General features: G+C 40.0%; 4 protein-coding genes, 1 long non-coding RNA gene and 2 other non-coding genes across 9 annotated transcripts; 3 read left to right on the forward strand and 4 right to left on the reverse strand.

Moving 5' to 3' along the window:
- Positions 1-2,621: 2,621 nt before the first annotated feature.
- Positions 2,622-40,575, reverse strand: SLC28A1 (solute carrier family 28 member 1). Its single transcript, XM_053463139.1, has 18 exons — positions 40,389-40,575; positions 36,369-36,439; positions 31,198-31,277; positions 30,920-31,011; positions 30,059-30,248; positions 18,400-18,541; positions 12,460-12,573; positions 11,939-12,016; positions 10,510-10,590; positions 9,881-9,961; positions 9,405-9,530; positions 8,934-9,064; positions 7,776-7,944; positions 6,997-7,194; positions 5,300-5,381; positions 3,577-3,675; positions 3,359-3,470; positions 2,622-3,031 (listed from the first exon to the last, which is right to left on the reverse strand). The coding sequence occupies exons 2-18, from the start codon at positions 36,426-36,428 to the stop codon at positions 2,911-2,913; spliced, it is 1,956 nt and encodes a 651-aa protein (XP_053319114.1). The 5' UTR covers positions 36,429-36,439; positions 40,389-40,575; the 3' UTR covers positions 2,622-2,910.
- A 3,672-nt stretch (positions 40,576-44,247) lies between these two features.
- TRNAH-GUG (transfer RNA histidin (anticodon GUG)) lies at positions 44,248-44,319 on the forward strand. Its single transcript has one exon. It is a non-coding gene; the product is annotated as a tRNA-His (tRNA).
- A 466-nt stretch (positions 44,320-44,785) lies between these two features.
- On the forward strand, positions 44,786-44,857 carry TRNAH-GUG (transfer RNA histidin (anticodon GUG)). The gene has a single exon. It is a non-coding gene; the product is annotated as a tRNA-His (tRNA).
- A 4,078-nt stretch (positions 44,858-48,935) lies between these two features.
- Positions 48,936-50,574, forward strand: LOC128492699 (uncharacterized). The gene is made up of 3 exons (XR_008354124.1): positions 48,936-49,045; positions 49,851-49,929; positions 50,436-50,574. It is a non-coding gene; the product is annotated as an uncharacterized LOC128492699 (long non-coding RNA).
- A 24,981-nt stretch (positions 50,575-75,555) lies between these two features.
- Positions 75,556-89,747, reverse strand: LOC128492107 (stimulated by retinoic acid gene 6 protein-like). The gene is made up of 17 exons (XM_053464550.1): positions 89,678-89,747; positions 89,028-89,125; positions 88,359-88,498; positions 87,151-87,271; positions 86,443-86,491; positions 85,904-86,026; positions 85,564-85,637; positions 84,985-85,099; positions 84,316-84,436; positions 84,150-84,225; positions 83,370-83,439; positions 82,817-82,865; positions 79,586-79,703; positions 79,204-79,323; positions 77,635-77,798; positions 76,982-77,101; positions 75,556-76,061 (listed from the first exon to the last, which is right to left on the reverse strand). Exons 1-17 carry the CDS (start codon positions 89,711-89,713, stop codon positions 75,841-75,843), a joined length of 1,815 nt encoding a protein of 604 aa, XP_053320525.1. The 5' UTR covers positions 89,714-89,747; the 3' UTR covers positions 75,556-75,840.
- Positions 89,748-100,500: 10,753 nt separating this feature from the next.
- On the reverse strand, positions 100,501-118,205 carry IREB2 (iron responsive element binding protein 2). 3 transcript variants are annotated; one of them, XM_053462598.1, is made up of 23 exons: positions 118,124-118,205; positions 115,314-115,371; positions 114,326-114,415; positions 112,840-113,005; positions 110,904-111,041; positions 110,375-110,587; positions 110,201-110,270; positions 109,623-109,806; positions 109,090-109,229; positions 108,310-108,481; positions 108,100-108,197; positions 107,525-107,641; positions 106,597-106,756; positions 105,920-106,055; positions 105,516-105,600; positions 105,276-105,432; positions 104,948-105,072; positions 104,711-104,815; positions 103,365-103,507; positions 103,005-103,152; positions 102,277-102,399; positions 101,775-101,960; positions 100,501-101,107 (listed from the first exon to the last, which is right to left on the reverse strand). In XM_053462598.1, the coding sequence occupies exons 1-23, from the start codon at positions 118,169-118,171 to the stop codon at positions 100,997-100,999; spliced, it is 2,973 nt and encodes a 990-aa protein (XP_053318573.1). In that variant the 5' UTR covers positions 118,172-118,205; the 3' UTR covers positions 100,501-100,996. The 3 variants fall into 3 exon arrangements, with proteins under 3 accessions (XP_053318573.1, XP_053318574.1, XP_053318572.1); XM_053462599.1 differs by having other exon boundaries at positions 104,711-104,812; positions 110,375-110,590; XM_053462597.1 differs by having other exon boundaries at positions 110,375-110,590.
- Positions 118,206-127,177: 8,972 nt separating this feature from the next.
- CRABP1 (cellular retinoic acid binding protein 1) lies at positions 127,178-135,281 on the reverse strand. Its single transcript, XM_053464319.1, has 4 exons — positions 135,098-135,281; positions 133,779-133,957; positions 131,711-131,824; positions 127,178-128,619 (listed from the first exon to the last, which is right to left on the reverse strand). Exons 1-4 carry the CDS (start codon positions 135,165-135,167, stop codon positions 128,569-128,571), a joined length of 414 nt encoding a protein of 137 aa, XP_053320294.1. The 5' UTR covers positions 135,168-135,281; the 3' UTR covers positions 127,178-128,568.
- Between the last annotated feature and the right edge of the window lie 8,898 nt (positions 135,282-144,179).

A 144,179-nucleotide genomic window follows, 5' to 3' on the forward strand; every position in this document is an offset into this window, starting at 1 on the left:
TCATACTAGTGTTTGCCATGCACATCTTATGGATGTACAGTGGATATAAAAAGTCTACACACCCCATTAAAAGGTTTCAGTGTTTGCCGATGACACAAATTAAGTAGGGTAATAAAGGCTGAACTAGATGTTTCTTCACTGTAAGGTGATTTGGATAAATTGGGTAACTGGGCTGATAAATGGCAAATGAGATTCAATATAGACAAATGTAAAAGTATGCATTTTGGGCATAATAATAAAAAGTACATAAAACATATTATTTAAATAGTGTTTCCTTGGGGGAAATCTACTAATGAAAAAGATTTGGGAGTAATTGTAGACAATAGACTTAGCAGTAGTGCACAGTGCCAGCTAGTGTCTGCAAAGGCAAATACGATATTGGCATGTGTTAAAAGGAGTATTGACAGGAAGAAGATATTATTCTGCCTCTTTACAGGTCCATGGTAAGACCCCACCTTGAATTTGCAGTTCAATTCTCGGTGCCTTTTCTTAAAAAAGACATTAGGAAACTAGAGAAATAAGGGTCACAAAACTAATAAGGGGAATGGAAAGTTTTTGTTATGAACAAAGGCTGGAAAGGTTAAATTTGTACACATTAGAGAAACAGCATCTTAGGGGGGATATGATAATATTCTATAAATAAGTACTGGGCCCATACAAAGAGCTCTCTAAAGACCTGTTCATTAATAGAACATTACAAAGGACACGAGGTCACCCGCTAAGACCTCTACGACAGCGGAGAGGATTTTTTACAGTAAGGACAATAAATGAATGGAATTCACTGCCTGAAGAGGTGGTGCTAGTAATTACATTAAATGCCTTGAAAATGGGCCTCTGATTACCATTTGGAGTCAAGAAGGATTTGTTTCCCCATTGAAAGCACAATTCGAAATTGCTGACGTTTTTTTTTTTTGCCTTCTTTTGGATCAACAGCGATAAACAAGGAATAGGAAAAGGGTTGGTTGAGCTTGACGGACGCAGGTCTTTTCTCAACCTAAACTACTATAAACTATACACAGGACTTCTGAAGCCACAATTAAGTGCCACTAATCCTTTTTAATAAAATATGCAGATTGAAATAGAGTAATTAACACAAATTCTTTACTTTTCATCTGACTGATTTCTGGGTCTAGATTGTTTTGTCCTTTGAAGTGACTACAAATTAGGACACACCAGGACAGACTCTGCCACACCAACACCCAGACACACACAAGGACAGGCTCTGCCACACCAACACCCAAACACACACACCAGGACAGACTCTGCCACACCGACACCAAAACACACACACACCAGGACAGGCTCTGCCACACCGACACCCAAGCACACAACAGGAGAGGGTCTGCCACACCAACACCCAAACACACACACTAGGACAGGCTCTGCCACACTGATACCCAAACACACACCAGGAGAGGCTCTGCCACACTGATGCCCAAACACACACACCAGAACAAGCTCTGCCACACTGACACCTTTCACGGACGCACCCTACTCCAAGCGTGCGTGTGACTTGGTTCAGCTAGTAAAAGGGTTAAAATTCACTATCTGTCTGCCCTAGACCGGAAATAGTGATAAAAAAAAATATCCACCCTTAACACCACCCACAATTAACTATAATGATATAACTAATATCATAACGCTGCCACCACCAAGACAATTTTTAAAGGGGGTGCCTATGTCCCCCAAGCGAATTAGACTCAAAACCCACACAATATGCTTTACCACAATAACTATGTGATTTCAAATTACCAGTAAATTGGTCTAATCAGGTAACGTGAGTCAGCAATATGTAAAAGTTATGTGTCCTGAAAAACATGGCCAACACTAATGGCCCTACACCCTTGTGTATTGCCCCCAGCTAGCCCCACATTGTATGTTTATCCCAACAGCCAGCCAACCCTTTAGTATTGATTTATGTGATGCCCCCAGCCAGCACAACCTTGTGAAATAATTCTCCCCCTCCTTAGTATCATGTCAGCCCTGGCACCCTGATTGCATCCACAGGATCTGCCTAACATCCAGATTGGAAGCATAGCCACCTTTGCCCCCAAACAGCCTGCCTGTGGTATCCTAGCCTCAAACAACCTGTGCCATGGTTTCCTCCCCACTTACAAATCCATGCTATCACACACATATTCATTCATTTACTCATTCACAAAGATTTATTTACTCATTCAGATACTTATTCATTCACTCATTCACAGATTTTCATTCACAGATACTCATTAATTCCCTCAATCATGTATACTCCTTCATAAACCCTCCCCCACCCCCTTACCTGAACTGCAGAGCTCTCGGTGACACTCCCAGACTTCCGCAGGGGCCGCTGCGTCCCTCTGTGTTGCTCACACTCTATGCAAACAACGTCTCTTGTGTTAGCCAGGGGAAGCAGGAACAGAGCATGGTCATGTGATATAAACGTGACTCTGCGGGGTTCCTGCTTCCCCTTGGAAGCAGGACCCCTGCAGAAGTGATCGCATGCCCCCTAGAGTGGCAGACCCCTACGATTGCGGTTGCTGCGGGCTTTTGCCTCGCATTATAGATGGCTCTGGTAAATACAATTACAAGATGTAACAGGTTAAGCTTTCAGGAGTACAAAACACATTTAAAATAATAAATTATGTTTTAATTTATATTTGCAAAGACAATTTTACAGGTAGTTTATGAACAAAAAAAATTAAAGTATCTCTTCAATTATACAGGTTGTAAAATATTTTATCAGTCATTTATTTTACAATGTCTAACTGTACATTTCCCTTGATTTTGTTGGTTGTCTGTAAGTAATGAAGGCCAGATGAGAGGAATGAGCAGTTCTAATTAATTCCTGGAGACATATTTTGTGAGGTGTGTCCAGTTACCCAAAACAAAGTCCATTGTTTGTTCTATTTAAAGACATGGCAGCTGTGGTTACAAACCAAGACATATTGTGTTGTTATAGTACATGCAACAGTTCTGTACATATAGGGTAGAGGAAGAATCATATTCCCATCCGTTTCCAAATGAAAGTGACCCATTGACCATTTCAGTGCTGTGTTAGAGAAGACATAAATGTGAATACTTTTAATAAAATAGCAGTGCAAAACATTACAGCTTAATTTTCTACTATAATAATAAGCAGGGTATTAATAGTAATATTACAGATCAAATCACACTTCCTAGTTATGAAATAGAAGTCCTTTTTAAAACTACTACCTCATTCTACGTGTAGAGACACATATGGGCCAGTATACAAAAAAGTAAACACTAGCAGGACATTTTCAGTTAATGAGTATAAACCATGATGCAGAAACTACAATAGGTCATATTATATCTGGTGTGATTGATAAACACAATGGTTACAGCAGTTACCACTTACTTGGTATACAGGTTCTTGCAGCAGGAATAGAGATTATAACTTGTGGCATTAAAAGCTTCTGGTGTGACCATGAAACCGAAGCAATCCAGTTGACGAGGGCTATATAATATTCCTATAGGAAAAGTTAGCGCTGTTTCAGTTTTTCAGGTGGCATATATCTTATATGTTTTGTGTTCAATAATGTTTTCTACTTTAGCTTGTGTGTGTATCATACTTACCGGCTATAGCAGCATTGACAAATGAGACACAGGCACCAGTCAAGAGAGCTCGTAGCACCACATTTGCAAGGTCACCTTTTCGTTCCATGGCCATGGTGGCTGTAACAAAAATAACTTATCAGCACTGGTGCACAGGATAGTATACCATCAATATTACTGGTGCTTCTGACTCCCCGGTGTGTTGTCCGGGCAGCGGGTAGACGTCTACGCGATTCGCGTAGGCAACTTCCACTGCAGCCGGAAGAAGGTGTGGTTAGCAGAGTGGGTTGTATGTGTCCATCGCGCAGACTGTCAGAGAGGAGAGTTCCCTGCACCGCTGCGGGAAATTCTCTCTGACAGTTGGAAGGTGTATGCGCGATGGACGCTGACAACCTTCGCTACTAACCAAACCTCCTTCCGGCTGCAGCAGCAGTTGCCTACGCAAATCGCGTAGACGTCTACCCGCTGCCCGAACAACACACCCCGGGGAGTCAGATCCACCAGTAAGTTTGGTGGGGGGTGTTAAGTGGGGGGCATAAGGCATTTCTGTAGACAGAGTGCTCTATGATATGCCTTTTAACCCCCTTAATGCCACTCTGCCTACAGATATGCCTTTTAACCCCCTTTATGCCACTCTGCCTACAGATATGCGTTTTAACCCCCTTTATGCCACTCGGCCTCCAGAAATGCCCTCTATACGCCACTCTGCCTCCTGAAATGCCTTATGCCTTCCTATATGCCACTCTGCCCCATAATATGCCTTTTAACCCCCTAAATACCAGAGTGGCATATAGGGGTATAAGGCATTTCTTGAGGCAGGGTGGCACATAGGGGGTCAAAATGCATATCATGGGGCACGGTGGCACATAGAGGGTTAAAAGGCATATCATGGGGCAATGTGGCATATAGGGGGTATAAGGCACTTCTGGGGCAGAGTGGCCAGCCTGGGGGCAGATGTGCATAACTGGGGGGGGCAGGTTGGAAAATAAAAGGAAATAAAAACAAAATATTTTTCTCAATCATAGCTTTTATTTAAAAAAATAGTTTACATAGTTTACATGAATTAACATTTACTAGTGAAATGTTTTTTTCTATAGGGTTTTTTCTATATATTCAGGCTTTTTCTTTTTTTTCCTAAATTAATATTCAGATTTTGGGGGGTCGTCTTATAATCGAGCAAATACGGTATTATAAAAGCTTAAGTAAATTTTATATTTGCATAGCAGTGTTTGTTAGTTGAATATTTTTATATTTACACAGCACCTCAAGCATGGTACAAAACACTGATATAATACCACAAAAAAAGCATTTAAACGGCCCATGCAGGACAGCATGAATACTGAACATGACTTGCTCAAGTAAAATGCACATATAAATAGAGCTGGCAGATTTAAAAATGTTTAATAAAACATTGATAAGAGAAGCATTTTGAAAACATGCAAATTAAACAAGCATTTCCAAAAAATGTCTCATTGCTTGTGTCTTTTGGAACTCTGGACCCAGGCTGCTCAGTTTTTCTTCACTCAGGGCACAAGGAGAACACAACAAAATTATACATGCATAACAAAACAGGGGTTGTGTATACAAAATGATCAGTTAAAACATCTTATCTCCGTTATTATAAATTGTTCTTGCTGATTGGACCATTCCATTTGTTACTATGGTGATTTGTACCCTTTTAAAACTTTACAGCTGACTAATTTTAATACATAGCTCTAAATGTATTTTTTACAAGAGTACTTACACAATCCTCCCAACATGATTCCAATGGAGCTGACATTGGCAAATCCACAAAGGGCATATGTGGTAATGACTTCAGCACGTTCCTACAAAAGCAGAATGGCCTCAAAGTCAGACTAGAAACCAATATAAAATATTGTAAAAAATAGCAGTAACATTTATTTTTGGGGTTTGACTGTCCCTATCCACATTCTGTGTTTTTATTATATACTGTTTCCTATAACACTTATTCTGGACGTCGAAAACAGTTTATGATGCTTTTATTTTTTTTAAATGTATTCTGAGTTTACTATTTTCATACAACATTGTGGCATATAGCGGTTACAGACACCAGTGACATGGATAATCAAAACAATGTTTCACAAGGCAAGGCTTATCGCTGCACAACCCCCCCCCCCCAGAAATTTCAAGATTATGTGAACATAGGATATGTGCCATGTTGGTGTTGTTGCATAAGATCTGATACCTAGGATTATTACAATATACCACATAGCATACCCTGTGATCACCATGGCATGCCCAACCACTGTGCCCTCAAACTATAAATGGGAAATAAGGACATAAAGGGGATAAGAGCTTACATTTTAGTCTAAAATCCCCTCAAAGTTACTCAAAGAACCGTACCTTTCAAGCTACCATGTCCACGTGCCCCTAGGTAAGTTCAGCACAAATTCTGCTCAGTAGAACCATCTGCAGTCATGTTGTGAGCCCGACCCTGAGCAGTGAGCACTAGATCTTCCATCCACCTTTTTTTTCCAATGCATGGGTATCAATGCCTTGGCTGCATTCAGTGTGTAATGGAGCAGCACTGCAGCGGGTGAGGAGGTGAAGTCTGGGTCACTGACTTGTGTAATTGATTTTATTAACTCTACCCAGAATGCTGCCAACCTCGGACAACTCTACCAGATGTATAAAATCCACCACAGTAACTAGGCACCTCCAGTATTTTGTCAAGGTCTCTGGGGCAAACCTGTGTTTATGATACCTTTAAAAGTTTGTAACGTTGACTAAAAACAAGGTACAATATGCAGTAATAAATACGGTATTTGCTCGATTATAACACAAGGTTTTTTCAGAGCAAATCCTCTGAAAAATATTCCTCGTCTTCTATTCGAGGTCATCTTATAATCAGACCTCAGATAGAGGTCTACTACTGCTGCTGCTACTACACCTCTTTGACAGTCCTTAGCCTGGGGGGGGGACAGTCTTTTTTAAACATTTTATAATGAAAGGTGAATCCAGAAGGTGTCAGGGACCTCTGACCTCTGTCAGGGACCTCATCTTTCCAAATCAAAAAAGCCCTCTGAATCAGATGGGAAACAGAATTAGTTAATCGAAAACCAACATGGCAAAAACTAAAAGAAATTTTGTCCAAAATGTTTTTGCTTGACGTGCACATCGCTAAAAATTGTAGACAGAGAGACACCATTGCAATTGGCCAATCACATAGCGTCTGCAGCTGACTTAAATGCAGCAAACTTTTTTTTCCTGTTGCTCCTGATTGCTCTCTCGCAGCGGATGATTGGGACGTTCATTCATAAAGGAAGTTCCGACGCGGGGGAGCAAGAACCGCGGTTCCCTGGGACTTTTGTATTTTATGCTACAAATAACTGGCCTACTAAAGGCAGACTGTTTAAAAGTTGTGGTGCTAATATAGAATAGTAAAAAATAGTAAAAAAAATAGATGTAGTGGATACTTGCCGATAACCACTGCTTTTCATTACCAATGTACTCCTCAGCACCTGATATGCGAATATTCTTGTATTCAGCCAGTTTTTGGTATGCCACAAACTCATTCAGAATTATTTTGGTCCCCAGCAGCTCGCCAACCATTCCAGCTTCACTCCAATTGACACCCATCATGAAAGCCACCGGCATGAATATGTAAGAGAGAATTAACTAAAAATAAGACATGAAGACAAACACAAAAGAATGGTTATTACCACACTTAATCCATTTATTAAAGCAAACTCATCTAACACTACTTGGCTAATACATATCTCATTTTATAAAGCTTTTTGTTTGGTAGTGAAAATCAGAAGATGGAAATTTGGCATGTGTGGAGAAAGTGAGTGAAATTGATAACTGATCCCAGGATAGCATTGACCTGATATATTTCCTTGAAACATAATTCCATGTATTGTTACTAAATTTAGTAATCCATCCAATTCAATTTTTACATAACTAATGTAGGACTGCAGGGTTTGTTTTTTGTTCTAACATTGGGATTTAGGTTGACAAATCCTAAAAGTCTAACTCTTTCACATAACATATAGACACATTTTCGATATGACTGCAAATGTGTAAAGTTGCTTTAGGTGACAGAACTATTTTAATAAGTAAAATAGTTAACTGTGATAATGTAGACATTGCTTAAGCAAAAATTAAAGTCTGTAAAAATAATCATGCCCAATGATATCATCCCTAATGAAACAGCATGTCCCTAAAATATACATTGGCAATGTATGTCCAACACTCACCTGAAGAGTGAGCTTGGGGTAGTTCACCATGCCTCCTAACCAGGAGAAGGCAGCATTGATAAATTCAAGCAGAGCTATGAAGGCAATAAGATTAGCTGCAATGTTGGCAACAAGTCCCACCGATGCCGAGGCCCCATTGCTGGCAGCCTCCAGCACGTTCCTCTCTTCTCTAAAATCATAAGAAAACACTAAGGGTGAGCATGCTAGTAGCTTGTTGTTATAGTGATATATTTGTCAGCAAGGTGAACAATCTAAATGAGCAACAATATATGAGCATACAGACAAACAAAATAAGGAAATAAAACAATAAAATGTTTTATAAACAATCAAAAATTCTACACAGTATTCCCTTGAAGTAATGTTACCATTCAGTTCTTCTGCCCATAATGTATTTCTAATTAAGATTACTGTTAGTATTATAAATAGTAACATTTCAGCTGTTCAAGATGTCTGAGAAGCTGTATCAAGTCATTGGCAAATGAAAAGATCAGGCAGAGCAACAGTCTTTGCTCAAGTTTCTCTCCATCTATCAATGCCAGAGTTAGGTTGGGAGAAGTTTTTATTAAAAAAAAAAATGGGATCATGATCTACTGAAATGTGTTTTGTTTTATTGACTTGCTTTGTCTAGATATCTTTCAGCATTTAGTATTGTAGATTGGGAAGCCTGCTTGTTTTTACATATTGTATACAAAGCCTGGTTTGGAGGCCCCATTTCAATCATTTTACACAGGCAATCCTTTAGAAGCACAGTAACATTTGTCACGTTTAGTCTGCCCATTGTTCTATCTGCTTTAAGACTGCAAACATTACTTAGTCATGGCTCTTGTCTTATGATCTGAATAATTGTATGTCTTAAAATCCTTAACTACATTAACCCCTTTGTCTTTAAGCTAGTTTACTTTTCTCTTTTTCACTTTAGCTGCTCTTAAAAATTCCAATATTTATATATATATATATATATATATATATATACAGTATATATATATACTGTATATGTGTATATATATATATATATATATATATATATATATATGTATATATATATATATGTATATATATTCACTATATTAATTTAACATATAAAAGACTATAAGAGCGCATTTCCAGGAACCACCACAACTGTATTTTCATTAGAACATTCAAAATACTTAATATTACCCCTTTTCTATTTTGACACCTTCTTGACTCTTGAACTTTGATTCCTCAGTCTCAGGATAGACCAACTTGGACAGGGCAAGGGCACAGGGTGCTGCCATGACAGACGCAGCAATCAGCGAGGCTGGATCAATCTAAAATGATACATTTTTTGGTAACATGCCTGTTGCTTTACTATATCTTCAATACGAAATTGGTATGTCAACAAAGACATGGTAATTTGAAAACAAATAGAAACTGACATTAGTTTTACACAATTAGAATATCTAAAATTAAATCAAGCTTGCTTTTTTTGCATGGTTTTGGTGTCATAAAAAATCCTAGGTGTCCAAGAACTTTTTATCTCATAAACCCAGAAGTCCACAAAATTTTCAATTGTGGCAGATGTCTATCAGCCCAAACATTTAATAATATTTATGTGTACTAAAACTACTAACTCAATTGTTCCAGATCAGCAATAAGAAAGGACCTTACCCCAAAGGAAATATAAGCACCCATAACACTTCCAGCAATGGTTGCAAAGCCACCAGTCATTACGGCATGAATTTCTGATTTAGTCATGTCTGGCAGATAGGGACGGATTAAGAGAGGAGCTTCTGTCTGGAAGAAAGCATTTGTATTAAAGATAATATCAATGCACACACACAACCACATTAGTTCAGAAAGCATGTTCTCAAAGATTTGGAGAATTCTAAGCTGTCTGACAGTCTCCTCAACAGTTTAACAATTATATTTTTTATGCAAACGTATAAAAACATATTTTTTGGTTTAATAATTTTGTAACTACCGCAGCATTTATCAGGCAGTGTGAAACTAAGTATTTAAAGGAAAACATGAATTGCAAACCAAATGACAAATATACAATTATCACACAGTAACAACAGCAATTGTCTGTAAGAAAGCATTACAGATACTGCCTTTTCCTCTAGTGTGGTCCTAGAATTAATTACCTGCCCAACAAAAATGTTCCCAGCCACGCTCAGTGTTTCTGTAGCAGTGGTGCCCATTGTAACCTGCATGAGCCAGGAAATCTATGTGTAGAAAAGAGAATTCAGATGCTTTAACACTCAAATAATGATGGAAAAACACAAAGACAGGTCATTGTAAATCATCTGCAAAGCTATTACCTCACAACATTTAGACAAGTAGACATGCTAGTAATACTCAAAAAGGCAACATAACCAACACATGTTTAATAAAGAAAACTCTACACATTAAAGGTTTTTTGTATGCTGGCAGAATGGTAATCTTAAGCGATGCAGCAGACGGGCCCTGTTTCCTATGACTTGACTTTTATTATTATGTATTATGCAATTTTTTTTGGTTAATTGGCATTTTAAAAAACTAAAGTAATGCAAGGTTTGTAAAATTACCTGAAGAAATCACTGAATTTAAGTGCTGCTAAATCTAGGTGGATGTATATTTCATATTTGCTTTATATGAAGTCAAGCATATAAGATGGGGTAAAAATACTGAAGATTGTTGACGTGCACACTACATGTCATCCAGAATGAGGGTAAGGAACAGATGGTTGTTACAGTTGTTTTCTGATTTCCTGCTTTCAGAAGCAATAGCATACCTTAACGATGACATATTGCATGATGCCTATGTAGTAGAGTACAGACATCACACAACTGAAAAACACCACAATAGGAAGAGCCTGTAAAATAGAAAATGCAAGTTAATTTACAGCAATCTTGACATTTCTTTCTTCAGCAAAGTATTTATGAAAAAACAATCACATTTCCAATCATAGGTTTACTGCTTGTCCCTTAGAGACCACTTAATTTGCCCATGTTTGGAAACTGGTAAATTCATCAATATCAGTGCACTGAGGCAATACTTGTCAAACATTGTCTACTAAAACATCAACAGCTCCTAAATCATCTGGGCTTGGAAAAGTAGAGAATTAATATACGACATTCAGAAGAATTAGCATAGCCCTGGAAGGAGAGCAATGGACGTAGGGGCCCGTGACTGTGGGGGCCTAGTCGCACAAGCCTTCGGGTTTAAGTGCAAGACACTCCTTGGGCTGGTGGTCCTTGGGATTCCTATTGGTGCCATGGGCTGACAGGCAGGGACGCCGGCAATCACAGCGGGGATATGCTTTACACGACTATGCCAGCTGGTGTTATGCATTAACGTTTACAAGTAGTTACTGTTTCAGTTTGGTGTTGGTTGGTTAATTGTTAAAGGGTGTTCGACTAAGCGCCCAGCACATGTGAGTAAAGTTTACAAAGGGTTAATGGTATTGACCATTGGTAGTTAAATCGTGGTAAGTGTCATGGGGCAGAGATTCAAGTTGGATGGCACCATGGACAAAATATTTCCATAGCTGTTAATAAAGGAATTAATAAATTAATTTGTTAAATATATTTGGTGTATGCCTGTTTATTGGGGTCTTGGGGTGAGGGTATAAAACGGCTGTCATTTGGGCCCTCCTCCAGTCAAGTGTTAGCTGAAGATTATTGGTTCAATGTGCATTTCACACCCTGCATTATAAAATATTTGATAATTATCTGCTCTAACTGCCTTTTCAGATACAATCTTGTCAAATAACCACCACTAGCCTTAGTAAACAGGCCTAGGTTTATGTGGGCATGATATGACACCTTTCAGAAACTTCTTAACCCCGTACATGTACGGGCTCAAAATGCATTGTTTTCAATGGGCTTAGGGACCGCCCATTGTCCTTAAGGGGAAAGATTATTAACTCCCTCTATAATGAAATGGGTTACCAGGCTATCAAGCCATTCTGTATACACTACACCTATGCAATGGGGTGCTGCTAGTTGTAAAGTTGATGTCAAGTACATAATATGTTAAAGGAGATAGGAAACTATCTGTGTGAAACCTAATTTAAAAATAAGACAGTTAAAACCAAAATATATTGCTATGATAAATAATCCTGTATAACAGAGAGAAATAAAACAATATAATTTTTGGTTACACACAGTAAATCCTCACAATGTGCTCTTAGTACATCCTAACCTGGTGTTGTTACATACCTGAAAGGCAAACACGTCCTTAATAAGGGTTTCTCCAAATACAAACTTTGAACCAGCGATGGTGTAGTTCAGGAAGATCTGAAGATAAGACAAGACTTTTGATTAGTTGTAAAGTTATTCATATATTTTGAAAGAATTATTAATCTCTTGTGAAGGTATGTATCAAAAGATTACATAAAGTCTAATGCATTTTTCAACACACACAGACAGATTCCTAGAGCAGCGACTGCCTTTCAATAATGTGATCACAACTGGTGTCCCATAAAACACACACAATATATAAAAATCTCACCCCATATGTTGCGTTTTTATCCCACAATCGCTATACATTACTGAGATCAGCATACTTCCCGCACTGATCTCTTCTGCAATATTTAGACTATTCTGAGTCCAGGTAAGCCGCAGCTGCATTGCACCTTAGCGGATATAGGTGTAAAATGTCTCTGATAATTTGAGAGTGCAGGTTCAATGGATAATGGCTTAAATCGTGCCAATGCCCCCCCCCCACCGCAAATTACTACCTGAATTTGTTCACCAAGGAAATTGAAGGCTTGATAACCAGGTTCAGTACGGATAATGAAGAGACCCAAAACAAACTCAAGTCCAAGGCCCCAAAATACTGCACGCCAAGACACCTAGAAGAAAATAATGCAGGCTTTTCTGGATACACTATAACAATATAATTATTGTTATTGCATCGCCTTAACCAACTATCTAATTGTGATGAGGCAAAGGGGTATATTTACCTTACACAATAGAGATAAATATAGATATGTTATGTATTGTATAATTTATGTTATATGTTGTATATGGTACTGTGATATGTTAAATCCAAAGTGGGTCTATGATAACTTTTCTTCTCTCCTCATAAGGAATTTCAAAAAGTATTATAATCAATTGATGAAAAAATGGTTTCAAGGTTTTTTTCATTAAATGTGCAGGGTATGAATCTTCCCCAAAAAAGAATTACTTTAATTAATCATCTTGTAGAGAATAAAATTGAGGTTGCAATAATCCAGGAAACTCATTGGACAGATACATTTGCGCAGAAACTCTCCTTTAGGAAATATCCGGTAATAGAACATGCCTCATTAGGAAATCAGAAAAAGAGAGGAGTAGCAATTCTTATTGCAAGAGAGATTAAATATGAGAAGATCTATGTCCAGCGAGATAAGGAAGGTCGGTTTTTAATTTTAATTTGTAGATTGAATGATAGAATATACTCGATAATAAATATATATGCTCCAAATAGCAAACAGATTCATTTTCTCAATAGCCTTATGAAAAAAATTCAGATATATATTCAAGGTACACTAATAGTGGCAGGCGATTTCAATTGTGTAGTAGATCTAGATATGGATAAATTGACTACTGAATATAAAAAAAAAGACCGGATAGAATTAGAAAAGGTAAAATCTTTCAATGATTTCTTAGGGAGAAATAGATTATATGATCTATGGCGATCATTACATCCAGAAGATCGAGATTATACCTACTATTCAAGCTGCCATAAATCATTTTCCAGAATAGATCTGGTTCTAGTTAACGCACCATTAATAAGAGAATGTAAGCGAATTTGGATAAAAGAGATCCCTTGGTCGGACCACGACTCAATTATGATAATACTAAAAGGAACCCATAGAAGTATAAGACCTACATGGAGATTAAATAAAAATCTATTAATGAATGCATTATATAAGAAGGAACTGGAAAAAATTACTAAACAATTTTTTGAGGAAAATAATCCTATTGAGACGTCTTTTGCAAATACTTGGTGTACATATAAATGTGTTATTCGGGGACACTTGATTAGTAGAACAGCACATCTGAATAAAACAAAATCTAAAACACTTTCTGATTTATATATCCATCTCGAAGATCTATGTAGGAGAAATAAGATAAGGCTAGATTCGGAATTGAAATCTGAAATGGAATTAATAAAAAAAACAATTAATGAGCTACTGATGGAAAAGGCTAATAAGATATTAACTAAATATAAGCAAAAATGGTATTATTTGGGGAATCGTCCGGATCAGCTTCTCTCTCGCCAATTATCAATACGAACAGCTAACTCTAGAATACATAAAATTATTTATAAAGATAAAAATTGCATTTCACCAGCACACATTGGAGAAGCTTTTCGTATATTCTACACAGAATTATATAATATTCATGATAATAGCCATAAGCGAGATATAATTAAAAAGTATTTAAGATCTTCTAAAATAACACAAATATCGACAGCCCAAGCTAAAATCTTAGATCGCCCTATAGAAGAAAATGAAGTGATAAAAATAATAAAGCAATTAAAAAAGGGTAAATCGCCGGGCCCTGATGGATACATTGCTGAATTTTTTCAATGTTTGGAAACCAGTCTGACTCCTTATTTGTGTAATATGTTTAATGAAATAAAAAGTCAGAAAAAATTCCCACGAGAAATGCTACAAGCACATATATGCCCTATCTTGAAACCCGATAAATCTGCCTTAGATATTAAAAACTATAGACCAATATCTCTGATAAATTTAGATACTAAAATATATTCTGCGATAATAGCAAATAGGATTAGACCTAATTTAGAGATACTAATACATAAAGATCAAACAGGTTTTATAAAATCAAGATCTTCTAGTGACAATGTCAGAAAGATAATAGACATCTGTAACTATGCAAATATTACCCAGGCCCCCTTGCTGGCCCTGTCATTAGATGCTGAAAAAGCATTTGACAGGGTCAGCTGGGAGTTCCTGGAAGAGACTTTAAAGGAGATGGGCTTTGGACCGGGTTTAATTGATGCTATTATGGCATTATATACTACTCCCACAGCCAAAATAGTGGGGCAAGGATTTGAATCTCAATGGCTTAATATATCTAACGGCACAAGACAGGGATGTCCCTTAGCCCCTATATTATATATTATTTCTTTAGAACCTTTTGCCTCTAGAATAAGATATAATTCTAATATTCCTGGAATTAAAATTGGTCAATTAGAAATGAAAATGTCTCTTTACGCAGATGATATTCTCATTATTTTAGATAAACCTAATGTCTCGATTCCACTTTTATTACAAGAGATTGAATTATATGGCACTATATCTAATTACAAGTTAAATATGGGGAAATCACAGGCAATATGTATTGCAATGTCAGAAGAAGAGAAAAATCTAATAAAATCTAGGTTTAAATTCTTGTGGCCAGATACAGGTATAGATTACCTAGGAATAAAAATCTCGGCAGAAGGCACTAAGATACTGGAAAGAAATTGTCAAATTCTTTTAAAGCAGACACAAGAGAAACTAAATAAGTGGAAGTCTCTTCCAATATCCTGGATGGGGAGAATTAATATTATAAAATCATATATATTACCAGCATGGTTATATAGATTCAGAATGGTCCCGGATATGCTGACTAAAGATTGGATTAACATATTACAATCAAAATTAATGAAATTTATATGGCGGGATAAACATCCTAGAATCCAAAAAAACACTTTATTTTTACCTAGGAGTCGGGGAGGACTGGGCCTTCCTAAACTACTTAATTATTGGTATGCATCTATGCTATCCCATATATATAAAATGCAACTGTTGCAATCTAAGGAGTCAGACTGGTATCTAATTGAAAAAACTATTTTGGGCTTGAAAGATCTAGAAATAGCCCTTTGGCTACAGAAAAGAGATCTAAAGGAATATACGAAACATTTCAAAGGGACACTACTTAATTCAACACTATTATTTTGGCAGAATTTTAAGAAGAAAATTGGTTTAAATGATCTTATAATTAAAAAGGCCCCGTTACAGACTCTAAATAAAAATATTCAGGATATAAACCTCAACGAGTGGGAAAAATGTAGGATAAAAAGAATAGAGGAACTTTGATGGGAAATAAACTTAAAGATTTTTCTACCTTGTGTATCGAGTTCGGTCTTACTAATAAAGAAATATTTAATTACATGAGAATTAAGAACTATTTATCTCACTCTCTTGTGGAGGAAAATAAAGATGAACATGTGATAAAGTTTATGAAAATATTTGATAACCAGACTAAACAGAAATCTTTAAAACTTTGTTCAGACTTAATTGTGGATATAGATGATCTTAAAGCTCCACCTGCCTGGAAAAAATGGGAGATTGATTTAAATATAGATAATGCCTCCCTTACAGCAGATCGCTGGATAAAAGCTTGGAATCAAGTTATGAAAAATGCTCATTGCTTGAACCTACAGGAGACTTATTTTAAAATTGTCAATCGATGGTATATGGTCCCAGAAAGGCTCCATAAGATAAACCCAGCAAATCAAAATCTATGCTGGAGATGTCAAAGAGCTGAGGGAACATGGATTCACATCTGGTGGTCATGCACTAAAATAATGGAATGTTGGGATAAGATATTTAATATCATATCTGGTATAGTGGAGAAACAAATAGATAAGTCACCGCTTAGAGCATTATTACTTCAAGATTGGGAGATGATTCCGGTAAAACAAAAAAACTTGATAGATCATGTGATCCTAGCGATGCTGGTAGTTATAGCTAGAAATTGGAGGCAAAAAAAGATAATCTCCTGGACATATGTCAAAAATCAAATTATTAATCAAAAGAATATGGAATATGGTTATTATAGAGCTAATGGGCTTATGCATAAATACTGGGAAATATGGGGAAGACTTACCCTATAAATTTCTATAAATTAGAGGAGAGAAGATCAACCCACTTTGGAGATACATACATGAAAGGACTGTACAGATACCAGTTATCTTTGTTATTTCTGTCTTTTTTTTTTTTGTTTTGTTTTTTTGTTTTGTCATAATGTTATCTATAATTGTAATATGCACGCATGGAAAACTGTAGTACAATGAATGAAGAAACTATATAGACCTCTACTCATAATGGAGCCCTATGAGGACCAGTAATAAGTAATTTCATATGCTGCTAATGTATTGTAACTTATTGTCTTTTTATATGTTTTGTACCTTTTGTATAATAAAGAACTAAAGAAAAATAAATAAAAAAAAAAAAAAAAAAAAAAACAATATAATTAAATTATATAATTGGCATTATATAAATCAATAAATAATAACTGATACAGTGCCTTATCATTTAAGTTCATATAGATAGATAATTTAGCATATATATATATATATATATATATGTGTGTGTGTGTGTGTGTGTGTGTGGGTGAAAAAGAAAGTACACCCTCTTTGAATTCTATGGTTTTACATATCAGGTGTACTTTTCACACATGGCCTCTCCATTTTAACTTTATTTTTGTTGAATAAATCATGACATGGTATAATATGGCATGTGCTGTTGTCAGGGCCGGCCCTACAATGGAGCCGACTGGGGCAATTGCGTTTTTTTTTTTGGTTGTTTGTTTTGAAGCGGAGGAGAGAGAGAGGGGCGCCGAGTAGTTTTCGCTTACCCGCTCGGCGCCCCTCTCTCCTCTGCGGCGAGTCTCCCTGTTCAGTCTCGGTGCCGGCTTGTAATGATGAGCGGCGGAAGTGGCGTCAATTTCCGGCGCTCAGCATTACAAACCGGCACCGTGGCAGAGCAGGGAGACTCGCCGGCAGGACTCTTTAAAGGTAAGTACCGGGGGGGAGAAATAATGGCGCCAGCGAAGTTTAAAATGCCGATGCCCCCCCCCCCCCCGCCGACGCGGCGTTAAGTCTTCGGCCGGCCCTGGCTGTTGTTCTTCTGAGGTGGTATTTACCCAGAGCCGGACTGGGAATAAAAAGAAGCCCTGGAATTATTTGGACACCAGCCCCACATTTATTTATTTTTTTGTGTGGTCACACTCATGTGCCCTTATGCCACACCAATGAGTATAACTAGAAACCACAGGGCCAATGGGTTATTACAAAATTCTCCTTTTTTCCTGCAGGAATGTATGAATTATAGTACAACGAACCAACTCTATATAAGTAAACTCTAAATTACTGAGTAGTCTAATTCTTGTATGGTTTTTCAAATACAGAGTGAGAAAATCGTAGATAAGGCTAACCTTAAATGAATCAATAAACCTCAAAAATTTAAATTGGCAAAAATAGTAGACTGACACATAACCTTGATTTGAAAACTAAGAAAACACACACCAGAATAGAACTAACCACAATGCTGCACATAATTAGTTTACTTGATTATTGAACTATGCGATGCATTTACAGTACAAGAATGCAAAGATAGCTCCAGTATAGCACTATTGTATGTCATTTGTAAATGAAAATACAAAGTGAAGAACAAAAAGGTTAAAACCATACAATGGAAAAGCAAAGAAAACAAACGGTAAATTGTATTTTAGGTCTGATTACTTCACTGATTTTAAGTTGATGCTCTAAAGTGTTTTTGAATGTGGGAAGGAGATAACGCAAATATGCATCAATGGGGTAGAAGGCTATTTTATGCACATAGCCTGACAATTCACAGCCTATTAACAATGTTGATATAGTACAAATAATAACTTACTGCACGGTGATGTTTGGAAATGAGAAATAGGAAAATAACAAACATGCAGACACCTCCAAATGATATAAGCTGTTCCGGCCTTTTGGATGTATCCAAGACTAACCAAATGATAAGTCCAATTAGAACCAATGCAGATAACACCCTAAAAGAGTAAAACATGGTCACAACAAAACTTAAGCAGTCATAATAAATAACCAAATAAAACGATACCTTTAAGACTTCAAATCACAGCTGAACAGGGACAGGGGACTGCTTGTTAAAGAGCAATGCGCTAATTATCCACTGTCACTGATGCAAGTTCAATACCGGTATATTGTGACACCTGATTTTGTCCAGATCACCAAGAACCCATTAACAGGCAAATAATGGTAAATGGTAAACAAGTCTTGGGGATCATAGGCTGGCCTAAGATTCAGGCTTCTGCTCAAAATGAATATCTTACAAAAAAAATCCTACTCACAAGCAGAGGCGTACGTAGAGTGTTTGACAACCCCCCCCCCAGACACACACACACTCACACTCACAATTTTAAAAAAAATAATGTGGGTAATAATTAGACTTGTGCATTCGTCTTCGGGCGAACATGAAAACGAGCACGAAGAGGCCGTTTTTTTGTTCGTTCCGAAGGAACGTAGAACAGAATACAGTGCCGGCAAACCGTAGGCGAAGACGAAGACTCACAATCACGAAGAATCGAAGATTCTTCGTGATCGTCTTCGTTTTTGCCGCGCAACCGCCAAAATTTCAAACAGGAGTGAGCTGATCCTCGTCTGTCCAATCAGCTCACTCTTGTGACGTAACGCTAAGGGTCTCGTCCAATGCCTGTGCTGCTGTTTTTTGAATTCTGAAGGCGCCTTTATAAGACCAGAGCTTGCCTGAGAGATCCATTCATTTTTCGCTGTGACTGCTTTGGCAACACTGCTGTGCTGCATCCGAGCGTTACAGACAGAGATTGTTCTTTTCTGTGTGAGACTGGTAAGCCTTAGCCTGCCATTTCTCACTGTGTACTTCATCCTCACTTCAGTGCTACTTAATTAATATATTTAATAATAATAATTTGATTAATTTAATTTTTTTAAAATTAATTTGTCATCAACTTTAGTGTAAGTGCTGTTGAGTTGACAGTGCACCCAGTGCCTCAGTGGCACTGGGGTGCCCTTGCCCTGGGCTGGCACTAGTGCCTATTGCCTGTCCTGCTTAAATAAATTAAATAGAATTTATAAATTACAATTTAATAGAATCTATAATTTAATAGTTCATTATAATATTATATATATATATATATTTGTCAGTCATATATATATATACTATAGTATACTAGTGTAGAGTGTACTGTAGACATTCATCTACTAGTGTCTAATTTAAAATCAGTAATATTAATTAATATAATTAATAATTGAATTCATTATAAAATTATATATATATTTGTCAGTTATAGTTAGTAATAGTATACTAGTGTAGAGTGTACTGTAGACATTCAGAACATCTACTAGTGTCTAATCTAAAATCAGTAATATCAATAATTCTCTAATTCTTTCTTATCTTAATAGTTAATTAAATTAGCTATAAATAAAAGTAATAATATTAATTAATTACTACTAGCGTATAGTTCAGCTAATCTTATTAGTACTGGTGCTGCAGCTCTATAGTTTGTGCTTTGTTTTAGCAACAGTAAGAGACCAAGTCAATTTTTCTTAATTAATCTTTCATTTTATTTCATTTGTTTTGCTCACCTCAGTCCATCAGTGAAGTGAACTTGTTGGGCTAGTGAGTGCAGCCGCATAAGTGCTGTGTTTTTTTTTGATCAGCAAGCAGTGACGTTAACTGTTTTGCAAAGATTTTCTCATTTATTTTACATTTTATTTCAATTTTATTAAAAGTACCCTTAGTGTTTTGCTCACCTCAGTCCATCAGTGAAGTGAACTTGTTGGGCTAGTGAGTGCAGCAAGCAGTGAAGATAACTGTTTTGCTGTGACATTTTATTTTATTTCTAATTCTTTTCAAGAAAAATTGACTGTGACGAGCTGTACTAAGCAAAGCTTCAAGCTACTAGCTGTAGTACTAAAATAATTCTAATCTTCTTTAATCTTAATCTATAATATATTATAAATAATAATATTCTAATTCATAATCTATAATATAAGTAATTCTAATTCTAAATTCTAATTCATAATCTATATTCTTCTATCTATAATACATAATATATAAGTAAATTAGTTCTAATCTATTAATATTATATAACTTAATATTAATTAATAAATCATATACTGAATCTGATTTAACCTCACTTTAGCTTAGTGGGTTTGAGAGCGTCTGCCTAGAGGTAGACTTATAGTAAGGAAATATAGCTTTAGGCTAGCATAGTAGTAGGCTAAGCTCTTAGGCCCGTGTAAATTCAAATTAAAAATAAAATACTGCTAGTTATTAAATAGTTAATCTTGAGTTAATAATTTAAATAACTTTAGGATTTTGGCAGATTGCACACAGCACAGTGCAGTAGTGCATAGTTTTACTTTTTAAGCAGTAGCACTGAAGAGAACTTCCTCTAATTTTTTTGTCTTTAATTCGTTTTTCCTTTTTTTTATTTTTATTTTTTTATTTTTTTTTATAGTTTTTTAAACACTACACTACACTACACTACACTACACACACAACACAAAATTTGAAATGGATCCTCCTTTTGGGACTAAGGAGGGACAAGCTCCATCTACCACCACCACCACCACCACCACCAGCAGCACCACCACCAGTTCTAAGATGCAGCCTTTGCGTCAGTCTAGTCGGCCAAGTAGGCCAAGCTCTCGCTTATCATTTGGGGAAGCATTGCTTGAAGGATCATCAAGTAAAGGAAAGGCACCAAAAGCAGGCAGTAGTAGTGCGGCTAGGCCCACAAGCTCTATGGTTTTTTACGGAAAGCCTAAAGCACCAGAAGCACGTTCAAAGTTAAAGGGTAGCACAAGTAGTACCAGCCCAGTGACTAAAAAGAAGTGCCTTTTGCCCCAAGCAGCATCTTCCCCATCCACCAGCAGCATGCAAGGTACCAAGCAGAGCCAAATTAGCAGCAAGACTCAGAGGGGTCCCAAACCAAAGCGATCTCATTCCTTTGTAGGGAAAACCACCACCACCACCCCCACCTCTACCGCCTCTACCACCACTAGTGCAGCGCCTACTGTTCCCACTGGTACCGCCACGCCATGTCCTCCTAGTACCTCTAGCAAGCCACCAAGTCCTTACAAAATTTTTGTAAAGACAGTTAGAGAGAGGGCTACACATAGTGGAACTCCACCTAGCGAGGTAGCAGAGGAGCCTGAGACTGAGAGGCCAAGTGCAGAGTCTATTCTTCCTGCTCGCACTACTACTAGTCACGAGTCTCACGACGATATCAGTCTTAGCTCCAGCCTAGCAGGAATTCCATTCGATCTGGCTAATGAAGAGCTAGACTATGAGCCAGAGGAAGTAGAGGAGATGAGTGGTCAGGAATCAGATTCCTCAGGGAGCAGTGTCCAAATGACTAGTGCACAATTTTCCCCTGAGCCTCCACCTTCTCCGCTACGATCATCACCATCACCACCACCAGCAGCAGCAGCAAAACCTAGCAAATCTAAAGCAATTAGCAGTCCCACTATGGCCAGTACTGTTACCACCAGTCCCACCACCACTAGTTCTGCCCCTGTTCATCCACCCCGAGCAGTAAGAGCAGCACCCAAGGCACACTCCAAGGCTATGCGCGCCCCAATTTGGGAGCACTTTGAAAATGTTGAAGAAGGGCGCTATGGAAAGTGCAAACATTGTGGGAAGCTAATAAGCAGAGGGAAAGTGTCTGGCCATTTTACCAGTGCTAGCATGAAGCATCACCTCAGCACTCAACACAACGCTGTGCTATTGGGGAAAGATGCAGAGGTAAAACTTAGTGCAGGCAGCATAGCTGGTGGCCGTGGAAAAACCCCAACAGCTTCTTCTTCTGAGCCAATAGCAGCAGCAGCAACTAGTGCTGGCAGCCAGAGACCAAGGCAGGTTGGAGCACTGCATGCCCAGCCCACCCTGGAAGAATTTGGGGCATTCCACTCCAAGAGAACGATGCCCAAACAGCAGGCCAATAAAGTAACGCGACTTATTGGTCAGTTCATTGCTGTTGGAGGGGCATCCTTCTCTATGATTGAAGGGGAGCCTTTCAAACAATTGATGGCGGCTGTGGCTCCACAATACACAGTTCCGTCACGTTCCACTTTCAGCAGGAACATTGTCCCCTCGCTGTATCGGTCCTGTGTTGCAGCAGTGAAAGAGGAGCTTTCCAAGGCTGCTGGTCAGTGTGTTCATTTCACTACAGATTTGTGGAGTGCACCTAGCGCCCAGCATGCCTTTCTTTCTTTGACAGCACACTGGTGGCAGCCCAGTGTCTAAGGAAGTTGCTGCAGCAGGCTACCGATCATTCCTTCTCCATGCAGAAGTGATGGATGAAAAGCACACTTCCCAAAATATTCTGCATGCGATTAGGAAAATGTTTAGCCTTTGGGTGGGAGCAGAGGCGGGCACCAATGTTGAAGTTGGTTTTGTGGTAACTGACGGAGGTGCCAATATGGTGAAAGCGCTGCGAGATGGTCATATTGTTGGTGTGCGCTGTGCAGCCCACATCATCCATCTTGTAGTGAAGGCAGCAATGTCAGAAGGAACTAATGTGGCAGCAGTAGTTCTGTCCCGCTGCAGAAAGATCGCTGGGCACTTTCACCATAGTGTTAAGGCTAGCCAACTTTTGAGGGAAGAGCAAGAGAGGTCAGGTCTTCCCGTACACTGCCTACATCAGGATGTCAGTACACGGTGGAACTCCACGTTAGACATGCTAGAGAGGATTTTGGAGCAGCAGAGGGCAATCCATAATCTTGCCTCAGAGCACAATATTGGGATTACCTCTCCATTGAATAGGGAGGATTGGACAGTGATCGCCCAGCTAGTGGCAGTCCTTAAACCATTCAGGGATGCCACAGAAAATTTAAGCTCAAACACTGCCAGTCTGGCCCAGGTAATCCCAGTGTTCTCCCATCTAGGCAGCAAGATGGATGTGTTCCTTGGAAACCGTGAGGCTGTTCAAGGTGGCACTCTACATCCTGACGTAGCAGCCATAGTCAGGAAGCTGAAGGATCTGCTAAAAGTACACCTTCGCAAGCGAATGGAAGAGAGTCCCGAAATGATGCTAGCGTGCCTTTGTGATCCAAGAATTAAGGGAAAGCTAGCTTTGAAATTCAATGTTCTCAGTAGCTACCGGGAGCAATTGGTCAACAAGGTGCGTGACTGGCAGCGTAAAATGGGAATGCTGTCCGAGGAGGGTGAGGTGCAGGAGGAGGAAGAGATGATGTGGTCTGCTACCCCTAGCAGCAGCATCAGCAGCAGTGCCACAAGCAGCACAACACAGCTGAGTGGAGCAGCTGCGTTTTGGGAAGAGGCACTTGGCAGTATAGTTGGACCATCTGACAGAGCTAGCAGCAGAAAGGAGAGTAGTGCTGCTGAAATGGTCAAACTTTACCTCTGTGAAGTTCCTTCTGCTCCTAATGTTGATCCTCTTAGCTACTGGGATGAAAAGAAGAGTGTGTGGCCTGCACTCTCATGGGTTGCGCAGCAGCTTCTATCATGTCCGCCAACCACTGTTCAAAGTGAGCGCGTGTTTTCTATGACTGGAAACATACTGAGTCCACAGCGCTCACGCATGGCACCTCATCTCATGGAGCAGATTGCCTTTCTTAAATTCAATCTGCCCAAATTGGGTTACCCAGCTCTTAGCTTGGAAAGTTAAATTTTTTCTCTCTAATGTTTAAGGTAGTTTCTCCCCCTGGTTGCACTTGCTGCGGTGTGGCAATGCCTGCTACCTCCGCTGGTGTAGCCAATTTACGCTAGGGCCTAGTGTCTGAGCTCTGTAAGTCCGCTCCCAAACGCCTAGGACTGACAGTCTTTGGATGCTTTGCCCTGGGGTGAAACAGGTGAGTGGGTCGTCAATTGCCCACTCATTCACCTTTTTCCGTTTCCAACGCTGCTGCTGGTGGTGGTGCCAGTATCTTTTGCCAGTTCGCTTCCTGGCTGAAATCATGCCTCAGATGTCCCTAATGGAAAGGGTAGTTTCTCCCCCCTGGTTGCACTTGCTGCGGTGTGGCAACGCCTGCTACCTCCGCCGGTGTAGCCAGCTTACGCTAGGGCCTTGTGTCTGAGTTCTGTAGGTCTGCTCCCAAACGCCAAGGACTGACAGTGCTTGGATGCTTTGCCCTGGGGTGAAACAGGTGAGCGGGTCGTCAATTGCCCACTCATTCGCCTTTCCCAATGCTGCTGCTGCTGCTGGTGGTGGTGCCAGTGTCTCTCTTCAATGCCAGTTCGCTTCCTGGCTAGTGTCATGCCTCGAATGTCCCTGATGGTAAGGGTAGTTTCTCCCCCCTGGTTGCACTTGCTGCGGTGTGGCAACGCCTGCTACCTCCGCCGGTGTAGCCAGCTTACGCTAGGGCCTTGTGTCTGAGTTCTGGAAGTCCGCTCCCAAACGCCAAGGACTGACAGTGTTTGGATGCTTTGCCCTGGGGTGAAACAGGTGAGCGGGTCGTCAATTGCCCACTCATTCGCCTTTCCCAATGCTGCTGCTGCTGGTGGTGGTGCCAGTGTCTCTCTTCTCTGCCAGTTCGCTTCCTGGCTAGTGTCATGCCTTAATTGTCCCTTATGGTAAGGGCAGTTTCTCCCCCCTGGTTGCACTTGCTGCGGTGTGGCAACGCCTGCTACCTCCGCCAATGTAGCCAGCTTACGCTAGGGCCTTGTGTCTGAGTTCTGGAAGTCTGCTCCCAAACGCCAAGGACTGACAGTCTTTGGATGCTTTGCCCTGGGGTGAAACAGGTGAGCGGGTCGTCAATTGCCCACTCATTTGCCTTTTCCAATGCTGCTGCTGCTGCTGCTGCTGGTGGTGCCAGCATCTCTTCTCTGCCAGTTCGCTTCCTGGCTAGTGTCATGCCTTAAATGTCCCTTATGGTAAGGGCAGTTTCTCCCCCCTGGTTGCACTTGCTGCGGTGTGGCAACGCCTGCTACCTCCGCCAATGTAGCCAGCTTACGCTAGGGCCTTGTGTCTGAGTTCTGGAAGTCCGCTCCCAAACGCCAAGGACTGACAGTCTTTGGATGCTTTGCCCTGGGGTGAAACAGGTGAGTGGGTCGCCAATTGCCCACTCATTCGCCTTTCCCATTTTTCAATGCTGCTGCTGGTGGTGGTGCCAGCATCTCTTCTCTGCCAGTTCGCTTCCTGGCTAGAGTCATGCCCAAAATGTCCCTAGTGGTAAGGGCAGTTTCTCCCCTCTGGCTGCGTCTGTTTGCGGTGTGGCAACGCCTGCTACCTCCGCCGGAGTGGCCAGCTTACGCTAGGGCCTTGTGTCTGAGCTCTGGAAGTCTGCTGCCAAACGTCTAAGACTGACAGTGTTTGGGTGCTTTGCCCTGGGGTGAAACAGGTGAGTGGGTCGCCAATTGCCCACTCATTCGCCTTTTCCAATTCTGCTGCTGCTGCTGGTGGTGGTGCCAGTGTCTCTTCGATGCCAGTTCGCTTCCTGGCTAGTGTCATGAATCAAATGTCCCTAATGGTAAGGGCAGTTTCTCCCCCCTGGCTGCCTCTGTCTGCGGTGTGGCAACGCCTGCTACCTCCGCCGGAGTGGCCAGCTTACGCTAGGGCCTTGTGTCTGAGCTCTGGAAGTCTGCTGCCAAACGTCTAAGACTGACAGTGTTTGGGTGCTTTGCCCTGGGGTGAAACAGGTGAGTGGGTCGCCAATTGCCCACTCATTCGCCTTTCCCAATTCTGCTGCTGCTGCTGCTGGTGGTGGTGCCAGTGTCTCTTCGATGCCAGTTCGCTTCCTGGCTAGTGTCATGAATCAAATGTCCCTAATGGTAAGGGCAGTTTCTCCCCCCTGGCTGCCTCTGTCTGCGGTGTGGCAACGCCTGCTACCTCCGCCGGAGTGGCCAGCTTACGCTAGGGCCTTGTGTCTGAGCTCTGGAAGTCTGCTGCCAAACGTCTAAGACTGACAGTGTTTGGGTGCTTTGCCCTGGGGTGAAACAGGTGAGTGGGTCGCCAATTGCCCACTCATTCGCCTTTTCAATGCTGCTGCTGGTGGTGGTGCCAGCATCTCTTCTCTGCCAGTTCGCTTCCTGGCTAGAGTCATGCCCAAAATGTCCCTAATGGTAAGGGCAGTTTCTCCCCCCTGGCTGCCTCTGTTTGCGGTGTGGCAACGCCTGCTACCTCCGCCGGAGTGGCCAGCTTACGCTAGGGCCTTGTGTCTGAGCTCTGGAAGTCTGCTGCCAAACGTCTAAGACTGACAGTGTTTGGGTGCTTTGCCCTGGGGTGAAACAGGTGAGTGGGTCGCCAATTGCCCACTCATTCGCCTTTTCAATGCTGCTGCTGGTGGTGGTGCCAGCATCTCTTCTCTGCCAGTTCGCTTCCTGGCTAGTGTCATGCCTCAAATGTCCCTAATTGTAAGGGCAGTTTCTCCCCCCTGGCTGCCTCTGTCTGCGGTGTGGCAACGCCTGCTACCTCCGCCGGAGTGGCCAGCTTACGCTAGGGCCTTGTGTCTGAGCTCTGGAAGTCTGCTGCCAAACGTCTAAGACTGACAGTGTTTGGGTGCTTTGCCCTGGGGTGAAACAGGTGAGCGGGTCGCCAATTGCCCTCTCATTCGCCTTTCCAATTTTTCAATGCTGCTGGTGGTGGTGGTGGTGGTGGTGGTGCCAGCATCTCTTCTCTGCCAGTTCGCTTCCTGGCTAGAGTCATGCCCAAAATGTCCCTAATTGTAAGGGCAGTTTCTCCCCCCTGGCTGCCTCTGTCTGCGGTGTGGCAACGCCTGCTACCTCCGCCGGAGTGGCCAGCTTACGCTAGGGCCTTGTGTCTGAGCTCTGGAAGTCTGCTGCCAAACGTCTAAGACTGACAGTGTTTGGGTGCTTTGCCCTGGGGTGAAACAGGTGAGCGGGTCGCCAATTGCCCTCTCATTCGCCTTTCCAATTTTTCAATGCTGCTGGTGGTGGTGGTGGTGCCAGCATCTCTTCTCTGCCAGTTCGCTTCATGGCTAGAGTCATGCCCAAAATGTCCCTAATTGTAAGGGCAGTTTCTCCCCCCTGGCTGCCTCTGTCTGCGGTGTGGCAACGCCTGCTAACTCCGCCGGAGTGGCCAGCTTACGCTAGGGCCTTGTGTCTGAGCTCTGGAAGTCTGCTGCCAAACGTCTAAGACTGACAGTGTTTGGGTGCTTTGCCCTGGGGTGAAACAGGTGAGTGGGTCGCCAATTGCCCACTCATTCGCCTTTTCAATGCTGCTGCTGGTGGTGGTGCCAGCATCTCTTCTCTGCCAGTTCGCTTCCTGGCTAGAGTCATACCCAAAATGTCCCTAATGGTAAGGGCAGTTTCTCCCCCCTGGCTGCCTCTGTTTGCGGTGTGGCAACGCCTGCTACCTCCGCCGGAGTGGCCAGCTTACGCTAGGGCCTTGTGTCTGAGCTCTGGAAGTCTGCTGCCAAACGTCTAAGACTGACAGTGTTTGGGTGCTTTGCCCTGGGGTGAAACAGGTGAGCGGGTCGCCAATTGCCCACTCATTTGCCTTTCCCATTTCCTTTTCCATTTCATTATTTTCCTTCTGATACACAACCAACCAAACATAACACACACAATAACACATATAACACATATAACACACAGTGACATCACACATAACACACATACACACACACTTACAATGCACAAAACACAAGGACCTTTTCCTTGTTATTTGCCCTGGCCTTCACTCACTAATAGCATTACATTAACACTATAACTCACACTTCACCCTATAACATTTTTCCATCCACATACCTGCCAACAGACCCAACTTTTTCAGGGACAGTCCTGCTTTTTTCCAGTCCTGTCCCATCTAATTTAGCTAAACTAGGTATGCAAAATGCAAATACACATAGGTAGTTATAGCTCGGTAGGTAACGCTACTATAAACATTTAATAAATATAATCAAGTACTAAATAATAAATCTAACTTTAAAATACATTTAAATAAACCCCTATTTTTTTTTTAAAAAAAAACATTAAAATTAAATTATTATTATTTAGACATAATCCATCTTTAACCAAACCAGTGCACTGCTACTAATCTTAAACATAACCGTACATTAACCCTAAGCTATTTTTTAGTTCTTGTCCAACATTTTTCCATCAGCATACCTGCCAACACACCCAAGATTTTGGTGGACAGTCCTGCTATTTTCCAGTCCTGTCCAATAAGTAAGTTGGGTTGTTGCAAAGTATGCCATTGTAAATAGGTAGCAAATGTTAGGCATGTAAAGTGGTCCAAAATCAATTTAAAAATGTAAAATATTCCCTATTCTTTTATTAAACATCTATGGACAGTACACCTCGGTATGTGTGTGCAACTCTATTGGTCGTTTCGGCAGGGGGCTCGCCTGCCATCAACGAATGAAGTGCATTCTGCAGTTCTGCAATTCACTCGTTGATGCCAGACCAGCCCCCTGCCGAAACGACCAATAGAGCTGCACACACGTACCTTCACGGCAGCTGCTGCTGCTGTGATGTGTTATTAACCCCGTATTAACCCCTGCTAGGCAACCAGGAGGAAAACGAAGATTAAACGAGCACGAAGAATGTCCGCGAATATTCGCCCGAAGAGAAGACAGGAACGGGCGAATATTCGCGGAATACGAAGATTTTTTTTTCCCCGAAGACGAGCACGAAGACGAACACGAAGAGCCCCCTGGTGCCCAAGTCTAGTAATAATATTAACTTGACAAATTTGTAAACTGTATGTAAACTAGAACAAACTAGAGTTTTAACTTATACATTTATTACGTTTAAATAAATAACATTTGCTGAATAGATATGGTACAGCATAACTCATATCACTATATACTGGGCCAGACATTGATGGTGGGCTGCATAGACATCTGCGCGGCCCCAGTGCTGCTCGGACCACACTCCTGCCCCCCCCCCTTAGGTACGCTACTGCTCACAAGTAAGCAATTAACCCTAAGGGGACAAATCCCCTTAAGTTCTGAGTTTTTAACTTCAGATTTGTACAGCGTGCCCTATGTTATTCTTTTTCATATTAAGTTTTTATAAGTTTTTTTTTTCATGGTATGAAATGTACATGTAAAAATACATTAATTTAAATAGTGCTAAAACTTGGACATCCAATTGAATCACTTAGTAGATTTTTTTGAAGACGCAGTTGAGAATTTGAATTGCAAACCATCCAACTATAACCATCAATTAAACAAACAATTAAGGTTAAGACATATGATTAAGTCAAGCTCCTTATTACACCACAGAATGCCTTCTCACTGGTGGATATATTATTCATCTCGAACAGATGTTAAAAACAATATGTCCTGCATTATAACATGGAGGGTCCTGAAATAACAAAAAAGTCCTCACATTCAACCATACTGTTATATCATGTAAATTGGCAGCCATTCCTGGACAGTAATGCTATAATACATAAGATAATTCTAAAAGTGTTCTACAGTTATTGTAAAAAAATTATTTTTGATTTTCATACACATTTACTCCAAAGTTAATTTAAAAAATAGGTGAAAGATTATTCCTACAAAAATAATACATTTACAGGGCCGCTTACAGCAAACAAAATAGCCTTTAACAAAGTCTTGGTAGTATTACTCACCAGGTTATCCATTTTTTATTCCTCTTCAAGAACATTCCAACAGGACTTAGCATTTTTTTAATTTTCTTCCCAAAGAGTTTCATGATCAGGTCATAGACAATGAAGAAAAGCACCACACATGTGATAACCACCAGTGCCAGGGCACGTTGAAAGTTCAGTACACAGGCTGCAATGAAGTAGGCAGCATAGCCTGGAGAATGCAGAACAATGAATTACAGACAAAAGTGATGGATGACAATTCATAATTTGCTGAGATAATGGCAAAAAACCTGATCTGTTTGAACTCTAAAACTGCATTAGTTTATCTGTTTTATAGGAGGATTTCAAGGAATATGGCCCAAGAAAGTTGCAGATTATTTATACCATACCAAGAACACCCTGTGTGTTCTTTGTATGAAAATGAGTTAGCAGAGAAATAGATGGACTAACGTAGTAAGAGTTTACTTACTCTTAAAAGAACTGTGGGCTTAATAACGATGACTACTACCCAAGACATGTTTCAAGAAGAAATAAATGTCAATATTGGACATTTGCTAAACTCAGGGTATATGGTGGACACAGCCAAGCATGACCTCAAGTGTCAAAAAGCAAAGGTTAGCTTTGTAAGTGTCGCGATGGAAGGCTTGCTTACCATAAGTTAAAAGTTAAGGGGCTTAAGTTAAACAGACTTAAAGAACAGGAAAAGTTTGAGGCTGAAGACAATCTCACATCCAAGTATGCCAAGGTACCAGTAGTGTTATAAATAAAAGACTTCTATATGTACACTGTACATGTATAACCAGGATTTATTTTATTTATCACAAACAAGTAACGCTAATACTCTACTTGTGGATTTCAGTGCAGAATATTTAGTTATATTACCTACACAGAGGATTCCAATAGCAATGAGCTTCAGAAGCGGTGATTGTTGTTTGCAAAAACTTGCAACTTCGTCATATTGATTTGACATTTTGCTAAAAAGCAAATGGACAAAAACAATAACACAACATATTTACTCCTTTTACAATAATTAGATAATTTAAACATGCATGGGATAGGCATTAAGCTATCCTGAATATAAGATGTTACATACGATAAGACCAATTTAATGTAGAATACATATGAAACAACTACAGGTAAATTTTGCCATGATTACTCACCTTTGGAAGCTCAATTTACTTTTACTTTGTGGTTCATCGACTACTACTTCGTAGTTGCGCTCCACATTCTCACCTTCTTCCTAAAAGTACACACAGACTTAATAAGATGCCAACTATGCAAGTTGTTTGTTTATAATCACTATTTTGCTAAACAGTCAATATAGTGTTAATGAGTTCAGTGTATTAAATTTCAATTAACTGTAAAAACTGTAGTGATTGAGGCTGAGAAGTGTAATTTCACCATTAGTGTAATCAATGTTAGCGTTATAGTGATATAGGACTACATTGCTGCAAAGCTACTGTTTTATAAAGCACCATTAGATGACAGGCCCCAGTATGTCCCTAGTAAGAGAGTTACGCATCTAAACCGTATCAAAGGCATTAGGCTTGGCAAATGGGACAAAAATGGGACAAAAATGGGACCCTGAAAATTTTTTCGGTCTGTTTCTGTAAATAATTTTCTTTCTCTGCCCATTCCGTTAGGCCTGAAAATTCAGGGGCATTTTTCATTCAGGAAAAAAATGTACGCCCTTGAAAGTCAGACAAAATTCAGAGCTTTTTGAAACTGATTCGTGCAGATCTGGCCTCATTTTCAGGGCTTCATACGAATCGCTGAATTTACCAATTCATACTAATCCAAATGTACAAGCAGGGCTGATTCAAGGCTCTGGTGGGCCCTGGGCAAACAATATAATAGAGGGCACGTGCAGCCATCTTTGAATTCCACTACCACGGTTCGCGGTCCGCCGCCGCGTGTGATTAAAAGCGCAGAGGGGGCCCCAAATAGATTACACAAACAGGTGTATATATATATATATATATATATATATATATATATATATATATACATATAAAATACATATACATAAAATATATTATATATATATATATATATATCACATACACCATGATTCACATATATTAATTATTATAGATATATTATATATTAACCGCTCGGCGCCCCTCATTCTCCTCCACGAGCCCTCTACCCCCGTCCCGGTGCCGGCATTTCATGCAGAGCGCCGCAATATGCCGGCATTTTGCGGCGCTCTGCATGAAATGCCGGCACCAGCGAGCGGCTTTTAAACACTGATGCGGAGGAGAGAGAGGGGCGCCTAGCAACCGCTCGGCGCCCCTCGTTCTCTCCTGCATCAAAAAAAAAAGAAGACAGCGTTTAATAGCCGCTCGCTGGTGCCCGCTGCTTCACTGCTGGGCGCCGAAATATGACGTCATATTACGGCGCTCAGCAGTGAAGCAGCGGGCACCAGCGAGCGGTTCAGGAAGACAGAAGTATCGTCCTCCCGTCGCTGGACTTCAAGGTGAGAGGGGGGAGAGAGGGAGTTAAAAAGTGATGAGGAAGGGAGGGAGTTAAAAAGTGATGAGGAAGGGAGGGAGGGAGTTAAAAAGTGATGCGGGAGGGAGTTAAAAAGTGATGCGGGAGGGGGTTAAAAAGTGATGAGGGAGGGGGTTAAAAAGTGATGAGGGAGGGGGTTAAAAAGTGATGAGGGAGGGAGAGGGGGTAGATATAAGTAAAGAGTGTGCATTAATGTGTGGATGCATTGAGTGAATGAGAGAGAGCATGAGTTAATATGTGAATGTATTGTCTGAATGAGGGAGAGCATGAGTTAATGTGTGGATGAGTTGCCTGAATGAGGGAGAGCATGAGTTAATGTGTGGATGCATTGAGTGAATGAGGGAGAGCATGAGTTAATGTGTGGATGAGTTGTCTGAATTAAAGTGTGAATTAGTGAGTGACTGTAAAAGTGTTTGTGTATCATAGATGTATAATTGTGGAAGGGCAAAGATGGGACTAGCAGGAGGTTTGAGCCTTGGGGACCAAGATGGCACAGGCAGGGTGTATATGGGACAAAGATGGCACTGGCCGGACTGTTTGGGGACAAAGTTGACTTGTGCTGGGCTATTTGGGGACAAAGATTGCAAATCTTATGTGTGTTATCTGGGTGCTAGTCGGGTTCTATGTGGGCAGTGTGGACGCCAGGGCTGGCTTTGGGGTGTGCAACCTGTGATCTATGCCTGTAATTTAGGGGGTTTTAAATATACCTTTAATGCCCTGTTTTTTGTGAATTCCAATTGATCTTTACCTGCAAAGATGGGTTTTTGTGTTATTCTTTAGATCCATATCTGCTATGCTATGTTTCCATACATTATTTTTGTGTACTTGCAAATACAGGGTTAATATGTCTTATTCAGTTGATCTATACCTGCGATGCTACGTTTCATATATTATTATTGTATACCTGCAAATACAGGACTTGTATGTCTGATTCTGTTTATTTGATATATACCTTCAGTGCTGAGATCACAAGTGAATTTCAATTGATCTGGGTTTGTGTGTTGATCTATACCCGCTATCGGCAGCAGGGACAAATATATATATATATATAAATATATATATATATATATATATATATGGGCAGCAGGGGCTAGTAAAGGGGAGCAATTTCAGTGCTTGCCATAGGCGCTATTTTCAGTAGATACGCCTCTGTCCCTTACTTTCTTATCAAGGAGATAAAGGAGTCAAAATGCTCTCCACTAAAAGCAGAATCTTCTTGGATTCAGCCCCGTCTGACATTTTTTAGTGCTATAAAAACCGTGTTAACTTTTGTGTCATTAATATTGTATTTTTTGAAAAATCATACAAACTATTAACAAAATACAAAAAATCCACAGTCACACGGTAGTCATTGTAGTTGTCCCACATGCTTTTATCTACTAAAATCAAGATGCCTACTTAAATAGACTTCCAACGTAGACTTCCTACACATGCTCTGTCGCTTTCCCACTGAATTTTATGTAAGCTAATCATAGTGGTTATTTAGCAAATATCGGCTTGGCTGAATTTAATGGCTGTGATACTAGGCTTGTGAAGGAAACAAGGTTTATGATTGTAATTTAAACAAAAAAATGTACTACCACAAATTTTGACAAAGGCTGGTCATAAAATTAGAGCACTAAAAGTACCACCATTTCAAATACCCTGGGGTGTTTAGCTATCATAAATATGGTGGTAAACTGAATTGGCCGGTTTCAAAGATGTCCCAAATAGTACATGGGCACATGATGACAAGATGTCAAATTTCCAAGCTGAAAAAACTTGAAAAAAGTGCACTTGAAATTATTATTTATTATGTAATAATGTTAATAATTTAATAATAATAAATTAAGTAAAATTTAATGATTTCTTAAATTTTTATGTAATTTAGTTATCATATATATATATATATATATATATATATATACACACACATATATATATATATATATATATATATATATATATATATAAAGCACTCTCAAAGGATGGTCAGCACTCTAGGTATTCAAGTTAACAACTTTTCTTTATTCAAACAAAGTCAAGTCGACGTTTCAGTCATTGCTGACTTTCATCAGGACATGTGGAGGAATTTTGGCCCACTCTTCTTTACAATGTTGCGTCACTTACAATGTTGCGCCATTTGTTCATTGAGGTTTGCGGCCATTGTAACACCTTGATTCTTTTATTTGTCTTTCAGACATTCAGTTGTAGATGTGCTGGTGTGCTTGGGATTATTGTCCTGTTGCATGATCCTATTTCATTCAAGTTTTAGCTGTCGAACAGATGGCGTCACATTTGACTCTAGAATACTTTGGTATACAGTTTGTACTCCACTCAATGACTACAAGGTTTCCAGGTCCTGTGGCTGCGAAGTGATCCCACATCATCACCCCTCACCCACCCAGCTTGACAGTAAGAGGTGTTTGGTTTTTGCCAATGTGGTGCTTTGCATTATGGCCAAACATTTCTACGTTTGTCTCATCTCTCCGAAGGACATTGTTCCAGAAGCCTTGTGGTTTGTTGCAACTTTTCAAACCTTAGACATCCTGCCATGTTCTTTTTTTGAGAAAAGAGGCTTTTCCCTGGCAACCATTCCAAACAAATCGTACTTGTTCAGTCTTTTTCTAATTGTACTATCAGGAACTTTAACATTTAAAATGCTGAGGCCTGTAAAGTCTGAGATGTAACTCTTGGGTTTTTTTGCAATCTCTCTGAGCATTGCAGGGTCTGACCTTGCTGGGACGTCCAATCCTGGGAAGATCTTTTTCACTGTAGAATGATGGACTTTGCACTGTTTTATTGGGGTGGTCACACTTGCTGTTGATCAGTTAATCAGTTGACTTAGAAACTTAATTTCTATGGAAGCAGGAAGGGTGTACTTAGTGTGACAGAATGACCTGTCATACAGGGCCCCAAGGTACTCAGAGATGGCTCCAGCTTGGCTGTGAAACAAAGATAGCACAGGTAGGAACTCCATTGTGTAACTAATCACATCAATAGGATTGCTGCCTGTGGATTAAAGGTTGGGTTGTATACATCTGTTAATTTATGTTAATGCAGTTCTGTGGATATATGAGGCTATGTTTTACAACAATAAACTGTTCATTCCTGCTGCACTCAATTCAAGGTAGTTGTGTCTACTTATTGGGTACACATAGCAGGGTTCCAAGGTGTGCATGCTGTCTGGTGCTGGAAGTGATTTCGGGGACAACAGGAGGATACATCTGGGTGATCTCTGGGAGTTATTACAGCTCTCTTGGTGAACCTGTTACACTTAGTTTTTCACACGTGGCTTCTCCATTTTGGCTTATTTTTATTGAATAAATCATGACACTGAGTAATAAGTCATGTGCTGTTGTTCATATGAGGTTGTATTAACCTAGTTTTTAGATAAATACAACCTGCTAAGCAACAGATGATCATTATTATGTTGTGATACGTAAAACCATTGAATTCAAAGATGGTGTACTTTCACACGATATATTCATTTATTTAATTTTAATAAATCCAAAAAAAAGTTTTGCTGTGTAGGATCAATGCCAATGTAATGGCAATGAATGTGCCAAGGAATATCACTGGATGTCTGTGAACTGATATATTCAAAATAAAAATAAATTAACCTACCTTTCAATACTTATGAGATGTTCCACATTGAAAGAATACAATTTATACTTAATTCAGAAACATAAACAGAAAAAATACTATGGATATCTTTGATCCATTTGATCTTTGATTTGGTGTGCTTCAATTTAGCAGGTTAGATTATGTGATTTGGGCAATGTACAGGTTTGGATCTGAGCACTGGCAATTTGTTCTTCAACATTTATGATCTTACCGTTGTTGAAAATGCTCCATTCATAACCCCATCTTTATTTTCCTTAATCTTCATTTCCATGTCTACTGTAGCTGTAAAGCAACAAACATACACTATTTTATAATTTACATGGATAACAATCTACATATAATTTAGACAAATTCTGACAATATTATAAATGTATAGCTTGTACACAAATTTGTGATTTCAGTTAATAATGTACTCATGTAATTTGCACAGCCTTCCCCTTCCCTGCTTATACCTCTGCTTTAGTATTTGTATCAAAGTCAACACCATACCTTAGCAATTTATAATGAAATGCAGACAATTTCTATTGTAGTCCTACAAGAACATGAAATAAAGAAAGGAATTTATGGCTTTGAAAGTTTTTACATTCAGGGTAATAACTGCAGAAGGACAGGCAGTAGCATACCTTCAGGGGGGGTGCCACTCATCAGGCTGCCTGTTTCAGGGGCAGAGGTAGCACAGGCAGGCTGCTTAAGGGGCAGAGGGGGCACGGGCAGGCTGTTTCAGGGGTAGAGGCCTACCAGAGCAATGCTTGGCTTAATATATAGTGATGCTTGTTATGCTACTGTCACGTCTGCCCACACTAGTGGCACTCACCATGGAAGTTCTTCTGCCCAGAATACCATTGCCAAGAGAGAAGCTCTTAGTAGCAATAATCCAGGATTTAGATGATCCTGACAGCAAGCAGGCCTTAGTGCAGGCAGGTAATATAGGTACTGAGTCTATGTAGCAAGGTATAGGGTCTGCTTCAGGCAGGAAACACACAGGCAGTAAAGCACTGTAGGAGTTAACTCGAGCATTATGGTCAGGATAGCTGGGTCAGTACAAGCCAGAGGTCAAAAACACAAAGTGGGAAGTCAGAACTGGTACACAAGAAATCCAGGTAGAGGTGCAGATTCGCTAAGCAGAGAGTAGTCAGGCAGGCCAAGGGTCAAAATATCTGAAATCTGAAACACAGGCAACGATACGCAGTAATGGACCACAACAGGGTGCCAGAGAGAAGCATTTCTGGATTTTTAAATCTGGCGCCTGTTCTGGACCCCGCCTCCTAGGTCATGGCCGCACCTCCAGCCGTTCATCAAAGCCGCGGCTCCAGTGTTCCTGCTGTCGGAGCCTCCAGCTACAAGAGAACAGGAAAGTATCTTCCTCTGGGGATCCCTGCGCTGATGGGTAGCTCTTTGCTTACCCGTAGCGGGACCCCCAGACCCGTCCTCCTGCCTCCCGTGCCCGCTCGCCGGTGACTGGACTCGGGACCATGACATTTACACTATCATCAATGTCTGGCTCAGTGTATAGTGATAGAAGTTATGCTATATCATATCTGTTCGGTAAACATTATATTTTTAACCTTATTTCATTTATTTATAAGTTAATTTATTTTTTCAACTTTCTAGTTTTTTTTCAGTTGACATACAGTTTACACATTTGTTAAAATAAATATTCTTGCCAACATTCAGTCTTGACATTTTAAAGTGTGTGGGGGGTTTGCCCCGGGTGCCAAGTACTTTAAGTACGCCACTGAGAACAGGTCACAACCCAGCTGATAAATGCATGATGATTGAAAACCACCGAGTATAGAAGAAAACGTTAAGGGAGATTCACTCAGACTTAATATAATATTGCTATCTCTATAGCCATATGCTATTTTTGTATTTATATAGTTTGAATTTGTTATAGTAAACAAAGTTAAAAAGCAATATTTAAGCTAGTGTACTTTTTTTCTTACTTCATCACTGTTGCGTTACTATACGAACTCTAATGCTGGGTAAATCTATGTGGTACTAAGAATTGTTTATAATGTTTTTTATGTCTTTTGTCAACATACAAAACTATTAAGTGATGCATGTAAAAAAATAATATGATTGTTGTTGTTTTTATACTTGACAAAATCACAATATGAGTTTTCAATTTAATACTGTAGTGTGCCAAAGCTTTAGGCAGGTAGGAAAAAATACTATAAGTAAGAATGCTTTGAGAAATAGATGTTAATATTTTTATCATTTAACAAAATGCAAAGTGAAACAGAAAGAAAGTCTAAATCAAATCAATATTTGGTGTGATCACCCTTGGCCTTAAGGGGCCCTCAATTCTTCTAGGTACACCTGCACAAAGTTTTTTTAAGGAATTCGGCAGGTAGGTTGTTCCAGAACCAACCACAGTTTTTCTGTGAATTTAGTCAGCCTCAGTTGCTTCTCTCGCTTCATGTAATCCCAGACAACAATGATGTTGATGTTCATACTCTGAAGATAGTTGTTAATGACTTTGGTTGATTTTTGGTGTCATTGTCATTCTCCAATTAGATGCCTCCCTGATGGTATTGCATGATGGATAAGTATCTGCCTGTAAGGGCAGCCACTAACCCCTTCCACACCAACGTTTTTTTGTTACTCCACATACTGTATGTTTTTTGCCATTTTTAATATATGTTGGTTTAATCAAGATTCTCTTTCCCGTGTTTGATGTGCATGCCTATTTTCAGAAGTAATAATGCTCTCTTTTGAAATCATAGAAACAGAAAATGTGAGTGCTAGTTTGTAAAAGGGTTATACTATAATTAAAATTGCAAGAATTAGCTTAGAATTTCTTCTACATAGTAGGTGTAACTGATAAAAAAAAATGACCCAATTTAAGTTCACCAACATCCCCTGAGTAGACATACCCCACATACATAATTTTATGTTCAAGAGGGTCAGATCAATCCCATACATAGTACCCTATAGGGTAGTATTTTTGTTATCAGTGCAATATGCGTGTAATGTATGCCAGTGGTGTCACAATTACATTACTGAGCTTACTGTGGTGTTTACTTTATTATTTTGATTTATATTTCATTAAAAATAACATGTTTCTCAATCTCTTTCCTAAAATCTCCACTGCACTGATCATACTGTGATCAGGAGCAATGCTTTTTAGACCTGCATTGCAATGCAGACTCTCTTGAATCTCTCCTCTCCTCCAAAGAGCCTCTCTATGTAACGGAGTACGAGCACTCACATCAATACAGATGAGCGGTTGGCAGGAAGCACGGGGAGTCCAGGGTTCTGTGCAGTGGCAGGGAGATGTCCCTTTGCGCTGTGAAAAACGCATGACATACAGGCACGTCCTAAATGTTTCCGGTTTTATACATTTTTTGTGGCCATACCTGTATGTCTATAGGGTAGTGAAGGGGTTGACTCTGACCAAATTCCCAACTCCATTTGTAGAAATGCAGTCACAACTTTGCAAGGAATCTTCACCATGCTACATATTGCCTGCAAACTCTCTTGTACCGATCTCCAGTGAACAAACTGCCAAATATTTCACTCCACTGCACCTATTGCCATTTTCTGTACCCCAGTTCCCAGTTCCCAAAGGTATGGCGTTTTGGCGGCAACTGTTTTCTGCCAAAGCTGAGCTGATTGCGAAGGGAAGTAAGCATTAGGTGCCTCCCCTGAAATTTTTGTTTGGGCACCCAAGGTCTTGAGCTGATAAACATATTTTATGCATTTAGGTCCTTTATACTACTGTTCTGGCTTGTGGTATGCTGTTGCTTCTTGTTGGGGCCATTTTTGTATGAAGTATAAGCCATGAAACAAAACATCCATATAAATGTATGTGGAACATATAGAAGCCACCAGCAAAATGTTAGAAACCATGGTTACCTGTGAAGTCCTCAGTGATTTTAGTAAAGATAGTATGAGTATAGTATAGCTGTAGTGATATGCAGTACCAAATTATCTTGGAAAATTAAACACCTGTTCCCAACACCTCAAAATATAATGCAAAAAAATGTATCAATAAAATGAGTGCATCATCATTTAACGATTACTGCATATACTGCTGTTGAGTACATTGTCATGTATTTAGAAGAACAAAGTTATTCATAACCAACCACTACTGGATAGCTAAACCCTCCAGGATTTTGGTAGTCAATTGAGAGCCTTCTGTTTTCTCTGTCAGTCAAAAAACTTTAACTTTGGGTAATATATTGTGTTCACTAGCTACAAATCAGCTAAGGATAAGTCAAGATCTTACTTTGTTCTCTGGCTTGGCTCCCGGTGGCACTCCTGACTCTGGGAATGTGGCTGTTCAGAGCGAAGAAGAGTCTTAATAGGTTATATTGTTATTCTCAAGACACAATGAAGGGAGCTGAGAACATGTTATCAAGCAGCAAAGTCCAAAGCTGTGTCAGCGACTAGAGAGATTCCAGTGAGATACCCACTTCCCTGTAAAGAAAAGAAGGAAAATATGTTACTGAGTAAAACAAAAGTGAGTGACTTCTTCAGTAGCCACCTCTTCTGTTCAAAGAGTCACTGATATCCATTAAGAAATTCTGTTACACTAACAGCAATGCTTCTAATGTTTATTATAATGAATACTTATTAAAGCTCATAAAAAGTTACTGTGTTGTTTCTCTGGGATTAAACCTTCAGAGGATAGAATAAAATTGCAGAAATACTAGATAATGTAGCATTTATGAACATACTACTTTTATTCCTCGAGACATGTAATTTAAAGAGAACTATGAGACAGGAAGTTATGAAAAGATGTGCAAAACAAAACTGTGTACTTATTAATGTTAAATGCTCATGTATGACATATAATTTGCTGATAACTATAACCTTGAAGTGTTCCATTTGATAATGTGATGAACTTTAGACATGTCAATGTATGGCAAATCAATTAAAAACATGCATGTTATGAAGAGACATTGTCTTGAGGTTTTTTTCAACTGCTTATCATTCCTCAATGGCAAGAGTAGTAAGAGTCCAAATTTCACTCAACATACTTAACTCTAAATAGGTGTGGTGATTAAATGGAAAGCAACACTCAGAATAACTTGACACATATTAACTCCCCATAGAAAAATGCAATTCATTGTCTTGGCTGCTTTTCTTTTTATTCTATAGGTTTAGGAAATCTATCTTCTTTATCTCCCAATACTCACAGTGAATATCTCCACTGTAATAATCAGAGATGTATTGGCTAAACAAAAAAATGTAACTGTATTGCTTTAGAAGATTCATGAGCTACAAGATTCACTTATGTGCATATAGACATAGTATACCTGGAAGCAAAAGATCATTCATTGGTACAGAGTCTCTGGGATTTATTTCATCAAGTGTGCAGCGTTATTCTTTACAAACCAAGCTAAACAATGAATGGATCCAAAACACAGTGACACATAAAGGGGAATTTATAAAAACTGGCATGTGCAATATGAGAATGTATTATGCTGACCATTTGTCCCCAGTCCATAAATTGTTTCATGTTTCAAGGTATAATTTTTAAAATCCTCTTCTAAGGAAAAACGCCTATGTAATAAACAGGAACGCTAACTGAATATAATCTAAACACTCTAACCTGGCTTTATGTAGATATTAGTTACAACAGGTAATAAGTAACACATTAGGTAGTATTATAAGGAAATAAAGCAAACTGACATGCAGCTAGAATAATACACTTGCAAACTTACCACATTTTCACCTCCCATACACTGTGACTTACCTTTGCAAAAACACAAAGTTAGTTTATCCAATTGCCTATGTAATTCTTTTTTTTAAGGTTTATATCACTGGACGTTTTTTTGTGCCCTTTTTAGCAAACGCCAGGAATATGTTGAAAACAAAACCTCATTGTGCAATGTCTTCATTGGGGTTAAAATTGTTGAAACTGCATATTATGCAAACATCCTGCACATGAGCAAAGTATTGTTATCAAAATCATACCCATAATTATACTCATTAACATATGGGGAAATCATTTTTTTAGTAATACTAAAGTCGTAAGGCAATACCTGTTACTGGAAAACCGCTTGCCTGGTGAGGATGCAGCTGTATGAACACATTTTTGACACAATCACATTGATTGCAAACCTAATTCCATTTTTTATCCCCTGTACATGTACACATAATTGTCATGCTAGTATTACAGTAGACTAAGGACCTATGACGTGTTGTTGAGAACTACTAAGAAATGCTTTAAACAGAATTACGGATATATTTGAAACAGTAATGTGATGTTTTTGGCGTTTGGTTTTGTAATTGTACTTCATTATGAGGTCTAACGGTATCAGTGACCCAAGAGCTATTCAGTTCGTAGCCTGTCATTTGCAAGTTTTCTGTGGGAGACCCATGTACTATACAGCACTGACATTAATAAAAACCTGCTGATTGTGAAGACAGCAAGTGTGACATCATGATATCTGTTGCATATAGCTGTAAGGGTACAGTGTGAAATAGTATAGAAAGAAACACGACATCACACGTAAATGAATAACAGGTAAAGAACAAACAAGTAAAATATGTGTGATATCCCTATAATTAAGGATATAGGTAAGAAACAGTTTTTTGCTCTGACAAGAGGCCTGTTAATTTAGAAGGGGTAGATGCAGAAGAATGAACCCACTTGGTGCTATATAAATAAAAGATAATAATAATAATACAATCTGGATGTGTAAACATGTTGCATTAGCCACAGCATACAAGACTAGCCACAAAAACACTCACATTAGGACACCAGGTGTTTGAATGTTGCAGAGTGACCCATTGAGGGTAATGTAACACAGGACTAATTTCACATTGTTCCGCTTACCACAATTTGAACCAATGAACAATATTTGCTGATGTTTGTGAAGCAGCGCCACACTAGGAAGAACTAAAGGATGCTTCATGATACCCCAGGGCACCATCTGAAAAATAATCCATCAATTGTCATTAACGCATTACAAGAATCCACTGACATAAGACTAAAATTCCTGTCCTGTGAACACATAAATGCAGAACTGGATGACGTTATTACGTGGCAATTTGTCATCATATTCAAAAAGTAATATACCTTGTGTTTAGCAATGCTAACATTGATAGCTAGAAAATGGAGACAAAATAATGGAGATAATCTCCTGGTAACATGTTAAAAATCTAATTATCAATCAGAGCAATATGGAACGAGATTTCTACAGGGCAAAGGGATGGACACATAAATATTGGAAAATATGGGGAAGACTTTCCTTGTAAAATCTATAGTAAATAATCTAAGTAAGCCTGGCGAAGCAGGGTGTAACCCACATCGGATACATATAAATATTCACATCTTGCCATTAACCATATACCTATTTGTACTATGTTATTTATTTTTCTTCTTAATGTATTCATTTTTTTACATTATTATGCATCAATACCTAATAATGATGTTTATAATACTCTATTACCGGATCCAAATGCACTACGCTGTGCCGCAAAACTAATGGGGGGGGGGGGCAACACAATGGGTGCCTTAAGTGGATAATTCATTTTTGCTGGTGGTTTCCAATGCTTTTGTTTTTATGTTATGTAATACAAGGAAACATTTGCACCTATGGTATCTGTCTCTGCTGTTGCGTTTATCATCAGGTACAGGGCTACAGGCTACTAACAGCAAGCTAAATATTGACAGTGCCAATTAATTTCAGTATATATATAGTTAAGTCGGTGGGGGTACACAGTCTGGTTACTGAAAGCACACAGATGACGTAGAACGATAGCGTTGAAAACTTTCCTGCAGATGACGCGCTCCGGCTTAGTTTCTATTATAATACATTACAAATTAAAGCAGTAATGGCGCCACAAAATACGCAGCCGCTCGGGAACAATTTCGCGTCCACCTACTTTCGTCAACTGCCTACGGAAACAGCAATTAATCCAGTCACGTAACTAAGCCTCTCGTGTTGAATGAGCAAAACCTGCCATCTACTGGAGAACTAAGGAACAACTACTACTACGTATATGGTTACACACACTCCTGCAGGCAATGTATTACTTCGCGCATGTGCAGATTCTGATACTAGTGACGTAACCATGCTGTTTCCCTCATGAACACTATATGCAGCGTTCGCATACCAGAGCCCGAGTAGCTCGCCGTGATCGTATAGTGGTTAGTACTCTGCGTTGTGGCCGCAGCAACCTCGGTTCGAATCCGAGTCACGGCATTGTGTAAAAGCAATGGCACGGCAAGTGGGCTCATAATTTTTTTTTTCCAATGCCGTTATTTAGTTGATTACGGAGTTCATTCTCTTATTTTTACTGATGTCGAATAAATAAATAATTATAAATTGATAAACCTTTTATTATTCAATAAAATTGGTTGTATATGTCAATATTTAAAATGATAAACGCGGGTTTTATTTTAATAGACGCCAAACGCGAAATATAATACGTTTGTTAACAGTTTGAACCATGTAGTTTCCAGCTCGTGTTATATATTTGCTTTTTAGGCTTTATGCAATAAAGTGGTAAAAGTACGTGCTATCGCATTATTTTATGACCCTTTTTGTGGATTCCTTAGTGTTCAAACTACAATAATGAATAGGAGAGTATACAAAGATTGTGACGTCATCGCTGGTCTACAGTTAAATGAAGTGGTACAGCGAGCCGGACTCAGAGCCCGAGTAGCTCGCCGTGATCGTATAGTGGTTAGTACTCTGCGTTGTGGCCGCAGCAACCTCGGTTCGAATCCGAGTCACGGCATTGTGTAAAAGCAATGGCACGGCAAGTGGGCTCATGTTTTTTTTTTCTTCCCCGTTTCTTCTCATAACAGAATTAATTAAATTGTTAAAAAAGAACCTTTTTAAAAAAATGTAAAAAAATATTTGCTATTTTTGTTTGGGATTTATTCCATAGCATAGATGCCACTACTGAAAAAAGCAACCCCCTTCAGTACAGTAATACCCCACTGACACTTTCTACATTTTCATTTTTTTTAATTCTTATTTCATTTAATTAATACTATTATTATTATTTCTTGAAGTTGGTGAGATAACCTTAATGATCTTCATAGATTTTTTCATGTTATGGTGACCCATTAAATATATTGTAGAAAGAGTGGGGCACCAGAACTTAATAGGCAGTAAAGTACCCCCTGGGGCTGTTTCCACTCTTCTGCCACAAGCATATGCTATCTATATTGGATGTAAGTGGGGACATACTAAAACGAATGACAAAATGGAATGCCCATAGACTTTAATGGGGAGGAATGCCCATAGACTTTAATGGGGAGGAATGCCCATAGACTTTAATGGGGAGGAATGCCCATATACTTTAATGGGGAGGAATGCCCATAGACTTTAATGGGGAGGAATGCCCATAGACTTTAATGGGGAGGAATGCCCATAGACTTTAATGGGGAGGAATGCCCATAGACTTTAATGGGGAGGAATGCCCATAGACTATAATGGGGAGGAATGCCCATAGACTATAATGGGGAGGAATGCCCATAGACTATAATGGGGAGGAATGCCCATAGACTATAATGGGGAGGAATGCCCATAGACTTTAATGGGGAGGAATGCCCATAGACTTTAATGGGGAGAAATGCCCATTGACTATAATGGAAGGTAAAAGAATAATTGATTTTGAATTTAAAACATATCATTTAGATCTTTGGCACACATTCTCCCCTAGCACAGACACAGGATCTAAAACTCAGATTATGTGGGATTATAGTGATTGAGTGAATGTGAATTGAGTGAATGCCCATAGGATATAATGGGAGAAAAATTAAACTTGTTTTTTAGAGAAAACCATCTTAAATATCATATAGAACTGTGTCATGTATACTCCCCTAGTACAGTTATAGGTTCTAAACCTCATATTAAGTGGAATTATAGCTGTGTTCTATGGAATGACAGGTGAATGACAGTATTGATGGAATGCCCATAGGATAATGTTATCTCTATGTTTAATGCTGTGACGGAACCCTCCATCACTGGGACTACTGGAGAAGCCTGACTGCCAGCCTCCTCCCTATTGACTATGGGCCCTGGGTTTGTAAAGACTTCTGTGGCTACCCCCAGCAGTATCATCTCATCACTTGCTGAGGGGATTATCTCCAGCAGACAGCCAGGATCTGCAACCAGGGAGTGACTGCCATTGTTTCAGTTTAATGTTGTATAAATCAGTCCCCCCCCCCATTGTATTGTTAATCTCGTGACTGCCCCTGTTGTCTCTGGGAGGCAGATTAAGGGGGGCGGTTTGTGTCCCAATATCTTATTTTATGTAAATGTGTGTTTTGATGGATATATCCAGCCCTGTGTGTCCAAAATAAATCAGTCTTCGTTTGGTTTTACCCTACACTGAGTCTCGGCGAGTGACTGGGGAACTGGGGAAAGTGTTGTCCCAGGCTAAGGGAGCACAAGACAGCGGAGGTAGTCGGTCGGACTAGCCAGCCCCGTGACATTGGTGGCAAGCGGCGGGATTGCTTCTTAGTCTGAGGGACACTTACTTTCTACCGGGATTAACCGACAGGACGACAGACTTCGGTCGCCTTGACGAACACATGGATGTGGTATCAGAATTCCAGGGGCTGCTGCGGGTCATCCTCTCCTGCTACACCACTACTCTGCCTACAGAACAATACCAGAATCTGAGGCAACTGGTTCGACGGTCACTATGGCAGAGGGCTGTTATATGCCGGGGTCAGTGTCTTCCAAGCTCCGAACAAAAGATTAGAGACCAGCGGGAACTACGGATGTCATTCCCTTAGTGCAGAGAATTACATCACATGCCGTTTCCAGTATCTTAAGTTCTATTAAGGTTTGGGGACCAGGGCATTTTTATAAGTTGCACCTGCAACCTGTAGCTTTCCTATCAACTGCTCGCAAAAATATATTTCTTTCCCCAGGTAACTAGAGTTAATAAATAATAGTTCCTTTTTTACACTTGAAGTATTACATTGCATAGCCTATATTGGTGTTAATACAGGTATTTTATTTTTGTATCTCTCATGTGGTACATAGTTGGAATTAAAATTAATACTACTAAAATAGACTGTCCCAAACATGACATGTCGGAATGGAAATGTAGGTGTATTTTGGCTTTTATGAAATGTTTTGTGCATCTTGCTATAAACTTGTGCACCGAAAAATGCACCTGCCCCTTAAACCCGCCGCAACTGCGACCGGGTCCGCCACTCAAAGGGGCTCGGAAGCCCCCGCCAGGGCCGGCCTTACAGGTGTGCGTCCGCACAGGGTTTAAATTAAAACATCGGGGGGGGGGTTGTTTTTTTGCAACCCCCAATACTTACTCCTCAGATCAGTGATTGATATTCGCTGAATATGCGCGGAATTCTTCTATTGTTTTATGTTAGTGTGTGTGCAGGCATGTTATGACTGTGTGTGCAGGCATGTTATGACTGTGTGTGCAGGCATGTTATGACTGTGTGTGTATGGGTATGATATTGTCTATGTGTGTTTCTCTGGGTATGATAGCATGCATTTGTGCTAGTTTAAGTGTCTGTGCATGTGTGTTAATGTATGGGCCTTGTTGTGTTAGTGTGAGTGTCTGTGTGTGTATTAGTGCTGATTGTCTGGTTGTGTTAGTGTCAGGGTGTGTGTTAATGTATGGGTCTGGTTGTGTTAGTGTGAATGTCTGGGTGTGTGTATTAGTGCTGATTGTCTGGTTGTGTTAGTGTCAGGGTGTGTGTTAATGTATGGGTCTGGTTGTGTTAGTGTGAATGTCTGGGTGTGTGTATTAGTGCTGATTGTCTGGTTGTGTTAGTGTCTGGGTGTGTGTTAATGTATGGGTCTGGTGGTGTTAGTGTGAATGTCTGGGTGTGTGTGTATTAGTGGTGATTGTCTGGTTGTGTTAGTGTGAGTGCCTGGGTGTGTGCTTTAGTAAAAAGATTGTGAGGAGAACCGGTGTGCCCTAAAAATAGTGTGTGCTAAATAAGTAAATCTCTTAAAAATACTTCCCTTTTGTTTTCTCACAGCTGCCTCCTTAAAAACAACTCTCTCCAGGTGTTGTAAAGTATAGGTTCAATTTCAATAGGGGGCGCTCATGTAAGAAAAACAAACGAAACAACAATAGTGTAGACTGTTCAGTCAATACGGTGTTAATTATATTGCGTTAGTTGCACTCACAATAGTGCTGAAGATTTGTGTCTGTTTCTCATTCCCCTCTCATAGCAGCTTGTGAAAAAGGTAGTAAATGGTTGCAATCACGGGATCCAATGCACGTAAAATTATGTGCAAGGTGCGCTCAGGGAGGGGGGTAGGGGAAGCCCACGGTGTCCAGGATCTCTTCTCCAAATGTCATGGAATTTCAGGTCCAATCCCCCGAACGCTGTGATACAGTGCGGCAACTTCTTCCAGCCAGGGAGCGGGAAAACCACCCCCAAAGAATAATCAACTGCTGCTTATATTTAAAGATATAGGTTTATTACGGGAATATGCCTTTAAAATAATTTTATTTAAATTTAAAAAAAAAGTACTTTAAGATATATAAAATATAAATATGTAAACGTCAAACGATTCAGTGAAATAAAAAGTCTTTCCTCAACGCGTTTCGGCTTTAATGGCTTCCTCAGGAAAAAAGTATTTGATCGCTTCTTCCACTCTTTTTGTGTGTTAATTCGTTGTATTTTCTTCTATATACGCTAGATGGCGGTGTAACGTTGTTTCCCAGAACATGAGGACGTGTTGTACGCACATGTACACTAGGTGGCGCTGTTACGTCATTCCACAATACGTGAGGACGTATTGGAGGCTGGATGTGCGTACTGCCGTCATTCTGTTTATACGCGTCCCCATAGAAACGGCTTCTCCTTCTCCGTAGGGCTGTCTCTTTTCTTGGTGTTGCATCATGTCCTAGTGTCCTGCTGTGCTGTGCAGTGCAGATGTTAAGAAATGACATTTGAAGACGGATTAACATGAACGCTAAGTATAAACGCTATAGGATGTAAACGTTTAAGGATGTGATTGCATTAAACGTGGATATATGAACTATAACTAAACATACTATGGGTTTTGTTTATACATAAATGTCTATATGAATCCACAGAAAAGAGAGCAATATGCCAAACAATAATACAAAATATGAAATATTGGAATTGTGTATAGTAAAAAGTAATATTGAAGAACCCATGAATGAATAAGTAGTCTGTGTCTATTTATTTCAAATGGGGGTTAGGATCCCTTAGGTGAAAGCGTGAATATCCAAGTTTATGTTCAAGCCTCCTTTTTTTATATGTTCCTAATTTAAAGATCCACTTAGTTTCCTTTCTTGAAATGTTTTCTGCACTATTCCCTCCTCTCCAATTTGGGGGTACAGTGTCTATTCCCATGATTCAAAATTGATTAATTGAGAAAACAGGACATGAATTACAGTATCGCGGGACACCGTGTTTAATGCTTGAATTCATAATGTTCCCAAGATGTTCCTAAATTCTTCCTTTAAGTGGTCTGGTTGTTCTTCCCCCATACTGTGCACCACATGGACATTGTAATAAATAAATTACAGATTTGGTGGTGCAGGTGATGAATTTCTTAATTTCGTATGTAGTCCCTGTCCTATTACTGATAAAACTGTTTGTTTTCCTTGGTAGGTAGGTGCACATCTTGCACCTACCGCATGGGCAAAAAACAATGGGTTTCTTGCCCAGAAAGGTATTAAAATTAATTTCTGTTTTCTTTGTTGGGAGGAAAATGTTTTTCAAATTATTTGTTTTTTTTGTATACGATTTGAGGTTTTTCCGGTAAGAGGGGACCTAAAATGTCATCGCTCTTCAGGACATGCTAGTGTTTCCGCAATATCTTTTTAATGTGGTAAGCCTTAGTATTATATTCCTTAATGAATGAAAAACTGAAATCTTTCTTGTTCATATTATGTTCGGGCTTTCCTTTTAGTAGATGAGATCTGTCCATTTGTTCCACTTTCTGTTGACTTCTCGCTAATAACTCTATTGGATAGTGTTTCTCCCTAAATTTACTTTTAATATCTGTGGTGTGTTTTATAAAGTCCTGGTCCCGTGTACAGTTCCTCCTTATTCTCATCATCTGCCCCGTGGGGATGTTATCTAACCATGCTGGGTGATGACAGCTTGTGTAATCAATGAAACCATTGGCATCGGTAGCATTTTTATAATTTCTGGAGCATTGCCTTCTGTGAATAGTTCCACATCCAAGAATTCAACACTTTGCTTTAGTATGTTGAAAGTAAATTTTAGGTTGTATTGGTTCTGGTTGATGTATTCTATAAATTGATGTAATTTATCCAGTGTTCCCCTCCATATAATTAACACGTCATCGATATATCTCTTCCACTGCACCAGGTCTGCTTCAAATGGATTGTTGTGCCATATCTGTTCTGCTTCCCATTCGGCTGCGAAAAGGTTGGCGTAACTCGGCACGAACCTGGCACCCATGGCTGTCCCACATAGATGACGGTAAAACTGGTGTTCAAACAAGAAATAGTTATATTTCAAAATAAAATCGATACATTCCAAAATGAAATCCTTCCGATGTGTTGCATGTTTAATGCTATCTCAATGAGTAGTGTTATGTCCATGTTTAATGCTATGTCCATATTTAATGTTATCTCTATGTGTAATGTGTGACAGTGTAAACCCCAGGGAGATGCTTAGTGTGGCATTTGGGTACAGGTGCTATCCAGATCGTAAATATGGGTCCCTAGGGTGGAGCAATTGGAGAGCAGGGTGGGAAATGCTCCGTTTCCCCATGCTGTGGAAATTCCATGCCGAGTTTTCCAGGACGCAAGAAGTCCACAGGATCCGGTCCGGGATTCCTATGGGGCCGGCATCAGGCACAGGTGCTGGACATTAAAAACCCCTGGAGCTTGATACTCAGAGAGACTGTTGGGGGAAGTGGAAGTTCCCTGTGCTCCCAGGGCAAGGAGAGGCCCCGAAGAAGACAATCCCTGAGCCAAGTGAGGCAATACCTGCCTGGACATTTCTTTTGCAGGTTTCACAGATATGCAATACTTTTATCCAGCAAAAAGCAAAAAGAAACTTCAGCTACGCCAGGCTCTGGAAAACCTCCCCCAGACAACACACAAAACGTCCAGGCAGGTATTGCCTCACTTGGCTCAGGGATTCTCTTCTTCGGGGCCTCTCCTTGCCCTAGGAGCACAGGGAAACTTCCTCTTCCCCCAACAGTCTCTCTGAGTATCAAGCTCCAGGGGCTTTTAATGTCCAGCACCTGTGCCTGATGCCGGCCCCATAGGAATCCCGGACCGGATCCTGCAGATTTCTTGCCTCCTGGAAAACTCGGCATGGAATTTCCACAGCATGGGGAAACGGAGCATTGGCCCACCCTGCTCTCCAATTGCTCCACCCCAGGGACCCATATTTACGATCTGGATAGCACCTGTACCCAAATGCCACACTAAGCATCTCCCTGGGGTTTACACTGTCACAAATGCTATGTCCATGTTTAATGCTTTATCCATGTGTAAGGCCGTGTCAGTGTTTAATGCTATCTCCATGTTTAATGTTATCTCTATGTGCAATGCTATGTCCATGTTTAATGCTATTGTCAGGAACCACTTTTTCGCTGCCTGAACCATGGCTTTTTTTATACCTGTGTTGTTTAAATCTGCTACCACTAGTGGCCGCCCTCTGGAGCACTCAGAACTCAGGTGTGCCTTGTTACCTGGGTTGAGCCCTAGCCAATACATCCAGCTGGCCCTTGTTACCTGTGATTACCCTGCCTTTATGAACCTGCCCTGCCCTTCAGTCAGGGCCTTTGTATTGAAGTCTATGGATCTTCCTGCTGTGGCTCGGCACCTGTACTGTTCCTGGTTCCCTGCTTTGTGTCCTGAAACTGGTGTTCAAACAAGAAATAGTTATATTTCAAAATAAAATCGATACATTCCAAAATGAAATCCTTCCGATGTGTTGCATGTTAACTCCATGTTTAATGCTATCTCAATGAGTAGTGTTATGTCCATGTTTAATGCTATGTCCATATTTAATGTTATCTCTATGTGTAATGTGTGACAGTGTAAACCCCAGGGAGATGCTTAGTGTGGCATTTGGGTACAGGTGCTATCCAGATCGTAAATATGGGTCCCTAGGGTGGAGCAATTGGAGAGCAGGGTGGGAAATGCTCCGTTTCCCCATGCTGTGGAAATTCCATGCCGAGTTTTCCAGGACGCAAGAAGTCCACAGGATCCGGTCCGGGATTCCTATGGGGCCGGCATCAGGCACAGGTGCTGGACATTAAAAACCCCTGGAGCTTGATACTCAGAGAGACTGTTGGGGGAAGTGGAAGTTCCCTGTGCTCCCAGGGCAAGGAGAGGCCCCGAAGAAGACAATCCCTGAGCCAAGTGAGGCAATACCTGCCTGGACATTTCTTTTGCAGGTTTCACAGATATGCAATACTTTTATCCAGCAAAAAGAAACTTCACGTCCTGATCATCAATAAGTCGTCACAAACACATCAAGGCCATCCTCCATAAGATATGTATTTCAGCCAGCAATACACAAGGGCACATACCATGCAACAGTCAAACAGTGGTTTTTGGGGTTTAAGCGGTTAAAATAAGGAGGAAAAAAAAACAAAAAAAAATGAGCTGCTGTTCCTGGCTCTAATTGCCCTAGAGGACTTAGGTGCTTAGGACCCCTAAAAGTGACATGTATGGCCCTCATGCTATAGGGTTTGTCACATATGGTGGAGGATGCGGGCAAAGCACTGCTATGGTCTGTGGGCAGAAAGCAGGAACCAAAAAAAAACAAACAAAAAAAAAACAAAAAAAAATGAGCTGCTGTTCCTGGCTCTAATTGCCCTAGAGGACTTAGGTGCTTAGGACCCCTAAAAGTGACATGTATGGCCCTCATGCTATAGGGTTTGTCACATATGGTGGAGGATGCGGGCAAAGCACTGCTATGGTCTGTGGGCAGAAAGCAGGAACCAAAAAAAAAAAACGAAAAACAAAAAAAAAAAGAGAAAAAAAAAATTCACTTTATTTTAACCGCTTAAACCCCAAAAACCACTGTTTGACTGTTGCATGGTATGTCTCTAACTGAACTATGCTGGTGCAGACTGACCAGCCTAATCACCCACTACCTCAACCTCCCAGCCAGACCCAGCTACGCCAGGCTCTGGAAAACCTCCCCCAGACAACACACAAAACGTCCAGGCAGGTATTGCCTCACTTGGCTCAGGGATTCTCTTCTTCGGGGCCTCTCCTTGCCCTAGGAGCACAGGGAAACTTCCTCTTCCCCCAACAGTCTCTCTGAGTATCAAGCTCCAGGGGCTTTTAATGTCCAGCACCTGTGCCTGATGCCGGCCCCATAGGAATCCCGGACCAGATCCTGCAGATTTCTTGCCTCCTGGAAAACTCGGCATGGAATTTCCACAGCATGGGGAAACGGAGCATTGGCCCACCCTGCTCTCCAATTGCTCCACCCCAGGGACCCATATTTACGATCTGGATAGCACCTGTACCCAAATGCCACACTAAGCATCTCCCTGGGGTTTACACTGTCACAAATGCTATGTCCATGTTTAATGCTTTATCCATGTGTAAGGCAGTGTCAGTGTTTAATGCTATCTCCATGTTTAATGTTATCTCTATGTGCAATGCTATGTCCATGTTTAATGCTATTGTCAGGAACCACTTTTTCGCTGCCTGAACCATGGCTTTTTTTATACCTGTGGTGTTTAAATCTGCTACCACTAGTGGCCGCCCTCTGGAGCACTCAGAACTCAGGTGTGCCTTGTTACCTGGGTTGAGCCCTAGCCAATACATCCAGCTGGCCCTTGTTACCTGTGATTACCCTGCCTTTATGAACCTGCCCTGCCCTTCAGTCAGGGCCTTTGTATTGAAGTCTATGGATCTTCCTGCTGTGGCTCGGCACCTGTACTGTTCCTGGTTCCCTGCTTTGTGTCCTGAAACTGGTGTTCAAACAAGAAATAGTTATATTTCAAAATAAAATCGATACATTCCAAAATGAAATCCTTCCGATGTGTTGCATGTTAACTCCATGTTTAATGCTATCTCAATGAGTAGTGTTATGTCCATGTTTAATGCTATGTCCATATTTAATGTTATCTCTATGTGTAATGTGTGACAGTGTAAACCCCAGGGAGATGCTTAGTGTGGCATTTGGGTACAGGTGCTATCCAGATCGTAAATATGGGTCCCTAGGGTGGAGCAATTGGAGAGCAGGGTGGGAAATGCTCCGTTTCCCCATGCTGTGGAAATTCCATGCCGAGTTTTCCAGGACGCAAGAAGTCCACAGGATCCGGTCCGGGATTCCTATGGGGCCGGCATCAGGCACAGGTGCTGGACATTAAAAACCCCTGGAGCTTGATACTCAGAGAGACTGTTGGGGGAAGTGGAAGTTCCCTGTGCTCCCAGGGCAAGGAGAGGCCCCGAAGAAGACAATCCCTGAGCCAAGTGAGGCAATACCTGCCTGGACATTTCTTTTGCAGGTTTCACAGATATGCAATACTTTTATCCAGCAAAAAGAAACTTCACGTCCTGATCATCAATAAGTCGTCACAAACACATCAAGGCCATCCTCCATAAGATATGTATTTCAGCCAGCAATACACAAGGGCACATACCATGCAACAGTCAAACAGTGGTTTTTGGGGTTTAAGCGGTTAAAATAAGGAGGAAAAAAAAACAAAAAAAAATGAGCTGCTGTTCCTGGCTCTAATTGCCCTAGAGGACTTAGGTGCTTAGGACCCCTAAAAGTGACATGTATGGCCCTCATGCTATAGGGTTTGTCACATATGGTGGAGGATGCGGGCAAAGCACTGCTATGGTCTGTGGGCAGAAAGCAGGAACCAAAAAAAAAAAACGAAAAAAAAAACAAAAAAAAATGAGCTGCTGTTCCTGGCTCTAATTGCCCTAGAGGACTTAGGTGCTTAGGACCCCTAAAAGTGACATGTATGGCCCTCATGCTATAGGGTTTGTCACATATGGTGGAGGATGCGGGCAAAGCACTGCTATGGTCTGTGGGCAGAAAGCAGGAACCAAAAAAAAAAAACGAAAAACAAAAAAAAAAAAGAGAACAAAAAAAAATTCACTTTATTTTAACCGCTTAAACCCCAAAAACCACTGTTTGACTGTTGCATGGTATGTCTCTAACTGAACTATGCTGGTGCAGACTGACCAGCCTAATCACCCACTACCTCAACCTCCCAGCCAGACCCAGCTACGCCAGGCTCTGGAAAACCTCCCCCAGACAACACACAAAACGTCCAGGCAGGTATTGCCTCACTTGGCTCAGGGATTCTCTTCTTCGGGGCCTCTCCTTGCCCTAGGAGCACAGGGAAACTTCCTCTTCCCCCAACAGTCTCTCTGAGTATCAAGCTCCAGGGGCTTTTAATGTCCAGCACCTGTGCCTGATGCCGGCCCCATAGGAATCCCGGACCGGATCCTGCAGATTTCTTGCCTCCTGGAAAACTCGGCATGGAATTTCCACAGCATGGGGAAACGGAGCATTGGCCCACCCTGCTCTCCAATTGCTCCACCCCAGGGACCCATATTTACGATCTGGATAGCACCTGTACCCAAATGCCACACTAAGCATCTCCCTGGGGTTTACACTGTCACAAATGCTATGTCCATGTTTAATGCTTTATCCATGTGTAAGGCAGTGTCAGTGTTTAATGCTATCTCCATGTTTAATGTTATCTCTATGTGCAATGCTATGTCCATGTTTAATGCTATTGTCAGGAACCACTTTTTCGCTGCCTGAACCATGGCTTTTTTTATACCTGTGGTGTTTAAATCTGCTACCACTAGTGGCCGCCCTCTGGAGCACTCAGAACTCAGGTGTGCCTTGTTACCTGGGTTGAGCCCTAGCCAATACATCCAGCTGGCCCTTGTTACCTGTGATTACCCTGCCTTTATGAACCTGCCCTGCCCTTCAGTCAGGGCCTTTGTATTGAAGTCTATGGATCTTCCTGCTGTGGCTCGGCACCTGTACTGTTCCTGGTTCCCTGCTTTGTGTCCTGAAACTGGTGTTCAAACAAGAAATAGTTATATTTCAAAATAAAATCGATACATTCCAAAATGAAATTCTTCCGATGTGTTGCATGTTAACTCCATGTTTAATGCTATCTCAATGAGTAGTGTTATGTCCATGTTTAATGCTATGTCCATATTTAATGTTATCTCTATGTGTAATGTGTGACAGTGTAAACCCCAGGGAGATGCTTAGTGTGGCATTTGGGTACAGGTGCTATCCAGATCGTAAATATGGGTCCCTAGGGTGGAGCAATTGGAGAGCAGGGTGGGAAATGCTCCGTTTCCCCATGCTGTGGAAATTCCATGCCGAGTTTTCCAGGACGCAAGAAGTCCACAGGATCCGGTCCGGGATTCCTATGGGGCCGGCATCAGGCACAGGTGCTGGACATTAAAAACCCCTGGAGCTTGATACTCAGAGAGACTGTTGGGGGAAGTGGAAGTTCCCTGTGCTCCCAGGGCAAGGAGAGGCCCCGAAGAAGACAATCCCTGAGCCAAGTGAGGCAATACCTGCCTGGACATTTCTTTTGCAGGTTTCACAGATATGCAATACTTTTATCCAGCAAAAAGAAACTTCACGTCCTGATCATCAATAAGTCGTCACAAACACATCAAGGCCATCCTCCATAAGATATGTATTTCAGCCAGCAATACACAAGGGCACATACCATGCAACAGTCAAACAGTGGTTTTTGGGGTTTAAGCGGTTAAAATAAGGAGGAAAAAAAAACAAAAAAAAATGAGCTGCTGTTCCTGGCTCTAATTGCCCTAGAGGACTTAGGTGCTTAGGACCCCTAAAAGTGACATGTATGGCCCTCATGCTATAGGGTTTGTCACATATGGTGGAGGATGCGGGCAAAGCACTGCTATGGTCTGTGGGCAGAAAGCAGGAACCAAAAAAAAAAAAACGAAAAAAAAACAAAAAAAAATGAGCTGCTGTTCCTGGCTCTAATTGCCCTAGAGGACTTAGGTGCTTAGGACCCCTAAAAGTGACATGTATGGCCCTCATGCTATAGGGTTTGTCACATATGGTGGAGGATGCGGGCAAAGCACTGCTATGGTCTGTGGGCAGAAAGCAGGAACCAAAAAAAAAAAAACAAAAAACAAAAAAAAAAAGAGAGAAAAAAAAAAATCACTTTATTTTAACCGCTTAAACCCCAAAAACCACTGTTTGACTGTTGCATGGTATGTCTCTAACTGAACTATGCTGGTGCAGACTGACCAGCCTAATCACCCACTACCTCAACCTCTCAGCCAGACCCAGCTACGCCAGGCTCTGGAAAACCTCCCCCAGACAACACACAAAACGTCCAGGCAGGTATTGCCTCACTTGGCTCAGGGATTCTCTTCTTCGGGGCCTCTCCTTGCCCTAGGAGCACAGGGAAACTTCCTCTTCCCCCAACAGTCTCTCTGAGTATCAAGCTCCAGGGGCTTTTAATGTCCAGCACCTGTGCCTGATGCCGGCCCCATAGGAATCCCGGACCGGATCCTGCAGATTTCTTGCCTCCTGGAAAACTCGGCATGGAATTTCCACAGCATGGGGAAACGGAGCATTGGCCCACCCTGCTCTCCAATTGCTCCACCCCAGGGACCCATATTTACGATCTGGATAGCACCTGTACCCAAATGCCACACTAAGCATCTCCCTGGGGTTTACACTGTCACAAATGCTATGTCCATGTTTAATGCTTTATCCATGTGTAAGGCAGTGTCAGTGTTTAATGCTATCTCCATGTTTAATGTTATCTCTATGTGCAATGCTATGTCCATGTTTAATGCTATTGTCAGGAACCACTTTTTCGCTGCCTGAACCATGGCTTTTTTTATACCTGTGGTGTTTAAATCTGCTACCACTAGTGGCCGCCCTCTGGAGCACTCAGAACTCAGGTGTGCCTTGTTACCTGGGTTGAGCCCTAGCCAATACATCCAGCTGGCCCTTGTTACCTGTGATTACCCTGCCTTTATGAACCTGCCCTGCCCTTCAGTCAGGGCCTTTGTATTGAAGTCTATGGATCTTCCTGCTGTGGCTCGGCACCTGTACTGTTCCTGGTTCCCTGCTTTGTGTCCTGATCAAGCGGACTCGCTGCTTTGTGTCCTGATCAAGCGGACTCGCTGCTTTGTGTCCTGATCAAGCGGACTCGCTGCTTTGTGTCCTGATCAAGCGGACTCGCTGCTTTGTGTCCTGATCAAGCGGACTCGCTGCTTTGTGTCCTGATCAAGCGGACTCGCTGCTTTGCGTCCTGATCAAGCGGACCCGCTGCTTTGCGTCCTGATCAAGCGGACCCGCTGCTTTGCGTCCTGATCAAGCGGACTCGCTGCTTTGCGTCCTGATCAAGCGGACTCGCTGCTTTGCGTCCTGATCAAGCGGACTCGCTGCTTTGCGTCCTGATCAAGCGGACTCGCTGCTTTGCGTCCTGATCAAGCGGACTCGCTGCTTTGCGTCCTGATCAAGCGGACTCGCTGCTTTGCGTCCTGATCAAGCGGACTCGCTGCTTTGCGTCCTGATCAAGCGGACTCGCTGCTTTGCGTCCTGATCAAGCGGACTCGCTGCTTTGCGTCCTGATCAAGCGGACTCGCTGCTTTGCGTCCTGATCAAGCGGACTCGCTGCTTTGCGTCCTGATCAAGCGGACTCGCTGCTTTGCGTCCTGATCAAGCGGACTCGCTGCTTTGCGTCCTTCCAAGCGGACTCGCTGCTTTGCGTCCTTCCAAGCGGACTCGCTGCTTTGCGTCCTTCCAAGCGGACTCGCTGCTTTGCGTCCTTCCAAGCGGACTCGCTGCTTTGCGTCCTTCCAAGCGGACTCGCTGCTTTGCGTCCTTCCAAGCGGACTCGCTGCTTTGCGTCCTTCCAAACGGACTCGCTGCTTTGCGTCCTTCCAAGCGGACTCGCTGCTTTGCGTCCTTCCAAGCGGACTCGCTTCTTTGCGTCCTTCCAAGCGGACTCGCTGCTTTGCGTCCTTCCAAGCGGACTCGCTGCTTTGCGTCCTTCCAAGCGGACTCGCTGCTTTGCGTCCTTCCAAGCGGACTCGCTGCTTTGCGTCCTTCCAAGCGGACTCGCTGCTTTGCGTCCTTCCAAGCGGACTCGCTGCTTTGCGTCCTTCCAAGCGGACTCCCTGCTTTGCGTCCTTCCAAGCGGACTCCCTGCTTTGCGTCCTTCCAAGCGGACTCCCTGCTTTGCGTCCTTCCAAGCGGACTCCCTGCTATGCGTCCTTCCAAGCGGACTCCCTGCTATGCGTCCTTCCAAGCGGACTCCCTGCGATGCGTCCTTCCAAGCGGACTCCCCGCTTTGCGTCCTTCCAAGCGGACTCCCTGCTATGCGTCCTTCCAAACGGACTCCCTGCTTTGCGTCCTTCCAAGCGGACTCCCTGCTTTGCGTCCTTCCAAGCGGACTCCCTGCTTTGTGTCCTCATGAAGACCATTCACCTACACCTGAGAAATCCAACAAGCCTGTTACCAGTATGAAAAAGGAATCTTCTAGGAAACGTGAACCCCTTACCACAACCGAATTGCAACAAAGGCGTGATGATGAGGCTTGCTTTTACTGTGGCAAAAAGGGACACTGGATCACCCAATGTCCTCTGAAACCTCCCAAACCCTCTGTACTGATTGAACAGTCTACGTCACAAGCACAGAGCTCTCCTAAAAGGGGAAGTAGCTTTATTCCCCAGGACAGTGAACCCATGGAGTATATACCACCCCTGGTGATTCCTAATGCTTCTCAAACTCCAGTGGATGTCCAGCTGAAGCCTGATGACTGTTCTGTGATGGAATGCAGCTTCTGTGATTCTACAGTCTGTGGCAGTGTGGGTTGCTCCCATATGGATGAACTTCCTATTGCTTTCTGTTCAGCCATGATTGCAACTCCTATCACTCTTACCTCAGCAAAGTGTGATACACCAGAGACTACCATAGCCCCTAATATCTCCTCTGGACTGATAGCAAAGATACATGACCCTATTCCATCTCTGAGGAGGAAGGGACCTTCCATCAGTGCTTCCCATACCAAGTCTGCTTCTCCTGTTTTGAACCAGTGCAGTTGTGGTACTACCCCCCTGCCCCCAGTAGTGCCCTGGGTACAGGGCAGCTATGTGACCCCTGGAACATGGAAAGAGAAAGCACTGAATCATACCTTCTCATCAACTTCTTCAGCATCCAGTCCCAATTTGACCTATGATTGCACCACAGATAACCTTTCCTTTGATTGTGTTATTACCTCTAATGGCAATATAATCAGAAATGAAGACCTGGAGATCTGTGAACAAGCTTTACCGAAAAAGAAAAAGAAGAAATCACGTTAAGTACACCCTTCTGCTCAGTTTATTAAAGGTGTACAGATTTTGTTCAGACTGTTCGCATTCAGTGACCGCTCCTTGGGGAGGGGGTACTGTCAGGAACCACTTTTTCGCTGCCTGAACCATGGCTTTTTTTTATACCTGTGGTGTTTAAATCTGCTACCACTAGTGGCTGCCCTCCGCCCTCTGGAGCACTCAGAACTCAGGTGTGCCTTGTTACCTGGGTTGAGCCCTAGCCAATACATCCAGCTGGGCCTTGTTACCTGTGATTACCCTGCCTTTATGAACCTGCCCTGCCCTTCAGTCAAATGGGTGTTTTGATGGATATATCCAGCCCTGTGTGTCCAAAATAAATCAGTCTTCGTTTGGTTTTACCCTACACCGAGTCTCGGCTAGTGCCTGGGGAACCGGGGGAAGTGTGTTGTCCCAGGCTAAGGGAGCACAAGACAGCGGAGGTAGTCGGTCGGACTAGCCAGCTCCGTGACATTGGTGGCAAGCAGTGGGATTGCTTCTTAGTCTGAGGGACACTCACTTTCTACCGGGATTAACCAACAGGACGGCAGAGTTCGGTCGCCTTGACGAGGACATGGATGTGGTATCAGAATTCCAGGGGCTGCTGTGGGTCATCCTCTCTTGCTACACCACTACTCTGCCTACAGAACAATACCAGAATCTGCCTCCTCCCTATTGACTATGGGCCCTGGGTTTGTAAAGACTTTTGTGGCTACCCCCAGCAGTACCATCTCATCACTAGCTGAGGGGATTATCTCCAGCATACAGCCAGGATCTGCAACCAGGGAGTGACTGCCATTGTTTCAGTTTAATGTTGTATAAATCAGCCCCCCCCATTGTATTGTTAATCTAGTTAGTGCCCCTGTTGTCTCTGGGAGGCAGATTAAGGGGGGCAGTTTGTGTCTCAATATCTTATTTTATGTAAATGTGTGTTTTGCTGGATATATCCAGCCCTGTGTGTCCAAAATAAATCAGTCTTCGTTTGGTTTTACCCTACACTGAGTCTCGGCTAGTGACTGGGGAACCGGGGAAAGTGTGTTGTCCCAGGCTGAGGGAGCACAAGACAGCGGAGGTAGTCGGTCGGACTAGCCAGCTCCGTGACAAATGCTATGTCCATGTTTAATGCTATGTCATTGTGTAATGCAATGTCCATGTTTAATGTTAACTCTATGTGTAATGCTATGTCCATGTGTATCATTATCTCCATGTGTAATGCTCTGTCCATGTTTAATGCTATGTCCATGTTTAATGCTATGTCCATGTTTAATGCTATGTCTGTGAGTAGGTCTACATCCATGTTTAATGCTATCTCCATGTGTAATGCAATGTCTACTTTTAATGCGATGTCTATTTTTAATGCGATGTCCGTTTATATTGAACTGATGTTACGCACTCTATTAAAGGGAAAGAGCTTGCGGTGGAGGCATAATCATCCACAGAAGCTTTGTGCTTCCGTGTTGTCAATTACGTTTTGCCTTTTCTTTTCTACAGGTATAAATACACAGTTAACCTCTTAGTGTCCAGAGGGAAGGACAATCTTTCAAGCCATGGTTCCCCAGAGGTTTCCACCCTTAGGGTGGTTTTTCCTCTCCTGCGCGCTGAAAGGTGACTCTTCGTGAGTCTCGAGGTAGCTGTCACCATGATCATTGCTTTCAGGCCTAATTAATTGGACTATTAATTTTGTAATTAATAATAAACAAATTAAATGACCATCAGTTTCTGTTGTGTTTTTTATACTATTGACTAAAAGTAGCTGTAACCATATGTAATAACAAAAATGAATGGAGTTTATCCAGACCAATGGTTCGGGCCCAACCAGTGTGTATGCTAAAGAGCTGAAGGGCTGGCTTCCTCAGGGCCCTTTGCCAGGTATTTCATGCTTTATTAAAAAACACCAATGCACAGGTGTACAAAAAGGACAATGTATACATTTAAAAGGTTACAAATTTGCATCCGTGCGTCTCATGTTTAGACGTCACTTACATCTTCACACACATCATAGTTAAACATTTAGAATGAGTAATGTTATACAAAATACTGAAACCCCATATTTTTCATATATATCTAAACCCTCACTTAATCAGTTAAATTGACAGAACATACCCCCAACAACAATTCAGGTGTCCAGATTGTATATGCATTTCGAGCATTTTAATTGGGCTTATAAGGTGTATATTGCTGTTTTGGAACTGTTTTTTTTTTTACATTTAGTATGTTGGGTTTGTAACTGGAAATTTTAAACGAAGCCATGAACACCACCCAATCTAGGATATGTCACTAGTGGTTTAAGGACACAGTCCAAGCAGACATTTGGCCACCAATCACTGCCGAAATTAGCTATAGAAATACTTTGTTGAATTTTTTTTCACCAACCCTTCTGTGTTTTTTAGAATTTTTTTGGCACAGGTTATGAGTTATGGCAGAGAAATCCAGTATGTGTTTTTTAGATTATGGAAATACCCTACATGCATAGGTTTTTTTACATTATTTTTTTTTAAACTTGCCTGGAACAAACTTTTTGATAGCTGCGTAGAGTTTTTATGTAGGTCATGTGCCATCAAAATACCCTACATTTTCATCTTGTTTTATTAAGTTGCAGCAATCCTACGGTTTTTTGTTTTTTTTATCTCAATTCAAATCTCCATTTATTCAAGGTATGTGTAAAAGACAAGTTATAGTGTGTACATTAGAGGAATGAGAGACACCTCCCGCGTTTGCACAGTAAAACAACGGTCCGCTAAAACAAATCGGTAAGCATACCAGGGTCCGAAAGACTCTAGAATGAACAGTGAACAAGACCAGATACGGAGAGGAGATCAACATACTGTGATCGTGTCAGAAAATATAGTATTACAAAAATACAGCAGTATTAATAAAAAATAAACATAACTAAAACAGAATCAAAACACTCCAGGATGTCATTGCAATCCTACTGTTAAAGCAAAAGCAGAACGATATATATATATATTATTGAAAACATTTCCAATTCCCTATTTTTGTATGATACAGAGACCTGGTAGAGAGGGACAGGGAGGGCAGTGGTACCTAAGGAGTCTGTCCTAATACCTTTTTTATAGCAGACTTTTTGTGCGTTTGGTGGGGGGATTGTACAAAGAAAATGCCATTTTTGTCTTTGGATCAGAGGATGTTTCTCAAAATCTTTAGCTGGAACTGTAGAAAAGTGTAATTCTTTCCAGTTCCAAATTTATCTTAAAGTACCTATGTATTAAACACGGAAACTTGGGTCAGGTAGATCACAACTTTTGTATACCATGTTGTGGTTTTGCCTAACACTAGGTAGGGCTGTTGACTTTGATCAGAAAGGTATACCCCACCACGTTTTATTGTTATTGATAATGCACTGTGGTTTTGGGAACTGTGCATCACCCTTACCTCTGACATGTACCAGCACCAAACTTTCATTGTGTATGGAGGAGAGAACATACTCTACATGTCTTCACAGAGCACTTTTGTTTTGGGTACACCAATTGGTGGATGGAAGCTTTTTAGGCTGGGGTGTCATATATATAAAAAAAATTAAAAATTAACTCCAGGCTGGTATCGGAATTATCTACCTGGATACCAAAGGTACATACATTTCTAGTTTCCTATTTTTCCTTCTTGCTACATAACCCTGCACCCACTGATCTTTATACTTTTTTAACCTGGTCCATGCTATAAGCACATAAGCTTTCTAGACCTCAGAGGTCTTTTCGTCACCATTTCTTCTGTAGGAGAGACCTCTGATGTCCAAACATACACCTTTCAATAGAAATCATACAACGTATGATACAACCCCCCCCCCATACAACGTATGCAGTTAAGTGTCCATTTTGCTTGTGGAGCTCAGTGAGAATGAACCAAGACTTTGCTACACTTTTAATTTTATTTTAAATATTTTAAATACACGATGGATACTTAACATAGACACAACTGTACAATGGAACTGACAACATGTTGATATTGTTTTAAAGATACAACACCTGGCTTCTTCGAAATATACATAAATAAAAATTAATTAATTCAATCTGAATCCCGTTGTGAGCGATGTATTCCTGGTTTTCATCACATTGGTTACAGATCTTCAATTTTATCTGGCAAGTGGGTCCAATACAAAAGCCCGACAAATGGAGATATTATTATATTGTGGAGCCTTGAACAAGTTTTCTAGTGTGAACTCTTAATTCAACTCTTTCTTATTCATTTATTGAATATCAATGCACTTATTTCACTTTTTTCAATTGTTTTTTCTCTCTCTAATTAATGATATAATTCATTATGTTTAAACAGTTTGGTGGTTTCATGGGAACGTGAAAGTGGCCATATCAAGTCAGGACTCTAGGAATGATTCTTAGAATCATGTTGATGCATTGTCATCTTTAAAGAGTTTCTTCTGAATCACTGTCATCGGGAAGGTTCATACAGGTTATCAGAGAAATATAGAGAAGAGCATCTCTGGATAGCTTCACCTTACTGATGGGAATCTCCGAGCGTGGTTTCTTCTTCTCTGTAACATAAGTTACATGCACCGGGCCTTTGAAGTCAGTTGTGGAGATGTTGCCATGTGTGTTCCGATTCACGTTGACACTTGAGACTTCTGTTTCTTCTGCGTACTCTTTGTAAGAGGAGTCACAGCCACCCCAACGCCTGTGCGAAGGACAAAGAACCATTTAGACAAGTGATATTCACAGAAAATGTTCCATCTGAAGGAGAGACCCGTGACTTTCTGAAAACCTTTGTAACTTTACATCGTTTTGTATCTTGGTCCAATAAAGTATCAACTTTGACGTAATACCCTACTATCACCCTTTCAACTGTTGAGCTGAGTAAAAACACATTAAGAACAATCTCGATGCTCGCTTGACAGCCTTATCACACCAACATCAGCACTCACTGAATAAGACTGCAAAGTAAAATCTAGATCTAGGCTTTCCTGTGTATTTGACATCACAGCAGGCACAGACCTCCCTAATACCCCTTTGGCCAACCTGTGTGACCTCTGGAGACGTTATTATGTGAAGTCATGTCCTGGTACTCCAAGATTACGCTCAGTAAAAGGATGAGGAGGTAGGTTATGTGTCCCTCCCAACAGGGCTGGCCTAAGGGGTGTGCGACCTGTACGGCCGCACAGGGTGCCATGGCAACAGGGGCGCCTGCCCGGGACTTAAATTAAAACATCAGGGTTTTTTTTGTTTTGTTTTGTTTTAACTTTATTTAACATCCTCCATGTTAAATAAAGTTTTTTTTTTTACTTTATTTTACATGGAAGTCCCAGGCAGGGGCGCAGAGCAGTCGCTCGTGAAGTTTTCAGCAACCGCTCGGCACCCCCCACTCTCCGTGGCGGTGCCGGCGTTTCATGCTGAGCACCGAAATATGGTGTCATATTCCGGAGCCTCAACAAGGTAAGTAAGGATAATGAGAAGTAGGGAGAGGGGCGGGGGCGAAGGCAGTAAGATGGAGCAGAGGGGGGGAAGGCAGTGAGAAGGGGCAGAGGTGGTAGATAGTGAGAAGGGGCAGAGGGGGGAAGGCAGTGAGAAGGGGCAGATGTGATAGATAGTGATAAAGGGGGAGAGGGGATAGATAGTGAGAAAGGGGAGTTTTGTGACAAGATTTTTTATCCTTTCTTTTTTTGGGATGGGGGGGCGCCAGAGGAGTAGTCCGCACAGGGCACCAGAACACCTAAGGCTTGCTTTGCCTCCCAAATATGTATAAGACCAGGGCAAAACTAAAGACATAGCTACATTTAAGCATAAATACCGCTTGAGGGCATACATATAATTACAAGTAAATTACAAGTATATAATCCCCCATCCTTAAAATCACCCTTATCTGTCTGGGTCTTCTGCAGAATCTTTATCAATGCCACATGACGTACCTTTTTTATGATTGCCAGCAATAAGATAACGGCAAATACCAGCATTATACTTCCTGCAATAGACACCATGATGATCTCATAGGTCCTGTTTGTATAGTCTGCTATAGAAAGGGCATAAAAATGTAGTCATTTTCCTCTTCCCGTACTGCCACTCAAGAGTAATAACATGACCTTTTACAAAGAAAGAGAATATCGAAGTCCCTGCACGCCTGAGTTAAAAATCACACAGCAGGCCAAGCATAGTCAGAAACCATTAAAGTCCATTATTTTACACATTTATAGAAAGTGTTATTGTATGTGAATTAGCGCTCCTTTTAACTTTTCTCAGAACAGCTGAGCTCACGAACATTATTGAAACATACCCCTGCTTGAGTACGGGTGACTTAATTCAGAAGTGTTGTATTTGAGTGCCAAGCTAGTTCCCAAGTATATGTATAACTTAATATTAAAATTAATCAATCCTTGGTTAAGCCTCTACTACTTCATCTGGAAGGCTGTGCCATGCATCAACCACCCTCTCAGTAAAACTTTTGTTGTGTCATGTTTTGTAACAGCTTTCTAGAATGTTGCCCAAATTGTGGTTCTCTCTCTCTCTTAAGCATTTCATATTTCAGCCCACAAAGAAAAAACTCCTTTTTCAGAGTTTGTGTCTGCAACCATCTCGCTTCCAGAGTTATCCAGAGCCATTCTGTAAAACAGCAACTAAAACATAATATAAAACATAGTAGAAAAGGTATATATATATATATATATATATATATATATATATATATATCCCATAGAACATCACTGTGGAATATGATGGTGCCATATAAGATAATTATAATAATAAATATTATTATTATTAAAAATGAAATTCAATAATTGTGTATTATCGATATATAATTACTTTCTTAAGATATTTATAAGACAAAATATTGCGCTACAATAGCATCAAAAAGCAAGGATAGTTTAGGGAGGATAGTTTAGCAAGGATGTAAGAAGGAAAGTTAAGTCACCTTTACACTATTTTTTTGCCGTAACCAAACAAAATAAGTGACATTATTTTATTAAACAATATTTCCTTAAAATATATAAAAATAGCATTTTTATTTGTATTGCTAATTGAATTAGAGGAAAATGTGTGTTTGTTAAAAAAAATTTAAATAAGATAAGACGAGCGTTCTAGAATATCAACCTCAAAGCAATACCCATACCATGGGAATGGGTGGTGGATTAGAGAATATCCTAAAATAAAAACGTTACTCTAATAAGAAAGCGATGACCCCTATACTTTTTTTTCCCATGTATACGACTAAAATGGCAGGTCCTGAACAACATATGTGTATTAGTAAATCTTGTATGTAATGAACGTAAATCACAGAGTGTATTTACCTGGGAAAGAGATGATTCTGCCTCTATAGCCCACAGGACTCTGATTTTGTTTCTGGCCTCTTTTATCTTGGGTGGTTTATGGTATAGAGTTAGCTCCTTGAATCATTCTTAACGCTCCTTTTTTTCCCCCCTCTTACATTTTTTCTAGTATAAATTCCATTGTAAAAATGCCAGCGGCTAATTAACAGAGATTAGATCTCCACCTAGAGGGGACTGAAGCTGGATTGGAGTCAACGTTCTCCTGCCCTGGACCAGAAGGTTTATGTTGGCAGAGAGCTAAGAAAAAAATATACAATATATATATATATATATATATATATATATATATACACACACCCAGTATATATACTATACTGTTCAAAGGTTTTATTTATTAAGTTAACAATTTTGTAACTAAATGTAGTATTAGAAATATCATTACAACATTTGTGTCATTTATAATTTTTGCCACAAACTCTTAATTGCCATGGGACACAAACGCAGACATTGATAGGCTGTTGCCATAGATAGGTGGCCGCTTTTCTTTTTATTTCCCTGGTGTTTAAATCTGTTATTGTAGACATAAGTGATTACAATCATTTGGTATTGAAAACTTACAGCAATCAAAACGTATGTATACTGTGGGAATAAAATAAGCCTGTATCCGTGATCTGCACGCAAACTTTGCACATATACAATAATTCAATAATACAATCTCAATTCCTTGCAACCGCCCCCAGGACATGTTGTAATTTCGTTCTTTTATTATTGTTCAGGATTCCCAGCCTGGAGTATTTGGGGTTTAAAGCAGTGCACAGTGCACTTGGATCACTTGTCTAAGGGTGAGAGGCCCATTTTATCGATACATGTGGTTGGGATGTATCCACTGTGTTACACTATGGGAAATGGCTTATGTATTTTATGTTATGCGAACCGTGGTCTAAGATATACAGGAATTAATTATGGGGATATCGATTGAATAAGAATGTGTGAGAATGTATGAGAGGGCCAAAAATGTTTGGGTGACAAGCTTAGAAATTTCCAGGTGTGTCAATATCACATATACCGTATTTACCAGATTATAAAACAAGGTTTTTTTCCAGAGCAAATGCTTATACCTCCCTATATGCAACTGTGCACCCTGATATGCCACTCCGCTCCCCATAAATGTCCTGCACCACCCTGAAATTCATTATACTCCCTGATTCACCACTCTGCCTCCCCCAGATATGCCACTCTGAAATTCATTATACCCCCCATACACCACTCTACCTCCCCCTATACACCACTCTAACTCCCCCAGATATGCCATTCTGCCTCCCTGAAATTCATTACACCCCCATACACCACTCTGCTACCCTGAAATTCATTATACCCCCATACACCACTATAACTCACCCATACACCACTCTGCCTCCTCCCCCTCCCATACTCCACTCTGCCTCCTCCCCCTCCCATACTCCACTCTGCCTCCTCCCCCTTCCCGTACTCAACTCTGCCTCCTCCCCCTCCCATACACCACGCTGGCCCCTCCCCCTCCCATACACCACTCTGGCCCCTCCCCCATCCCATACACCACTCTGGCTCCTCCCCCTCCCATACAGCACTCTGGCTCCTCCCCTCCTATACACCACTCTGAGTCCTCCCCTCCCATACTCCACTCTGACGATTTTCATTATCGATTATTATCGATTTTATCGATTAGTTGTTTCAGCCCTACTGTTAACATAGCACAACACAAAGAGTGCAAATGGAAAACGCAGAACAGGAAAAAATGGAGCAGTGGTTCATATAGTAAGAAGCACAAAGCACTTCTGAAAATGAACATGAATGTCGCTGTCTTTGAAAGACCATTGGTTACATATCTGTCATCTCTTCTCCAAAATGAGAGTAGCAGATGGTCCACATGTGCAGAGGATGCATGCCCAGGAACATTTTCTCCCTCTGATTGCATGGTTTTATGCTGCCTCTGTTGCCAATGGTATCATGCAGCATGCCTTTTACAAAGCACCTTAAAACTGCCAACATAATACAAGTGTCACCAGTGTTCAAAATGACAAAGATCTATATGATATGTCAGATGGTTTTATTGCAGAAAAAACTGTTTGATTTTTCTCCCATTATATCCTATGGGCATTCAGTCAATTCTGTCATTCACCTGTCATTCCATAGAAAACCGCTATAATCCCACATAACCTGAGTTTTAGAACCTATAACTGTACTAGGGGAGGATACATGACAAAAATCTATCTATTTCTCTGAAAAACAGGTTTGTTTTTTCTCCCATTATATCCTATGGGCATTCCCTCAACACTGTCATTCAACTGTCATAATTCACAGCCATAATTCCACCTAATCTGACACTTAGATCATGTGTCTGTAACAGGGGAGTATGTGTTCCAAAGATCTACATCATATGTCTGATGGTTTTCTCTGCAAAACAAGTTACATTTTTCTCCCATTCTATCCTACGGGCATTCACTCAATACTGTCATTCACCTGTCATTCCATAGAAAACAGCTATAATCCCTCAAAATCTGAGTTTGGGATCCTGTGTGTGTACTAGGGGAGCATGTGTGCCAAAGATCTATAGGATATGTCAGATGGTTTGCTCTAAAAAAACAAGTTTAATTTGTCTCCCATTATATCCTATGGGCATTCACTCAAAACTGTCATTCACCTGTCATTCCATAGACAACAGCTATAATCCCACATAGTATGAGTTCTAGATCCCGTGTGTGTACTAGGGGAGTATATGTGCCAACGTTCTATATGATATTTCAGAGGGTTTTCTCTAAAAAACAAGTTTAATTTTTCTCCCATTCTATCCTATGGGCATTCACTCAAAACTGTCATTCACCTGTCATTCCATAGAAAACAGCTATAATTCCACTTAATATGAGGTTTAGATCCTGTAACTCTACTAGGGGAGTATACATGACAAAGATCTATAAGATATGTCAGAGGGTCTTCTCTAAAAACAAGTTTAATTTTTCTCCCATTATATCCTATGGGCATTCACTCAAAACTGTCATTCACCTGTCATTCCATAGAAAACAGCTATAATCCCACAAAGTATGAGTATTAGATCCTGTGTGTGTACTAGGGGAGTATATGTGCCAAAGTTCTATATGATATTTCAGAGGGTTTTGTCTGAAAAACAGGTTTGATTTTCTCCCATTCTATCCTATGGGCATTCACTCAAAACTGTCATTCACCTGTCATTCCATAGAAAACAGCTATAATCCCACATAATCTGAGTTTTAGATCCTGTGTCTGTGCTAGGGGAGAATGTGTGCCAAAGATCTAGATATGTCTTAAACTTTTATTTAAAAATCAATTATTCTTTTCCCCTCTATTATAGTCTATGGGCATTCCTCCCCATTATAGTCTATGGGCATTCCTCCCCATTAAAGTCTATGGGCATTCCTCCCCATTATAGTCTATGGGCATTCCTCCCCATTATAGTCTATGGGCATTCCTCCCCATTATAGTCTATGGGAATTCCTCCCCATTATAGTCTATGGGCATTCCTCCCCATTAAAGTCTATGGGCATTCCTCCCCATTATAGTCTATGGGCATTCCATTTTGTCATTCGTTTTAGTATGTCCCATGTAAGTGTCTTTATTTTTGTAATATTTTGTAATTATCTATTATTATAATTATTATGTTTTTGTAATATTTGCTGTGCATAAAACAATATTTTTAGAGCATATATACTAATTGTGCTCTTTCTGTTTTTTTTCTTTCACGGTTACATCACTGTATTTTTAATTTTCATTATTACTTCTGTAAGGGAGAGTAACTTCGTGGAACCCCATTAAGTCCTGAATGCAACAGCTGAAGCCTAACTTATGAAATTCACAGCATTCTCTCTACTGAAATAAGCATGGCCTGGATAGAGGTTGTGCTTACTTTATAGCTCAGGGTTGTCCGTGTATATGTTTAAAATTCAAGCATTTTACATGTACAGTTAAATAACAAAATAAAAAAATATATATATAATATATAGCACTACTAAGTCCGGGGAGGGTAAGAGTGGCATATAGGGGGGTATAAGGGCTTTTTAGAGGCAGAGTGACATAGAGGGGGTTAAAAAGAATATCAGGGAGGTAGAGGGGCATATAGGGGGTTAAAAGGAATATTAGGGAGGCAGAGTGGCATTTAGGGGTTAATAGGAATATCAGGGAGGCAGAGTGACATATAGGGGATTAAAAGGAATATCAGGGAGACAGAGTGGCATATAGGGGGTTAAAAGGAATATCAGGGAGACAGAGTGACATATAGGGGATTAAAAGGAATATCAGGGAGACAGAGTGGCATATAGGGGGTTAAAAGGAATATCAGGGAGACAGAGAGGCATATAGGGGGTTAAAAGGAATATCAGGGAGGCAGAGTAGCATATAGGGGTTAAAAGGAATATCAGGGAGGCAGAGTGGCATATAGGGGGTGTATAAGGCATATCTGGGAGGCAGAGTGGCATATAGGGGGTCAAGAGGCATATCTGGGAAGCAGAATGGCATATAGGGGGTATAAGGCAAATCTGGTGGGCAGATATGCATAACTGGGGGCAGGTTAGCAAATAAAAGGAAATACAAACACATTTTTTCTCAATCATAGTTTTTATTAAAAATGAAAAAATAGTTTACATGTGAATTAATATTTACTAGTAAAACTTTTTTCTTACAGGGTAGTCTTATATTCAGGCCTTTTCCTAAATTAATATTTAAATTTTGGGGGGTCATCTTATAATCAAGCAAATTTGGTACTTTAATATGCATTATTTGTTGGTGGAGGTGAATAGTTTGCATCTATGGTCTTGCATTTTGCAATCTTTTGAGCTCTGAAAAGTGGTTTCAATCCATTTTCTTGAATAGATTGTATGCTTCGCTTAACCCCTTTGTGACAAAGGCTGATTTTACTTTTTGTACCCTTCGTGACAATGGCCGTTTTAACATTTCTGCGCTGCTCGTGTTTAGCTGTAATTTTCTTATTTCCTGTTTACTGAACCCACACACATTAGATATTGTTTTTTTTCAGGACAAGAAGGGCTTTCTTTAGATGACATTGTTTTGATTGTATCATATTATTTACTATTAAAAAAAGTATAAAATATGGTGAAACATTTAGAAAAAAATGACTGTTTCTAACTTTTAGTTGAAAAATCTTTTACTCATCCATAAAAGGTAATGAAAAAAACTGCTAAATAGATTCTACTATTTGTCCTGAGTTTAGAAATACCAAATGTTTTTATGTTTTTTTGCTTTTTTCTACACATTATGGGGCAATAAGTACAGGTAGCGTTTTGCTATTTCAAAGCCATTTTTTCCAAACCTGGTAATTCTTCCCCTCATGTGCCATTTCGGGTATCTTTGAAGCCGGCCAATGCAATTTACCCCATCAAGTCATATATTTTTGAAAACTAGACAGCCCAGGGTATTCCAAATGCTAGTATTTTAACCCTTTCCAAGCACTATTTCTACCATCAGCCTTTGTCAAACTTTATGGTAGTAATTTGTTTGCATTTGTTTTTCCACACACATTTTACTTCAGGTATGAATAAACAGGTTCTGGTATATGTCACTATCACAAAACACCCCAATATGTGTTCAGCAACATCTCCTGAGTACAGCGATACCTCACATGAATGGGTTTGCCTGGCTGTTTGGTGACAAAACATTTGGGGCATGCGCATTTTCAATGTTTAACTTTGGCGTTTGGCGATCAACTGCCCATGCCCTATTTGGTACATCTTTGAGTCGGGCCATTTCAGTATGCCCAATAAAGCCATATATTTTTGAAAACTAGACACCCCAGGGTATTTCAAATGCTAGTATTTTAACTCTTTCCATGCACAATATCTACCACCAGTATTTGTCAAACTTTGTGGTAGTCATTTTTTTGCATTTGTTTTGTCACACACATTTTACTTCAGGTATGAATTAAAAGGTTCTCGTATATGTCACTATCACAAAACACCCCAATATGTGTTCAGCAACATCTCCTGAGTACAGCGATACCTCACATGAATGATTTTGCCTGGCTGTTTGGGGGCAAAAGGGCCACATTTGGGACATGCGCATTTTTCAATGTTGAACTTTGGCATTTGGGGATCCACTGCCCATGCCCTATTTGGTACATCTTTGAGCCGGGCCATTTCAGTGTGCCCAACAAAACCATAAAACCATAATTTTTTGAAAACTAGACACACCAGGGTATTTTAATTGCTGGTATTTTAACTCTTTGCATGCACACATTTTACCACCAGCATTTTTTCAAAGTTTGCAGTAGTATTCTTTTGTGTGTATTTTCCCCCCACACACCTATGTTATGTATGAATTTACAGCTCCTGGTATATGCCGCTGTCACACAACACCCCAATATGTGTTCAGCAACATCTCCTGAGTACAGTGATACCCCACATGCATGGGTTTGTCATTTTTTGGGGGAACTAAAAGGCCACATTTGGTACGTGTGCATTTTTCTAATTGGAAATTAGATGTGTGGCCATCCTTCCCACCGTGTTAATTGGGACAGTGTTGAACCCGGCCAATTCAATTTACCCCATCAAATCATACATTTTTTAAAAGTAGACACCCCATGGGCATTTAATATGCCAGTATTTTAACTCTCTCCATGCGAGAATTGTTTTAAGCTAATGTGCTAATTTTAGGACTTGCTCACAAAAATATATTTTTTATATATATATTATTTTTTTTGCCTTTTTTTAAAAAAAAATGTAAATTTTTTTTTCAACTTGAAGGTTCCCCTGATAGCGACATCAGTGGGAAATTATTTTTACATTTTACTGTTTTGTTTACTATTTTTTTCTAATAGATTGTGATTAGAAAGCTGGGCTCCATTGACTTGCATGGTTGAATGCAGTACCTGTATTCAACCTGCAAGTGGAGCCAGAGTTCTCTAGAGGGTCTGAGACCGTCTAGCGAACTTTTTCACCTTTATTGTTTTTTTTCCCGGGCCGCCGCCATCTTGCAGATGGCGAAGATCACCGGCAGCTGCGGCTGTGACCGCTCTCCGGAGCGGTCACAGTCCATCCAAAGGTAAGTGTTTGGTGTCACTGGATGCCTCCTGATCGAGGCATTCCAGCGACACCATTTAAGTTTAGGAGGTGATCGTTGATCGCCTCCTAAACGCTTTTAAAACGGGCGTCCGCCGCCATACAATGGCCCCTGGCATACAATGGCCCCAGACATGGCCCCTGGTGCCGATCGTGGCGTTGCTGAATGCCTCGAGGTCGAGGCATTACAGCAACGCCGTTTGGGTGCAGAAAGCGAACGTAGATCGCTTTCTGCACCCGTTTAAAGATGTGCCGGTTCTGGCACGTCATTTGTCATAATCGACTTGTTTTTCGTGCCGTGCCAGAACCGGCAATTGTCATTAAGGGGTTAAAGTTTAGAACAATATAGAGAACATTGTTGACCAGTCTGTAATTCTTTTTGCATGTAATGATTTGATTCCTGAAAAAAACATGAATGACACTTTAAGAAAATTTACGACAGACGCTGCAGAGCTAAACAGATAAAAAGTGTTATTGAGAAAAGCCTTAAGGTGCTGGCCAATCTCTATAGCCCAGTATAAGGCCTAGCAAAGAACCTGTTCCTTGTTTCAAAATCTTGAAAATATTTGTTTTTGACGTTTATATTATCTAATTTTTGTTTAAAAATATCATATGTTGAACACTGAGCTCTGAAATTTATAAAAATACATCAAATACATATAAATACGTGAATTTTAATCAAGAGTTCTATGAGAGATGTGCAACAAAAAAATATATAGAAAGACATTATGTGCCCATTCGAGAACGTGGACCATTACAACACTAATGTTTGGATTTGGAGACAACCCATTTTATTTGATTATCAACAACTATATGGCTTCCAATATGGAGGGTTTGATGTGGAACCACCAATGCATATTGACCTGTATAAAGTACAAGTATATGGAGTATATGGAGTATGATAATGCCACCTGGCAGGAAGAAAGAGTAAAAACTTCACCAGTTTATTCATTCTATAAGTCAACAAAATAACCTGCTTATCAGGGAACAGAAGGCTGCTGAGTAAAACATTACACTTCCCCGTAAGTAACTAACAAGTGTATCCACAGTACTCCAGTTTATATCCATTGTTTAATGCCAGGTATGCAGAAGATGGTTAATTCCAGGTTGATCAGTAGTTTCTATTAATCATCTGTTATGTTAATTGTCTGTCGTTTCTGTGCCTGGAAGCGGGTGCGTACAGCTGAGATTAGTAACCGCTCCAACGCATACTGATTCTGAGTTGAAGAAGAGGAGCAGCAGCTATTGGCCTTCCTGCTCAAGGTCAGTACAGGGTTGTTGACCAGAGTATACGCTAAATGCCATTTTGTCCTGGCTTGTTTATTCCTGATGTCCCGGGGAACATCTGCAAGACAGAAATGTTTTTTTTTCAACCAATTATTAATAAGCCTCAATTTCTCTGGGGTCAAAAATAGATATTTAACTAAAAAGTATTTGTTGTTCCAATAGAACCACAGAGTACCAAAAGTGAAATCACAGCACGGTGATCACCTTGTCTCTAACTAAAATATTAAATGTACACAAGTGACTAATGTTATAGGACTAAACTAGCAGGTATCAGCACAAAGTGAAGAGGCGCAAAACAAACAAAAAAAACCCACCGCTACTAAAACTACTTAGACAGCATGAGCTATGGTCCACAGGGATATTCATATTTTAAAAATCAAATCCCCATCTTGGCATATTTGGAGTATTTGTATGTACCCCAAACAGTATCTTATGTGATAGACCTGTGCGTCCTGGGGTTGGGTTTTCAGTGTCCCTGTTTGCCTTGCTATCGAGGCATTTCAGCTAAACAGTTTAAGCTTAGGAGGTGATCGTTGATTGTCGCCTCCTAAACTCTTTTAAGTTAGGTGTCTGTCACCATATTATATAAGGTGGACGTTGATGTCTGGGGAGGGGCTACACAGGGCCCATGGTGCCTTTCTTGGTGTTGCTGAATGCTTTGACACCAAGGCATTACAGCAACACCCATTTAAAGTCATGATGTGCCGGGCACATCAATTGTCGTGAAGGGATTAAATTCATAATATGATTCCACAAAGTACAAGAGGGAAGTGTATTTCAGAGGAAGAGAAATGTAAGGACAACAGGTCATAATCTAAAACGCGATGCAATGTTGGGAAGTTTTCTTTTTCTGAGAGGGTGGACGATAAATGTAACTTTAAATATGAAATTTAAATATGTGCTCCAATGAATCAGTCATAGTCCTGCTAAAAGTAGCCACGGACATAAAAAGTATCATTTGATAACATCCATCCGCACCTGGACTTGTTTGATCCTGTTTGGAAGCTGAGGCCTGCAGGAGGAGGTGACAGAAGGACAGAGCTACAGGATGAGTGTGATACAAGTCCACCTGAAGCATACCAATCCACGTCCTGTATCCTGCAAAAGAAACTAAAGTTACCCTCGCTCTTACTAATGCAAATCTATGCGTCAAATGTACTAATAAAAAGGTTTGTACCTAAAAAGGAGAAAAGCACAGTTAAAATGATACCATTAATTGGCTGAGAGTTTAGTTGCATTAATGCCCGAGGAAGGGACCTAACAACATGGTCTTTCATTTAAAATGCTCATGTGATTTATAAAAAAATGCATAGGAGAAGTTCCCTGCTGGGGGGAACTGTCCATTTCACCACAATGCAATAAATCTGACAAGTTGGAAATGAAATTATTTGCATGTGTGAAAGTATAAAGTTGAAGAAATGTAAGACAACTGAAAGAAATCTATTTTTGAGAAGATACAAAAATATACATGCTACAGCGAGGCAACATGATTTACCATGACTAGTCTGCTGAAAATGTTTGTGGAATGTTTGTCTCAGTAATTCTGTGGTACTGTTTTTTTGTCAGTATTAAACTTAGAACTACAAGAATAATCTTTTAGACCAGCAGAGTTACAGGACATTGGCTCTCACCCATATCAGCAGCCTCATAACCTCTTGGGAAGATTGGACGGTCAATCCTTGCCAGTAACCAGCTCCCAAGGAAAACATTGAGTATGACCCTGATCAGACAAGCTCCAAAACCCAAGATTGCAGAGTAGAACATGAAGAAATAGCTGAAGTTCTGAAAGGCTCTCCTAGGAATGGAATCATAGCAGCATTAACAAAAAACACAGTATGAGGAATATGGGCGGGGCTGAATTTCCCATTATACTGACTAGACACACGTGTCTAGGGCATCATCTTTCAGAGGTGAAAAGGGAGATAAAAGGGATGGTGTGTAGCAACTCCTCACCACTTACCTCTGCAGCAGTGGCATATTAAAAAAAAAAGGAGGGGCTCCCCTGTAAGATGTATCTTAGGGCCCCCACGCTCCTCCTACTCACAGTGACATACCTACACACACTAACATGCTTAGATACACACTAATATACTAACAAACACATACATACTAACACACTAACCCTCCCCATTACTAATATACACATTAGAATGCACACACTCACCATGGCAGTTACTCACTAAAATCCTCACTCTATCATCACACCAATCACATATTACACATTGCTCCCATCACAAATACCACCTCATTAACCCACATCTATCACATCTCACATACACATCTCATTCCTTCACACATAACACATAACTCACTCTCTCACACCTATAACATCCCACTCCCCCACACACTAACATACTTACAGACTCACACACATGAATATACTTAAACACACATGCAGTAATGTACTTACAGTAACATACTTACACACACTAACAAATGTATTTACACACACCTATCTAACTTCGTAGGCCCTGAAGTGGGTAGGTTGGTCCTCCCACGACGCTTTATCTGATTGCCAGTAAATGACCTCATATCACAGTGCTTAGACGTGCCGTGACTGAGGGAGCATGACTTGCCAGGCTAGTGGTATGGCCTGCCCCAGGGGGGTTAGGGGCAGTTGGTGTTGAGGTGCCCCACTGGGCAGTGGACAATGCGGGTTACTCCATTCAACAGTGCTCTGCAGTCAATGTCCTCTCTGCAGAGCAGCGGAACTTTACATCATATTACTGATTGTGATTTACTCTATTGACATTAATGCATTTAATGGATTAATTAAATGCATTAATAATAAATGCATCACATGTGTTTTTGTATTTTTTTGCCCTGTTTGCGTTTTGTCTCTTGGATGCATCCTACCATCACACTGACTTACATGTGGCATTGATCATGGTGTACAAATGTGCCATCTAACCATGGAAGCAGGGGCTCTATAAGGATAATGCTCACACTAGAAGTGATGCACATTTAAGGAACCTGTGTAATGTTTTTTAAAGCTATAAACCTACTTATGACACCTAACACCTGCTTTTTGGAGGGGTAGGGGTCATCAACAAGTTTGGGAGTAAAAATAAAGGTAATGTTACATGACTTTCCATAAATAAAGGGCTGCTTTTATTGCTAGGTGTATTGATCTACAACAGTCTATTAATAGTTTTGCCTGACATATTTAAAGACACAGCTGATGCATTATAAAAGAGTACCTGTTATTAATGGCCAGTGGTTTGACCTTGTCTGCTGGAGAAAGTTTGTCCTGCAAAAACCAGAACTGAGCTGCTAGGATCTGAGCAATGATTACAGCTATCATCAGTACTATTCCCAACCTAAAACGAAAGAAAATGATATGATCAAGAACACTACATGATCATCAACACGTCTTCCCACCATGTTACACCAAAAAAAAAAAATGAAATAAGATATAGCAGAGATAAATAGTTGCATAGTTAATAAAATAATGAATAGGTCAACTGATGCTCTGAAAAATGTGTGTGTACTCTGTCTCTTAATAAAATGCATTTGTGGATAGAAGGGATGTTTGGCCAGTGAATTGTGAATTTATCATCCTAATAACAACTTAGATCTTACACTGTGTAACCCACGCCTTGTAGAATCAGCATTCCCTTTCCTTCTCGTATTGGGATGATGATCCAGAACGTAACTATCAGACTTATCAAGAAGAACAGAATGTGCAGGAGAAAATATCCTAAAAGGAAACACATACAAATATGTTACTTTTATAATCAGAGATGCATAACATTGATTCTGATTATTCTCAGTGCCCAATAGAGGGACTGGCTTCTGGTAAACTGCCCCAGATCTGCTACCAGTGGAATAAGCCTGGTAGAATCTCTGAATATATCCTTTCACGTGTGAAACGAGAATGCATTCATATTAAGGAGCTAAAAAACCTTGGATGTCAGTTTTGCTCATTAAAGGTTTATTAATCATACAGTTGCTTAAAAACAGTCCTGGCATTCCACCAAAGCCCCTCTCCTATCAATGACATCACTGAAGCCTGGCCACCTATATAGCCACTCACACCTGCCATTTCATTCTCATCCATGTGAAATGGCAAAACTTTGCAGATCCACATTTACACGGGGATAGTCACTGAGCGTTATAGTTGTGATTAGAAGAGCTTAAAGGTAATATCCCTTTTCTGCAATGACAAAGATGGGCAGGCAGAGCACTGAAGACAGGCAGGATTCAGAGGCCCTGCTGAAAAAATGTTTGGTATAAATAAGTGTGCTTGTCCCCTAATAAAATTAACAGTTCTTGTTTGACCCATGGTTTGACATGATTTCTCACTCTCCCTGCAATCCCCCTACACCGATCACACTGTGATCTCCAGGCAAGTCTCCATGATCGGTGCGTAGGAGGATCGATCGGATATCCCAGCAGGGTCTAGACAGACCCTGCAGGGGATATCCTGTCCTCCTATGACCTTCCGGGTGACATCAGCAGTGACGCATCCCGGGAAGGGAATGCACAATCTCGCGATCGGGCATTTTAAATGTAACGGCCTTACGGCGATTACGCCATGACAGGAGAGACAGTTCAGGTTGTCAAATGACAGCCTGATCTCCAGTGTAGCGACAGGCATGTGTCAGGACGTACGTGTATGTCCTAAAGGGCTTTACTAGATTAATTTTTAGGATGTCCAGGTACGTCTATAGGGGACTGAAGGGGTTAATTAACCCCTTGCACACCATGGTGCTTCCATGGCATTCGGGGTCGTCCTTATACTGCAGGGGTCTATGTTATACCCCAGTCACTGCTTGGATGAGGGGATATGATAGATACATATATATATATATATATATATATATATATATATATATATATATATATATATATATATACCGTATTTGCCAGAATATAGGGGTTTAGTGCAGGGATACCCATTTCTTATCGCCTGACGCCCGGGACATGCATTTCCGGGCGCCGGACAGATGTTTTTTTTCCATTTAGGGTTAGGATTCAACTGTTTAGATGTCCCCTAAATGTAATAATTTCTGTGATAAGTAGATGTAAATCTACAAAGTTGTCTTTAAAATATTGATTTTTGTTTAAATGTTAACTGCGAATATATTGTATTTCAGATCATCTAAGAATACTGCTTTTGTAATGTCTTAGACCAAGGGACATAATAGTTAGCAGTTTCCACCATAATTGTTCCAATTTTACGTCACTTGGAGCAAACACGAATCTTGTTTATTGTTTATTATGTAATAATACATATTATTACATAAAATGTATCTCCACCACATGTGTCAGTTTGTCTTAGTCTGTCAATTCTCGTCTTGTCATATCCCTTGAAGTTATGTATTTTATTAAGCGCTGCGTAAACTGTTGGCGCTATTTAAATAAAAGATAATAATAATAATGTAAGATACAATGTATTACATTTGATACAGATCAATGCATAATTGTTTATAGCTGACCATTCCCCTTTCAGTTGTAACATTTAGTTATACTTGGGACACACTGAATAGCCAGTGTGGAATGCTGTTGGTTATTGTTCTAATTGTTGAAGCTTTAACCTCTTCAGGACCAGGGTGTTTGCGCTAAATGACCACAGCAGTTTTTGCTAACTCATTTAGTGCCCCCACACATTATACATTGTTTTATTTGAGCACAAGTAGAGCTTTCTTTTGAAATAATAATTATATATATAAACCATCATTAAGTATGAAAAATATATAAAAATGTGGGGAAAATTAGGGAAAAAGGCAAAATTTTCACAGTTTCAACTATAAATATAACCAGTCCAAAAAAAAGCCAGAAATGTAGGTATTTTTTTGGAAACACCTCATATGCCTGGTATTTTCAATTATTTTGGCACTTACATCCCTGTTTCTAAACAAGATATTTTAACAATGTATATGCTGGGAGTTGGGACCCAATAGTGGCCAGAAAAAGTTTCACTGTGTTTATTTTTGTCGATATATAAATAGGGGTTAGAGAATAGCATAATGAGTAACACTAGGATCCTGTTGGTGGATAGTTATAGGTACAGTTAGATGTTAGGTAACAGTACTGTATAGTGTTAGGGTTATGTCTCTGGCTATTGAAGTGAAAAGGATCAATGATTAGTGACCAAAAAGGTCAATAATCTGTGGTCACATAGCATTTTATTAGGTTAAACATATATATATATTGTATTTTTTTATATCACTTGTAAGTGACAAGTTTAGGTCACTAACATAAGAGCACAGCATTGATTTATATTTAGTCCCCACAAAATAGGTCTTGCTCGGGGGGACACCTGGGCAGGCAGCAGCTGCAGTGCCTCTGCGATCACCACGATTGTGGCAACGTGGGGGCATTTTTTTTGCATGACGTACCAGGTACGTCACAGAACCAATGAGCACACTTGGGCATGACGTACCTGGTACGTCACCGGACGTGAAGAGGTTAAATTGTTCCTTTGCATTAATGTAATATTTATGTTACTTTAACACCAAATTAACACCAAGCCTCAATTTCCAAAGATGGAGTTTAATCTTTACTGTCTAATTACTTAACGCTCAGAAAAATAGTGTGTAATAAAACAAAATATTGTGACTGCAATAGTTTGAACTTAAATTTTTTTAGAAATCATATAAAATATGATGCTGTGAGCTAGAGAGTTTTCAAAGGGTAAATCTAGTAGGGTTCTCTATGGAGAAGAGAGGTATGGCCAGCAACATTTTTACTCCAGTCACCCATTCCTCTGCACTGCATTAAAAGGTGGGCAAGCCTTTAAGACACAGAACACCGATATATGACCTTCCGCCTTAGACCCAGGCCAGGAAAGTATTGTGTTTCACTTACCCCATAGCAAATATGCAATCTGATTTCCTGTGTATCGGATACTAGCTGCCTGAAGGAAAACAGATATTATTGGGTACAATTTCTCACATTTGTCTGTGTTACACCATGTGATACTCCTCATACAATAGCTCACAGTTGTTTAGATAGGATTATAAATTAAAAATGGAGTCTTACCACTTTACAAAGCAAAGACTGTAGCAAGAAACAGTGGAACCAGTCAAATATTATTTCAACCAATTCCAGTTTTTGCATTTTACATGTTAAAAAGGTGAGATGGAGAGCCTAGGGGTTCATCTCAAGACATGACATTACCTCCAGTGACATTATCAAACTCCAAGTTTGACAGCTTTTTAAAATTGTTAGGACCAGATTGAAAACAAAATGTTAAATGCAGATTTGGTCGTATTTCAGACCATCTCAAAATATAGCTTTTTTTCATGTCTCAGAACCAAGGACATAATTATAAATGCTGAAGAAATAGTCAAATATAGCAGTTTGCACCATAATCTGACATTAAGACAGTTTGATGTTATGTTCAAAATGGGTTCCTTACCAGAATAGCAGGTGGACGACTCCTACAGGAAACGTTAGACACACCTTTATAAAGTTGTTTAATTTGCTTCCTAAAGTCAAATAAGAGGGCCCATTTAAAACGAATAACTTCATGTATGATGAATTTGTGATGATTTAGTTTTAAAATATTTTTTTTATTATTATTTTGGTGACAATTGGTTAATTGGATCTTCATATAAATTTCAGGTCTTCCAGTCCCCATTTCTGCAATTGTCATCATTCTGAATGTTCCTCCATAAATACGTCAAATCAGCTGTTGATCTCAGCTAAGAGAACAATGATATTTAACAATTCACCTTTATAGAGAATAACATTATTGCTATCACAGAATCAGGAGAGGGCTGGCGCCTTATGGCCCGGGTGTGGGGGGCCGGTTGAGTAAATCAAAGTGGACCAATCAGCCCTTTGCCCCCCTAACATACACATATATATCCATGCTCATACATGGATTCATGTGTAGAGTAACATACAATGATTAGTTGGGTTACTGTGACAGATTCTGAATAAATAGTGGAGAAAACTTTAAATCCCACTGTGTTAGCCACAGAGTGAGAGAGGGAATGAGTAGTCAGAGATATAGGTGGGCAAATAATATAGCCCAGCCAAGTATAGCTAGCTCTCCAACTAGGAGGTTTTTGAATGTGGTATCCCAAACTGCTGTATACATCAACTGTACTAATTAAAGCTTGCATTATTTTAGTAAAGTGCTGTGCTTGCAACCATCAAAATGCCCACTAGGGGCATAAAAACTCACAGTTACCTGTAGCAAGAGAGCACATGGAAGATGTAAATTACACTTGTGAAGGCGGCAGGGAAGGTGGAGAAAAACCAGCTCTCTGTAGACAAAGCAAAATGATGTACTGTTATTTTAAATTATATTCCATAATTATCAAACAGAACAGAGAGCCAGAGATAAGCTTTCTGACCTCTTAGTACACGTAAGACCATCTTTGTTTTGTTGGCAAATGAGACGTTAACAGATCCCATCACAAGTTTGTCCAGGCCTTGTACGGCTTTGGGTGAGACGAACAAATCCACTAAAACAAACTGAATATAGAAATTTTTTAAAGAACAACCATAACATATAGCATGGTCCAACTAACAGAAGGTACTGAGGAAGAAAATAAAATATCCCAATAAAGGAAGGTATGCATATGCCGATATTATAGCTTGGAATGCTTGTACTATTTGTTAGTAAATCTGCCCAACCTACGTACTGAGCATGGAGAGGTAAATGGGAAAGATGAGCAGCACTACAAATGTAGTTAATGCTCCATGATCTACAGAATCATCTGGCTTTGAATCATCATCAGCATGAAATCATCTGGCTTTGGAGTGGCTGGTGGCATTGAAGGGAGTGATAAGAAAATTACTTGTTAGATTATGCGGGTGTAAGGAATTGGATTGGTTTGTCAAAATAAACAAAACTCTAGGGATGCAAAAATGGCTTTGCTCTTAATGCTAGAGGTAAATAGGTAATACATCTTTTTGGCAAAAATAGCAAGGGGACAAATAAATAGGAAGATTTGTTTTTCTATGTGACACAAATAAAGGAGGGCCACAGACACGAGTGACCTTTACATGAAGCAACCTACATTATACAAGCAGATAAGGCATAGCACGACTGTCACAATCATTCTTGTGGGGAATTTAAAATATGGATCCCAGGTGTATATCTTCTGGTTGATGCAGGAGCTCCGTGTAGACTTTCTGTGAGCATAGGAAAGATAAACCATGCCATATAAAACAGGTACCAGAAAACACATGGTCATCCCAAGTTTTGAGACTGGTCTAGTTCTTACTAACCAAAGATTTTCAACACTATTGAAGTTGCATAGCCAGCATGCCAAATATGAAAAAGCTAAAAAAGGGGTTAACAAAAAATGTGTACTTTGATATACCGTATATGCCCTGTTATGTCCAAAATGAAGGAAAGTCTTAGGCAGGACAAGAAAATGAAGTAAGTTCTTCAGCTGCTCTGGTTGTATGCACAATTGGACATTATTATGTGCGTTACTTTCCTTGTCCTGAATAGCATAGGCGTTGGCACAGTGAATTAGAAAAAGGCATATTATGGTCAAACAAAGCAAAAATGCCAAAAAGTAATGGTTTGGAAGGGATTAAGTATATTGCTAAAGGTTTTACATTTTCTTCTCAATAAAGAATTAACTTACATTTCTGGTACAGGGTGCAAGAGGTGTCTGACATAACATAACAAGTGGTATGGTAACAGGGGTTCTTCGTTCTCCTACGTGAAGACAAAAAGCAGGTAGACTCTAGTATAAAAATAATAGCTTTTCTGCATGTATGCAAAACTCCTTGGAATGTCATTGCAATTAAAACATTAAGTACGGCAATATGGCCTTAAACAGTATGTTTTTATAAAAATGTAGTATTAAAAGAAATGTAATGTAACGTTAAAGATTAATGGCCATTAAATTTCGGGAGAGAAAAGGAGCAGCACAGGGTTTAACACCATTTTTTTTTCAAGGAATCCAGTCTCTTGACACCCACCTGTTGTATATCAGGCCTATGAAAAACCTTGACCACATTCACCAGCATGTGCAGGAATTTTCCCATCAGAAATAGGCAGCAAATCAAAGACGGGACTGGGGTGAGGATGAGGATGACTGATGTCTAGAATGGTTTGTTAGATGTCATTGTCACGTACAACTTTATACATCAAGAGACATAATTTATTTAATAGTCCAGGTTGTTTGAGAAAAAACAAATAACCTTTTCGTTTGTATATGTTCCTGTCATTAAATTATTTAATATTTTTGAACCCAGAGGCTATTGGGGCAGCCAAATGCTGTAGATATAAATGCCTAAGATCAGTCATTACACTGTGCTCAAGCAGAATTGTCTAAGACACCTAAGCGCTTGTAAATAAGCTTAAAACTACCCAGTATCTGTACTGGGTAACATAGAGCTCGATGCTGCAGGGTCACACCGAGTCCATGGCCCTGAGTACCCGATTCATCTTATATATGGATATAAATACTAATCAATTATCCTAGGAATCACTGGCTTAAAGAATGACCTCTACTCACAGTAGATATCTTCTGACATTCAAAAATGTCTGCAACCTGCACACAGAACCTACAAGAAGAGGCGGCAATCAGAATCCATGAAATGTTAATTATTCACTGATTAATACAGGGAGAACATTAAAAAGCAATACACAAAGAACCAGAATTTCTATTTGAACCTAGGTAAAATTGTAAAATTGCACAGATACAAGTTTCTTCAGCACAAACAGTATTTATAGGCCTATAGGCACATAGGCAATTGCTAGGTGAAGTATCACATTAGGTGTGATACAAGTTAAGCTGTCGAGATGTCTGGACTACTTTGGACTATTATGCAAAATGTCTTGGTTTAAAAAGGTATTTAAAATTATTAGCCATAATTAAAGTGCCTTTCACGTGAGCAGCATATTTGATTATTATCTGAGTATCACCAGAATACTCTTATTTGGAGGTATTTTGATTCACCAAGCCTCCAAAAGGTGAGGATCTCATTATATTGGGACAAGAGCATCACTCTTTCCATGATTCTAGCCATGCTTCTAAATTCCCTTATTCTCACATAACACACAAACATAACATGGAGATCAAATGGATTGTTGAATAATTGTTTCCGCTGGTTGTATGCGCAACCAGTTATTGCTATTATTCATTTATTTAGAAAGCTTTCTTATTATATGACCCTGTAAAAAATAGTCATCATACTAATGCAACATGATGATCCATAGTTACCAACTAAGAGCATAGCAAAATCCCAGAGATGAACCAATCAATCTGTGGTTTGTTGACAGGCATGCAAAAAATGGATAATAATCCAGGCCAACCTCCAGTGAAGACAGGAGATACACAAGAGCTAAAGAGAAGAAAATGATTAAAGCATCAAAATTATAATTTATATGGATGTTTCAACATTGTAATCTTAATGTACGGTATATTTTGTGAAGGTAACCCATAGCTATTCAGAATGTATTTTAATAGCAATGATCATCAACCATCAATTTAATTTCACTCAGATGGTGGTAGATAAGTGGATCATCTATCCAGCATACATCATAGTGGTTAGTACAGTGAAGGAATTTACACATGTATGGGATAAGACCAAGGACAAAATAAGCTTAGGACATCTTCTGGTTGAGGGGTTCAGGAAAGCCAAGTGACCCCCCATTAAGTAACATACACACACACATATTTACATGCTCACTCTCACACAAACACCTATTCTAACACATACATACATACATACACAACCATGCTAACACACACCTACACACTCAATCTATCACACCTCACTCTCATCATCACAGCCTTAACTTGTCTGGAGCCTTTTTTAGTAGTTGCTCACATTCTGTGTGAGTGGCCGCACTATTACCTCATGATCACATAACATGGCATTCAGTGACTCCGCTGTGTTCCTAGCTCTGCAAGTAGTCTTCTCTAAGTTGGACCGATCTCATTTAAAGAAATTTGTCCCCTACCCAATAGGCCAGCCTGCCCCCGGCTTGAGGCTTTTACAGCAGGAATAGAGATGAGCAGACTAGATGGGTCATATATTTATCTCCTATTAAAATATGTGTCTATAAGCATGCAATAAAAAATGCCCGCTTGTCATTTGGAAGGCAGTATCATTATATACATCATGTCCAATGTTCTGTATAAATAAAATTCACAACATGGCTTGTTCAGAGAGGAACTTCTGCAAATCCTTAACCCTCCCTTAGAAATTAAAATTCATAAGTAAAACCGTATGAGTTTTAGAACCGTGCGCAAAATCATTTGTCAGCTCTAGTGCTTATGCAGAGTTCTTCTTACGTCTCTGTTATAACAAGGTTCACAAGGTAGAAGCTATCAACCTTGACCCATGTGTCTCACTGAGTCACAATTCCCAGAGTGAACTTTTTATAAAACAGTTCCAGAATTTACCAGATTATCAAACAAGATACCTTTGGCCCAGGGTGGTGCACTAAAGTTGAAGTAGTTTGAATACTCATTGAAGAACAGCAGAAATACAGTGGTTGCAGTCGCTCCACATGCAGCTCCATAAGACCATCTGTTGGTGTAGCTGCTTATAAAGTTTACTGGCCTGAATAAACAGAAAACATTTAGTATTGTATTGATACAACTTATTTGAGCAGCAGCAGTAGCCAGGGCTGTTCTAGGTAAAAAATGTCTCTGGTACCAAAGTCTTACAGACAAAGAAGAGATCTGAGTGATGGGGCCTATGTTAGGTCTGGTGCTAGCCAGAGTGTCTGGCCTTAAAGCAGAACTTCTCCTCTAACTTGGTATGTAACTGAACTCATTATAAGTTAATTGTAAAATCTGTAAAAGTCTGAAGGAAGGTGATTTGTATAAGCTGTAGAGGTATTAGGAGAAGGTGACTGTGGTCATAAGAAATTACCCTTCTAAATACCCCTTACGTAAGAAGAACCCATAGAAACTATAAACAAAGAGGTAGAGAGGGCTACGTATCTATATGAACCATGGCTGTATGTACTTCCCTGCCATAGAACCAAGGATACATATATCAGATAGATTAGACCTATAGAAACAATTCAGTGATTTGCTGCTGAATGTAACAGTTATTCACAAAAAGAAGGGTTAGCGATACTTACACAACTATTCCAAATCTTTTGTCCAGTGGAACTTTATCAATGAGTTTTTGATGTCTAGCACGTCGTTGCAAATATGATAAAAGAAGTGTTATCAGAACCTAGAAAGAATGCAATATTTATATGGTATATATGGTATATTGGCTATTCTGCTATTATGTGCGCACCAAATGTGGGACACATTGTATCCTGAATAGCAGGACATACACTGGGTAGGAATGAAGGACGGTTTAATGACATATAATTCTACTGCATGTATATTAGTCCATCACTTTTCAATTGTATATAGAAAACAACACTTCTATCTTATTTTACAGATTTCTTGCCTGCTACTGAAGCAGGAAAAATATTAAAGTATGCCTCCAGCATGTGTAGGGAAGTTGAGCTGAAAAGTGCTAAATACGTATGCTTTCCCTGCAAAGATTTGCATGCAGCAAAATGCACAAGAATATGCACTAAAATCTCAAAACCAGGATGTCCTTTTAACTAAACAATGTATTTATTGCTAATGGCTAAGCTCATTAGAATACACTGAAAGTATTCAGTGTTTTAGATAAATAACTTATTTTTGGTTTTGTTACCAAAAAGTATGTTAAAATGTCAGAGCATCTATTGTTGCTTGCATTTTACAAGCCATTGAGGAAGCATCTTACCGCTGGGATGAGTGAAAAATGAACAAAGAGGTCCATCCTAATAGATTTTTGGCATGTATCTGCTCCTGACTCTCTGGTCCCATTAGTGATGGTGAATCTTAAAGAGACAAACAAATGATATAAAGGTGTAACCAATGTTCCCTCTAATTTTTCTTAAGTGGTGTGCGCAGAAAATTTCTCTTGTGCAAAAATTTTCCCATAGCCAAAATATTGTGCGCACAATATGCTTCTGCAAATGTTAAATTTAAATTGTTATTCTATATTTTTGGTACAGCTCGCTCATGGTTAATAACACTACATTATAGTGTGATAATGTAGTATTAGTTACACAACAGTATTACTTACTGTAATGTTTTTTAAAGGTGAAATTCTCACTGCATAAGTAAATTATGAGCGAAAAAACTGTTGTGCGCAGGGGTGTACCTAGAGTATTTGGCACCTGGGGCGGATCCTGTACATGGGACCCCCACACACACACTCTTTAAAACTGCATAGCTTCTATCGTTAGGCAAACATTGACAGGGGTACAGCATAACTTATTATTTACTAAGGCAGACATTGACCGTGTTACAGCATAACTGCTATCATTATATACCGAGGCAAACATTGACGGTGGTACAGCATAACTGCTATCATTATATACTAAGGCAAACATTGACGGTGGTACAGCATAACTGCTATCATTATATACTAAGGCAAACATTGACGGTGGCACAGCATAACTGCTAACATTATATAGTGAGGCAAACATTGACAGTGGTACAGCATAACTGCTATCACTATATACTGAGGCAAACATTGAGGGTGGTACAGCATAACTGCTATCATTATATACTGAGGCAAACACTGACAGTGGTACAGCAGAACATCTATCACTATATACTGAGGCACGCACTGACGGTGGTACAGCATAACACCTATCACTATATACAGAGGCACACATTGTCCGTGGTACAACACAACACCTATCACTGTACATTGAGCCAGACATTGACAATAATGCATCATAACCACAATCACTATATACTACGCCAAACATTGATGTGGTGTAGGCCTACCACTTTAGTGTCTGGTCTAGTATCTATATATGTATATATATATATATACAGAATGTTTTCCTACCTGTCACTTTTCTTCCTCTTCGTTCTTCCTCTTCTTTCAGTGCAGTGGAGGCGGTGGGCGTGGCTTCAGTGCTGTGCGCCGGGATACGGCATCAAATCCCGACGCACAGCATCAGTTGCCGCGCGCATCGCAAGGGAGCAGGATCGGAGGTCTATATTAACAGACCTCCCGCTCCCTTGATTTTTTTAAGACGGTTAGAGGGAGATCCTTGATCTCCCTCTAACCGAGCCTGCACCTCTAGCGGCGGACATTACTGTCCGTCTCTGGAGGGGTGCCGTACACACAACCAGTAGCGGACCGCCCCCCGTTCGGTACGCTACTGGTTGTGCGCACAATTTTTGTTTGTGTGCGCTCCCTCTTAAAGCTATGTGTGCGCGCACAAGCGCACAGCTTAGAGGGAACACTGGGTGTAACTACTTTTATACCTGGCATGTAATAAACAGAAATGTGTATATTCCTTTGAAATGTAATGTAAAATTGTATATTTCAACCAGAAAGCATTGCATTTCCACTAGCTTCTCAGAGGAGACCTGAGACCCAGTAATTTGTTGGTGAGATTACTATAATTCATTACCCTGCCCTGGTACCTTTACCGTTATTTGGAACCTTATACAAGTAGTTGTTTATTTAGTTCTGTTTTATAGGTGTCAACTTTCATAAGTTCCTTGACACACCACGTGAGTTAGATTACATATTTTATTATTATTATTTATTGTTTTATATAGCGCCATCAAATTCCGTAGCGCTGTACAATGGGTAGACAGGACATAACAAGTCTTACAATGTCAACAAATACACGTTTTTTATTTTTACATAATAATTAACGTGTGCCATAAGCCAAGATATTGATTCATGATTATAGTAAACATAGTGTAACAGGGTCACCAAGAGAGCTGTAGTAACTCCCAGAGATCACCCAGATGTATCCTCCTGTTGTCCACAAAATCACTTCTAGCACCAGTCAGCATGAACACCTTGGAACCCTGCTATGTGTACCCAATAATTAGACACAACTACCTAGGATTGAGTACAGCAAGAATGAACAGTTTATTCTTGTAAAACATAGCCTCATATATCCACAGAACTGCATTAACATAGATAATAGATACATGAATACAATCCAAGCAAATAAGGTGTCTTTGGGAACCCTGGGGGAGTAAGTAACCATAGAGCAGGTTACTAAATCCTCAGGGTTTTGTTTGATAAAAGTCTTCAAACAAAATTGAGTAGCAGCATGCTTAACAGTGGTGAGTTTATGCAGAAACTATATAAACCAGCACTTTTTATAAATGGTTTAATATCCATTTATTAAAGACATTTTTCCCATTACACCCATATTGAATGCAATCACACTGAGGAATGTTTGAAACTGTGCTACCCTGACTCATAGAGGGGGGAGTGATAAACAAAGTCAAATTAAAACATAATTTAAGTAAAAAAAAGCAGCAGAGAAAAAAAGAGCTCATGGTATAGAAGCTCATCAGTTTAGTGAATTGACCTATTCTTCTGGAGGCCAAAAACACATAAAAACAAAATACAATAAGACGCTGTTGTATATAGCCTGTGTAGATGCTATCAAGTCTTCTGCCATACTCAACGGAGGACAGCTACTCTCAAACAGAAGGTAATTTAATTTCTTTCCAATATCTTGGAATTAGCACTTTCACAGCATTTAAAAGGTGGATTGTGAGTGTTTGTACATGTTTAGTATGCCTTGTGTTGTGGATAAGAATAGTTAGAGGGTCAGATGGGAGCTATGCATCCACCATCTGGCTGATGCTGGTAATAACTTCCTGAATAACTGAATCACGGGACAGCTGCAACAAATTTGAAGACAGTTTCCTTTAGCAGACCTACATTTCCAACATCTCTGGTGCAGTGGGGTAGATTTTGTGCAAACTTGTATGCACTCTGTAGCATCTAGTTGAAACTTTAAGCAAGTTTTACATCGAAGTGGAGCAGTGGTTATGTTGAGCTACTTTTGATCAGATAACGTGATCTCCAGGTCTTTTTCCCACCGCCAAAATAAGGCTTTTCCAGATGTTTGGTGCTCACTAACAAATAGTTTATGGATGACAAGTCTGTGTGGGGTGTCCGTGGGTAAGCAGAGTTTCTCAAAAGGTGTGAGTGTATCTTATGGACCCTCTTCTCACATCCTAGGCAATATAAAATGTGGTAGTTGATATGTGCCACTGTGTTGGTATGGGTGCCAGTTATCGTATGTAGAGACTTAATTGCTTTCCCTTGTAGTGTGATCTTCTTAAAGCCATGTTGAAACTAATCGTTGTGAGTTAGAGAAATCAAGGAGGACAGAGTTGATATAAAATCCCTTAAATTTGGATGCTCCCCTCCAGTGTTATGGTAATTGTGCGATGGGAGACATTCTTCTGCAACTGCTGGGAAGGTATTGTCACATACACGACTGAAGACGTTAAGGTACTAACACCTGGTTCAAAAAGGGAGGATCAGGGCAGGGGGGGTTATGGTGTACCATCATCAATGTCTGGCTGATATCTAGTGAGGGGATCTATGCTGTACCACCATCAATGTCTGGCTCAGTATATGGTGATGGGAATTATGATGTATTGCTACTGTACGGTTTGCTATTGTCAGGTACCTACCGTTAACCCCTGCGGACCGCATCCACAGAGGATAGGCCGCATCCTCTGTGGATGGCTCTGTTACGGCGCACGCCGTGTAGGGCAGACGCCAGAAGGAGAGTGACGGTGGGGAGGTGTGTCCTGCGTCCAGTGATGCTGGTGGGCAGGCAGGGAGGCGGGACAAAGCAGGGACGGCGAGTCACCATTAATATGGCATAAAGGGGAAGGAGGGCTTTTGGGAGGAGTCAGACTTTGGCGGCTATTTAAACCTGCAGCCCTGTACATTCATTAGTTGATTATTCTGGTTACCTGCTACATCCCTTTTACCTTATTGCTGGACACTTGTTTTTGGATTCTACGGACTTTGACCTTGGCTCGATCATACAGACTTTGCCGATTCTCCCTACCCCTGACCACTGATTGCTTTACGGTACTGCTTTTTGCCTATTCCTTTTGCTTTAGTGAATAAACCTTTGCTGTTGCATTATCTACTGGTTTCATGTCTACTGCTTCACCTGGTGTCTCTCTGCGCCGTGCTCCAACCACCCAAACCTTACAGCTATATAATGATAGGAGCCATGATGTACAACTATTAGTGCCTGGCTTGTTATAAAGTGATGGGAGTTATGTTTTACCTCTGTCAATGTATGGCCCAGTATATAGTGGCGGGAGCTATGCTGTACCATCATCTGTGTTCGGCTTGCTATATAATTATAGCAGTCATGCTGTACCACCATCTGTGCCTGGCTCACTATATAATAATAGGAGTCATGCTAAACCACTCAATATCTGGTGTATAGTGATGGGAGTTATGCTACACCACCGTCAATGCCTGGCTCAGTACATAGTGAAATGAGTTATGCTGTACCACTGTCAATGTCTGGTTTATATGGTTATGGGAGTTATGCTGTACCACTGTCTAGGTCCGGCTCACGATATAATCAGTCATACATTTGAACTACTTTAATATCTATATACAGCTGATGATTTACTTGAAATGTTGCTTCATTTATTATATAGATACATCTTAATGAGTATTTGTACCTCTAAAAGAAATTTTTCTGCACATTTTAATACGAAGACCTTTTTTCCTGGGAATTAAGATTAAAGCACTCTAAAGCCTTTTGAACTCACAGTGTATTAAAAAGGTTTTTCTTAGGAAAGTCCTAAATATGTTCTAAATATTGGCAGAAGGAGATGCATGCAATTTCAATTTAATATCTAATATACAGTTTAAGAGCACATATTTAAAACTCACTTCTATAATCCTAAATTTCTTTAAAAATGTATAGCACCCTTTTGATAATAGCTTGTTTTACCCAGTTTATGCATTGAAAATATTATGGTATATTACTTACTATATACCAGATTTAGAATTTTTCATTTTGAAATTCATATTTAGCACCTTTTCTCCTCTTCAGCCCTATATAAACCTCAGAAACTGACTACACCTCTGCTGGTGGTTAAAACTATGTACCCTTGCCTAGTGTTTTCTCCACTATTGATCCTGAGTTTGGCCCAGCTTTATTCTGTTTTCTGGCTCCCTGACCTTGCCTCTGATATACGTCGATCCTGAACTTCAGCTCCTTGACCTCAGCTCTGAGATCGACTACCCTGAACTAGGGCTCTCCGACTAAGGCTGTTCTTGACTATCCTGTGTGTGTACCCTGAGAGTTTGTCCTTGGTCTTGGAGGATCATCAGAAATTCCCACAGACGCTCACACCCAAAAGTCTCATCCCGAGGGTGGAATGGTTTGGAGAGCTCTTCTGAGACCGACAGGCTCTCCCCATTGGGGATACAGTGTCCTACACCGTACCAGCATTTCCTCTGGTATACTGAGCATGACAGAATGTTATAATCAACAGATTGTCCACAAATAACCAAGTACCCATCTGATAACACAGTATAAAATCTTTACATATATATCATGGAAGCTGCTTCTGTCTTTGTGTTGCTACACTTATCTAGACAAAGGCATGATGCACACACATACATACATCACATACTTTTGGTCATATAGTATGACACTTGATCATCACAACTATATGAGCTTGCTGGACATCCCATACCAAAATCATGGTAGAGCCAAAAAGGCATTAATGTTAGAAGAAGAGGTCAATCTAAAGCTAGATAGTGAGAGGTTTATATGTATGTTGTATGTTCTAGACCCAAGTATACTGCAGCACTGGTTGCCATCTATTTAATTTCCCTCTTTTTACCCTCATACTTTCAATACATAACCAACAATGTATTTATGGGCTTAAAGGCCAAAAGCAAAATCTAATACCCATCTTTAAATATAATCCATATAACTGTATCCATGCAGACTTCTCCCAGATCCCTGCCTTCATTACTATGTGTTTAGACACCAAAGCAAGGGTGTGTCTATGTTCCCTGACCAGAATTTTATTGGCAATTCTTTGTCCACTTTTACATCCATTATCGCACTAGTTAGGAGGCGAAAAACAAGGGTGGCCATATACTTTATGTATGAAATAACTCTTGAAAGGCTTTTTATGCAGGATATTGGCAGTTAAGAGTGTAATTAGCTTTACATAAAGTGTTATGTTGGGGAACAGTAGAGATGATCACATGAAGCCTCAATATGGTTTTATGGCTGCAGTTCTTTTGAGCAATATCAGTTTAACAGTCACTGCCAAAGAGGATAACAACCCTGCCCCACCTTGCTTAAGGGTTGTGTGGTTGAATCAGAAAGGGTCTTTATCCTGAAATGTTTATCACAGAGCTTAGGCAGAACTGAAGGAGCTACTCCGTGCTGGAAGCAGAAGTTTTGGTGTGGATGTGCTCACCAGTGTGTTCGATCTTTTTCAGAATGAACCAAACTCTCGACTTAGCTCTTCCTAATGTTTCTGCTTTCTCTCTGAGGTTTTTTTTCTTGTCCTAAAGGTGGACTTCTTTATTTCCATTGACTTATCATATTGAGACTTTACAGCAACAGCTTCCAAATGCAAATTCCACATTTGGAATCAACCTTCGACCTTTTAATGGCTTAATTGCTAATGAAATGTGGGGGCAGCCCACACGGCCCCAAACAGCTTATTAATCAATTGTCTAATTACATTTGGGTCCTTAAAAAAGAATGGGACTACATATAACAAGTGATGTAATTCCTAAACCATTCACCCAATTTGGATGTAAATACCTTCAGATTAAAAAGGTCTCCACTTCAATCACATCTTGATCATTTCAAATCCATAGTGATGGCTTGCAGAGGGAAATTATGAAAATTGTGTCAATGTCCAAATATTTATGGACCTGACTGTATGTGTGTAGGTACGCGTTATATACATACATATACACATACCGTATTTGCTTGAATATAAGATGTTTTTTTTTCCCCCCAGAGAAAATGCTCTGAAAAATATTTCTCGTCTTAAGTTCAAGGTTGTCTCAATCCAACCTCGAATAGAGGTCTGACTCTGACTAAGATCCAGATCCCCCACAGCACTGCAGGGGGCCTGGACCCTCCTCTCCGGTAGCCGGTGACCGTCTGTGCATGCTGTCCAGTACTTGTTCTGGCGTGACATGACCTTCCAGCACTGCATTATAGAAGCCCGGCGGAAGTGCCGGGCAGCAGCATAGGTTGTCTACACGCATTGTGAAGACGTCTACTGGCAAGTCTGGGGATGTATTAGTAAGTCTGGAGGGGCAGAGTGGCATATCAGGAGGTATAAGGCATATCTGGGGGGGCAGAGTGGCAAGCCTGGGGTCAGATGTGCATAACTGGGGGGCAGATTGGCAAATAAAAGGAAATAAAAACAAGAAATGCATTTTTCTCATAGTTTTTATTAAATATGAAAAAAAAGTTTACATGAATATTTATTAGTAAAACGTTTTCCAATAGGGTAGTCTTATATTCAGGCTTTTTTCCCTTAAATATTCAAATTTTGTGGGGTCGTATTATAATCAGGGTCGTCCTATAATCGAGCAAATACTGTGTATATACACACATATTTTTATTACACTAAATGTAAACCTTCCAGTCTTTATTTGCTTGGTGGATGTATTTCACACTTAATTCTTAATTACCCCTTCCAGGGAAGTACCAATAAATATCTTGTTTCAGTGGCTTCAGACTTTACCAAGAAAGCCCATTTTTGAACTAGCTGGCAGACATGAAATTAACTATTAGCTATTAATCTCTGCTCCAACAATACAGGCTGTAAATTAATCTCAGCTAAGCCATATTATCAATTTAATGTTTAATGAAACTGAAAACTTGGCAGTAGTGGAAGGCACAGTAATAGAAGCAGTGAAATTTTAGTGTGAGGTAGTCATTAAGATCTGTGGCCGTTAGGATGAGCAGATAGCTCCTCTCACTTAGAAAACTACATTGTTGAGGTCATGATAGCGATTCCTTTCTCTCTCGCTATCCCTCTCTCTCCTTAAAGTGTCTAGTCATAGTGCTTTTAGTAATTTGGGTACACCAGCCCACACAGTTCTCAAAGTTGGTACACAAGGTAGGCGTTTGAGGATACAAGCTACAGAGCTGAGGGAGCAATGGTGTAAAACTCCTGGAGTGCCAGGCAAGATGTGTTGAGGGGCCCCTCCCCAAAGTATCTTGTTTTGGGTTGAAAAGTTTTTAACTTGTATGCACTTATATAATAATACAGGCACAATGTAAAACACCTTGTCAATGGTCAGTAATAAAATATTACACATCATTAACAGCAGATTAGGGACTGTTTGAAAGGACTGACTTCTGCACCGAGGAACCTTGGGGGGCCCTGCAGGGTACTATTTAAATTGTTGGTGCTGAAACCTTGTAAGCCCTTTCGTAGACCCTCTCCTACATTGTTCTGGTACCGCCCAGTGTTGCAAAATAATTATAGCTACAAAACGCGTCTCCAAACAACCACAGCAAACACTGCCCCACACTTGTGCTATACTTCTTTCAAGACACAGCTTGCCACTTTTGAAGGAAACAATTAAGCACTATATCTTTAGCAATCTTTACCGACAATCATAGAACATCACACTGTCATTTACTATCGTATGGAACGCGATATGTAACAATGGAAAGCAAACTAAAAAAGAAGAGTCATTAACATCCTTGTAGCTTTTTATGTATTTAACACAAAACAAAAAAAGAACCCATTTTGATTTTCATCATGATCCAAACACATAGATTAAATTCTAGGGAACATGTACAGTATTAAAAATACACTAAACGCAAGGCATGTACTCACGTCCTGGGTGTAGGTGAGGACTCCATCATGCTGCCTCTGTGAGGTGTAAGGCGTGTCTGCAAACAGCTTCCAACCAGGTGAGAACAGAAGGACGGGCATCATGTTAATAGTCAGGAACAAATAAGCAGTGTTTCACAATGAATGGCAGTAAGTGGGGAGTTTTCTTAGATATGCTGGCCCAACAAAGAGGATAGTTTTACAGTTTACTGGAAGGATCATACTTCAATGTAGTTCAATCGGTACTAGGATCAATCTTTAGAAGCACTCACTGTTGAACATTTACATCTATACAATATTTTTCATATCCTAAAATAGCCATGTGAGAAAACAGAGGTGGTGTTGGATGGACATTTTATGTGCTACACAAGTAGGTTTAAACATGAAATCATAAAACGGCAGATAAGAATTATTCAGCCCATATAGTCTGTCCCTTATTTCTGCTGTAAAGACTCACATTTTAACCAGTCATTGGTCTTCTTACATTTAGGCTAGCCATATGCATTTAAATTCCCCCACTGTGGTAACCTAACACTTCTGCCAGGAGGCTCTTCCACCCATCCACCACCCAACTCAGTAAAGGAAAACTTCATTACACGGCATCTATGCTTTTTACTCTCTAGTTTCAGACTAGAATACTCTTGCGTCCTCATAGGTTTAATTGAGTTGTTGTTCCAACAAAAGGAACTGCTTCTTCATCAGACTTCTTGACTAAGTGGTTTTAGTAGTTGGGCTAGGTAAAGTACACCTCTAATTACTTAAAGGGTTAACCTTACCCTGCTCTGGTTGGGCTGCCAGTTTTCTTATCTCAAGGAGACATTGTATGACATTTCAGCAAGCTGTATTTGTTAAACTACTTATCAGAAAAGACTATGTGGTCTATAAGGAAAGATCAGACAGATGCATAGTTTTAGAGAACAGCATTACTCTTGCTGCTTTGTTGACACTAGCGATGAGGGAAGAAAGCACAGGATTCGGCTACTGTTTGACTTAGTAAATAGCTTAAAAGCCACAATCAAATTGTCAAAGAAAACCCTGATAAATGAACAAATAATACAGCTGAAATGCTTCACACCTCTCAGTAGAGAAATGTAGCTAATTGCTTTACAGAATAAATCATTATCCAAGCTCCCTGGAAGGCCAGAATCCAAACTAAGTGACAGAACAGCCTTTTAAATAAAGGCTAAAGGTACACTCCAGCCCTCACATGCACTGTAATGTACACAATAGGTGGGTGTCTAAATTAACACCATTTCCCATTACTTGTGACTTTATGAAACCTGGAGAATAAAAACAAAAAACAGGTTTATTCACTCTGAAGAACCAACACCAACAGGTTTCCCGAGGAAGAGGAGCTGTAATGACCATGTATAATGCATTACTCTATGGGTGAAAAATCCTTGATGAAAGCACGATTTTACTATACATTACACAGGGCCAACCAACCGCTTCCTGCAGCAAAGGCTCACTGGGGTTGGACCTTCATAGTGTTTAGTAAAGGCTAGACACTGAAATTATGCTCCTTTTGAGTTAACAGACCTCAGTTTGGTGGATAGGGCACATTTTCACATCTTGGGTGACACTTAACATAATAAAACCAGTGGAGGACCAAGGGAGCGTTCTGTCAACTGAGCGACTGATCTGCAGCCTTACTACCTACAGCTAGGGCAAAGTCATGTTGGTTAGTGATGCTTGTGGAGATCCTAGAGTGTGAGATACGATTGGCATTTCGGTCATGTATTTTCTTTAGCTATAGTCTCACCTTTGTATTTTTAATTAGTTAGAATCAATCCTTTTCCACTTACTTCAGTCACAGTATCAATATATCATGCCACAGACACTACAAATGTATCTTACCATTCACCTTGAAGCATTTAGAGTACAAAGAAATAATAAGATTTTCATTATCTTTATTTTATTACATACCATCCCGAACATCGAGTTCTTTTAGCAGAACAAAAGTAAATAAATCAAATCATTCCATAGGCAGCTTAGGAGTCAGAAAATTCATGAAACTGCAAGTTTTGTGGAAGAATCAGTTCTTTTTCTTTCATAAAATACCACCTCTCGTGATAAAAAATAGCTAACAGAATTCCATGAAATTGCCATTTTGGGATATTATGTATAAGCAGTGCATGAGCATCGATGTGGGTTCATTCAGCATCTTCACTGGCAAAAGTATCTGTGATAAGTTCATGTAGACGGACAAACATCCTTCGCCACTCCAGTGGGCTTACAGAGGACATGCCTGCAGCACCAGTCTTACCCTGAAAGCAGTGGAAGAAGGTTACTGCTTTCCCCAAAATCCTTTGTCTCCTGGAAGTTTCGTAAAGGGGAGCGGGAGGCACCAATACCACCATGTGCTGACATTAGCATCCTTGGCAGGGGATTATAAATATTTCCTGGCCACATAATTTAATATTCCTCCATGTTGATAGAACGTGACTTCTACTTCTTTGTCAAAGGCTGCAATCACACGGAACACCTTCCCACTGTTTGTCTGAAGAAAGAATATATTCATTAGCATGTTTTAAATTTATTCAATATCAATTACACAATGTCAAGATGCAGCATGTTGGACAACTATTTTTTTTTATATAACATAATGAAATGAAGGCTATGTTTAAAATAAAATAAAAAAAAGCATCTCATACTAAAAACAGTGTAATTACATATAAGGGCCTGGTATAATGTATTAAATGAAGAGCAAATGTGAAAAAAATGGCTTTTTAATGCATTCTGTCTAGCGTTTTATCCTTCACTACTTTAGTGACATGATTTTTTATGTATAACTCTCGCTATGCTTAATTATGCACTATTTTATAGGTTATCAATACCAAGTTATTTCCCTAAAATCTGCTAAACAAAAAAATAAAAACCTCCTTGTATATTTACAAATAAGTCTTTGAGCACTTATTTTAACAATTGTTTTTTTTCCATACTATAACATTTTAGTACTATATCATTTCCATGTTTGCTAACCTAAATGGATATTTTAATATACCCTCAGGTTGACCAATATATGATTGGGTATCTTATTTTCGCATGTTCTCTACCGTTTGCATGCATAAGTGATGAAACATCGAATTCAGGAACACAATTTTTCTAACAGCACCTTATTTGTGATGATATGATGATTCTCTAAAAAAAGATGTAGAATTACATACCTTGACCTCCAGTGTATCTTTTGGTGACAACTCCACTGGAATGGATATAGAATACTGTTCTTTCCCTGAAAGGTTCAGGGATTCTGCATTTTCTCCAGGAAAAAACTGAAGAGGAACAATGCCCATACCCACTAAGTGGTCTTTGTGGATTTTCTCATAACTTTCAGCTATTATAGCTTTGACACCCTAGAAATAGAAACATGTAAACATGCCACCTTTACAGCCATTACAAATTATAACAAGGCACTGTCTTTCCCCCAAGCTGAGGATTCCCAGACCAAACTAAGGCCTTCCTGGGTTAAGCCTAACCCCCAACCAGGTTCAGCCTTCACAGACCAAGCCTAACTCAAAGCCCAGCCTCCCCAGATCATACACTCTAAAACACAACCTGCATTTACTCAACATGAATGTACGACAACCTCAGCCGTTACTACATGTAAAACTTTGGAACAAATCATGTGCATATTTTAGACATAAAGCAGTTTACTTATTGTGCACTTACCAGTAAATAGGGTCCTTTAGCAGCCCAGTCTCTTGAGCTTCCTGAACCATATTTTTTACCTGCTATAATGATAAGTGGGATGTCTGCTTTTTGATATAGTTCTGCAGCATCAAATACATCCATCTGCAACACAGCAATAAACACAGTAGCTTAGGCATCTATATGTTTTCAAATCTCTGTGTTAATGTTTAATCATGGAGATGCAGAATATTTCAAGAATATGATGATACAGCCCTGTGCAGTCGCTTTATTTCCCCATTCTGGCATATCAAGGTAGGGACATCAGTTTAACCTTGCCCATGTACACAATCGAGATGCCAGCCTCCACAGCACACATCCTTCTGAGCAAAGTGCTGCCATATGACATCTTATCCCATCACTGATGCAACATAAATACACCAGTGACTAGGAATTGCATTCTAGCGCTTAGAGTATCACCTGCAGGACACACAAAACGGTTCCATACAGGGATGGTTAGTTCGTCCAGCAGACGTCTCTATACATAGCCGTCTTTTCTTTTTCTGCTTTGCTGGGAGACAGGAGCTCAGTGGGGTCGCATGTCCCCGCATCAGTAAGCTCAGCAGCTTCTGGTGCTTCCATTTTGTGGCTGGCTCCTGTGGTGGGCTCAGAATTTGCCAAGCCCTGGGTTAGGGAGGAATCCTCTTAATAATATGAAATATTTTATACTACACTTTTATTAACAACATATTGTGCTGGCTATTACTTACAGTTTGTCCAGAAGGGAAATGGATGGTTTTTGGCCCCATTTTGCCAATGAGTTTATTAAAAAGCTTCATGTTTGCAAAGGTCCCCCGAGTCATCACAGCGTCGTTACCTCTTCGGGCTCCATATGAATTAAACTCCCGTGGTGCTAGGCTGCAAAGCAAATAAGATGCAAATATTTCAAAAACATAGCTAAATATTGCCTGTGTTTCACAAGTAACATTTTGAATTTCATGTTGAAATTGGCCACCAAAATTGTCAAGATTTGTTTGTACTGAACATAATGTACAGAGTCGAGGAAGTTTATTGACAGAGCTCTGGTGTAGGTATATAACTGCCTTTGCCTAAAACAAAAACAAACTCACTTCTTTTGGATCAGGTACTTGGCAGCTGGGCTTGTACGAGGGATGCTTCCTGCGGGCGAAACGTGGTCTGTGGTCACTGAATCTCCTAAATAAAGCAATACGTGTGCTTTCTCGATGGGCTGCTGAGGTGAGGGGAATTTATCCTGTAAGAGACAGAAGTGAGCTAACACATAAAGCAGCACTACTACCTACACAATGTGACAGGGATAACATTTCAAAGATGACGCCATAAATGAAGACAAAAGGCATACAGAGATATCCAAGGAATTCAACAGCATTTATATTGAAAAAAGCAAAAAATAAAACTCCATCCATATTCTTTCTTCCACATGAACAAAAAACTACGGAACGATGCCGTTGAAGATAATACTTAAACCTACGTGCTCTGCAAACAATAGAGGTATCAGCTGAAGGCCTCTGAAGCATTCTGCATACTAATACACTTATTGTTGGCTGGGGATAAGACATACTGCTTAAAGAGCCACAGTTTACCATACCCGAGTCAAATCAGCTACTGTAAATACAAGCAAGGAAACAGATTTAACATATATTTTATAGAAAAATAGACAGATGACAGATAAGAACTATTACACCAATCTAGTCTAGCCATGTCTTGCAGCTGCAACAGGGTCAGGGCCTCTAGGGGACCCAAGCAACCTAGGTAAGCGGGGCATGTATGTAATATATATATATATATATATATATATATATATATATATATATATATATATATATATAATTTGTGAGCATGGATGTGTAATTATATGTGTGGATGCGTAATTGTGTGTGAGCATGGTTGTGTAACTGGGGGGGTGATGTAGTGTGTGTTGAGCAAGAATGAGCAAGCGAGTGTAATGTGTGTGTGTTTCCATATGTGTGAGTATGTTGGAAAGAGGGTGCAAAGGGTAAAGATGGCACATACAAGTTGTTTGGGGGCACTGATGGCAAAGACAGGCTGCTTGGGTGTTAGGATGGCAGTGATAAGATTCTTGGGGCTAACGTGGTGGTCACAGGTTGCTTAGGGCAAAGGTGGCAGTGTGGCAGGCACATGTTGCTTGGCGAGGTTGGAGGGCCCTGTGGTTTCTAGTTATGCCCCTGCTCTATCACTTACAAAACACATCGGGACCAAGGTCCAAATAAGGCCCTTGATCCCGATGTGTTGTATTCAGTAAAGCGTTCACCTATCCCATGCACGTTTAAATAGCTCACTGTAAACAACTCTACAACTGCTGGGTGGCTGTTCTAATTATCTACGATCCACTCAGTGAAGGCTATGTGTTTGGACAGTGAGGCACAAAAGTATGAATACAGAAAATACAACATAGACACTCTTTGTGTACACTTACTAATTTGTAGAAAAAGGGAGGGCTCCTGATATAAGTCGATCTGAGATCCCAAGGAAATAAAGGGCTTTCTGGAGCATCTAGTAAGTTCCACCTTGTACTTTGCTTCTGGAAAAAATGGAGATTGGAAAGTTAATTAACTGCAGATGTAGGGACGAATAGATCTGGTGGCTAGACAATTGCCTGTGAGAAATTAAATCACACAATATTCTAATGTCAGTATATACATCAGGATTCTACCTCTATTTTCACTTTTAGCTCTTTGAACATGGACGGTATCACAAGGTTCTCCTCCACCTGCAAAACTTCCTCACGACTTGGCCATATATCTCGCAGAAAGACCTGCTCACCTTTAGCATTTATGCCTGCGAAAAAAGTTATTTTACAAACAGAAAATCCCATATACTCCATTAGAAACCAGATGCAATATAGTGGCAGCAAGAAAGAATGCTTCATATTGATATGAAATGTGGCTCATTTCACCACAAAAAAACAGGAAGCTACACAGTAATGCTGCAGTTTAATATCACCAATACGTTCCTCTTCTACAGTATGTATTCTCACTCACCTAATGCTTCTGTCTGCAGATCAGTGTTCACAGTACCAGCCAGAGCATAAGCCACAACTAGAGGTGGCGAAGCCAAGTAATTTGCTCGGACGCAACTACATCGAAGTCCCTCAAAGTGTTTGCTTCCAGAGTAAACGCCACATGCCACCAACTCACCCTGAAATTAAAATCCAAGTTAAACATGTCACAAATTACCAGTACCTAAATACATATATAAAAACACACAAACTGTCCACTTACCTCTTTAATAGCTGTGACAATTTCCTCTGGTAAAGGGTTTGTGTTCCCCACACAACGCGAGCAGCCATATCCAATTATATCAAACCTGGACCAGGCACACACAGCAGTGCATTAGAAATATACACCCAGTTTAGCAAAACAATTATAATGGCTGAATAACTGGCAATATAAGCAACAGTATACCACAACTTCTATTATCTGTTTCTTGTTTGACACTTTGGAAACTTTGAGGACAAAATTTACTCAGTAGGTTAGACACAATCAAGGAACAGTAAATGAATAGCTTACTGGAGAGAAAGCAAGGGCAAGTACGTCTCATGCAGTTCAAATAAACTGATATGAAGTGCATGAACAATGGTTCTTGCATGATTATTTGAAAATATTACCCATAACCCTCCACTTACCCCAGCTGGCTAAGGTATGGCAGCACCCCACTGGCAGTGAGGTAGTGTGTGACAGTTCCACTCCCAGGAGACAGACTAGTTTTTATGTACGGCTTCACTGTGAGTCCAGCTTCCACAGCTTTCTTAGCTAACAAGCCTGTAACCAAAAGATCATAAAGGTTACAGAATCGTAAAGCATATATTTTTATTCACTCCCAAATATAGTTTGATGGCAGTCAGTAACTGTTCTTATAAGCTGTATGTCTCTAAAATATCATCTTTTGGTATTAAGATTTAGGTTTTTAGAAATTTTAATTTTTCACATTTATATTTAGCAAAAATGTGCCGATTGGAACATCATTGAAACTGTATTAAATGCAGTTAATCAATTGCTAACATGAGAACAAATGTGCTCAATCACTAATAACCCAACTGAAGCATTCAATCTATCCTCACAACCTGCAATGAAATGATTTTCCTCGTCTTTGAGATTTCCTGGCCAACGATTTATCTACGTGACCTTAACTACAATCAAATTATCCACGCACAAGAAGCCCCTTACTTTGTGTCTTATTCCTCCTCAACCACCTAATAGATTGTGTGCATGTTTGTCAATCTTGTGTTCTTCCTCATCGTAATATACAATGGATTCTGTTGGTGCTCTATAAATAAAATGTTATAATAATTCACGCACTTACCTGCAGTCAGCATGACTGAGGGATTACAGTTGTTAGTGCAGCTGATCACAGCAGCAATAAGAACACAGCCATGTCCCAAACAGTACTCTGAACCTCCAAATGTCACAGGTACCACCAGGTTTTGTTTTTCTACTGGAATCTGGAAGCCTCTTAATACAGCCTGGGTTAAAAAAAAAAATAAAAAAAAATAAAACACATTTCAGTTTTTGCATGACCTAATTGTAAGGAATCACCAGCAAAACACAATGGTATCCTTAGTGGTGAAAAAGAACTTAGGAAGACAGACACTGATTTGACCTCTAAAAAGCGTGTGTGACCCATGAAGTTGGATAAATAGAAAAAAATGGCAAAACAGACAAACTCTTGTAAATACACTTCACCAGTAAAAGTCAGTATGTCCCATGCAAGTGTAGCATACAATAACAAGTTACTGTATTTTAAAGGGAACTACAACATATGATACGTGAAGACATCAAACGATGAACACAGCTAAGAAAACTTGCGAGCACGGGTGGTCTTGCTGGTGCTGCGGGCGGTCAGGCACTGTACCTGTGGGTCCCGGTAATCCCGTGCAGTCCCGCAAGGCTGTCCTTCTCGCTGCTCCCTTACAGTGTCTCCTCTCTTGCTCCGCCCAGGAACAAAACGGAGTCACGTGATGTGACGTCACTTCCCGTGACTCCGCCTTGTTTGTGGGCGAAGCAAGAGAAGAGATACGGTGAAGGAGCAGCGAGAAGGCAGCCTTGCGGGACTGCGCGGGAACTCTGCAGTTCAGGTAAGGAGGTGGGCGTGATTGGAACACCCACATTGCGGGAGCGGGCAAAAAATCAGCGGGAGCTGGATTAAAAAAAAGCCGTCCCGCGCAGGGCTCTACATAGGCTCAGCCCAGGTGTGCCAGCGTAGAATAAAATCTGTATCTAGAATTACTAACCTTTTCATTCAGACAATTTCCAAAATCTTTCTTCATGTCTGCCACAGATACTCTGTCCTGAGGTTTCTTAGGTCCGCTCACATATGGGACAATGGAGTGCAGGTTAATCTCTAAAACCTTAACAGGGAAAATTATTTACCGATGTAGCAGTTTATAATTAAACCCTTCTGGTCTAACATGGTTACGTTACAAATTATAAACAAGGTTCTTTAAAAGCACAGCTCTTAATGAAACATACAGACCCCAGAACAGGAATTTGGCTTTAAATAAGCAAAATGCAACTGAATGAAATAACTATGAATTAAATAAAGATATTAAATTCTCTTTTTGTCTGTACATATTTAGGTGTTTTTCTCAAATATGTTCATTTTTTTTCCGCACACTTTTTTAAGCACCAGTAGTCAAGATAATTTAATTTTATAGGTAATTCAAAAGTTCAGATCTTTAAGACCTGAGCATTGGAGTACTTTTGTTGGCTAATGTGGCAGTGTTTTTCGCTAATGTGACTAAAAAGACTATGGGAAGGATACAAAAGTACATTCTGAAAATACAATTGCCGTTCTCTTAGGCAATACCTTAGAATATTCTGGATATTTGGAAGTATCCTCATGCCTTAGCAACTTCACAGCTTTCAGATAACCTTCAAATATTTTGAGATTCTGTGGATCAAAACCTACAAAGGAAATAAACAAAGCAATCGAAATGACAAATCCCTGGATGTATATACATATATTATATACACACATATATACATATATATACACACACATCTATACAATATTTACCAGTCTGCTTCAGGTGACAAAGGGTTACAGTATCCACAGGGAAGAAGGCAACAGTGGCCCCATATTCTGGACACATGTTGGCTATGGTTGTGCGGTCAGCTACTGAGAGTTGGGAGATCCCTTCCCCAAAGAACTCCACAAATTTGCCAGCTACACCAGACTGTCTTAAGTGCTGTATGAAAGAAGAAGACAGGATTGGTGACCATTAACCACTTATATTATTACAGAAATTAAAAGGTACCATAATACAACGTAAAAATAATGTTTGCAGCCACAACAACATGCACACAGATACGCATACAAAACAAGGCAGAAATCCTGTTTACAAATACAGGCAAAAACTAATGAATATGTAATATAAATAAATGAAATATTAAAGACGCTGCTCCCTTAGTTTTCTGGAGGTTGTTGGTCACCTCCTAGCAGGTAGAAAAGCTAGGCGTAATGTGCATGTGCAGAAGAGCAGGCACAGCAGCTCAACACAGTCCCAGCTCGCTAAACTACTGTCTTTTGTGGTGTTGTGACAGCCTCCACTACATGCGAGTATGGACAGAGCTTCAGTGGAGGCACTTTCCTGCCACGGATAAGCAGTGAATAAAGCAAGAGGTGCAATTCAGCTCTGGAGTTGCAGCTTCTCTTAAAAGGTAAGCAAGTTTTTGTTGTTTGTTTAACAGATTTCTTTTTGGTGGTGCTGTATAGGACACTGCATTGTCCCTTTAATAAAAATAACAATATAAATCACTATTTTCATGTGGACAATAGATTTGCGTGTCAGTTCACCTTTGTGATGCTTAAAACAACATCTATGGAAGTAGCAAAGGGGCTAGCAGTGCCTGTTAGTTTACATCCAATGACATCCGGCAAGGTCAATGTAACTGGCATTCCCAGCATGGCGGCTTCAGACTCTATTCCTCCCACACCTGTACGAGAAAGATAGTTTAAATACACATGAGAAGGGGTCTGGTTGCTATAAGAGAAAAACTCACTAATTGGTCATTTAAAATGCATTTACCATCGTGCTTACAATAATTGTGCATGACAACAATGATCAAAGGTCAACAAAGATTGCAAAGGTCCAAGGAACCCTAGGCTATTCCTTCACAACAGAAGAGACAATTGAGGAGGATTTGCAATATCATAGGAATACACAAAGAGAACAGGTTGAAACAAGTCACGCAAAAACAGAAAAGTTGGAGAAATTAAAAAAAATGAAATGTAGTTCTTACAGCAGATTAGCCAAAAAGAAAATTTACTAAACAAAACCAAGTAACATCGCCTTCAATTAACACCAAAGAGTCTTAGCAAGTACTCACCCAACCCCAGGATTCCAAGACCATTTACCATGGTTGTGTGGGAGTCTGTACCCAGTACACTGTCTGGATAGAGAAGACCCTTCTCCTCCATTACCACACGGGATAGGTACTCAAGGTTCACCTGGTGCACTGTTCCAGTTTCTGGAGGGATCACAGTCACATTTTGGAAAGCCTTGGAGCACCACTGAGCACAAAGAGAAGGATAGTTGCATTTAGCCCACAGAGAAAAATAAACTGGAACTCAGGCTTTTGCACTGCATTAAGTGGACAATACACTATCAGTTATTATATATGGTGGCACACTATACACTTATAATAAGCAGAAGTCTACCTTAAATAAAACACAAAACATATTTTAAATCATACAGAGAAAAAGCAGCTAATGTAATATGACCTCAAATGTGTGATACATAATGAAATCTCACAGCTCTATGGTAAAAGGGCACCTCCATGTTAAAGCATTCCTAAATCTCCTGAGGTCATCAAATATTTAATCCCAGCTTTATCTCATGTCAACCCCCTTTTGATGAAGGAAAATAAGCATCTGTGTATGTACACTCAGGCCTTCTGCATGGTACCTTGAAAAACTGAAGCCTTTCTTTATTCCGGTTGAACTCCATCTCAAGACTTTTTAATGCAGCTTCTGGCCTGATAAGAAGAATAATTCTGTATTTACAATATAGACCATATGAAAAGTCATTTCATTGTTAAAGAACGTACAATCTAAGCCATATTCATATTGTGTATCTTACTCTGGAATTGGTTGCAAGTGGAAAGGACACAGCATAGGTGTGTTCTCAATTTGCTCCTTAGAGTTCTTGCTTGAAGATCCTGAATCACACGCTCCTTTGCATCCATTCGGACTTCTGCAGTGAGGTTTACGTCCAGGCATTTTTGCAGGTGAAAGTTTGGTGGCTGGTTTGCTTGTTTCAATTGGTGAAGCAGTAGGGACACTTTGTGCTGTACTGCTGGGGTAAATAAAGAAAATTCATACTACCCACATGAAAATATGTTTTCATAGGCTTATATAGATTTAGCATCTTGGATGCTGTATTATGGCTTAAAGCTGCCCAGGATATCTGACTGAAGGGTATTTTCAAACATAAGTGTACTTGTTGGAGAAACTTCACATAAAAGGAAACCCTCCTGTGCTAGTTTCCCATTTAACGGCCACACATCTGTACCACAGTTCTAACAGATGTACTAGAATTCCACAACTACACAGCTTAAAATGATTTATACTGAATATCATTGTGTGGACAATTCTAAAGATTGATATACCATTTAGTGACATCCAGCAGCAGTGAGTGGTCTACGATGAGGTTTGTAGGACAGACTGGATTGACTTGCTTGTAATCTCGCCCCAATTTCTTCACTGCATCTCTCATTGCAGCAAAATCCACCATTGCAGGAATCCCTCTAGATAATGAAAACAAGTTTGTAGTTCAGCTCAAATAATGGTTCTTGCAATGCATTTTTACATTCACTGCAGTCATGGCTAGCTGCTCGGCCAAGATCATCACAACCAGATATACGGTGGCAAGAAAAAGTAAACGTACCCTTTGGAATTACCTGGTTGTCTACATCCAAGTCAAAAATATAGGCAAACACAATGTGCTTAAGCTACTACACAAACAATAATAATATTTCATGTCTTTATTGAACACACTCATTAAACATTAACAGTGCTAGTGGAAAAAGTAAGTGAACCCTTGGATTTAATAACCGGTAGCACCTCCTTTAGCAGAAGCAACCACAAACAAGTGCGTTCGGGAGGAATTTTAGACAGTTCTTTACAGAACAGCTTTCGCTCATCCATATTCTTAGGAAGTTTGGTACGAACAGCTCTTTAGAGCACATAAAATGGGTTGGGCTCTGACTGGGTCACGCAAAAAGGTGGATTTTTTTTAAGCCCTTCTGTAGTAAATGTATTTTAATGTTTAGGATCAATGTCCTGCTGCATTACCAAACTTCTACAGAACTTCAGTTGGTGGACAGTCACCCTGACATTATCCTGTATGATACCCTGGAAACTCATTGTCCCCTCAATGATGGAACACTGTCTAGGTTCTGAGGTAGCAAAGTAGCCCCAAATCACGATGCTGCCTCCACCGTACTTCATTGTTAGGATGATGTTTTCATGTTGGTATGCAATGCCCTTATTATGCCATATGCAGTGCTGCGTCTTCTTCCTAAACAAGTTAACCTTAGTTTCATCAGCCTACAAAACATTTTCCCAGTAACGTTGTGGAGTGCGCTTTGGCTGTATTTAGAGAGCACCAGCTTCTTTCTGTGGTGTCAAGCCATGGACACTATGCCTGTTCAATGTTTTGCATATGTTAGACTCATGAACAGAGCATTAATCAGTTCAAATGATTTCTTCAAGCCTTTAGCTGTTACACTAGGTTTTTTTTGTTCGTTTGTTTTTCTAAACTCCTTGAGCATTCTGGATTGTACCCTTGGAGTCATCTTGGCTGGTCATCCACTTCCAGGGAGCGTAGCCGTCGTACTAAATTGTTTCCATTTATAAACAAATTGTCTGAGGACTAAAGAATATGTAAACTCTTTAAAATGACTTTGTAACCCTTTCCACTTTATGCAAATCAACAATTCTTTATCGTAAGTCTTCTGAGATTTCTTTTTTTGCGAGGCATGGTTCACATAAGCAAACACTTCTTGTGAATAGCAAACTTAAAATGTTAGTGTTTTTTTTTTTTTTTAAAAAACATTCTTATAAAAGTCAAAGTAGCCCTAAAACACACCTCGAATTAACTTTTGTTGAAGTTATTAGCCTAGATGTTCACATACTTTTTCCAACCCATACTGTGAATGTTTGAATGATGTATTCAATATCAGTTAAAACATGTTTGTCCATAATTTTAACTAAGAACAAGATCAGACCATAGTTTAAGACAAATCTACACATTTAATTCCAAAGGGTTCACTTAATTTTTCTTGTCACTGTACATGGGTAACTTTGGAGTGCTTTAGAGGCAATCAATGCACTGTTATTCTATTACAGCACACAGTTCAGTTGCCAATAAAAGGTTGGATTTTGTGACTTAAATTAGAACTTTAATATCATTTAAAAATATGCCAATCGTTAATATCTGATGTATGATAGCAAGAAAATTACATAATGGGTCTTTACAGTCACATGCATCTTCTGACACAGGCACAATTTTTATTTATTCATTTAACAGAAGGTGATGCTCACGTAAAATCCTGCAAGAGGACACGGCCTGGCAAGAAGGGGACTTCTCTACTTTCACATTTTGTTTTCCAATTCAGAATGTTCATGGCATCCTGTGGCTTTATCAGGACTCCATCGCAGTTGCGCACTACAGCTTCCAGCACCACACGCATACAGTAAGGCAAGGAGTCTGCCATAACAAGATACATATTAGGCTTTAAGCGATCAGATATGTCACAGGTGTAAAGAATGAAACAGGTGGTCAAAGGTGCACAAGAAAAATATGTGCAGATGTTCATTGTTTTACGTTGTATCATACATTCCTATATAATTCTGAGTGAAGAGGTGCAGAATCATAATATTTAGATAATTTAAGTAGAATCCAGTGTTGTGTTTATTTCTAACTTTGGTAGACTGTAGAGTTCCTATGGAGTATCAATAAAGCAATCCATATAACTCATTAAAAAAAAAAAGAAAAAAAAAAAAAAAAGCACATACCTCCTCTGGGCTGAGGAGTCTCAACACCGATAGGCTGCGTGACGCAGCCAATCGTTGGTAGTGCACTGCTCTCATTAAAATTAATAGAAGTGTTTTCCACCCATGCAGATGGTGCATCTCATTAGACCTTGCCCCCAAGACTTCTGCAGAGTCAGCACTGGAGCTGACTGGCGGTAAGTGTATCATGTGCCAGATGTGTTATACATATTGGTGGTAAATTGATGGTATACAAAAAGGTGTTTACCTAATGGTTTCCATTCTCACTGCGACGTGATATTTTCCCCCATTATTTTGTCATGTAATGAATAAATGTATTTGTTGTTATTGCTCTTCGTGGTCCAAGTTTTGTGTAAAACTGTATCATTGCTTTACATACCTTCATACATCATTCACATGCCTTTTGTACAGAACCAAGAGTAAAATACGTAGCATTATGTCACAGTGTATTAACGAACTTAGATGAGGAAGTTGGTTATGCCAAAGTTAAATTGTAAAACAAGGTCCAAGTTTCTTAAACAAACACTTCCTAAGAAAGTTTATATGTCATTTTCCATTTCCCGATTGCTGCATGGGCATGCGCTAACAATAAAACAGTTTGTCATTCTGCAATAAACCATGTGCCCAGGAACAGTTGATATAGATCTGCCTGGTAGTGCAACACGTGCATAGAGCGAGTCCACAGCAGAACACAACCAGGGGAGAAAAGCAAATATGATCCCAGATAAGCAGTACAACATGGATCTTAAACAGTAAAAACCCTCAGCACTTGAATACTACAGACAGATTACCAGATTTCATTTTCTACATTATACTAAAATAAAAAGTGTTTTTAATTCTTTCAAACTGGGAATGTCCTAGTTTGGAATCTCAAGGATCCAAATGTCCTGTAGATGGGCATGCTTACAAAGTGTATCCAGTGCTATGTAAACCCCTTCAGATAGATGTAGCTACACTGGATCTAGATGCTTAAGCTGCATTTAGTTGATTTACTAGTTCTTTACAGATCACTCACCATACTCAGCAGCCTGGAGCTTAGACACATTGAAAAACATCTTGTCAGAACTGCCAGGGAGAGGCTCCAATAGATACTGAAAAGGATTTTCTGAGGATGGGAAAAAGCACATATTTTCAAATAAAACTCAAAATCACATGTGCAAGTTAATAGACAAAAGTATTATATATTAAAAAGAGGGATATACACACAGTGCCAGCTGTAGATTCAGCAGCATGACACACCTCTCAATCTAAAGAAGTACCAATATACAGCACAGTGGTAAGGTGCACTACCAGATTGGGGATCATCCTATGCGGTTCAGTAATATGTATGCAAGAAAAATGAAAAACAGAAAATCTCCTGGCACAATAAAAGTATATGTATATCCGTGTATAAGGAAATTCAGATGCTCAGTTTTTAGAGCAGCTCGTTTTTGTTGCTCCATTGTGCCATGAGATTCTCTGTATTTCATTTTTTTTTTTTACATATACATGACTGAACTGCATTGGATACTCCCCTGCCATGTACATGAGTTTTAAGTATAATGCACCTTTGGTGTGATTATAAGGTGCAATCTGGTAGTACACCATAGCACTCTGTTTGTAGTATTACATATTAGCAGGGTCTTACTAATATTTAATTTTAAGTAAACTGCAATGCTTGTCAATTTGATGGTAATCAGGGGGGGACCTCTCGCCGATGTCAGGGGGGGACCTCTCGCCGATGTCAGGGGGGGACCTCTCGCCGATGTCAGGGGGGGACCTCTCGCCGATGTCAGGGGGGGACCTCTCGCCGACGTCAGTGGGCAGTCCTGGCCGCGTCCCGCAAGGGAAGGCTCCGGGTAGCCGCAGCCCAGAAATTCCCAGTTATGGATATCTAGCATTTGCATTTAGTAAGTTATTGTATGCTCCAAGGCTCTAGAATGATGTAAGCAGTGCCATCTCACACTGAACAGCTACAGCTACTCTGTAACTACACACGCAGATATCATGCACTTATTAAGTACCTGCCATGCTGGTGTGTCTTATCCTTGGCTTGTCTGTAGGATCTTCAGTCTCACACGCCTGAGCAAAAAGAAAATGCGAAACAAGGGGAGTTTGAGTTTTTGGGTCTTTTCAGCCATCACTACTGCAAGATAGGATAAAGAATAAAACAGCAACAGAACATAAATGTTAACTATAAAGGTGTACTTTATTAGCGGCATACAAAAACTCTAGTGACAGGTGTAGATTGTGCTCCAACGGCAGATCTTTATTGTGGCTTCAAGCAGCCAATGAGTGGCCTCTGATTTCCCAGATTTTCCCTAAGGTATATACTTATTACTTCTATATGCATTTATCATTCAGAGGACTCCCTAGCACACTGGATTTTCCCTTAATGTGTATATTATATTTTTTTCTTTTACCTGAATACCGGTTATATATATTTTTTGTAAGAAATAGCCAGACCAACTTTTTAAAACGTGAACTGCCTCATACCCTAAAGCATTGTCTGGGGACAAAAAGGTGTATTTTTTTTTTTAAACCATTTTAGAATACATTCTGGATTGTTAAAAAAAAAAAAAGAGAAATGAAAAATGTGTAATCCCTTAATCTGATTATATACTGGGAGGATATTGTAAAATCCCTCACGCTGCTGCAAGATCTCTGTAAAAAAACACATTCCACAAACTGTTTTGCTTGCAGCCTTGAGAATCTGGCATGTTTCCCAAACTGATTTTGAAGCATCCATAATGCTTTCACGACTGATATTTTATTACATATACATAGAGCTGCACTGTATGTCAGGCTTGCATTTGGAACAAACAGGATGTAGGAGAAAACAAGTATATAAATATATTTCTTCATAACAATCTATACATTTGCCTGGTGTTTGCCAAGCACTATGTATACATACTGTCATTAACTTCCATGGGAACGATTTGGACCCTGTTGGCATGATTGTACATTTTATTATCTGTGGAAAACTACAGAGACTAAAATATTCTACATTAAAATACAACAAAAGGGGATGAGGCACGGCAAACAAACCCTGTGTCAATAAAATAAAGTGCTAAGTATTGGGGATGCATGTGTTGCAAATACTCATTCATTCAGTCACACTCATCCCCCGCAGCAGCATTCATAACAATTACACCTAATACACTCAAACCAACACTGCCAAAGGGTGACAATGTTAAACATTAAGGCGTTCCCAAGGAGGGTAATGTAATAAATGCACTGTTTATGGAGCAAGAGATGCCATTAAGAACAGCAGCAACAAAACAAACCAAGCTTCCTCATACTGCTGTGCTAGGACATTCAGACAATGTCAAAACATAGCAACACACAAACACTCAGAACAGGAACACTCAAGGTAAGTGAAGTATGTTACATATGTTCATTGTTTGTTGTGTACGACTGACTATTATAGAGAATTTAACTTAAGTAACCTATAATTGTCCCGGTATCATCAATCAGTAGTCTACATGTTTTAATGAGAGCAACATTAAAGTAAACCCGGTGCTAAATGGAAACTAGTCTTATAGTAATGGATTGTACTGGATACTAAACAATGTTTAACCAGATAGCTGATGTACATTGAGTATTTGAGAGGACCCAAATACATTAATTGCTTATTTCTGCAGAATATAACAAGCATTCCTTATATGATTTTTTTTAAAAAATGACACGACATTTAAAATATCAGTTAAGATGTTTAGTTTTCGTACATTTAAATATTTCAGCAAAAAAACATCTTTGGACTCTGTTGGCATGACAGGGTCATTCTAGATGTACAGAACTAGAAAGCACAGGATTTGAAAACATGGCTGATTAAAAACACACACAAGACGTTTTTGACTGATCGGTTGCCAGTTTAAACGATAGCCTATTTGGCAAATTCAGACTATTCAAAACATGCATAAAAGGGCACATGAAAAGTCTATTTTGGTCTTACTTATACCATGCGCAATTAATGCAAAAAGGTAAAATTAGGTATAAGTAGCATAACTTTGAAGTTTGTCGGGATACCGACTAAACACACTATGAGCTTAATAATAAAGAAATAATGTTTTTATATCCGATTAAAAAATATTAATATGTATACCTGTAGTTCTAACAACCCAGAGAAAAACCTTTCCTTCAGCTCAGTTGGCTTGACATCCAACTAAACTACACGCAAATATACCTCAACAGGCTGAAACTTATCAGCATCTCCTGGGATGTAGTAGCAATAACCATTCAACTTACTGACAACGCTGCAAACAAAAATGAATCAAGGCCACATTCTATTTACATAGAGGAATTATTTGCATAAATTAAGTTGGATCTTTGACAAACAATGTTCTCCACCAATTGTATGGTGGAGCCAATGAACCTGAACACTTTGGGCCGGACACTGGCCTCCTAGTCTATTAGTGTTAAAATGGTCCAACATTACAGGTCAGCAAACAGAGTAATGAAGCACTGAGGATCAAAGGCGGCAAAGACCATGCAATGGAGCAAGGAACAAGTGGCCATCTAGAGAAGTCAATGTTAAATAGAGTGGGGGTACACGGGGGTCGTAAAGAAACACATTTGGCGGAGAAGGGGGTCCCATGTGACATATGGTATATTGCCCATGGGATAAAAAATAATAAAAGGGACAAGAGAGATCATCACACGGAGCCAAGCAAAGACTGGGAAGCGGATGGAGAAAAGCAATACATAACGGGGCAGTGATACGTGACAGCAGGCCAAGAAAGGAAAAAAAATCGGTAAAACACCAAAGCAGTAAAGAAATAGCGGGCCACAGCATAACATAAAGAGTAACTGCCATTACGAAGCCATTTCTCACCAGACGAGCAGGCGATGCCCCCGTCTCCTCGTCACCTGCGGTAGCCATGTTGACACCACAGCCGCAGCCTGTCACCGATGACGTGAGGAACAACCCCTTTTTCCAATAACTTTATTGAAAACGGCAACTGAACAACTCCCTACAAACAACTTTATTGTTAAAAAAAAAACAAAAAAAAACTTGTGTACAGCAAGATCTTGGCTTTGTAAACGTACAGAAGTGTCGAGGTTCAATGCTTTCTTATTTGCACGCAAGCATTTGGTAAATATATATTATAGCTGTCCAAAATATGGTACTATTGCTACAGTTTTAACTTATGTATGTGAATATGTATATAATGTGTTAATTGGCTGAATGCCAAAATACACAAACATACTTGTAATCACAATAATATTAAAATATTCAATTTTGATATAGCAAATTAGGGTTTTCATATTATATATAATAACATGAAATCAATGGAAAAATATGGGGCTTTAGACTTTAGTATCCCTTAAAAGACATTTTCTTTGTCAATCACTGTAAATATTTGGGATCCTTTAGCATAATAATGATCTTGTACATACCTTGCTAGATATCTCCTCCGCTGATGATCACACAAATGTGATCAAGAATGAAGGGCTAAATATCCTTTCTCCCTGATCACTGTGATCAGCAGGCAAGGGCATCAGAGTGAGATGATGGAGAATCCTTCCTCTCCGAAAATGAATACATTTTTCATAAATAAATAAAACTAATACCTATTGAAAGGGACTCCAATGAAGCCACTATGACATAATCAGGGTTACCGTCTACATACAGGAGAGATCCAACAAAGACCCCAATGGGATCTCAAGTCTGGCGAAGAGCAGTTCAAAATAAACTTAATATTAAAAAAAGAAACAAAACCCCCTCCAGTAGAAAGAAATACAAATTTAAAAATTAAACCTTCCCTTCCCACCAACTCATTACATATTACTGTGTAATGAGGCGTGTAGTATCTAAAGAAACTTTTTCACACTCCAAAACGTTTCATTCAGTTTCCACCCACTTTTAATGTTAGTCCAAATAAATATTGTGGAATATGCATACCTTGGAACTTAGCTACCAGGAGCTCCAACTGGAAGGATGGTGCTAACTGGCTGTGTAGGCAGCGCTAGCCCTGCATAAGCTAAGCCTGGCTAGTCATGGTGGCAGACTGGACCCTGGCATTCTTGAGTAGGAGGGATAGTGAGCTGGGACTGGTTGTGGCTGAATACCGCTTCTCAACTGAAGAAAAGGTAAAACGTCCTGGAGACTTTGGAAAGCAGGGCTTCACTTGGAGGCTCCAAGTCAAAAATGTGGAGTTCCCGGGTATGGTAACATGTAGGAATATGGTTTCAGATTAGAGTTAGTACACTCACATTTACCTAATGGAAGCTAAAATTACATTTTTATCTATAGCTGTGTAGTCTGTTAACATTTTTGTATGGTCTAATATGCAAGTCCTTCTTTCCCGAACCCCAATTAAATACTGTGCAGGAGATGTGTTAGGCCAAACACATCCTCGTGCATGCAATATACTCGCCTTCAGTCAGCTCCAGCACTGGCTCTGGTGGACTCTGCATGCTGGGGTCTGTTCAGACTCACATACAGGGACGTATACTTGCCTAGGGTGGCATGTCCAGGTAGGCGCCAGTCCCCCTGTTACAAATCAGGGAAGTTGATCGCACTCTTGAAAGATCAAGCCCCCCCAGTGTCCCACTGCACAATAGCCTGGTTAAATATAGAGATCTTTACTCTCCCAAGCCTGCCTAAATAGGCACCGCCACCATAGACTTCATTAAAATGCTCTGTGTGCCTTTAAGACACGGCGCACCAGGATATATTTTATACATATATACACATATACATATATTTTGGAGCCCCCCTCTTCTTAAAGGCATGCAGCGCTTTTTACTGCATGCGGGATGCCGGCCAGAACAGTCAGACCATGTAGGAGAAGGGCAACTGCTGCAACTGGGTAGCCACTTTTAATTAGTACTTTAATATGCATTATTCTATAGTGGGGGTGTCCGGGACTTGAATTTGTATTCTTTAGCTAAAAGTGTTTGTAGCAGTTATGGCTCCTTGAAGCATCTCCTGCAAACCAAGGTACAGGGGGTAGGGAAAGACGGTGAATGCATAAGGGGAAATTCTGATAAATAATTGCATTGGAAGGGAGAAAATGTTAATTTCCAGCATATCTTATTTGTTTAAGTGCTAAAGTTTATATTGAGTAAATTAAGGGTATGGTGCTATATATAAAGACTTGTGCAACTACTATGTGCACTCTAAAGTTTTTAACAATTACATTTGTTATTGATGCCAGTGTACCTGCAACTACGATGGTAAGTGTGGTAACAAATGCTGTCACCACTGCAAATCTGTAATGGGTAACTGGGACATCATGTATAACTGAGGCTTTTAGGGCTTTTGGCTAAGATCATATGTAGTACCTGTGAGAAGGGCAAATACTTGGTCCTCTAGCCTTATGGTTGAAGAGGCAAGAAGTCTGGTGTGTTTTTGGCGCCTTCAGAGAGTGGTCTGATCTTGGGTGTGTTTTGGTAATAGGAACATGCACTGCGGTGGAACTGATAAGTGCACCAAAAGCCCCTATAGACCCTTCATTGCAATTCTTTTTTCTCACTAGATTGAAATTTTAATACCGTAATATCAGCCATGAGGTGGGGCCATAGTTACTTTTAACCATTGTTTTATTTTGTCTTTGTGCGCACATGCAACACTCACACACACTGAAAACACCACAGTGGTGACACAGTTTTCGGTGGGGGAGGTGAACTAGACCTTTCCCATCATCAGATGGGAAGCTAGAAACCCTGTGTTTTAGGGGGAAAAACAACATTTGTGACATGAGCAAGAGGCAGATGCATGAATGCATTAAAAAGCTTCATAGAAAATAGTAGCATCATATTACAGAAAATGAACTCACAGAAATCAATATAAGCTTACATGTCAGGTGCTTGGCTGCCCGTGGTGTGAACTGCCACACTTCTAGTGTAAGGGTCCCCTGACCTCTCTGAGTGTCACCTTCAGTAGGTCAGGACACAAACAGAAAAAGCATTTTCTGAAGAAAAGCTATTGTTGCTTGCCAGCATGTGTTCCTGGTAACATCCAGGTTGTATAGACACTCTCCAGGTCCAGGCTCTCAGTCCATGACTGAGCGACGGCCACTCAGTCTGCCCCTGACACATTTGCCCACGATATACACATAAGGTGGGTTTTGGAACCCACAAGGAGCTGCAGATGCTGTGAGACAGGAGGTACTGGGGAACAGTGTGAGAGAACTGGTTATAGTAGACTACAGAAGGTGGGAAAGAGAGGTTAAAAAGGCTCTGGTAGCAGCAGATAAACAGAGGGGCAAAGAGCCCCCAGGTTCTTCTTGCTTACTACTGTGCCATTTACATATTTGTCTGTACTTGTGCTTGTTGTGCAGGGTCCACTTGGTGCATGGCTTGTCTGGGTCTGGGGTATTTGCAGGGATATCTTTAAGAAGCTACTTTTATAGTCATGTGTTGGAGTGGAATCTATGAGGCCCTTTACTTGACTAGGCCCAGAGTTCTTGTGGCCTGACCCCTTGTTAACAGTCATAAACTGTGCAGGTGGGCTCTTGGATCCATATGCATGCATGTGTTTAAGTTGGGATATCTCTGAATAAAGACTTGTTTTTAAGTGGCTGCCTATGCAGTGGCGCATTCCGGCCTAGGTCTAGGGCGGCAGTTCCAGGGGGTTGGCAGTTCCACTGTCGCCACTACTCGATGGGCCTGTTCCAAGGATCTCCCCAACTGGGAGAGGGCTATGCCAAGTCAGAACGATCCTCCATAGTTTCCTTTTGCACTGTGATTCCTTTAAAAGTAGAGCGCTGGGATATGATGTCATAACCCAATTCCCAGGAGAAAGGTTATCGATAAGAGTGTATTTTGAATGAGGTGCCAAGAGCAGCTGGAAAAGCAATCCATAGCTCCCAACATTTCCTTTTCTGCAGGACAGTCCCGATTTTCAAGCACTGTCCCGCTGCCTTACTATCCTGCTTTTGTGTGCAGTGGGGAACACTGGCTGCTTGTGGAGATCCTCTGAGCAGTCCAGGGTGGTGAAAAAGCAATGAAGGTCTGTCCCACCAAGCTCTAGAGCTCAGCGGGATTTGGGGCCAGAATCCCGTGGTCCTGATGTCATTCACTGGTGTCTAGGCAGTGGCGTCTCCAGCTTTCATATTTAGGGGGGGCACATGGGGGGCCAGGGACCAAAGTAGGGGGGCCAATTATAAAACGGTACATATACATTATATATATATATATATATATATATATACACACACACACACGTTAGACGTGCATTTTTAACTACATAATATGCACTTATCTCTTTGAAGTTAGCCCCTGCTGACAATATATATAAATATTAGACCCTGCTGCCGATATATAGAAATATTACACCCTGCTTCTGATATATATTAATATTAACCCCTGCTGGGGATATATGTTGATATTAGCCCCTGTTGCGGATATATACTTATATTATACCCTGCTGCTGATATACATAAAAATTATACCCTGCTGCTGATATATATAAATATTTGACCCTGCTACCAGTATATATTAATATTAGCCCCTACTGCCAATATATATTAGTCCCTGCAGCCAATATATATAATTAGCCCCTGCAGCCATTATATATTAATATTAACCCCTGCTGCCGATATATATATAAATACTAGACCCTGCTGCCAATATGAATATAAATACTAGACCCTGCTGCCAATATATGTTAATATTAGCTCCTGCTGCCAATATATGTTAATATTAGCTCCTGCTGCCAATATATATTAGCCCCTGCTGCCGATATATATTAATATTAGCCCCTGCTGCTGGTATATATTAATATTGGACCCTGCTGCCGATATATATTAATATTAGACCCTGCTGCCGATATATATAGTATTGGTCCCTGCTTCCTATATATATTAATATTAGCCCTTGCAGCCAATATATATATTAATATTAGACCCTGTTGCCAATATATAAATATTAGCCCCTGCTGCCAAAACATATATAAATATTTGCCCCTGCTGCCAATATATTTTATAGTGAAAAAATTGGACCCTATCCAAGCATTTCCTTGGGCCCCGCTCAACGCTTCCTTGCATGCAATCACTCCCTCCGCTACCACAACAAAAAAAAGAAATATTTCCCACACTGACTGCAGATCAGGGAAAGACTGTGAGAGTCATTCCTGCACCGTGACATTGAGAGGTCCTCTCCCCTGTAATCATCCCCAGAGTCCCTTTATCCCCTCATTCACTAAACCATACCGCTCTTTTACTTACACCCTGTAGTTCAGGTATAGATCAAATAAACAACACATGGAAACAGCACACGCAACTAAATGAGATATAAAAAAAAAAACTTGTATTTGCAGGTATACATAAATAATGTATGGAAACATAGCATTGCAGTTATAAACCAACAGAACACACAAACCCAGCATTGCAGGTATAGATCAACTGGAAATCACATGTACACTCAGCACTGAAGGTATAGATCAAATAAACAACACATGGAAACAGCACTCCAGGTATTGATCAACTGAATAAGACATACGAATCCTATATTTGCAGGTAAACATAAATAATGTATGGAAATATAGCCGATACAGATGAACAGAATGACACAAAACCCAGCTTTGCAGGTATATATCAATTGGAAATTACATATAAACTCTGCATTAAAAGGTATAGATAAAACACCCTAAATTACAGGCATAGATCACTGGTCACACACCCCAAAGCCAACCCTGGTGTCCACACTGCCCACATAAAACCCGACCAGCACCCAAATTACATATTGTGTCAACTTTGTCCCCAAACAGCTGAACGTACGCCAAGTTTGTCCCATAAACACCTCTCCCTCCCAATCTATCCTATCTACCCCCTCTCCCTCCCAATCTATCCCATCTACCCCCTCTCCCTCCCTATCTATCTCATCTACCCCCTCTCCCTCCCAATCTATCCCATCTAAATCCCTATCTATCATATCTATCCCATCTACCCCCTCTCCCTCCCAATCTATCCTATCTATCCCCTCTCCCTCCCAATCTATACCTATCTACCCCTTCTCACTTCCTATCTACCTCTTCTGACTCTCTAACCCCCTCCTAACTTTCTACCCCCCCTTTGAAGTTCACTTACCTTGGGCTTGTCCAGCGGTGAGATCGCGAGGTCTCTGTATCCCTGGTTCTGCAGTGTGCGCGGCTTCACTGTCGGGCGCCGCATATGACGACATATACCGGCGCTCGGCTTGAAATGCCGGCACTGCGACCAAGGCAGAGGCCTCGCGGTCACGGAGAAGAGTGAGAGGCGCCGAACGGTTGCTGAGAACTTAATCCTCAGCGACCGCTCGGCGCCTCTCTTTCTCTCCTCCGGGTCTATTAAAAAAAAGCCGGCGTTTCAATTGGGGGGGCACACCGGGGGGCACAGCATGATGTTGGGGGGGCCATGGCCCCCTCTGGCCCCCCCTGCCGACGCCACTGTGTCTAGGGAACTGTAGAATTCATATTGTGCATGCGCAGGATTGTGTGCAGTAGCGCTACCTCCCAAGCCCCGTCCCCCAGGCATCCCGATTCGCCGAGGATAGAAGTTGGGAAGTATGCACCCCTCACAGATGTGCCAATATGAACACCTAAAATATTTGCAGGTATGGCAAACCCAGCTAATAAAAGTGATGATGAGGTTACTCATAAAGTACAAATTTCATATCTTTAAAAACAATCCTTCCTATCCAGTAACCAATGTAATGTGCATGCTGGTTAGGCCATTGCATAGGCTGCTCTTCTGAAAACATAATTTAAAAAAAAAAGTTTTTTAATAGAATTGCTTGTTGCGAATAACTTCATTTTAAAACACAAAGGCTAAAGTATATACTATTTCACCAAAATGAACCGTGCATTCTGGACTTCTGGGTTCCCAACAGGAAGTGTTTGAAACATCAACTATGTCAAATTAGTAATACTTCTGAGAAGCACGCAGTGTGTGTTTCTCTCATACTAGAGCTGCTTTGGCTGTATTCTCAAATTTACCCAGCAGATGGTACTCGGAGCATTTTACTAAATTCAGGTTAATGGCAAATTAAATTATACAATGGAAGGTACACTCCAGCCATCATATGAACTTAGATGTCTATGATACCTGAGTGTCACCTTATATTCCAGGTCCAGCGTTTGTTCGAATGAGACCTCCCATGCACGTGCTTTGGAAATGATCTTGTTGATTCATGCTAGTGATTGGCAACTTCTATCTGCCAAAACTGGCACAAATCTCGAAGGGAGGAGGGGATGGTGTGCTCTTTAGCATTTAAGTAGTTTTAGGCACGTAAAGAAAGCATGTTAAGTTACTTACTAAATGTGTTTAAGATGATAATGATGAGTACTAAGAATTAAAGGACCATTGTGTCTCTTCCTTGGTTTGGTATAATAAGATTCTAAATAACTCAGAACTACATATCTCAGACTTGCAAACTGATTACGAAAAGGTAGGGGCTCTTATGAACACAGATCATTTTGTATGTGTTAGACTCATAAGATAATGATTCATATTTGATAACTAATCAATAATATACTGTTTTTGACTTGATTCATTTTCACAAGTTTAGAAGATATATTTTCTGTATTATCTTATGCACTGCATGACTTATATAGGTATTTTGTAGATTGTGTATTTTTACAATAAATAATATTGTGATTAACTATCGTGATGGTATAATATCTCATTTTGAATTATAGTTTTTTGCGGGATCTGAAAGGATTTAGGATCAGAGATAAAATATAGGGTATCTCTTTATATTAATATTGTGGATGTGGCCCAAAGTGTGCCAAGAAAATGTCCCCTACACCATTACTCTACCATCACCAGCCTGAACTGTTGATACAAGGCAGGATGGATCCATCCATGGATCCAGAATTTTTTTTACCCCAAAGTTTGACCCTGCCATCTGAATGTCTCAGCTGGTATCGAGACTCATCAGACCAGGCAACATTCTTCTAGTCTTCCATTGTCCACTTTTGGTGAGCCTGTGCGATTTGTAGCTGTTCTTAGCTGACAGGAGTAGCACCCGGTGTGGTCTTCTGCTGCTGTAGCCCATCTGCTTCAAGGATGGTATTCTGCATACCTTGGTTGTAACGAGTGGTTATTTGAGTTACTGTTGCCTTTCTGTCATCTCGAACCCGTCTGCCCATTCTCCTCTGACATCAACAAGGAATTTTCGTCCACACAACTGCCGCTCACTGGATATTTTGGACCATTCTCTGTAAACCCTAGAGATGGCTGTGTGTGAAAATCCCAGTAGATCAGCAGTTTCTGAAATACTCCAGCCACCCCGTCTTGCACCAACAACCATGCCACGTTTAAAGTCGCTTAAATTCCCTTTCTTCCGCATTCTGTTGCCCGGTTTGAATTTCAGCATGCCTAAATCCATTGAGTTGCTGCCATGTGATTGGCTGATTAGCTATTGTGTTAACAAGCAACTGAACAGGTATACCTAATAAAGTGGCCAGTGACTGGGGGTTGTTTGCATAGCAATTAGAAAATGCTTTTATGAAACACATGTCAAAGGATGTAAGTAAGATGGCTTCAACCTTACGATTGACACTAATTTTACTCAGAGTCGGCTTTTTATGTAATAGAGCCTGGGGCAAGCTTCTTCTCCATGGGTCCCCAGAAATAATCTCCAGAAATAATTTGTCCATTGTGTACCTGCTGCTTGGAGCTTGGACAGAACATCACGTCTTGGTGCTGAATAAGTCTGTGCTGGTGGTAGCACAGATTTGTATCTCCAGTCTGTGATGGCTGTCGAAGGCCCAAAGCTGCATCCTCAATGGGTCAGTAAAGTAATCTTTGGGCTCAGGGCGTCTGCAGCTTTTTCAATGTGTTAAAGACCATCCTGATTTTATTGATTATCACACCCGAAGTTACTGCAAAAGCTATATTTGCAAGTGATACTACTTACTCCACTTTTGTATCACTGGTTACCACTGATCAAAAAAGGATTTATATTGAAATAACTTTATTGAAACACAAAGTACATGTCATGGAAATGATTCACCAATCAAAGGCACGGTACACAATACAAATAACTTTCTGCAAGGAATGGATTTTGACATTGTTGGCATCTTGCTGTGATCTCAAGATCTTTCTGTTACAGAGAGGATAAAAGGCAAACTGTGTATTAAATGAAACCTTGGTTCTGACAGGTGGGTCAAGTATAACGGTAACATACTCCATGATCATTTAAGCCTTTTGTCAACCTGATAAGCAAAATTCACAGCCCTGATCGCAATTCTTTATTCACTGATCTGTGATGTCTTCACTTCATCATATTCACCAATTCATCTGCTTTACATTAATTCAAGACTCTGTCTTCCCAAGGACAACATACTCTAAGTAAAGTATCCTGTTCTATATGTGAATTAAGTTGTCTGATACTTCTATTTGAGGCTATATACCCATTGCATAAAAACTAACTTATATTAGTCATGAAATTGCTTATTTGAAGAATTAATTTTATTTCCATTACTCCCACTAAGGATCTTAGAACTGTATAAAATAAAGTTGATTTATTAAAAATTTGAATAATATTTTAATGAACCAACAAAATCGTTTTCCTGTATCTTTGTTCCGCTTCATGTCTGAGAGGCTTCAGAATTACTTTTTTTTAATGAATGCAAACTTCAATGTAAGTTTTAGGTTGCAAGAATCGCTAAACAGTTTACGGACCTCAAGAGTATGTGAAGATCTTAAAAAGGTTACCATTTTTAATGGAATTGTTAAAAAGACATATGCTCTGGCTAAGCTCTTAAAACTCATATGATTTCAGAAGATGGCAATGCTCTCATTAGTATGGGGTCTTGGGGTCTATATACTGCTTCTCATACAATCGGGTTTACTAAATAAAGGAACTCATTTAGATGCCTCAAGAAGGTCTTATCTGGTGTCTGTTGTCTTTAGGTTATTTTGGCCTTTGAAAAAGAACTACGGATATCTACGTATACTTTATATACCAGTATCAGACAACTTGGAAAATGTCAGTCCTTGGCAGGAAACATATTCACTGGCCTTATAATACAAAGCAGTGCCTTGCAGTATTAATGCACACATTGATCCATAGCACCATTATACAATGCAGAAGCTGATGAGCTGTCAAGAGTGTAGAGAAAAACTTCATTGCTGTTTCCCAAAATTGTCAGAACATGAGTCAACATCCTATTATTACAGAGACAACATTTTTAAAGACTGCAGTCTGATCACTAGAGAATGGAAGTACCGGTATTTTTCTTTATCCTAAAACATACAACGAGTAGGTCGGTGTGACAGGAAGATAATCCCTAAATTACTGGAGGAAACCATAATTCCTTTTTTTGTGTCTGGATGAGCTTTTGCTTCATGCCCTCACGTATATTCTTGTACAGACCACATCATCAGCTCCAAATGTCTGCAACACACAAGATGCGTTATTTTGCAGGAGTGTAAACAAACATTTATTATGACATGAGGTATACATGGCGGATATGTTTTTTTATTAAGCCATTAAATGCAGTTAGATGTCTGTTTGTAATGTAATTTTCTTAATATGCGAGCATGGATTTGGAAACAGTTGTGGAAAGTACTAAGGGTTTTAAATGCTAACTTACTAATAGGAAATAAAATGAGGTGCCTAGATCATCAAATCCCACGTTGGTACTGAGAAATACATTAAAATGTATATGGTTAGTGTGGGTTTTAGTGATTTAGTTGCTGTCATCCCAAAGTGAAATCATGAAGTCATAAAACACCTTGCAAAGCCCAAATATTAGATGTTAAATGAATTCTAGTTGATGCAATGCATTTTTTAGATTATTTTTCTACAATAATAAAAATTGTTCTTTCTGCTCTTTCTATGATGTAAAAAAATATCATAGATAATAGGTTATATTATCATAATCTGATCCCTAAGACTGTCAGGTTGACAGGATATTGTGTACAAATACATGTTTAATTACAATGGCTAATACTGTAGTTATTCCACCGTATGGAGTCGTATTGTTAAAGTAGGGAACCTGCTATGGGGCAAAAACTGTAAGACATAAGAGAAAGTGTTCTCACTTTTTAGAACAGATGGAAGTGATATTCACATTAATATAGTTTCTAATATTTTGCTGAAATTGTGCTTACCCACAGGTATAATAAATATAATGTTGTAGAATATGTCAGGATATCCCAAAAGAGTGATACCCAACAGGAAGTATTCCAACTGTTGCTAAACTGTACTTTTCATGATCCTTAGCTAGCATGTGGCATCCCAAAGACTATTTGAGAGCTTTGGGAGTCGCAGGACAAAGATTCAAAGACAAGGGATTCCAAATCATAGAGACACTAGGCTACCATACACATTAAAGTTCATATGATGGCTGGAGTATCGTTTTAAATTGCGTAAATGAAATAAAATAGTAGCATAGTAATTTAGGTTGAAAAAAGACCTAAGTCCATCCTAAATTCAGCCATTCTACCTATTCTTTCTTATTCTTTCTGCTTTTGATCCAAAAAAAACCCAAATTAACCCACCTGTATGTTCTGCTATTCTAAAAAAAAAAACCAGACCCTTTTTAAAGGCATCCATTGCATTTGATAATACCACCTCTCTTGGCAGTGAATTCCATAATTTTATTGTTCTTACTGTAAAGAACCCCTTCCTTTGTTGTATTTGAAATCTTTGCTCTTCCAGTCAATTGTTCTTTGTACATTTCTGTGAATGAGCAGGTCACTGCAGAGCTCTTTATATCGGCTTTGCACATATTTATACAATGTTATTCATCGTGCAGATTCCTTATGCAATTAAATAAATGGCTATTAATAGGTCTTTGTTATGCCTTGATGCGAGTCACTCCTCTAACTATAACTACTGAAACCCAGCTATCCATCATTTACCGTTTTAAATGTTGGGGCACGTGCATGACAGCATTCTGTTTTATGTAAGTATAAAAATAGTTTTAAGAAGGAGCAGAAAAACTAGTTTTATATCAGGGATTAGGTATTTTGATGAAATGTAAGGAAGTTTTTACTTTACTGAGAGGGTGATGGATAAGTGGATCAGCCTCCTAGCAGAAGACAGAGATTTAACACAAAAAGGGAACATTAACATGCATAACATTTTGGCATATGGCTATCCTGAATCTAAGACGAGACCAAGTACTGAGTAAGGTTTGAGTGTTTAAAGCAGGAATAAATGTGTTGTCTGGCCAAATGGTCCTTATCTGCTATTAGATTATATGTTTCTATTCTTATAATGTTATTTTATTTATATTATTTAAAGCCCATACGGTTTTGTTGTTCTTTAGAAGGACCTGCCTTATATTTATTATCTTTAAACCAAAAATAATAACAGTGTGTGTGAAACAAATGTATTCATTTTATCTATTACAACTGGAGAAAGAACCCATTCTCCTCATTAATGACATTATCAAGATTCCTGGTTTAACATCGGATTGCTGCCTGACATGGAAGGTTTAGAGGAACACAAATAGTTTTTTTGAATAACTTTTGTGAGAAGGGTAAAAAAGATAATCAAGGTAATTTTTGAAAGGAAAAGGTTTTTTTAATGAGCACAAAAACAATGACCTATTTGTGTGTGGATAATGTTAATGAGTGTTTGGTCAGTCAACAAAGACCTCCTTGTGTTAATGTGATGTTCTTGATGACCTGGCTGTCTGGTCATTTATGAAGTAAATACTAATGAGAAGCATTAATATCCTGAGTGCAAATGCAGGCATGTGATTTAATGAACTCTTTGCCACAAATGGTCACAGAGGTGTAAGACTGCACTGGGTGCACTAATTCAGCAGAGCAAACGTACAAAACCAGTGATATACACACTGATGAGAATTACACTTTAACATGATGTGAGGCTTTTAGTAATAGGAAATTGAGTTTAGAAATATGTACCATTAGACCAAAAGGTCAAGTACATATCTGTCATTTTTGTAGGACAATCCCTGTTCAGAATGCCATTGAGCTACAAGTGTGTTACCTTCGGTTAGTTTCTCGGTAGCTTAGGAACATATTCCAGGGTAGTCGTTTAGGAGCATATTCCAGTTCTGCAACCTATGGTCCTCTGTCTCTCTGTAGACACAAATTTCTCCAGGCCATCAGAGAAACTTCTCTGAAGGTTGAGCCTCTTTCAGCTCTACTGAAAGCACATATCTAAGGGCTCTCAAGCTCTTATGGCCCCTGATGCACTGATGAATAATTTGTTGACACATTGTCACTGGCTACATATGTATTTGCGCTCTTAATACTGGTGTCCTGTTAATGTCATAGGTTCCAACAATGAGGGTCCCAGGTCTGAAACATTAGTTACTGATTTCAGTAAATGTGGTATATTGTAAAATTTTGTTTTGATTTCTTTTTTTTTACTTTTGTATTATAAAGTGTAGTTAACTTCTTTAATCCATTGGCATACATGCACACACAGTAGCAGACTGAAACAGTTTAGCAGGCACATGCCCTTGATTGATGGGCCAATTTGGGAAATCAATAAGATGCCTCACCAGAATGAGCTCATCTCCCAGCAGTTCCCGGGTCCAGTATGTCCTGGGGCCTGTTCCCTCCACAAGTGTCTGCTTACAGTAGATCTTATTTTCCTTCTCCCAAACAGGCGAACTCTATGGAAGAAAAAATGATATTGGGAAACATAAGCCATAAGCTGCAAGAAAGAGGTATAGTTAAAATGAGAACATTACACATTTCTGTAATTTTCTGATTCAAATAAGAAAAAATATGATAAATGATGATCTATTTTTTTAAAGTAACTTTACTACTGTAAATGCCTGAGTATAATATGCACATGTAATTTAGAATTAATTTAGCATAATATGCAGTTTCCTAAAAAAAAAAAAGGTACAATTTTATGCATGATTGTACAAAAAGTAATGGTACCTATATAAAAGGTGATTTGGTATATTAGTTCTGTGGTTATGGCACATTGAGGTTGAAAGGGTTCCCCATTTATATACCCTCTAGGGGTTTTCTGGGCTTAATAAATGATGCATTATGTGCCCACCCCTCCCCGAGTGTTGCGGCCTGGGGGCTCAGATAATACCTTCGTGCCTTTGTGTGCCTTGGATTGGATCAGAGAACAGTCAGGAGGAAGCCATATAAATCAAATGGTCATGCAGTGCAGTGTCAGGATTAATAAATGGTAAAATGACTGGAGTGTGTAATGTCTGTGCCGTGATCATAAAACTAATTCACGTTCTAAATGACAGCCGGAGGAACATTCTCAGCACCGTAACCCACATGTGCTCAATCTATTAATCTAATGTACTTGCCCTTGTACTTCATCCAAATGATGCGCTCATCCTGCTATTAATGCGTGTTACATTAATGCACTCATGTATGTAATATTAATTCACTGATGTAGCTCCTAATGCGTGTGTCACATTAATGGAGGACTGCTACCAATATATATATTACGTTAATGCACTGAAGCATTACACCGCTACACAAATTACAAATCTACACAACTCTCAATTTATGCTGTATTTGTTCACCACTCTTGAGGTGTGTATAAGCATTTTTGTAGCTTGGTTATAGACCGTCCACTATGTACATTATTGGGGCTAAAAAAGTGATTTTGGTACAAAGCCTAAAAAAAAGTCTTATCACCCTAGCAAGTAATGTAATGCCCCAATCAGCAGGGATTACTACAGGGCTAAGACCACGTTTCCCATTTCGCATTAGAATCAGTTTTATATATATATATATATATATATATATAACCCTGGCAGTCAATATGTTTATCTGAACCCTTCTGAGCCATCGGCATACTAGCCTGCTGAACAGTTCTCTAGTGCTCCTAGTAATGTGAAGCAAAGCTCTCTGTTTCTTCCTATGCATAATACTTACTAAGTGACGTGAGTATTATATTATTTCATCTATATTATTTAACAATGTTTAGTAAAACGTTTATACTCTGAGGAAGCCAGGTTAGCCCTCCATAATGCATGCTTTTTCATGCTGAATATCCTGAAGATGGTTGCGTGTCCCCTGGCATGCAACAACTCCCTTGTCTTTTGTATGTACTTGGAGCAGTTACCAGGGTTATTGATTCCTGGAAGGTTGCCATGTAAGTAACTAATATTTATCTGTGTTCGTTTAATGAATATATAGTGCTATTACTTTATGTGCGAGATAATCATGTTTGCTGGTACACATTTGTGCATGACAGTAGTAAATCGCATTACTAACACAGCAGATGTATAAATCTTGGCAGGGAATGTACAGGATCAAGCATTTCTTACTGCCGTACATATTAAATATGCAGACCTGCAGGTAATCTGATTTCTTGAGCCTCCAGGTAAAATCTGCAGAGTACACGATTAGGCAAAGTAGGAACGTGCCTTGATGTCACGTTTTTCGGGATTTTTATAGGATATCAACAGAGTTGGTGTTACAGGTGTCCACACCTACTCCAAATAATCCTTGCCTCCCCTGTTTCTTTCACGTATTCTGTGCCATACAGAATACTTATCTGATATTTGATACATATTAGTGATTGTCTGTATACCTGGTTTTACAAACTAGCCCTGAATTATTGTAGATTAGAAGCAAATTTACCTTGCATTTCCTACCGTCTACAGTCTCTTCTTCAAACTCTTCCCCTACAGTGAAACGGATTTCTGTTGTCCGAACTGTGGTGGATGTCTTGATGTAGAACTGATCTCCATTTTGACGAATCTCGACGTGGGGTTTAGAAGCCGCAGCTACTGCTACCTTTCTGAGCATAGCATTTACTCCTGAACAGATATGACAAGGTTAGCGTAATTCCAGTTTCATCCTAATGTGCCTTCTTCTGTAGCCAGAATTTGCTTTTCAACAGCATTGTTACTTGATGATATATCAGTTATTTCCATTAGTAAGCAAATATCTACTGCCAAAGATATAATTAACAGAAAGAACTGTACTGTATGTTTAGGAATACCACAAATTACCAAAAATGATGTATATCATCATCACAGTCTGGGCCTTAAAGACCATAAATCATTCTCACTGTTTCTCATCAGCAGATCTGTTTACAGTTACTTATATATATCTTTTTTCTTTATACTTTTAATATTACAACTCTTGCACCTCCCATGCAAGCTTCTTGGGTCGGTGTATTATCCTAGCAATAATCAGCTCCAGCATTTCTTAAAAGCTGTGTCTGTTCCTCCTTGTATCTCACATTGTTGGTCCTCTGCACCTGGCATGTTCTCATTCCATACCCTTCCTGTATTGTGTTCTGATCTCTGTTACCATGTTTTTCCAGGACTGGGCATCAGTGTGGTCATGCCAGTCCCTTTTCACATTGTTCACTATGGCTAAATATCCGACTCTTAAAAGCTGAAGCTATCTTTGCTTCCACATAGTTTTGTATAGCTCTGTGTTCCAAACGAATCTTATAGCTTTTTCAACAGTTGAGACTTATTTGCAACACCCTTTTTATATTCTCTAGCATGTTACACATTTGCGCTTTTTTTGTATTAAATCCTCGTAGGTATAGCCATAATGCTATGAACTATCATATATTGTCTTTACTTTAAACAAATGTGTAAGACTCCCCATTTGAGAATCATTTTCTAATTATGGGTTCATAATGATTACAACACAAAGGGGGATCCTGTGTTTCTATAATATTGTGTAATATTCATGTTATAGAATGTATATTCCATAATATTTCATATTATACAGACTAAAATTAATATCTCATTGATTAAATGTGTCATGCATCTATCTATCTATCTATCTATCTATCTATCTATCTATCTATCTATCTATCTATCATATGTATCGTTCATGTATTGATACATACCCTTTGCTCCTGTAACAATTATGACATACAATGATGCAATCACATGCTCAGGTGCTATGTAATTAAAATTATTTGCCCGACTTACCAAGAGCTTTTAGAAGTTCATCAAAATTCTCACTGCTTTTCATTTTCCAAATTCCTGCAAAATCTGGCATGGCGTCTGCTAATTCCACGGAAGATGTTAACGAGAATCAAAGCAGAAATAGCAGGGACACAGGCAGGTTCACCCTGAGCGGACGCTCTGATTCCAGGCAGACGCCTAAATGAGTCCTGTCGTATTCTCTCATCTGTCTCATCTTGATAGAGGAGAGAGTTGATGCCCCTCCTTCTGTCCCCTCCATTGCCCCCCTCCTCGAATGTCAGATTTTTATTTGGAATCTAACCACCTCACTTGGGCAGATTCAAACTACAAACTGTGTAACATTTCATCTTAGCAACCACGTCATCTTCTCAGGTTTATTGATTGTGGAATCACAGAGCACTAGTAAATATTGCTGCTTGGTACTTGGCAGCTGATAATTGGTTGAGAGCATATATAAATATATATATATATATATATATAAATATATATATATATATATATATATATACATTTGACGGCAGATGAAAACCATTTGAACCATCTAGTCTGTCCATTTTTTTTCTATTGTAAAAATCTCAAACTTTATGCCTGCCTTATTCATACTAAATTCCCCCATTGTATTAACATATACCATTTCTGTCTGCAGAGAGGAACATACAAAGATATACATTTTCTGTTCTCTAACCTTTTAGAGCAGACAATAGGCACCCCACATCCCTGCAACTACTTTGACTACAACACCCATTATTCTGGGTTAAGTGCCATTAAGGCTTCCTATTTGTCCAGCCATGATAGAAAGTTTTGCTAGATCCCATCTCTCATGTTTTCAATCTATTTTGTGGACTTTTCCTGTTCACAGACCAACTACAAAAGTATAGAAACAGCTTATCATAATACTCAAAGTTCCCAGCTTATTACCAAGAAAATTAAGGTTTAATGTATGTCACTGCTGCAGTTTTCGGCTGATAGACCGTCCCAGCTGCTATACGAGTGAGAGACATTGGGGACCAGATGTAGACATTGAGGCGTCATAAATTTAGGCCCCTTCTGGCTTTAATGACATAAATTTGAATAAATTGCCTCACCCTTCTTCCCTCCTGTGGTGCATGTTTGAGAATTGTAGTCTCAATCTCTTGTACAATCAAAGTGGTCTGATGCTGGTAATATGGGCAATGATAAAGGGGCAGAAGTAATCTATCCCTAAACAAATATGTTAACCCTTTAATATGTGTTGTCTTTTGTCTGTTCTCCTTTCCCATGTCATTGCTCAGCAGATGTGATGTGATTCATCACGTCTCTAAAGACTAAGAGAGTCACTAATGGCCTTTTGTCAGCAATAATCATTTGAGATGTAGCAGTCATATTATACAGATTGCATAAGTCACACTTTCTCATGAGGGGTGACTTTAATGTACACGTAATGCCCCACTAGTGCTCTTTGTTAGCATATGTATAGCGATAGACCAGTTTCAATGGCTGCTCCAGCTGTTGTTAATTTTGTCAACTGAATTGCAAAGATTCATAGGAATTGCAGTCCAGATGCAAAATGTGTGCCCCTTTGACTGTCCACATCAGCTATTTTTCTAGAAAACTTACATATTTCTTGTGTTGCTGACAAGCACACGTAAACTCACAAAAGGGTCTCATCACTCATTTAAGCATTCAATACACCACAGGGCAATACTTTACAGGAACTGCTCAGCAATATGGGAAACACATATGTGTCCTGGAAAATAAATGGCTGATATGGGTACACGAGTGGCCCCAATATCAAGCTTAGGTAGTATTGCCAAATTCTAAACTGAAGAAAACGGGTCCTGACATGGCCCATGAAACAGGAAAGAGCCTTCCCCGAACTGGTTCCACAAAGTTGGAGACATATAATTGTCAAAAATGTCTTTGTATGCTGTAGCACTGACTTTATCCACCACCAGCAATTTATTTCCTTTTTCCAAACCATGAAAAACATCCCCAGAACATTATGCCTTCTCCTCCACCAGACTTTACAGCAGGCAGTTTGCATTCAGGTAGGAAGCTTTCTCTGCCACACCTGATTCATCTATCAAACTTTCAGTGGAGCATGACTCACCAATTTTCCACAGCAGTGGAGACTTGCTCTCTGGATTGGTGAATCCGGTGGTATAAAGTGGCCTGATTTACACCACTCCAGTCTACACAACTGGAGTGGTGTAAAGCATGCCTCTTTATACCTCTTTGTCTGACAATTGGCATTGCGATCTTCAGCTTGTGTGCTAATGAAACTCCCGACGCACAGTGTGCTGATGTTGAAACTCTGTAGTGAATGATGCGACAAAGGACAGGCAATTTTTACTCACTACTGCTTCAGCACTTGGCAGTGTGAGTGTGCATGGTCTACTGTTTTGTAGCTGAGTTGTTGTTGCACCTAGACACTTCCACTTCACAATAATAGCACTTACTATGGACTGGGGTTGATCTAGCATGACATTTCAGGAATTTACTTCTGGCAATGGTGACATCCTATGACACTGTCACATTTAAACTCACAAGCTCTTCAGTACAACCATTCTGCTGCCAATGTTTTCTATGGAGGTGGCTGAAATACCTAAAACTTTATTTAGTCCACAGACTTTGGGTCAAATAGTGTATATGGCTGAGATATGTATGTTTGAGAGTGTTATTGTATTGTGAATACTGTATGTGTTAGCTTTAGTTGAGTGATATGTCATTGTGGCTCAGATTGGCTGTGGATCATCCTTTGGGAGATTATTTGTAATTAAAAATAATATGTAAATTTCAAATAGAATATACCAATTGTCAACTGAATCTGCAATGACATATTATTCTTTTTAGGACTAAAATATAATAAGCTGTTATTCAAACTAAAACATATAGGTGATGTCTGTTTAAAGTATTTGCTGTGAAACATTAAGCATTTACACAAGCATAGATAAAATGATTGCCAGATAAAAAAAAACCAATATGTCAGCCCAGCATCACCAAAATCGAAAATATATCTGGTTATCATACCTCACCAACACTTCAGGTGTCCAAATTTAGACACCTGTGTCGGGGTGTGTGGTTAGAGGCTGGTCACCTGTCTGCCTTGTGGTGCTCATCTGCAAAACGCACAAGGTTGCCATGTATTATCAAGTTTTTAACTGTGCCACAACCTACTATGCATGTGCAGTACTTAAAGAAAAAAAACTGACTCTCTATAAAGCTGGTTTGTATAGCTAAGCAGCAAACTTGGCCTTTGAAAAAAAATATGGTCAAACTGATCAAACAATTCAAAGGGTGAAACGCTAGCACTCCATGAGGCTGAAGTAATTAAACAGTGACTAATAATAAGTCCTTTATTCCGAGTCTTTATCCAATATTAAACATTCAAAAAGTATAACAAGAAAAAAGAAATAATGCAAAAAAAAAAAGAACATAGCAGGTTAAGAAAGTCCACCTAAACCGTCAATCTGGCAACTCTAGGTCTAGGTAAAGGAGTGGAGTCCAAAACACAAAAAGAAAGGCCAACAGATTAATGTGCACTAATCTAGAACAGCCCCGGAGGGAAAGAATTGGACAGAGGGGCCACATGAATGTAGTGCGGACGAGGTACCCATGGTCAAGCCGGTTTAAGGGGTTAAGGCATGACTAAGCGGAAATTTTAGCACTGAAAGAGTTAAGTTTGGTGGCACGTGCAGGGCCAGAGGGGAGGGGGTAATTACCCTCCCTGGGGGGTATATAAGGAAGGGTCGTGGCCTATAGGGGCAATTATTTTCAAAGAGATTTTTGGCGTTTGCCGGGTACTTTGGTTTTGTTAAGCTGGTACGGTGCAGGAGTTAACCATCTAGGTATGGTTACTTGTGGTGCACAGAGGTGTAAGTGCAGGACACTCCAGGGGCATGCGCCTCTGTGAATCGTAAGGTCATGTGACTGCCGCGCTAGGGGACGCCGGCAGTTCCAGCAGAGATACAGGTGGACACGCCCATACCAGCAGGTTATTAATTTGGTTATTAATGGTTACAATCGGTTATGTTGTCTTTCGTTTTGACAATAAATTATTGATATATATTGTGTCAAATTTGTGTGTTTATAATATTTGACCCTTTGTGACATATTAATAAAGGTTGAGTGTCGCGGTGCTGAAGTATTTTAAGTCCACACCGCGGACAAATAATTCCATTCTGACGTTTAATAAAATTTTGAAATAAAGAAGTGTCTCTTGTTTTTATTTGTGAAAGAGGTACCGAAACTGGACGCTACTTCATTCAAGAACTGGTGCAAACAACTTTAATTGAGCATGCCATTTATCTCCTGAGGACCCTTAGTTATATTAGAGAAACACACACACTTCTCTAGTGCTCAAGCACAAAATCACAAGGCTGCCATAGCAGCAAGAGAACACGAAAAGAAATGTGGATGTGCACAGAGAAAATAACCATAACACACAGTCCATGTAACCTTTCTACTTTGTGTGTTTCTTTCCCTAGCAAGTGATTTGATGTGACTTTTTAACCTTTTATGTGAAAGAGAAACCAGATTTGTGATCATTGACATTTACATATCTCATAGTAACTAAGTTCCCCCTCCAGGTTTTTATGTATTTGCCTTCATTGGCCATGTTAACCAAATAGTTTGATACATGAGCCCTATCATGGTGCTTTCAAGTACTGGAAGAAATCTCTGGGGAAATTAGAAAATATATAGCAAAAGGTAACTTTGATAAATCACTAATTCTGTGACTGCAGAGAAAGTCATGTGCATGATAACAAGGAGAAGTAAATAACAATCAATGTACATTAATAACTTTATTTTCATCAGCAAAGAGTTTAGTAAACTTTATTAATCATTTTTTACAAAATATTATGATCTTACAATTTGTGTTAAATAGTAGAGATTTTTGAATGATAAATTCCAACCCACAATGGCATTCTTTAGACAGTTGGAACTGCAGCTTTTGGCATAACCATACTTTCCATTATTCCACATTATTTCACAATTGCATACCCTCGATTAGTGGTGTGTTCTGCCCTAGGCTGACTAGCTGTCCAGTGGTTAAGAGGGGTGGCACAGCCAGCCTCTGACACCACTGCTCAATGTTGGTTAAACGGCAGATCACTGATCTACCCAATCAATGGCAAACTGGCACAGCCTACATTAATTACTTTCAACTGGTAGCACATGTCAATAAATGGCGGAGCTCCAAGATATTATTTCATATCCCAGCACTAACAAGAAGGACACGGAAAGGCAGCTAGTGGTACCGCCATGTTTTGGGCCTAGGGCAGTGCTGAAGATTAATATGTCACGGGCCTTGATACAGCCACATCTGGAATAAATTTTTATATAGTGTTGCATGTGTTTGCAGAAACAGACATAATGGCATATAATCTGACAGCAGATAAGATTTCATACTTTACTTTGATCTTGCCATATTTGGATGAACCTTATGCTTATCCCATGCATGCTTAAGTTCCTTCATTCTATTATCATCAATCTTATTTTATACTATTTCCTGAAAAGATGGAGATACGGTCTTCAGTACTCTACACAATATTCTATGTGGTCTATTTACTAAAGGGAGAGTTTGCAAGAGACTTGTGTTTCAAGGCCTTAACTTCACTGTACACAATGAAGAATAAATACCAATGATGCAGGCACAGCTTAGTCTTTTTCACCCATAGAACTGTGCATTATGCAGTGTCAGTGAAGTAATGGAGCTGAAACTGCAATTCTCCTGCAAACTTTCCTGTCAACTTGTCCTTTCATGAATAAACCACCATGTGAGATGACCACTTTTGGGAAGATGGTAGCTGTTGGTTCCAAAATATTATTTAAACTGAAACTTACACACAACAAATACACATTTGATTTATTTTTAGCAAAATCTATCTGTGCTGTATTAAAATTTTTCAATATATCTGGACAAGCCTCTTGGTAAGAATAATGATCCATAAATATGCTACCCAGGACTTTTAGACAATGTGTGATAATTAGATAATTCCATCTTGAGTTTTGTATGTCTAGCTACTGGTTTGTCCAGTTCTATATTTGATCGGTTATGTATTTTTTAAGGTTTGTAGATACAACTAAGTTTTTGTTCTGTTAGTACGTGGGGGAATATTGGGCCATCATTTACTTAGGGAGATAGACAAAGCTTGAGGTACTAGGGCTTTCTTGTGAAGTGGCACTAAAACAATGATCTACTTACTTATTTTTATTATTTATTGTTTTATATGGCGTCATCAGATTCTGCAGTGCTGTACAAAGGGTAGAAAGGACAAAACAATCAGACATACAGAATAACAAGATGACATACCTGGGAACTTCTGGTCTCCAGCTAACCGGAGACTTCCCTAGCGGGATGCGGCCAGGACTGCCCACTGAGTTCCCGCTGATGTCGGGGGCGGTCCTGCTGATGTTAGGGGCGTTCCCGCTCAATACGCCGCTCCCACGACCCGAAGGATTCGGGTCTTGACCCGGAGAAGTGGTGTTCCCAGGTATGAAGATGACATACAGAAACAACAGGTGAGGAGACCCTGCTCAAATGTGCTTACAATCTTACTAGTAATGCTTGTAATGTCCCAATTGGCTTCCTATATTTTATTTATTTATTTTATTTATTTATTTTTCACATAAACCTTTAGTAGTGTCTTGGGTATAGATCAGCTGGCAGTATTCTGCCACTTTAATTTCCCCTCACACAAGCATCTGTTACCATGGTAGCAAGGAGCCACATTGGCTTCAATTTTATTTATGTATTTACTATTTTATTGATTAAAAAAAGCTGCTGATCACTGTCACTGATCTGCAGCATTTTCTTTAGTTTGAGGAAAGCCAGGGTGTTTATCATTAACCACACATATTTTCCAAAACTGAAGTTTTGTTGAAACCACAAGACTTCCTCTTGAAAACATAAGATTATCTCAGGAGCCTACCCTGCACTACAGAAACAATGCCATTAGCAAACATGGAGAAGAGACCCTAGAGTGTCACGATGCAGATGGCTCCTGGGGTCCACCTTGCTTACATATGTTGTTGGCACTGAAAGGGTTAAAGCTAAAAGCCTCTCTTTGTTTGCCAGGCCTCTCAGTGATCAGTTCTGTGTGTTCCTTATGACACGTCCTATGCCAGGGCTGAGAATCCCTCAGGTTTTGTCTTTCCAGCTCAATTCGGTGGAAATGGCTAGAGTCGTCCCCAGACTATTATACAACTTTCTGGTTTATTAATAATTGTATCTTAATGTTGGAAATTTCCCTGAAATAATGGCCTTTCTTACAATAAATTGCATACACTCAGTTACTGGACCATTTTGTGAAGTGGAAAAAAAACCCTCTCTGTTCTTTACCATTGATATCTGCGTATCCAAGTAAATGTGACAGGTTTCAGCACCACCATGGCTGTCTAAGTCGGTTGTGTAAAATGTCCACGTTTACCTCAACTGCTCTCGTGAGTTGGGAGGGGAGTGCCCTGCGGCCTGTCTCCTACTGCCAAGTCCGCCGGACGCTCTAAAAATGTATCCAGACAGAGCAGCTGAGCCCACCCTAATTTTTGACCTACTTGCATTTCTATCACGAAAAATAAAAAGTAGGTCAAAGATGTTTGTTTAATGTGGAAATGTTCAGCGGTCTGTTGGGCCAAGGGTCTGGTGCACATAGAGGATCAGCTGTACTTTGCTGGATAAATATGTATGCCAAGTATGGTTCTCAAAAAAACAATACTACATTTATTGGCATGATTTATCTGTTAGCAAATGTTTCATCAATAAATAACCAATGTCAATAAAGTAGAGTATATATCTGTTCTAAAAAGTAAAACAAAATGAGCCGGTGTCTATCATATACTGCATGCAGATGGACAGGGAACAGATTATATTGATGGGTATTTATGCTTGAGTGGCGAGAGAAGGGGTTATGTTAATATAAATTCCCTAATGCCAAAAAGACGGCATGTTAATAAACTAATGGAGGATATCCACCCTTAGATTTATGAATCCTTTGCTACAGAGGTAACCCAGATAAGGCCATAAAGGAAAAGTATCCAGGAACTCAAAACAATGGCTTCAGACACGAAAATGATTTATCAAGGTGGATATTTGTGCCAAATGCCTAATTTGCGGTTCACCAGGATAGTGTTCAGTTGTGAAATTGGGCAATGAAAGCTACGGACATACAACTGCGGCTCTGTCCTGAGCTATTTTGCTTAGCATGGGTTTTTCATATTGGAAGGGGCTAATCTAAGGTCCAGGTGTCACAGCCGCCTGCCTGGGGTGTCTAAATCAGGGGGTGCTGGTTAGTGCCATGTTCATTTTAGGAAGACAGGTCTGAAGTGATGGCAGCTCCTGGGCTGCTTTATAAGGCGGCAAATCACCCTATTGAGACCTAAATCCTTTTGGCCCTCTTTCCTCCTCTGAGAGGCCCCGCAGAGGCCTTGACATTGGAACATTAAAAAATGTCATCATGCAATAATTGCGTTGTTTCATGTTTACTGACTAATGAAGGCCAACTTTTTTACCGAATGAAATCCACTAGTTCGATGCAATGTATCACATGTTACAGCAGCAGATAACTTAAAATGAACAGCTTTATTTTTTCCTTTTTTGGCATCAGAATAAACATGGATTTTCTTTTACCCTTATAAGCTTTGAGTTTATAGAGCAGAGTAAGAACATGTGGCAGTTGCTGAATTTATTGGTTGTCATATGCAGAAGATTGCTATATGACGTGTTGAAGCACCCTCTCACACCCATGAGTTGGGCCCAGGGCTGGAGCGGCCATCTGGTGCACCAGGTGAATGCCCGGTGCGTTGGCCACTGGCCAACAGAAGTAAAATGCCAGGGCAGCTAAAGATTCTACAGGCATCGGTGAACATAATAATGAGTTTCTATCATTGTCACAAAGTACAGGTTTGTAGATATACCCTTGGGTGGTAATGTAAATAATATTGGCCCAATAGGTTTTGCTGGATTGAGCTGTGAAAGGTTGTAGTGCAAGACGTTCTTTCTGTATGTAAACTAAGACATTGAACTAAGCTGGCATTGTTAACCTTTAGACTGTGTAGCAGCTGGAGGTAGCTTTCATTGTGCCATACATAAATGCAGTGTTCTGAT

This window comes from Spea bombifrons, chromosome 4 (assembly GCF_027358695.1).
Source record: "Spea bombifrons isolate aSpeBom1 chromosome 4, aSpeBom1.2.pri, whole genome shotgun sequence".
Classification (NCBI taxonomy): Eukaryota; Metazoa; Chordata; class Amphibia; order Anura; family Pelobatidae; genus Spea; species Spea bombifrons.

What these genes read in the sequence shown, in the direction of transcription:
- SLC28A1 (XM_053463139.1), bottom strand. Translation starts at nt 36,428, where the DNA reads ATGGAAATGAAGATTAAGGAAAATAAAGATGGGGTTATGAATGGAGCA. An exon ending in ATGGAGCATTTTCAACAACG is followed by an intron (nt 31,278 to 36,368) that starts GTAAGATCATAA and finishes GTGTACTTTTAG; the next exon opens with GAAGAAGGTGAGAATGTGGA. An exon ending in GTGCTTATATTTCCTTTGGG is followed by an intron (nt 9,065 to 9,404) that starts GTAAGGTCCTTT and finishes GTATCATTTTAG; the next exon opens with ATTGATCCAGCCTCGCTGAT.
- LOC128492107 (XM_053464550.1), bottom strand. Translation starts at nt 89,713, where the DNA reads ATGGACCTCTTTGTTCATTTTTCACTCATCCCAGCG. An exon ending in TTGCACCCTGTACCAGAAAT is followed by an intron (nt 85,100 to 85,563) that starts GTAAGTTAATTC and finishes CTATGCTCACAG; the next exon opens with AAAGTCTACACGGAGCTCCT. An exon ending in CCACTGGCCATTAATAACAG is followed by an intron (nt 77,799 to 79,203) that starts GTACTCTTTTAT and finishes TTCCATTCCTAG; the next exon opens with GAGAGCCTTTCAGAACTTCA.
- IREB2 (XM_053462597.1), bottom strand. Translation starts at nt 118,171, where the DNA reads ATGGCTACCGCAGGTGACGAGGAGACGGGGGCATCGCCTGCTCGTCTG. An exon ending in GTCCTCTTGCAGGATTTTAC is followed by an intron (nt 111,042 to 112,839) that starts GTGAGCATCACC and finishes TTCATTATCTAG; the next exon opens with AGGGATTCCTGCAATGGTGG. An exon ending in ATTTCCCTTCTGGACAAACT is followed by an intron (nt 102,400 to 103,004) that starts GTAAGTAATAGC and finishes GCTGTGTTGCAG; the next exon opens with ATGGATGTATTTGATGCTGC.
- CRABP1 (XM_053464319.1), bottom strand. Translation starts at nt 135,167, where the DNA reads ATGCCAGATTTTGCAGGAATTTGGAAAATGAAAAGCAGTGAGAATTTT. An exon ending in TGAACTTCTAAAAGCTCTTG is followed by an intron (nt 133,958 to 135,097) that starts GTAAGTCGGGCA and finishes ATATCTGTTCAG; the next exon opens with GAGTAAATGCTATGCTCAGA. An exon ending in TAGACGGTAGGAAATGCAAG is followed by an intron (nt 131,825 to 133,778) that starts GTAAATTTGCTT and finishes TTTCTTCCATAG; the next exon opens with AGTTCGCCTGTTTGGGAGAA.